The sequence below is a fragment of the Schistocerca serialis genome, chromosome 7 (assembly GCF_023864345.2).
Source record: "Schistocerca serialis cubense isolate TAMUIC-IGC-003099 chromosome 7, iqSchSeri2.2, whole genome shotgun sequence".
Lineage (NCBI taxonomy): Eukaryota > Metazoa > Arthropoda > Insecta > Orthoptera > Acrididae > Schistocerca > Schistocerca serialis.
The window spans coordinates 246,503,725-246,647,903 of NC_064644.1; the positions used below are offsets into that span (position 1 = coordinate 246,503,725).

Here is a 144,179-nt window from a genome sequence, read left to right on the forward strand (position 1 = left end):
ATAAGCAAAGTAGACTAATTTTCATTTTGAACGATCACTCATTTCAGATACCGTTCGAATAGTAAAAATGGCAGCATGAAGTGTTTGAACAAGGTCCTGAACGTGGGATTTCCACGACAGTTTACTAACTATCTGAAAGCCTAGAAATTTGAACTGTTCAGTTTCACTAATCTTTGAAATCAAAACGTCAGGTTTTGTTGAATTGTGTGTTAGAAATTGTAAAAACTGTGTCTTACTGTGATTTAGCGTTAGTTTATTTTCTACAAGCCATGAACTTAGACCATGAACTGCACTATATGAAACCGAGCCAACGTTGCACATAACATCCTTTACTACCAGGCTAGTGTCATCAGCAAGCAACTTCGTATGATGTTAGTATCTTTACTTTTAAATCGACCAAAATCCAGGACCATGTCTCTGTAGAAAGAGAGATTGAACAGCCAACAATCTAGTTCTAAATTCATGTACCTAAATTTTAATTAGAAAAGTATTTATATACTGAAACCTATTAGCTACCTGGCCTACACAAGAAAAATACTAGTGCCACCTTCACTGGAACCCTCGACTTGACGTACGCAAACAAAAGTCAACCTCTTCAGGTGTTGGCGTCTGGCTACAGCTTCACCCCAATAGTGTTAGGAAGACTTTGACACTTGCCATAGATTTCTCGAAGTAATTACTGGCGTTGAACGCGATTCAGTTTAATGGTTCCTTTAATGAAATCCCCGATAGGATAATAGGGAAAAATTCTTATCCATGCTAGACAATGTGACCTCTAGCTTCGACATCTGGTTGGCGGCAGTATAAGCTGGCAGGCGCCCAGCGACTCAATGGCGAGAGTGCCTCATTCTAGCCTCAACCCATCAATGTTGAGACCCATCAGTACTGAGGTTAGACGTCCAGGCAGCCAGTCTGTTCGGAATGACAGTTGTGTGGTGATGGTCACTTGGCGGAAGCCCAACGACGACAATTTCCATCTCAATGACTCGCTGATTCGATGCAGAGTTTTCGGATGGTCAGTATTTATATCCACGTGGGTTTCTTGTGGTGTGGTCACGTGGCGTGTGCCGAAGCATTCTGGGTGTAGTACCCTATTGCTAACTGATCGATAGACTATATGTTGTTTAGTGAGGGTTTATGACAGTTCATTGGTTTGAAAACGGAATTGTGATATCTTTAATTCTAAAAGTAATGAGAAGTAGCAAAAATGGAAACAGTGAGAAACTTAAAATTAGGATTTGTGATCACGAAGTAGATCAAGGATGACATCAACAGCAGACTAGCACTGGCAGAAAGGGCATTCCTACCCAAGAGAAATCTACTGATATAAAACGTAAGCCTTAATCTGAGGAAGAAAATTCTGAGAATGTACCTTTGGAGCACAGCACTGTATGGTAGTGAAACGTAGACGATGGGAAATCCGGAACAGAAGAGAATCGAAGCCTTTGAGCTGTGGTGCAATCAGAAAAAATTTGAAAATTAGGTTGAATGATAAGGCAAGGAGCGAGAAGGTTCTGCGTAGAATCGGCGAGGAAAGGAATATATGGAAAACGTTGACAAGAAGAAGAGATAGAATGGTAGGACATCTGTTAAGACATTAGGGAATAATTTACATGGTACTAGAGGGAGCTGTGGAGGGTAAAAACTGTAGAGGAAGACAGAGATTGGAATACATACAGCAAATAACTGAGGGCGTTGGTTGCAAGTGCTACTTTGAGATGAAGAGGTTGGCGCAGGAGAGGAATTCGTGGTGCGCCGCAGTCAGAAGACTGATGACTCGGGGGTGGGGGGAGGGGGAATTGCAGCTTAATGAATTGGTAGGGAACATTATCCTATCAAATCGTGAAGGTTTAACACCCTAATTTTGATGCAATGTTGTTTTCTCAGTCGCACACAGAAGACAGACCATTGGACGAGGTTCACTACCCCCTCCCCCGTCCCACCCTCCTCCCCACCCTGTAGCTGTAGTAATGAAGAAAATAGCTTTATGTGAAGAAACACCAAAGAACATACGACCTGATGAAAAGTATGTGGATATACCTATGTAATGTGGATTTGAGCAGTAGATGTCACGAGAAGCGTACCCACCAGTGTAAAAGGCGGCGGGGGGTGTTGCGTTATCGGCAGGGATGCAGTTTACAGCATATTGGGTTGGTTAGCAGGACTCAGTGGCTTCGAACACGGACTAGTCATTTCAGCTCTTCTAAAACTTGCCAGATCGACAGTGATACTGTGAAGTGGAAATGCGAAGGAACAACGACAGCTAAACCAAGGCCAGATTCCTCTCAAATGAAACTGCGACGCAGTACGCCGAGCAAGCAGAGCTGCTCGAGGATCAGCTGCGGCAGAACTGCGCCGCACAGTAGCAAAGGTCGCCGACCAACAGCCAGCTGCCGCCGTTCAGCACCAGCCTGATGATGCTGTGCCAAGACACTGACGATACAGCACAGCAGAGGGCGTATGGCAACGCACTGTATTGTCGCACCGTCTCCTTTTATTATAACGACCATGGCACTGACACGGCATCTTCTTGCACGATACACGCTATTAAAATAACCTACCCTTGCATGAACTGTCGCAGTCAGCAAGACATCCGCTACTGCTCTTACTACCCGACCTAACTAATGCAGAGGTTTTATTCCCTTGGCGCTTACCTCAGCGCTTTTTTCCCCACTTCCCTTCAAACCGCTACCCTTCGTTCGACTTTCGACCAAATCTATCCCCAGAAGGACGCATATTAATGGTCAACCTTAAACAGACGTAGGCAAACATCGCAGTACCCACATCCTGCGACACCTCACTTCAGTGAAAACTAACCCATATGCAGAGATGGAAGTAGACCTTTTGAGTTGGCCATCATGCCTGTGTGGGCGTGGAGGGGCTCCACCTCTCAAAAAGGCCAGATTGACCTCATGCACTGACGGACAGCGAGCATCTAGAACAGGGGAGGATAGTTCAAAAAGGTGCTTGGAACAAGCGAAAGAATCACTCACGGGTTCCAAAGCACGACCGCAGTCCAGCAATCACAGTGACTGGGCACTGGGAGTTAAAAGTAGCCGAGCAGTTTCTCTTAACCCACACGTTTCTCTAGGTAATACTCAACGACACTTGAGATGATATAAAGGGCGACTCCCACTGAAGAGTGGATGACTGGGAACAAATGAAGAGTGGCGAATCACGCAACACCCTGTGACAATCCCAAGGAAGCGTTTGGATTTGGCGAATGCCTGCAGAACGTTAAATGCTATCAGCTATCGTGCCATCAGTTAGGTACGGAGCAGGTGGTGTTACGATGTGGAGGTGTTTTTCGTGGTCGGTGTGTAGCCCCCCTTACTGTGCTTGGGGAAACGTTAGATGTGGAAAGATATGAATACATTTTACAGCGCAGCTGCTAGCAGCGTTGTCCTCGAAAGACAAGGAAACGCGTTACAGCGCTGATCCGGTACTTGGTTTGAACCTATCAGAATGCTCGACATACTGGAAAGATTAGATATTAAAGTAATCAGCGGTGACGCAGCTTTAATCTGTCACATTAATATGTAGTTGAGACAATATTTCTCGGGATTCAGGCGCTGATAAGGGAATTACGTGTCAATAACCGAGTCTTGATATCAAGAGATAAAATAACCGAGTCTTGATATCAAGAGATATTGTATCCCTCATAAGAAATAATCGCCATTGTACCTCAGTTCTAACTGATCAACAAAGAGATGATTATAAATTAAAAATATTACATATGTAAAGGACATTTGTTTTTATTTCTTTTCGTATGTCTGTTTCACATTAAGAGTGAGCACGAAGTATAGCTGCATATTAACTGTCACAAAGTAGAAACACAGCCTTTAACTTAGTATCGATTCATCTAGTAGTAACCGCCACCTATTTGTTCTATATCTCTGTGTCAAGACACATTTTCTCTTATGAAATTATTCTCTAGAGAGGTGTTCCTTAAATTCGAAAGGCGATACTTTATGATGGTTGGTTGGTTGTTTCGGGGAAGGAGACCAGACAGCGAGGTCATCGGTCTCATCGGATTAGGGAAGGACCGGGAAGGAAGTCGGCCGTGCCCTTTGAAATGAACCATCCCGGCATTTGCCTGGAGCGATTTAGGGAAATCACGGAAAACCTAAATCATGATGGCCAGACGCGGGATTGAACCGTCGTCCTCCCAAATGCGAGTCCAGTGTCTAACCACTGCGCCACCTCGCTCGGTGATACTTTATGAGAAATGACTGATAAACTAATGACATTAAAATGATAAGTTGAATAAAGATTTTTCCATCTACTTGGGTCCAGAATAACAATTGTCAATTTTTATACGTCACAAATTCTTGATTGAATTAAAAATCCGCTACAGCTGTAAATAAAGGCTCATTTTATTTGTCGACTAGTTTCTGAAGCTTATAGCTCCATCATCAGTTGTCACCAACTAATTTGTTAATTCATCGATGCATGACAGGCGGGTCGGTCACTCATGAAAGATCGAACACGCGCCTGTACGAGACATGGAGTGTCGGTGCAGTGAACGGGGTGCTTGCTTTGTCGGCCAGCAACGAACACCATCGCCGCATTCCCGACTCATGTTAGTTCCTACAGAGGAGATTTTTCCTTCTCCAGAAATCATAATACGTGAGCAGAAAACATGTTCCAAAATTTCACAACACGGCGACGTCATGAACATAGGCTTATAGTTCTGTGCGTCGTTCGACTACCGTTCATGAATACGGAAATTTCCTGTGCTTTTTTCTAATCATTAGTAACGCTTCGCAGCGCCAGAGATCTACGGAACGCTGCTGCTAAAAGAGGTAAAAGTTTTTCGCATACGCTGATAACCTTGCGAGCTAATATCCGAAAGATGTTCGGGCTCACATGCTGTTCCTTTTCGCTGAAATGTTTTGGCTCAAACTCGTCTAGGGGTTGAACCGCATGTGTCGTATTACACGCCCTAAATTAGACACTTGTGACCCTTTGGTTAAATTGTCTGGCTGATGGCAAGTTAGCTAGACTGTATGAACCATGCAATGTTAATATAACATATAAAAACAGTAGTAATAATATCGGGAGCTAAATTAACGACCCATAAATGATGTACACCACACAGTTGCGAATTGGTTAGAATAACGTTCATTCAGAAACCAAACTAATAGTGAAAGTGGTCGTATTTAGAATAACTATTACAATCGAGCGCATATCCATTTGACACAGTTCGATCACTCACAATTTCATCGCGAAGTACAAGTTTCTACTCGAAAAGTTAGATTTCACACCGGGCGCGCGGCTGCTCACCGCTCAGAGACTAAGTCCCGCGATGCTACACAAAACGAAACTCTCTAAGCCTTTTCATTTCCTAGCTACCTAAAGACCGACCGTCCAGCTTCGCGTCTCCGCCAGCACTGACCTCTGCCCGTCCCCGGCCGCGTTTCCCGCGAGCCGAATATCCTCGCTCAACTGACTAGGGCAGTTCCCTTTCCTGAAGTCGTCCATCTGATTGGCTATAGCTTATTCTACATTATTTTACATTTTAACATATTTAAATAATCAAAGCTTGACCACTTTCACGTTCTAAATAAAGTAACAGTGATACCCATTACATAATAAACGTTAAGTTCTTTTACATACAACCAATGCAATTTCCTTCTTAGCTTTGAATGCCATGGCCAGTAGCCTTGCACCAATGTGCCTTCTGGTAAAAAAATAAAGAACAAAAGTAACTATTATGCGCTAAACTTTACAACAAATATTGTATTACCTAATGATTCAATAACGTGTCATGCTGTCATCGTTCAATGTGTTTTGGGTGAAGGAAATGATGATCTGATACTTAACTGAAAATACTGATAATTTAAATTTACTACATCTTTTAAACAAATGAAGTTACAGAGTTGATATTTACAACGTTTGTCATTTTAATGTTGCGCTTCTATATGAAACGTAGATTGTTAAGATCGGGCACAGCGTTCAGATTTTAGCATTCAGGTCTTCAATACAAAACTTGTTAATTTTACTTTAACAATAAATCCTAAACTATTATAGACATGATCAGTATTCAAGTTTTGTTGGGATCACCATGAAAATTTATGGAGGATGGCAGATTAAAATTACTGTGGCTTGGTTCCCTGCATTACTAAAGAATTAAACAGTTTCCATAAATGTTTCCCTTTATAGCCGATCTTAGGTACGCCATATTTAACACTACTACATCTCCTTGGCTTCTACTGGGTTTCCCTAAGACGTAGGTTCTCGTCTGTCCCACTCGCACACTACAGCACTTAGGCCTCAATAGTTTCTCCACCTCGTGGTGAATCTGCGCCCTTTGTGACACCCGGTCCTAGATGAAAGGGTTCGTTTCACAATTCCTGAAGGCTGACTCTTTCGACCATATGTTTAAACGAGAGCGCAATGCTCGTTAACACACAACCCGACAGATCAAGTGCCTTTCCTCAGCAGAGCGATTTCAATTGCTTTTCCACCCCTGGCCCCTTACTCCGATATCTGCCGTTTTCGTTCATGCATTGATTTGAAGGAGGAACTACGGTGCAATCTTTCTCTGTGAAACAGTGTAGGAAAAAGACGTTCAGTATTTCAGCCTTTTCTATGTCACCCTCCGGTGCAATGCTATTATGGCCACGGAAAGTGTGGATAGATGGGTTCGATTCGTTTATTGGTTTAACACAAAACGAAAACGTCTTAGGATTTTCTGTCAAATCAGTAGCAAGAAGTTTACTTCTTTGCTCGGCACATAGCCGGCCGAAGTGGCCGTGCGGTTAAAGGCGCTGCAGTCTGGAACCGCAAGACCGCTACGGTCGCAGGTTCGAATCCTGCCTCGGGCATGGATGTTTGTGATGTCCTTAGGTTAGTTAGGTTTAACTAGTTCTAAGTTCTAGGGGACTAATGACCTCAGCAGTTGAGTCCCATAGTGCTCAGAGCCATTTGAACCATTTTTTTTGCTCGGCACATACCTGTGTAAAGCATAGTGTTCAGCTGTAATTTGAGGACTTTTCTGAACTGGGTGGATTAAAATTAAGTTACAAAGGGGGGAACTTACTAATTGGTGCTGTACTGCTTATTAGAGCCGTGGGTGAACTGAGATTAGATACATGCATTTGACGGTACTGGTATAGCTAAAATCATTAGGTGGTAAGGCAGAGGAATATACTATTAACAGAATGGAAACTATTGATTCTTATTAATTACGATTATCTAATATTTCTCGTGGGTATACAAGCGAATTAAATAATTTATGCAGGTTTGACATGTTGAATAAAGTGAAATAAGATCATTGATCAGTCTCATTATGGAATCACTAAGACAACACAGTATACGCTCGTGTGTGTGGGCCACAAGGAAAAATAAATAAGCAAAAGAAACTGAAGTGCTTCGTCTCTAATAATCTGGCCCACGAGGCTTATACACTCCGATACAGCCAAAAACAACTCCATCGATCGCCATACTACATCTGCAGCAGCAGCATTCCGTCTTCAGGCCACAAGTGACCCATCGGGACCATCCGACCGCCGCGTCATCCTAAGCTGAGGATGCGGATAGGAGTGGCGTGTGGTCAGCACACCGCTCTCCCGGTCGTTATGATGGTCTTCTTTGACCGGAGCCGCTACTGTTCAGTCGAGTAGCTCCTCAATTGGCATCACGAGGCTGAGTGCACCCCGAAAAATGGCAACAGCGCATGGCGGCTCGGATGGTTACCCATCCAAGTGCCGGCCAAGCCCGACAGCGCTTAACTTCGGTGAACTGACGTGAACCGGTGTATCCACTGTGTCAAGGCCGTTGCCCATACTACATCTGAATGAGGGTTAATCAAGCATGAAAAGGAATAAAAACCAGCCATACGATATTTGCATGAGCGGTTATGTGAAAATAAATATCTGGACATGATTAAGTAACGTGTACTCCACTAACTAAAGATAAATGTTTAATAGAAATTAAATGACGATCTTGATCCCATACAGAAATTAATTATTTATAATTTTTAAAGAAATATGTGTAGAGATCAAGACTGCATTTTAATTCTTATAAAATATTGTTTGAAGATCACTGTTTTTTTTTTTTCAAGTATGATTGCAAAAATAAAGATAAAGGATTTAGTTACATTACAGAAATTGATCTGAATACAATTTGTATCTCGAGACTGTTGTCTCACAATCAACCAACAAAGCCAACCGAACTCAACAACTCATCTTGCAAAGCAGCGCTCACCACCATGGGGTTGGTGTCACATTTGAAATCAGAGCCGTTACCCACAGAAGCTGATTTCCTCCGAATCCAACAGCAGCAGTCGGAAGGCTGCTATCATCAGAGTCTTGCGTCAGTTTCCCTCGGCGCATGGCACTAGACTCTTGCGTCTTCTTCCGTCTCAAACTAACAACAAAATAATCTTCGTACTTCACTCCGGGCAGGAAAAACGCACAAGCTTGTTTTTAGCCACCCACGTTCTAGCAACAACAGAACCACCAATTAGGCGGGAGAGTTTACCACTCAGATCGCCTCTACATGAATTTTTAAAATTGGCCAATGGGCCAGAGGGAGGTTGACTTGTTATCATACACTCCTAATGAAATATAAAATTACTCGAGCGGAATATTCCTCGTAAAAGGATAGAAGGGAGCCAAAGAACAAGCGGGACAGCGCATGCTGCTCAACAAATCTTTCCATTATCAGCTCGGCGTGGAACTTGGGTCTTTTGAAAATTTCCTGCTCAGTAACTTGCGTCTATGCTACTAAGGGTTGCTCCTCGTTCCACTACTTAACCAGTGACTGAGTTCAAGCGTCTAATGATATGTGCGCTCAGCTACGTCTCTTCTGGTGCCACTCAGTCGCGAAGCCCCGAAAAGGAGGCATACTTAGACCTAGAAGAGGCGTGTCTGAAGTCTGCGCCGCGATTTGGTATCGCTGGACAGCCAGGCACATGGAGGACGCTTTTATCTTTCAAGTCGCCCCCATGGCTTGTCCGCGACAGGGGCGGCTTGGTCATCTATACACTGAGTGCTTTTGCAGGCGAAGAATATCAGGTCCCATCATCCACCGTGACGAACCCATTTTTCATCCCAAATACTTGCAAGCTGTACCGTAAATCCAGGGGTAGTGTGAAGCCAAAAGCAAGCAGTAAGGTACCATATAAAAATTTATTTTTTTATAGCCAGTATTAAGAAGGGCCCATACTCTACCTACACCAAGAAATACTGCTGTATTACAGTCGTAAGATGAAAAGAGGTGCGGCTCACGTACTGATACTCTTCAATTTTTTATGCCTTGTCCAATTCCTTGCTTTTAAGGAGGCGCAAATTGATCAGAGCCGGAAGAAAAGATTGATCCCAATGCAGCAACCCAGTCAGCAATTGGAGGTATCGTTTCAAAATGTTGTTGGATTTCGTCCATTGATGCTCAACACTGTTAGTGTTGGAGATGGTATTTCCATACTGACCACTCAGGTGACCTAAGATCTGTTTCTGTCGTTCTTGCTAAGCAGAAAGATTTTGTATTCCTGTTTACAGCCGTATTCAGCGATACTGCAACAGGCTTAGGATCATTGATTCTCTGTCCTAAGCGACTCGAAAAGTTCGCGTCTATTTGTCATCAACAGATCTAAGATGTTACGTTCACGAGCTGCTTCTCTGATTTACTGCTCGAAGTAATTTTCGGAAAAGATATTTAGAACAATTTCTCACGATTTCTTGTCTTTCCTACACGGTCTAATCATTTGAGTCTCCCAGTCTATAGCTGGTAAGTTGAAATCTCCACCTGATACGGTAACATATCTAGGAAATTTACGGGATATATTCTTCAAGCATCACATCACAAGCTCCCCCACTGCTACTCCTGAGGCAGGACATCTCTGTTTGTCGACAACAAACTCCCATATTTAGAAAAACGTTTCAACCAAAAATGAAACAAGCACTAGACCAGTCGTTTACCCTGTTACATCCATACTTCTTTGATATAGTTCAACATGGCACAAATAGAGAATACTACAGATGCCACCGGCGTGCGATACTTTTCTCTTAGAGCCTCTAGAGAGGGGCCAGGCACACAATTTGGGATGGAGTGCACAACAGAGATTCTTCAAGCTTGGAGCAGCGCCAACAAAGCCTTTTAACGTCTAGCTCGTCCTTGCTTCACCGACGTAGCCCGATTGTGATTCTCACTAATCGCTCCACGGAACAACACAAAAGTCGCAATTGCCGAAACAATCGATGTCTACAAATGGAATTCGAAAATTCTTCCCTATCTATTTCTTACAAATATAATTAATAATTTCATTTTTACCAAGATTTAATCTAATAAAAATTTTGTTACTGTAATGAAAATCAATTCAAGGAATGAAAAAAATTGAAATTTTTAGTTGCTACATCTTAAAAATTTCAAAAGAACTGCAATGTTGGAACACTGTTTCGGAATAAAAGACATAAATGGTGACTGCATCATAAATACTGCAGACAACTTTTCCTTAGACACACACACATGTTACTTTTTTTCAGCTCTGTTTCCACTTCGATATGCCATAGCAGCGATGGGTATACTGGCAATCTTTGCCCAGTATGTATTGAAGGTGACTCTGTCGGTGGCTCTTGGTGGAATGGTCAAGCACGTAGCTCAGGAAAGCTCGGCGGCCGATGAAACTTGTCCTCTGCTGGGCACAGCAAACACTACTTTGACAAACAATGAGGTATGTGCAACTGCAGAATTAATAAAGTACCTTCGTGGTTTAAAAATGTGCAAGCCAGATTTTATTGAGTTTTACGAATGATAAGTACTGCTGTTCTTCGTTGTTGCATTTATTTTTTGTTTATGTGATGTAAGGTGACATATTTGGTTTTTCTTATTCTGTAACTGAGGACAACTGTGTAAGTTGAAATGACATGTTAATGTCTCAATATTGACATAGAAATACACGCTTTTACACAGTTTACCGTGTGACAATGTTAAAACAGTTGTCAGGATAATGTATCTCATCAACATCAAAAGTGAAATAATCCTAAACGCAACAATATTAAATATTAACTCTGAGAAAGTTAAATTGTCCTAAACACGACAATATTAAAGTTTAACTAGATGTCTCTTTACAAAATTATTCTTACGATTTCGTTATGATGTTGCTCAGTACTACTATAAATCATCCGATATGGGTTCACAGTTTGGTATTATTTTTAGGATGACAATGAAGTCTACGGTGGATGGTTAGTTATGTGACAAACTGAGCAAAAGATTACCCACGTCGCTCGAGTTTACAGTTGACACAAGCTGGTGAACCAAGAATTTTACACCTCTGCACGCGGTATTTGCCTTAAGCTGCGATGAGCTGTCATCTGCTAGGGCGCTCTCTCCTCTGAAATTCCTATCAAATTAATTAAAACCTTTGATGTCTTTTTTCAGCATAAACTCTCCCTATGTTTCTCGTTATGCGAGAAAACCTGTACTCGTCCCTGGTCTTAGAATATGGCTATATACACGCGCATGGCTGGAGCAGCGTGCGTATTAAAATGCCCTCTCAGTTGTTGCAAGAACATTTAACTAATTGGCTGGTTCGTTTATCCACATTTGGAGGTAAACGATGCTACAGCTAATTTCTAGCTGGATGTCAACCACTGTGAACACAGTGTTCACACAAATGACTCCTCTGCGTCGTACAGAGCGTTATGCGCTCCATTCTGCACTACACGCCAGTTCAGAGAAGAGTCCTCTGAAAATGTCCGTCTTGTCTTTCTCATAGCCGAGCTGTATCCCCTCCTGGGTCCTTTCGTTCTACACGTCATGGCTTTTTTCGACCAATAGGAGCATTCCTCTTATTTTGCGGGAACTTTCTCTACCAATCGCAAGGGCTCTACCATTAAACTGCGTCGAAACTTTAGCTTTTAACTCCTTTCTAGTGCGTTTCCGCAAAACGGATGCTTTGTGCCCGCACCAGACGTTGTCTCTCACCTATTTACCACTTGCTGGACAAGTGATCGAAAATGCGTCACTGGTCTTGTTAGTATCCATTTGGAATTGTGAAACGCAGTTTTTTTAAAAGGTTCCTTTCCTCTCCTCCCTCAGATGGCCCGTTAACTCGCTCTCCCCTTCTGAGTCACCTGGTCGGTCGTTGACCTGGGTTGAGACGCCCCTTTAAGTGATTTCCGTTATATCTCCCACGGCGCGGCCTTGTCTCTGATCTCATCCCTCTGAATTCCAAACTAAAACGCCTCTCACTGCTTGTCGCACCTTCTGCTCATAGACATGCATTATGCAGGAATGGTGTGTTAATTACCACCGGTTGAGTGTCATCCTTTTTTGCATTACATACTGATAGGAAAATTTGCTCATAAGCGCCGATTTAAGTTAGGTGTCGTATTCACCTTCCCGTTGTGATGTATAAAGCTCTCATGTAAGGTGCGCATCTGATCTTCATTTATTCTGCCACCTCACAATGATTAATACGTAATCAATCAGCCGCAGATTTCTGATACGCTAAAGTAGCCTTTGTTCTGTTTAAACTCAATGTGCTAACTGTATGTTTCAAAGAAAGATAGTTTTAAACACTGTCGTTTTCTACACTACTGGCCATTAAAATTGCTACACCGAGAAGAAATGCAGATGATAAACGGGTATTCATTGGACAAATATATTATACTAGAACTAGCATGTGATTACATTTTCACGCAATTTGGGTGCATAGATCCTGAGAAATCAGTACCCAGAACAACCACCTCTGGCCGTAATAACGGCCTTGATACGCCTGGGCATTGAGTCAAACAGAGCTTGGATGGCGTGTACAGGTACACCTGCCCATGCAACTTCAACACGATACCACAGTTCATCAAGAGTAGTGACTGGTGTATTGTGACGAGCCAGTTGCTCGGCCACCATTGACCAGACGTTTTCAGTTGGTGAGAGATCTGGAGAATGTGCTGTCCAGGGCAGCAGTCGAACATTTTCTGCATCCAGAAAGGCCCGTACAGGACCTGCAACATGCGGTCGTGTATGATCCTGCTGAAATGTAGGGTTTCGCAGGGATCGAATGAAGAGTGGAGCTACGGGTCGTAACACATCTGAAACGTAACGTCCACTGTTCAAAATGCCGTCAATGCGAACAAGAGGTGATCGAGACGTGTAACCAGTGGCACCCCATACCATCACGCCGGGTGATACGCCAGTATGGCGATGACGAATACACGCTTCCAATGCGCGTTCACCGCGATGTCGCCAAACACGGATGCGACCATCATGATGCTGTAAACAGAACCTGTATTAATCCCTCTGCCAGACACTTAAGTGTGATTTGCAGAGTATCCGTGCAAATGTAGATATCATTTAATGGCATCTGAATCTCAAGAGAACATAATTATTATGCTTAGAAGAATGGATTGTCAAATGAGAGAAGGAAAAATTGAAAGGAAATAGGTGGACAACTTCAGAGAGAGTAATATAATATTCTTAAAGCATTAAGGAGGAGAATATTGTCTTGGAAAATAGGGTAAACATTGTGCATCTTACTAGTGGGAGCTGCGAAAAGAGAGAATTAATCCTAACAAAAACGATTTCGGTGTGATTTGCGATATCGCGCGATGATGTTAATGAAAAGATCATTGCTGTTTTTATATTTGATGATAATGCCGCTGGTCGTTTCCGTAGTGTCGTGTGGTCCATGTTGATAGTAACAGTTAACCAGTCACACGTTACTTTGGGTCGCCGAAAATGTCAGAAAACATCGTGTCGCTCTTGAGATGTAGGGGACCGAGTTGGATAATGTAGGAGTGTTTGGACTGAGGACTGGAGTTTAAAAAATGGGTATTACGATAGTTTTGGCTTGTGAGTTAGTACTTGGTGCCGGCAGAACGGAAGCAAGGTTCAGCTATGGATAGGGGAAAGGAAACGCAGTTACCGGTTGGGAAGAGATCTATTGCCTGGTTTACAAGATCTGGCAAATAATATATGCGGAACGTACTTTTTGGGTGGGTACAAAGCGTTGAGCGCTGAATCACTGAAATGTCTTGCTACAAATGGAAAAATGATTAAGTGGTGATGAGCAACAAGGGGAGAGGGAGTCCTTTAGACTATTTTTTGAGAGGAAAAGGGGCTATACTGATATTCAAAGAACCGGTGAACTGACTTCGATTAAGCTAAGGGGCATCTGGTGAACGAGATTACGTAATTCTTCATCGGTGGAATATTTGGAATGTGAGCCACATTAAGTGCTAGCAAGAATTTTCAATAAGAAGAAGGAGCTGTTCAGTGTGTGTGTTGGTGTAGGATGAAATCACGGACACCGGTGAATACAAATCAGATGATACTGCATTAGGAGATTTGGAATAAAAGAATATGTGATATAGACAATTTCCATAGCCCAGAGTGGAAGTTAGGGATTACAGTAGTGTAATATGTTTATTTTAATCACATTAATTTATTTCACATTTTAGCACATACGCAAGTACTGACAGGTCTGACAGTAGTTACATTAATGTATGGTACTTGGGAAATGGTTGGCGATGAGTAGCAAAAAGCCAGAACTGAACTTCCCAACACCTAAGTATTTTTGTATTGGTGCTGATGAGCAAGATGTTCAGCACTCAGAATATCATCATTATCCTCGTATGAATATCCTGATTTAGATTTCCCGTGTTTTACTTACAGCAAATGAAGTAAATACTGACAGGGTTGCTTCAAGATTATCACGGTCCATTCCTTATGATCTGAGTTGACACCACTTTTGTAAGCAATGCTGTATCGCCACAGACAGAATGTTGACTTATAAACTATAAGTTTTCTTCTCTTCTTGTTTCATCTGCATTTCTGCTTCATTTTAACTCATTATCAAGCTGCGACCATGAAATTAACAGATCGTTGGTGGTAAGTTTTAAAGTTCACAATACCACAGCCGACTCTTGGAAGGAACCTTATATCACTATAAAAATATATTAGAGCTGAGGCTCATATCTTTCCCCTGCCGCTGTTGAGGGATTAAGTGTTATGTTTTGTGTGTTGCAGGAAGGAGAATTTGACTGGGATGATGAGATGCAAGGTTACATACTGTCCTCCTACTACTACGGGTATGCAGGAGTGAACATAATCGCTGGTTACCTGGCTGCCCGGTACAGCGCCCGTTGGGTTTTCAGCCTAGGACTGCTCGCTGCCGGTATTTTCACAGTCGTGGGTCCTATCTGCGCCGATGCTGGAGCCGTGGTCTTCATGGTAACACGCTTACTCGTAGGAATATTTTCAGTAAGTATTGTCCGGATGCGACTCCTGTTCAACATTTCGTCATATCTAAAATGCTAAGCCCATTACAATTTCTTTTCAGGGTGTTATCGTTCCAGCAATGCACGTACTGTTTGGAATATGGTTCCCTGAAAACGAGCGACAAAGACTGGCAGGACCAATTTTCTCAGGTAAAGTCCGCTAGCAATTCAATGAGGAAAATATTCGTAATTTTTCGTTAGAGATGGAGATCGAAATTTTACTTTAAATTATGATTTTCTAAACGCACTGGAAACGTTCTTCAATGAAGGATTTCTTCTACGAGATAACTTAATACAACATAGTGGTTTTGTGCATAGGTAGTTGCTCCACTTCGTCTCATAGCTGTCACATCAGTTAGAATGAGCCCAGAACGAATTTCGTTTGAGGTAATAAATTTGATATGAAGAAGGTACTGTCATTGTACATGGCTTTAGCCCAAAAAGCGTTCCCATATGACATCAATCACTCAGTGAATTGCCAAAGTTATGATGGAAGAAATCACAAAATATTTAAAACTAGCACCCATACACCCACATCGAAGCAAGTGTAACAGAAGTTAGATCGAATCCTCAGTAATTATCGAATTAGTATAGTAGTTAAATTTCACCTACTATTACAGTTAATTTAATGATTTTGGAAGAGGTCTATTGAAAAATAGTCGTCACTACATATGATCGATTGTTGTTGTGCTGCAAAGATTGCCATCTAGTACTCTAATAGATAATGTATTTGTGCAGCAAGAGGATGTAAAACCAAACACGTTTTCTCTGTCATAAATGGATTATCAGACCATGATGCACAACTTGTTAACTTACAAAACTTCGCAGGGTATACGGTTCAGAAACCATTAAGTAAAAGTTTAAGGCTGGTCAACCTAGTATCTATAGAGCACTTCAAAGAACGTTTAAGAAATGTTAATTGGGGAGAGGAATATAATGAGGGAAATGCCAATGATAAATGCAAAATACTTCTTAATAAACTTATACCCCTTTTTGAACACTGTTACCCCCCAAAAAATTACTAAATGTAACTTCAAACAGTTTTTAAAGAAACCTTGGATCACTACAGGTATTAAAGTATCTTCAAAAAGGAAAAGAAAGTTGTTTGATGCAGCAAAAATTACTGAAGACCCAGAAGTAATTTTTTGCTATGAAAATTATTGTAACATGCTGAGAAAAGTTGTCAGAAAATCAAAAAATATGTTAATTAGCGATGAAATTAACTCGAGCAATAAAATCAAATCAGTAGGAAATGTTGTTACAAGAGAGACAGGAAAAGTAAGCGCTGGGGTAGGTAGTATTACTATTAAAGAGAATGAGACCATCCTATCCAACAGTACACAAGTAGCTAATGTATTTAACAACCATTTCGGTGAGAATTGTTCAAACGAAAAAGCCAAGCAAAAGATGGAAGAGTCAGTTTTGAGAAATCCTAGTCAGATTAATATGTCAATTAACAACCTCTTGTGAAATAAGGAAAATCATTAAAGCTTTGAAAAATAAATGTGCTATTGGAGTAGATGACATCTCTAACAAGATATTAAAACAATGTGGAGCAGTTACAGCTTATCTTCCGAGTCACATCTGTAATGCATCTCTAACTCAAGGTATTTTCCAAGACATGATAAAGTACGCCATTTTCAAGCCTCTCTGCAAAAAAGAGGACACCACAGATGTCAATAATTACTGGCCAATATCCTTGCTCACAGCATTTTCAAAAATTGTCGAGGAAGTAATGTACTCAAGAGTGGTTAGCCATCTCAGCAGTAATGGGATACTTAGTAAATCACAGTTTGGATTTCAGAAACCTTGTTCCACTGAGACAACAATATACAATTTCACTGCCCACATAATAGAGTCTTTAAATTGTAAAAGTCCCCAATAGGAATTTTCTGTGACTTATCCAGAACATTTGATTGCGTGAACCATAACATTATTTTACAGAAATTTTGATTCTATGATATAAACGGAACAACATATGAGTGGTTCAAGTCATACCTACAGAACAGGAAGCAAAATGTTTCTTTATATGGTTTAAGTGATTTAAGGAAGTTTTTCACTTCGTCTAACTGGGATGAAATTACATTAAGTATTCCATAGGGTTTGATTGTAGGTCCCCTCTGTTCTTGATATAAGCGAATGACCTCCCTGCTTATCTGAAACAAGAAGCCAAGCCGACACTATCTGCTGAAGATACAGGCATAATTATTAAGCCAGTAAAAGAAATACCAGCAGAAAATGATACATATAATGTCTTTGGAAAAACGTACTGATTGGTTTTCTGCGAATGAGTTTACTCTGAACTTCGAAAAAACACAGTACAATAAATATAACACATCAACAGAAGTCAGTAGCCAGGGTAGAGCTTACTAAGTGTTTAGGTGTATATATAGGTATCTCCTAAATCTACTAGGTTTAGCAACTTTAGCAATCAGAATAATTGCTAATTTTAAGGCTGTACAAATTAGCAAGCTAACATACTTTGCATACTTTCACTCTCTGATGTCATATGGAATAGTATTTTGGGGTAACTCAACACCTAGGCAAAAAGTATTTACTGCTCAAAAGAAAGTGCTTAGAATAATGTGTGGGGCTCATAGTCGCACATCTTATAGGTATCTCTTTAAAAGATTAGGAATGCTTACAACAGCCTCACAGTACGTTTACTCAGTAATGAAATTTGTTCTCAACAACAGGGATAAATTTAAAAACAATAGTGACATTCATGATTATAATGCCAAAAGAAAGAAAAACTTACACTATCCTCTACTTAACATATCTGTGGCACAGAAAGGGGTAAAATATGCTGCTGTAAAACATTTCGATAAATTACCAGATGAAATAAAATGTGTGACAGATAGGAGTAACATTTTAAAAAGTAAATTGAAATAATACCTCCTTGACAACTCCTTCTATACCATAGATGAATTCTTGTATAGGAGTAAATAAATCTGGAGATACAATATTGCAATTTAAGGGAAAGGTGTAGGTAATAAAATTTTTAAGTTTAAAAATAAAGTATTCATGTGTGCATTTCATATGCACTTGACACGTTCCACGTCATAACAATTACCATGAGACTGATCAATGGAACACGTAACTAACTAACTAACTAACTAATCCAAAAATAAGAAAACAGAATTCCAGTATAAATTCTCAGTTATTTACTACTTACAATTAACATCTGCATGCCAGCACTGCTCGAGAGAGTTCTTCACAGCTACAGATATGTGGATGACACCCTCGTGGTTTGGCGGCATGGTGAAGAAAACCGACATGTTTACCATGAGGTGGAAGAAAACAGATGCTTACTAGTCCTAGAGATTGTGATAAAAAAGAACTCTGATGAAACCCTAGGATATTCCAACCACCATCCAGTGAAATGAATATCTGTGCTCACCATTCCAGTACACAGATCTCGGGCTGTATGCATCGAGGAAAGTCTGTCTACCGAATTACAGCATGTGTGCTAACCAAGCAAGAAGAAGAAGGGAAACAGTCCAGAAGAAGAAACCAAATGTGCTTCATTCTGTACACAGGGTCACCCATAGCCAAGATTGTCAGAATAATGGAGAAGCGGAATATAAAATCCTTTTCTGTTCAAGTGCTAAAATCAAGAATACGCTTGGATCAGTCGAAGACCAATTACAGCTACAGGCACCTGACGTTTACAGCATCATCTGCGAGTGTGGCCTCCAGTACATCTGCCAAACGCAGCGATGCATCTCGCGGTGAAGTTCAGAACATATGAGGAGCTTTTCCCTCAGCCAAATAGTACAGCATCAACGAGGGCCATATTTTTCTGAACAGAATAAGGTGCTATGCCGTATCAAAGGGTTCTAGAATTCGAGCATCAAAGAGACAGTGAAACTTAGCGTACATGACTATCTTGTCAGCAGTAACATCGGTTTCCAGGTGAGTTCCACATGGGATGTGGCTTTGGCAAAAACGCGTCAGAAACGCTCTGATGTCAAACCAATGGAGGCAGCATGGGAACACACATGCAGCACAAGCAATCGATCCGTTTGAACTTCAGTTTCAGAGAGAGCATGGAAAAGTTAACTTAGTGTGGCTTGAGTGGAATTCTGAACCATCTCCTCTCATTTATACATTGACGAAAAAAAGCCGCAATACCAAAAATATAGAGTAATGAAATTTGGGGAATACATCTGTCTTGGCATCAGGTTAATGGGAGCACGAGAAAAGCCATTGCGAATATGAACTGCTGCTACGTTAATAACCGATGTAACCGCCAGAATGTTGACATAAATAAGTGCATGCACTGTGCAGTAGAGGTGCCAGATGTCAATGGCTCTTGCACCCGTTCGGTCAATACGGGGACAGTTAATGCTATTTTTGGACGACGCTGGCTCTGTCGTCCGACCATGTCCTATATGTGCTCGAATGGTGACTGATATAGTGATCGAGCAGGCCAAGACAACATGACGACACTCTATAGAGCATGTTGGGTTACAACAGCGGTATGTTGGCGAGGATTATCCTGTTAGAAAACACCCCCAGGAATGCTGTTCTTGAATGGCAGCACAACAGGTCGAATCATGAGACTAAGGTACAAATTTTCAGCCAGGGTGCGTGGGATAACCTCGAAAGTGCTCCTGCTATCGTACGAAATAGCACCCCAGTCCATAACTCCAGATATATGTCCAGTGTGTCTAGCACACAGACAGGTTGGTTGCAGGCCCTCGACTGACCATGTGCTAACCAGCACAGGGCCATCACTGGAACCGAGGCAGAACCAGCTTTCATCAGAAAATACAACTGATCTCCACTCTGTCTTCCGAAGAGCTGTCGCTTGACACCACAGAAGCCGCAAATGGAGAGGAGTGGGGACTGTGGAATGCACGCTACAGGGCGTCTGGCACTGTGGTGCCAACTGCCGCTCAGACTGGTGCTGCTGAGCAGCAGTGGTGCGTTAGAGCCATAACCGAACACAATGGTTTCGCTCTCGGTAGTGTCACGTGGCCGTCGGAGTCCAGTCTTCTTGCAGCAGTACATTCTCGTGACCACCGCTGCTAGTTGTCATTTACAGTGGCTACATTCCTGCCAAGTCTTTCTGCGATATCGCAGAAGGAATATCCGGCTTCTCGTAGCCCTATTGCACGACCTCGTTCAAACTCAGTGAGGTGTTAATAATGTCATCTCCATCGCCTTAAAGGCATTCTTCAGTAGCATAAACTCGCCAAGTTCAACCTCGAAAGTAACTTAAGTAACGCTCACGACCGTTACAGCGTATATCTAAAAGTCATTTGCATTCTCACAGTGCCGCTATGGCGCCACTCTTATGTAACTGGCGCGAAGTTTAAATAGACATCATCTTTCATGTATAGAAACACGTTTATGTTGTACAGCTTCTTCGTTTTGCGTTTTTTTCCGTCGAACATAAATGTTTTAGTTTAGATGACTGTCTAAACTTTGGAGATGTTTGCGAGAAAAGATGAAGACAATTTCTAGATTGCTCATTCGACATTCTCCTTAACTCGTTTTTCAACACGAGAACACCATGTCACTTATGCTTCAAATGCATGAGCCATCTTCACGTTACATTAAGCATAGTTCCTAGCCCGTCTTGGCTCTTGATCAACGTCGCCAAACTTGACGGGTAGGGCCTCTTCACTGTTAACTTTAATGTGGCTTTCGGAGCTCATTAGTACTCACCTACTGAAACAGGTAAAGAGAGAGAGAGAGAGAGAGAGAGAGAGGGAGATAATAGAGGGTTAATAGTTGTGGGAACTCATCTAATCCTGTCTGACTTGCTTGACTGATGTGCAATGTGATACGCCCGCTAAACCTGCTGGGCAGAACAGGTGATTAGGATTGTGGAAAAGGCCAAAAAAGGTGTCGGTCAGTTTCACTTCAGAATTGTAATTTATTGTAATTTAATAACACCTTTAAACCAAAATGGCACATAGCCGAACCTTTACAACTACGAGTTTCAAAATACAATTCTTTCACGGCTGAAGGCCTCCAAACAAGAAATGTTAAAGCCACAAGATAAATTTCAAATGACTGAAGACATGCAGTTAAAATTACAAATTATATAGCATACCTTCACAGCTAGGTGGAAAGCCTCAAGGCAAAAGAACAAACGTATACAAGGTGCAATACAAATGGCTGAAGCCCGCGATTAAATAGAAAAATTTTAACATATTTTACCATAATCTTTTAAGGCAGAAGGCCGCAATGTTTTAGCTTAAGGGGAAATTTTGAAAATAAGGCTTTAAGTGGCTGAAGGCCCACAGTTGATTTTCCAAAATTCAAAAATGCTTTAACCTTTAAGTTTTCAGTGGCCGAATGCACACTAAATGAAAAGGAACGCCATGACAATAACTGAATTTAAGAATAAGGTTTTAAGCAGCTGAAGGCCCACAATTGATTTACATAAATTGATTTACATAAAACACAATAATTTTTCTCTTGTAAAGCATTGGCTATAATAGCCTGCCCTCGAACATTAACGTTCACTTAGGTGAGACAGGTGGTGGGCCCAACTACACACTTGATCTGTCAGTAACCCAACCAAGAGAAAGTCACAGACCGACCGAACGACTTGCTTGCCACCAATCAGTACATAAAAACTCAAAGATCAAACTGTTATGGACGTGATTATCCACAATGAAATATGTATTAAGCTCTCAAAACTACACACCATGTTGGACAGCGACAACAGATGAGGAAAGAATGCTGCCTGAAATTACGTTAGTGGCCAGGGCAGGTAACCGGAACACTAACGGCCACAAGGCTGAAAATTCCGCTGGTGCACTTGAATTTGAAATAAGGTAATATAGTTAACTTCACTAAAAGGGACCACTGCCTGAATTTACGTCAGTGGCCAAGGCAGGTAACCAGAACACTAATGGCCACAAGGTAGAAAATTCCGCTATTGCACTTCAATTGTAGTGAACCAATATAGTTAATTCCACAGCACGGCGGCTCGATTTCACCACTACAAACACTCGGTGTTGCTCACAGGAAAAGCTCCCCAACAGCGAACCACCGAAATGAACGACACATCATGAACGGACGTGGCTTGGGTACTTAACACACCACTCAACCTTGACGTCCTAGGTCGGTGAGCCACGAAGCTCGTAGCGATCGGACAGCTCCACATGCGCTCCGACTGCACAGGGACCACTAGTGGACCGAGCCGACTGCACCACACGGAGATATCCGCCCTGGTCCGCACCAACCGACCGACTGCCTGCAGACCCCCTTGCTGGAAACTATATGCACAAGACCAAAGATGGTACACGGTGCAAATATCGATACACTTCGCTGCTGTCACACTTAGAAGGAGGAAGAACCATGGCATAACCGCAACAACGGCGGGAAACCAAACGCAGACAGACAGCCAAGTTCAAGAAAACGCATAGTTTGGAGTGAGCACGGCTCACAACGGTCATTTCTAAAGTTCTGCACGCTGTGCATGCGTGATTGTTACGGTAGCGTGATCGAGTTGAAATCCATGTCAGTTGTGAGCGAGACTTTAGGAAAGTCGGTCATACATGTTTTTACTGGTTCGTGTGTCTGTGTTCGGTTTTAAAATGGAAACTGAAACCAATCCAGGTCAGATTACACGTAGTAACCAGCGTTTTTACATCAAAATTGAATCCCTACATGGAAAGAAATTTACAACGCTCTGAGAGAGGTGTGTGGGAATAATGCAGTGCATCATAGCATAGTACCAGGGTCATCCACTCGTTTTCGTGAAGGTCGAGTAATTACTTAGGAGAAACCAAGAAGTGGAAGGCCCTCGAGACGATCGACGAGAAACACGCGAGAAAATTGCATATAAGGCCAGAATGTCAGTTTACAGAAACATAACTGAAAAGTAAAAGATGAAAAAAGTTGCTGCCGGATGGGTTTCGCATGATTTGAGTGAAGAGCAGAAAGCAGGTCGCGAAAGATTCGCAAAATGATTGCGTCAGCGTTACCGGACAGAAGAAGAACAGTTTCCGAAAAGGATTGTTGCACTTGGTGAAACCTGCATACGAGATTTTGAGCCGGAACTAAAGGCTCAGTCGTCTCACTGGAGAAGTTGCGACTCTACTAGCCCGAAAATATTCCGCCGCCAGCAATCAATGGTGAATCTGACGATCGTCTTTCCAAATGACCTGAATGGAGTCATAGCTACAACTTGAGTGCCCCAGGGGACGTCTGTAAGAGTCGCGCGCTACGAGATATTTTTGCAAAATGTTTTGAGGCCGAAAATTCGTCAAAGAATGTACTAGCAGCAGATGTCCTCATTTTGCACGATGATGCAGTCTGCATATTGCCATCTCAGTGAGAGAAACACAAATATGGATTGGAAATGCTTCCCCTGCCACCATGCAATTTTGATACGTGTGCAACAGGCTTTGACTGGTTTCAGAAATTGGAGGAACAACTCCTTGGGAAACGTTTTCATACAGTGAGATGGCCCGAGCAATCAGACAGCTCAACAATGAAAGTGCCCTACCCAGAACACAGAAGTGACCAAAACGTTGGGAAGCTTTCAAAAATAAGAATAGAGAGTATATTGAAAACGTGTAAAGGTATTGTGTAAAATTTTGAGATGTTCAGTCCTCTCTGTTGACACTGGTCCATAGCAAATGGATTATTTTTTAAATTACTTACTTCCTACTTACTGAAATACACTTTAGACAATTGCAATTTTAGTCGAAAAAGGAAACTCACACAAGCGAATGACGGAGTTACCCAGCTGTTTTTGAAATTTAATCAGTGTTTATTAACGTTCTTACACAAACAACACTTTGTGTGTACACTACTGGCCATTAAAATTGCTACACCAAGAAGAAATGCAGATGATAAACGGGTATTCATTGGACAAACATATTATACTAGAACTGACATGTGATTACATTTTCACCCAATTTGGCTGCAAAGACCCTGAGAAATCAGTACCCAGAACAACCACCTCTGGCCGTAATAACGGCCTTGATACGCCTGGGCATTGAGTCAAACAGAGCTTAGATGGCGTGTACAGGTACAGCTGCCCATGCAGCTTCAACACGATACCACAGTTCATCAAGAGTAGTGACTGGCGTATTGTGACGAGCCAGTTGCTCGGCCACCATTGACCAGACATTTTTGGTTGGTGAGAGATCTGGAGAATGTACTGGCCAGAGCAGCAGTCGAACATTTTCTGTATCCGGAAAGGCCCGTACAGGACCTGCAACATGCGGTCGTGCATTATCCTGCTGAAATGTGGGGTTTCGCAGGGATCGAATGAAGGGTAGAGCCACGGGTCGTCACACATCGGAAATGTAACGTCCACTGTTCAAAGTGCTGTCAATGCGAACAAGAGGTGACCGAGACGTGTAACCAATGGCATCCCATACCATCACGCCGGGTGATACGCCAGTATGGCGATGACGAATACACGCTTCCAATGCGCGTTCACCGCGATGTCGCCAAACACGGATGCGACCATCATGATGGTGTAAACAGAACCTGGATTCATCCAAAAGAATGACGTTTCGCCATTCGTGCACCCAGGCTCGTCGTTAAGTACACCATCACAGGCGCTCCTGTCTGTGATGCAGCGTCAAGGGTAACCGCAGACATGGTCTCCGAGCTGATAGTCCATGCCGCTGCAAACGTCGTCGAACTATTCGTGCAGATGGTTGTTGTCTTGCAAACGTCCCCTGATCTGTTGATTCAGGGATCGAGACGTGGCTGCAAGATCCGTTACAGCCATGCGGATAAGATGCCTGTCATCTCTACTGCTAGTGATACGAGGCCGTTGGGATCCAGCACGGCGTTCCGTATTACCCTCCTGAACCCACCGATTCCATATTCTCCTAACAGTCATTGGATCTCGACCAACGCGAGCCGCAATGCAGCGTTACGATAAACCGCAATCGCGATAGACTACAATCCGACCTTTATCAAAGTCGGAAACGTGATGGTACGCATTTCTGCTCCTTTCACGAGGCATCACCACAACGTTTCACCAGGCAACGCCGGTCAACTTCTGTTTGTGTATGAGAAATCGGTTGGAAACTTTCCTCATGTCAGCACGTTGTAGGTGTCGCCATCGGCGCCAACCTTGTGTGAATGCTCTGAAAAGTTAATCATTTGGATATCACAGCATCTTTTTCCTGTCGGTTAAATTTCGCGTCTGTAGCACGCCATCTTCGTGGTGTATCAAGTTTAATGACCAGTAGCGTATAAAGACGAGTGTCTAGCCGTGCGTAGTGGCCGCGTGGTTAGAGGCGCCATGTTACGGAATGCGCGGCCTCTCCCGCCGGAGGTTCGTGTCCTCCGTCGTGCATGGGTGTGTGCGTTGTTCGTGGCAGAAGTTAGTATGAGTTAGTTTAGGTAGAATGTAAGTCTAGGGATTGATGACAGCAGTTTGGTCCCTCTGGAATTCACGCACATTTGAACATTTTTTGAACATGTGTTCTTAATTGCATATATAGGATATAACGGATATCTAATTTCTTTCTTTTCGTTTTACAGCGTCGTACTTGGGCACCGTTATATCAATGGCATCGTCTGGAACCATTGTGAAGAATCTGGGCTGGTCCTCTGTGTTCTACATTTTCGGCGGCATTGCAATAGCTCTAGTGATTCCATGTTTTTACTTTATCTACGATGAGCCTGAGGCACACCCTAGGATCACAGAGAAAGAAAAGGACTTTCTTTTGACACACACTGGTAGAGATCTGAAAGGAAGCGAAGAGAACAAGGATCTTGAAAAGGAGGTAAGTAGCCTGATGCCAGAGATATGGTATTGAGAGACGCCACATATCGTCCCAGGTTGTAAATTAAGCAAGTCTTTGCGTTTCCCAGGATGTTGGTGGACGACATTATGGTCTTTAGGTTAGCAATGGCTCAGTGACTATGAAGGGATAACCATACAGCACCGCAATATACGCTGATAGTAATGACATAACGATACGGGGGTAATACCCTAAAAGGGCAGTGCAGTGGTGGAGCTGTCATTTGTATTTAGGTGACTTATGTGAAAAGATTTCCGACGAAATTACGGTCGCACGACGGGATTTTACAAATTTTGAACGCAGAATGGCAATTGGAGCTATACGCATGCGACATTCCATCTCGGAAATCGTTAGAGAATTCAATATTCTGAGATACACTGTGTCAAGAGTGCTCCCAAAATACCAAATTTCAGGCATTACATGTCACCACGGGAAACGCAGTAGCCGACGGCCTTCAGTTGATGACTGAGAGCAGTGCTGTTTGAGTAGATTTGTCAGTGCTAACAGACAAGCAACACTGCAAGAAATAACCGCAGAAATAAATGTGGGACGTACGACGATAGTATCTGTGAGGGCAGTGCGACAAAATTTGGCGTTAATGGGCTAAGGCAGCAGACGACTGACGCGAATGCCTTTGCTAACAGCATGACAGTATGACATCGCCTGCAGCGCCTCTCCTAGGCTCGTGACCAATTTAGCTGGACGCTAGACGACTGGAAAACGGTGGCCTGATCAGCTGAGTGCCGATTTCAGTAGGTAAGATTGACGGTAGGGTTCGAGTGTGGTGTAGAGCCCATGTAGCCATGGGCCCAAGTTGTCAACAAGGCATTGTGTAAGATTGTGGTGGCTGTATAATAGTGTGGGCTGCGTTTACGTGGAATGAAGTGGAACCATCTGCAGCCATTCACGGACTTCACATTCCCAAACAACAATGGAATTTTTATGGATGATGATGCACCATAGCACTGGGTCACTATTGTTCGCGATTGGTTTGAAGAACATTCTGGACAATTCGAGTGAATGATCTGGTCATCCCGACACCCGACATGAATCCCATCGAATATTTATGGACGTAATGAAGAGGCCAGTACGTGCACAAAATCTTGCACCGGCAACTCTTTCGCAACTGTGCAAGGCTAAAGAGGCAGCATGGCTCAATGTTCCTGCAGAGGACTTCCAACGGCTTGTTAAGTACATGCCACACCACGTTCCTGAACTATGCAGGACAGATGGAGGTCGAACACGATATTAGGAGGTATCTTATGACTTTCGTCAACTCGGATTATAGTATAAAAAATTCCTTTTCCCGTATTGCTGTTTGATCCTCAGTTATAAAACTGAACAGGAGCTGATACACATTTATGTCTTCTGTTAGAAGAATTTTGATGTTTGTTGGTAGAGCGTTTACAGAGGTCATCATATGCTGCATTAGTTTTGTAATTTCATGATGAATTCTGTGGCAGCTGAAGAAAATATGATTAACATCTATCTCACTGCCGCATTCACATGAAAATGAGGTCATGTTGACGCGGTAGAAATGTTGCCGGAATCTCCCGTGATTGAATCGAAATTGTGCTATTGACACTACTTTCTTTGTTGGACGTTGCGAAAAATAAGTGAAATCGAAGGCGATAATATTGACATCGGGCTACTAATTGATAAACTTGAAGAAATATAGCGTCTGAATTGCATAAAAATTAAATTTTGAAACGGTAAACTTGGGAAGAATTGGTTTTGATCTTCTGTGATGGAAATGACTCAAGAAAAAATTACATACAAGTAATAAATAACGAAAGCTGAGAGGACGAGTCGTGAGCCCCTTGCTTGGGTAGCTCAGTTGGCTGCCCTCTGAAATAAAAAAACTGAGTTAATGGATCAACGACGAACTGAAACGGGTGTCTTGCGACGTCCGCCCCGAGAAAGGCAAAGGTCCCGAGTTCGAGTCCCGGTCGGGCACACAGTTTTCATCTGCCAGGACGTTTCATATCAGCGCACACTCCGCTGCAGAGTAAATATTTCATTCAAGTAATAAATACATTATGGTTAACAAGTAATTCTTACACTTTTCGTGTTTATCATACTGTCTGCAAGTGTACCTTCAGTTACAAAATAGTTGATAAATTTACCCCGAACATTATCCGCTGATGAAGTGGGTCGTCCGTCACGTGCAACATGTACGCCTTATAAAATTAACTTATAGGATGTCTTCGGGCTTAAATCCAGATCTCATTCTGGCATAGTTGTAAAGTAGTGTAAGTATTACAATCGGTTCGGCACCATCCACACTGAGGTCTCGTGGTCTCAGTAATATTATCCACTTTTTACACGCTATACCAAAAGAACACTCAGTATGTGCTAAAGTTAGGTGACAGTTAAATTTTTTGTTCACAAGTTAGCTGCTTTTCGCCGTAGGGTTCCATTAAAATTTCCTTGAACCCAAATGCTTTGTCAGCGACGATCACGTAAGGAAGTGCCATGTCGTGGTTTTCTGTTAAAGATGTTTGTTTCGGTGTATTCTAAGATTTTCCATTTACTTTTTTATGTAGAATGGAATCTCTGAAAATTCCTGAGTCACTGTCTTTTCCACAAGAGCGAGTTTCTACCGAGATAAAGAGATAGTCAGCATCACAGAGGGCCAACAGAACTAGAGAAAAAAAAGTTCGTAACTGAAGTGTTCATCTAACGAACGGATCACCATCAACAATATCACATACCCTCACTCAGTGAGACACCGCAGAGAGGTTGGAATTTAATCTGGGAGATTGGTGCCTCACTTCCCCTCTGCCGACCAAGTACTGGCGGTGAAAATTATTTCTACCTCCTGTGATGGAACCAGCTACTTCCGAGTCTCGCCCTGTTGCACTATAATGCGCTAGTGACGTGCTACTGAGGCGTAATTATTATTTCAAAGTCTATAGACGATGGCTCTTGCTGCTGCAAAGTATAAGAACGTGACCAACACCTTATAAGAAATTCTATCACACGTGTGGTTTTAGGCTTTACTCTAAGTCCAACTAAAAGAGAGTTTTCATAGCAACCCAAATTCGCACATTTTCCTTTTCGTTACAGTCGCGGCATTGGTAAGTGGTATGTCCCGTCTCCACGCAATCCTTATACAGGGTCTGCCATCATCTTATATACGTGTACGAAACAGTCTCACTGCACCAGTAAGGAATTTATTTCACAACATTTAAACTATTGAGGCTTCAATTGAGAATGTAGATTCGTCGATAGAACATACGTGTAGACCCAAATGGTACCATGAACACGATTTTTAATACATCAGGTATTCTAGTAAGTGTTTCGATGGCAGGCCATCATCTGAACACTAAGAAAAAACGAGTTTACCATTCATAGTAACAGTGATAAATCTTGGTTTCTGAAAGGACTGTTTTGGTTTCCTTTCTTGTACGAATTCACTGCCTGGATCATCACAAACCGTCTGGTGTACAGCCTGGGAAAGGCTACGCTATCGTCTTCGCCCAGGGTCTAATCCCAGTCGCCGTAACACCATCTAAGGTCCTGATATGAACGAAGAAAAGCGAGTACTTGGACGTCACGATAGAAACTCGTCTCATGTGGTGCAATCAAGTCGATAATATTTGCTACTGGGCATGGCACTCTTGCGCCAGCTATACCCGATTCTCAGTCCATTATCGACTCGACATTGCCACTAGACGCTGGTCCCATCATTTACAAGATGCTCTAGCGCCCGCTCACCGATTTGCAGCTGTCGTTTGAGGCAACTCTACCGAACAGCATGTCGGTCTGCTCCAGCGTGTTCAGAACTGGACTCATAAGAGGGAGCTGCAATTACCACCAGACTCTTCCGCGGAGGTGGTTCACGAAACGACAGATGTCCTGTACATACGGCAGCACTTCTACCAAATGTCGTGAGCCTTCTTCGAGAAGACAGAAGGCTCCTAGGAGAGATCTGTGCACTGGGACATAAAGATCATCGGCGGAGAGACCCACTGCGGACTTTAAGTTCCAGCAAGTACCAGATAGAAGGAAAGACAAAAATGAGAAGCAAAATGACAGCCATACGTTAAGTGGAATAGACGACGAACCATAGATAGGAGGAACACCCATAAGGTTTACCCTGCACCAAACTCTGGGAAAAACCAAACCGGCAGAGATCTCTTAGCTGCAGTGTGAGACAGCTCGCGACCTACCTTGCATCTAGAATGTTACTGCGCTACCTGGCCACCAAGAACTGGCGAGGCAAACGTCTAAAAGTTAATTCCCACTAAACGCGATGTGCCAAATGTTCCACAGTTCTATGAAAGCTGTTCGGAAAGTATGGTCCGATCGGTCGCGAAAGGGAAACTGCTGTGAAAATCAAAAATGTTTCATTTGCAACAGTTAACAACACATTCGAGGTACTTCTCTATAAAGGGGCCACTCCGCCTGAAACATCTGTCGTAGCGTTGTTCCAACTTTCCGATACCCTAGTCATAGAAGGCAGCGCGTTGTGCTTTCCTCCAATTCAAGTTTCTAAGTTGGTCTTCAACGGATTTTCACACTGTGGTTTCCATTTCGCCCCCGATCGGGCCTTACTTTCCGAATAGTCCTCGCAATTGCAACTGGTGGAATAGCACGATGTACTTGGACTCCGCCCACACCTGGAAGTTCAGAATTTCCAGTTACGTTAGTCAGCAGCTCAAGTCAGTTCTGAAAAACAATATGGACCTTAATTGCAACAATACATGAAGTAATTTGGACAATGACTGCGATTTACCCCCGCAACTTCATTCGAAGTGGTGGGACGTGATCATGTCGCACACTTACTCGTACATCGATTCGACATGAACCTAGGTACCCGCCTTTCAAACATGAATGTAGGTAAATACGGTCTTTGGCATCTTGAGAGGTAATTGAAAGGTCGAAGCTAAAGGCAACATTCGTGACCCGGCAGTATTCTGAGTTCGAATGTAATAATTTTTCTTGAAATCGGAAAGTTTCTGTCCACAAATCAGCAGGGTTTTAGAATAGTATCACTCGTGCGAAACTGTGTTTGCGAACTATGGATGAAGGGCAACAGGCAGATTCCATATATCTGGATTTCCGAAACGTATGTGACACGGTGACACACTGCAGACTTAAAAGAATGTATGAGCATATGGAACAGGTTCCTAGATATGTGAGTGGCTTGAAGACTTCTTAAGTAACGAAAAACCAATATGCTGCCTTCGACAACAAGTGTCCATCAGAGACAAGAGTAACGTTTAGAGTGCCACAGGGAAGTGTGATAGGACGCTGTTATGTTTTCTCTATACATAAATGAATTGGTGCACAGGGTGAGCAACAATCTGCGGCTGTTTGTTGATGATGTCGTGGTGTATGGTAAGGTTGGCTGGCTGGTTTTGGGGAGGGGACAAGACGGCGAGGTCATCGGTCTCATCGGATTAGGGAAGGACGGGGAAGGAAGTCGGCCGTGCCCTTTGAAAGGAACAATCCCGGCATTTGCCTGGAGCTATTTAGGGAAATCACGGAAAACCTAAATCAGGTTGGCCGGACGCGGGATTGAACCGTCGTCCTCCCGAATGCGAGTCCAGTGTGCTAACCACTGCGCCACCTCGCTCGGTGTGTATGGTAAGGTATCGAAGTTCAGCGACTGTAGGAGAATATTAGATAAATTAGACAACATTTGTAGTTGGTGTATGAATTGCAGCTTACTTTTAATGAAAAAAAAAGACTTAATGCGGATATGTAGGAAAACAAACCCGTGATGTTCGGATACAGCATTATCAGTATCCTGCTTGACACAGTCACGTCGTCCAAACATCTGAACGTCTCAGCGTAACGTTGCAAAGCAATTTGAAATGGAAGGAATATGGAATTTGTGGTGAGGCCGACTTCGATTAACTGGGAGAATTTGGGGGAAGTGTTGCTCATCTGTAAAGGAGACCGCATGAAGGACACTAGTGCGACCTAATTTGGAGTACTGCTCGAGTGTTTGGGATCCGTAGGAGGTCGTATTGAAAGAAGATATCGAAACAATTCTGAGAGGGCGGGGGTGCTAGTTTTGTTACCGATAGGATCGAACAGCATGTAAGTGTTATGGAGATGCTTCGGGCACTCGAATTGGAACCTCTGGAGAAAAGGCGGCGTTCTTTTCGACGAGCACTATTGCGAAAATTTAAAGAACCGGCATGTGAGGCTAACTGCCCAACGATTCTACTGCCGCCAATTACATTTCGCGTGAGGACCACGAAGATAAGATACGATAGATTATGACTCATACGGAGGCATGTAGACAATAGTTTGTGCCTCGTTTTATATGCCAGTAGACCAGGAAAGAAAAAGACTGGCAGTGGTGGTGGATATCCTCCGCCATGCAACATACTATGGTTTATGGAGTATGTATTTAGAAGTAGATGTAATACGTGCGGTGTCAGATCAGGCATCTGCAACCACCTCACCGTAAGTCTTTTAAGTGTGGCAAGGTGTAAGATAGGATAACTCAGCTGGTCACTACAAGACATTCACGTTACGTTGCAGTGCATTCTCATTCTACAGTGGCAGGGTGTAACACATCAAGCCTTGACGCAAAATGGAGCTGAACATTCATTATTTCGACCTTCCCCAGAAATTCAAAATTTGGGTGATGCTGAAGACGCGTTTAAGGTCGCTGCTACAGAACTGACCGACTTTCGGCGTGGCCCTTGTAATGCCGTGTCGATCTCAGTGCCGCAGACACTGTTTGTGTGTATTATGTCCTACGTGCTCGAGAATGTCCATACCTGCACTAACGACTTTTCTAGTCTACTATCGAAGCTAGATGGTAAAACCGGAAAGTTCCTGAAGAAGTTTCTTGTGATATACTGCTGCTTGAAGTTGAAGAAGAAGCAGGTTTCAGATGTGTATGTTTTTGCAGCGTCAGATCATGATCTCAAGAAATGTCATTGAATAAAGTGATATCTTGGTAAGCTGCTATCAAGTTCACTGACTCTAGTCTTCAGCTGGATCCATCGATAATCAGAGTGATGTATGGCATCTTGTATTCTCCACCCCCTCCCCCCCTCCCCCCCTCCCCCCCTCCCCCCTCCTTGCGCCCACCCCCGCCCCGACCGCCTCCCATACTACTCGACAGAGACTTACTTAACATCACTGTGGCAGTAAGGAAAGGATATCTCATGTCACCGTCCTTTTTGTTTTCCTTGGAATGGATTTTGTTATACGAAGAGTAAAGGATAGTCCTAAATAAGCTTCCATAAGAAAAATATAACAATACATGATGAGTTGCGTAGTACGTAATAAAGGAGTCGGTGATTGTCCCTCGACGAGAGTAGTGGAGATGTCCTAGAGCCCGAGGGATGCACGACATCATGATTACTTTTGGTAATACGTATGCCAGTTTCAAAAGATCCATAGAGAGTGGCCTAGCTAACTGTGAGAGCAGAAATATTACAATACTTTAAATCTTTAAATGACACTGCTGCGAAAGAATTAGTACATCCAGAAAGATGACATCGATTTTGATCCGATGACGGCGTATGCCACGGGGGTGGCGGGGGGGGGGGGGGGGATAGTAGGTATACTGCTAATGGTTTCAACGTCGCCCGGCAACAGATAGCGTAGAGGCGTAGCTATCACAGTGACATCTGTGTCAACCCTTTAATAAGGAATGCTCACAGTCAGAAGGCTGAGTGTGAGGCAAACGTGTGAAGCAAGCAGGCAACATGGCCACGGACGCGCGCTCGTGCTTCTTACAGCCAAGTGAGCGAGTTTGAAAGGACTCAGATTGTAGCATTCCGTGTGGTGAGATTGTCCTTTCGAAAAATTGCCTCACAAGTTGAACGTTCTGCACCAGTAGTGTAATGACAGCAGTGGCAGATCGTACAGTCACAGCACAGGTAAGAGGGCTTGTGAGCCCAGACCTGTTCACACGAACTGTTGCGAACCGATTATTAGCAGTGGGACTATGGTAGCGCACACCTCTACCCCCTCTTCTAGTCACCTCACATCAGCGACGTGCACGGCTCGACAGGTGCCATCAGAGGATCGCTTTGAAGATGAAATGGCACGCAGTGCTCTTCAGCGATAAAAGCAGATTCTGCTTGCATGCAAGTAATGGTTGTTTGCATGTAAGACGTAACCTGATGAGCACCGTCTTATGGAGTGCATTCGTCCAATACAAACTGGTCCCATCTCAGGCCTTATGGTCTCGGGTGCGACAAGCTACAATTCTCATTCACCTTTGGTGTTTCTGGAGGGAACACCAACCAGCGGCTGATAAGTGCAGAATGTTGTTAGACCCGTTATTTTGGCGTCCGTGAGACGTTAAGGTGATGTGTTGTTCCAACACGAAAAAGCTCACCCACACACTGCACCACGTGCTCTGCAAGAGGTGCAGCAACTTCCCTGGCCAGCACGACCTCCGGACTTGTCTCCAATGGAGCATCTGTGGGATACGACAGAACCAGAAGTGACTCATGTGACTCGTCAATCAACAATTCTTGAGAGAACTACTTGAAGAGGTCCCACAGGTGGGGCGTAACGTATCCCAGGACAGTATTCGCCATCTGTGTGATCGACTGGATCCCTGAGTCAGCACATGCGTTGCCGCCCGTGGAGGCTACACCACGTACTAGAATGGGTGTTTCAGCATAGGTCGATACCTGGTATTTCAGAATCGCTCGCGTTATTGATCTGTAAATGTAATCATTTTTGTACTACATATGCAAAACTGCAACAATATATCTTGAATAAATTGGAAATCTCTAAAATGGTGTACTATTTTTTTCCGACAGTGTATGTTTCTGTGTGTAGGATCATTAATTACGAAAATTCCACTGTAGGGGCGCGGACAGTAGAGACAATAATGGCGCTGCATGATATTGTGGTAGTCCATTACTCTTGTTTAATATGTCCACACCAGCGTGACAGCCTGTTGAAGAAATTAAATCGTCTACAGAAAGGTGTAAGCGTAGGACAAATTGCTATGACTAACGGGCATTTGATAATGATCTGTTGCGCTTACACAGCATTGAGCAATTATTTCACTGGCAGAAGTTAATACTGTTAAGGAATTGTGTTAGTTCGGCTTAATCAATTAGCAGAATCTGAATTATCTCCGCACATTCCAGCACTATCCCCAAATGTTATTGCAAGTCACTGTGTAAACGCAGCTCCAAGCTACAGTTATTTAATTCCTTCAGCGAGAATAACGCTAAATTATTTCACCATTTAGATTTAATGTAACAGTCTATTCTAACAGTTTCTCCTCTATGATTGTCATATGGATCTTCTAATAACCAGAGGCGTCTTTAGTATGACACCATCAGGTAACAAATTAAGAGAAAACTGAACCAACTGCGAGGCACTACACTGGTGAATGAGCTTTTCAGTTTTCAGTCTGCTTAAGACAGAAAAACTAAAATAATTGTGACAGCTATTAAAAAGGTGTGCAACCAAATTAATTCCTCCTGTTCTTAATTTATGGTGTTCTGGTTGCTGTCGGTGCATCTTCGCGGTAATCGTAACTATGGTTTAAGCCCAAACCCAAGTACAGCAATGGGACTCAAACTGATTGTTTTATATTTTTGATAACTCAGCCTTCAGTCAGTTCAGCGGCTGCCTGTTACTCTTTTCTTTAAGCACAAACTTTGCTCCCGATAAGCAAGCACACTCGCGGAACACTTCGGCTGTGGAACCGGTTTCATTCTTCTGCCTGTATAATCGACACTTGGCACCATTTCGGAACGTGTCTGGCAGCCCTGTGATAGTCTTCTTTCATCCTGAAGTGGCACAAAATATAGTTAAATGTAATGGATGATTTTAATCTATGGTGTGCCATCAAATTTTCAAACTGTTTTTGATTTCAGGAACCACAACTGATTTTCTCTTTTAGGCAAAGAATTATTTGTCAAAGCCATCACTGGGAAAATGAGGCAATGTTAAATGTGGCAATTTTTCACTGGCTCTGTGATAACATGGCTGCATTCTAAAGTGAAAACTGCCATAGCTATCGGTGCCAATCTTGTGACAGACCTTCTTTTTACATCTTCTATGACAGAGCTACAAACATCCAGATCAAATATCACTAAGGAATTCTTCACAACTTTCAGCAACCAGAAGATCTAAAGGCGAGAAGCGTATGATTTTGGAGAATTGCTAATTTGGTAAAGCTTCCATTTCTTTGCTTCCGTTCGCGTAAGTTTTAGTTTTTTGTGAATGCAAGTCACATTGATGAAATTGTGGTACTGGGATTTATGCATCTATTCCACCCGCCATATTTCCATACTTTTGCAATATTCCTGTAATACTGTATCAGAATCACACACGACTTCAGTTAGACATAGAGTGTTTTGAGGTAAAAAGGGCATAAATTGTTACTAAATTGTGCTCGGGTTACGCATATGTTGTATTTAGTTACGATACAACTTCTTCATCAGATTATCTTGACAATTTGTAATAATTTGTATTAATGCAGTGCATATTTTAAAGCATTTTTCGATTGTTTATTGAACACAATAGAGCAAGAAAAAGGGAAACATTAATCAGCAACATTCTATTCTGTCGCATTATCTAAAACAGTCTGAAAATTTCTTGTAGCTATTCGATTCCATGCCAGTAGGAACCTACTAGCTACAGATGTCATCAAGCTAAGTTTGAAGCGCATTTTCGTCAGCAAAGGAATGCTCTTAATGGTTGTTTGATGCGTGGGACAGATAAATATTGGAGGGCATATGTTTGGATGAATGAGTGTGGTGAGTGGTAGCTTCCCATCCAAGCTCTTTGTACCACCGGGAGCATAACATTACATTTTATGGACTCACACTGACCTTTGGTTCCGATGTTTATGCTAGGACTCAGTCATTAATTGTATTTTATAAAGTTAACACATGATGGTTCAAAGCAGCACCAAGCCATCCTGATTTAGGTTTTCATAGTTTCCATGAACAGCTTAAATGGAATTCGGGGATCTATCCTTCGAAATGACTCTGTCTCTAATGACCTCAATGTCGACGGGTTAAGCCCAGAATTGCTTTCTTTCCTTTTTCCCCAACATTGCCCACTGAATGCAAGTGTTACACGAAGCTTAAGTGGCCACAACTCAACACATTGGACAATTGTCTGTCATGGTGGTGTGGATCGTTTCATGAGGCATAAAAATTTCCTATATAAAAACCCGTTGGTCTTTCCGAACGTGCTAAATAATTCGTGTCAAAGCGATCGTACTTTAAACGAAAAAAACTATATTCTGAAGTGGTTTCTTCTGCAGAAATCATCCTATACATGGCACAAACGTTTCGAGCTGCCGCCCCTGCTTTCGCCACTTCTAACCTTTTAAACAATATAATCCTGAAATATGCCACAATCAGTACATCACTGCAAGAACACAATACTAGAATCTCTGTACACTTGTAGAAAACTTCGTAACAACACACCAAAGTAACGCGGCCGGAGCTTACGCACCACTTTTTCAGGTAAATTTTGACCGCTTTGGTTGATTACATACTTCAGTATACCTTGAGATATAAGCTGCCTGAGCAATATTCAGAACGCTGTTCTTACAATACGGTTTTCAATTGATTATCGAAGACATTTCGTGCTGAACATCAAGGTACAATAGAAAAATAATTTTATGTTTGCCAAAGCGAGAGCAGAAACATACACAGTAGATCAAAGGCGAAAGGTGTGATGCGCTGCAATCACCTTGGCGGATTCCGGCTGGTATCAGGCGGCTGTTGGCCCATTTATATTACGAGAAAACAGTACTCCAGTCACCTATAGGCACTGAAGTGAATCACTGGTGGAGGTCGAAAATTTATACCGGACCAGAACTAAACCCAGATGCTTCGCAGCTCCAGAACGGTTGCCTTAAAGGCCTCAGTGCTCCGGACGCGCTCGCCGTCCAATTCGAATTCTCACCCTGTCACGCGCAACTAGCGCCCCTTTCCATTAGCCCAACTGCTCGTAGCAATTGATAATCCCGCAGAAGTTCGGAAGATTCGGTGAATCCGCACTGAAAGTACCAAGAGCCGTACGCACTCATATACTGACGGAAGAAACACCTCAGTATCAAAAACGAGTTTTACGACATAAACGAAAGTTGGTAGGCGTGTTTCTACATCTGAAAGATGATGTCTATTTAAATTTCTCGCCAGTCGCACAAGAGCGGCAAAAGGAGGGTGCAGATCAAGTTTGCTTTGAATGCACGCTATCACGGTAGTGAGCGTTAGTTAGCTTTGAGACTGGACGTAGTGAGCTGATGTCAGTCAAGAATGCCTTTAAGACAACAAAGACGACATGATCGACACCTCAATGAGTTTGAACGAGGTCGTGTAATAGGATTATGAGAATCTGGATGTCTATTCCGTGATACTGTAGAAATACCTGGTGGGAACGTAACCACTGACGCGATTGCTGGCAGCGGTGATCACGACAACGTAAGGTCGCAAGGAGACCGGGCTCCGGACGGCCACGTGACATTACGGAGAGGGAAGGCTATCGTATTCCGCGGATGGTTTTGGGGCAACTGGCACCACAGTGACACAACAGTTGCATTCCACAGTCCCCAAACAACTTCTATTTGGACTTCAGTGGTGTCAAGCGAGAGCTCATTGGAGAGCAGGGTGGAAGTCTGTTGTGTTTTTTGGTGAAAGCTGGCTCTGCCTCGGCGCCAGTGATGGCCTTGTATTGGTTAGATGGAGGTCAGTTGAGGGCCTGCAACCAACCTGCCTGCGTGCTACGCACACTGGACCTACACCTGAAGCTACAGTCTAGGGTGCGATTCGGATGAGAGCAGGAGCACTCTCTTTACTATCCCACGCACACTAACAGCAAATTTGTAAATATATCTGGTGATTCAACCTGCTGTACTGTGCTGTACTGCCGTCTGGTTCACGTCTGCTGTGCAGCGAGCTACGTCAATTTAAGTATTAACTGTATTTTTCTTACTTGTCACTTCTTCTTGCGTGTGTTTTTGCTTTTAGGAAGCTTTAATTGTCAGGTGCTAGTAATAGTGTTCCATATATTTCGTGTTTGTTTTGAATACAGTCAGATAGAGTCCCTTTAGTCAACCATAGTTCCAGTAGTGCTAGTGTTTGTTTTCAATACAGTCCAGAGACAGGTAGTGCTATTTTCATTGTTTTCTACAAGAAGTGTCTAGCAACCACAGTTTAGTCAACTATCAGCCGCCTTTAGTGAATTAGCAGTCTAGTAAAAAGTTGATTAACTCTCTACAGTAAATTGATTTCTTAGGATGGATAGGATGTGTGACTGCCGTGTACGGACGCAGCAGGAGCTGGCCACTGTTCGCGAATAGCTGAACGTGTTGTGGCCGCGGTCAGCCGTCTGCTGCGGCAGTGCGGCAGTGGGGAGTCTGGTGCGTCGCATGGTACACCCCAGGTGTTACATGCTTCACCCACTATCCCTACTGTCGAGACATCTTCGCGGGTACCCGGCGCGGTTGGACCACCCTCTCCCCAAGGGGAGTGGCGGGTTCAGCGGCGTTCGCGGCGCACGAGGCGGAGGGTCAATGTGGAAGCTGGCCGTGTGGCATCGCCCGCTCTGCCTATGAGTGGACATGTGGCCGCTCCTTCAGCAAGGTCCGAACAGGCACACGGGGGGGGGGGGAGGCGTTAATTAGTTATTGGGAGCTCCAATGTTAGGCGGGTGATGGAGCCCCTTAGGGAAATAGCGGAAAGGTCGGGGAAGAAGGCCAGTGTTCACTGTGTTTGCTTTCCGGAGGGTCTCATCCTAGATGTGGAGGAGGCCCTGCCGGCGGCGATAGAGAGCACTGGGTGCACCCGACTGCAAATTGTTGCTCATGTCGGCACCGATGGCTCCTGCCGTCTGGGTTCAGAGGTCATCCTCAGTTCGTACAGGCGGTTGGCGGAATTGGTGAAGGCGGAAAGCCTCGCTCGCGGGGTGGAATCTGAGCTAACTATTTGTAGTATCGTTCCCAGAACCGATCGCGGTCCTCTGGTTTGGAGCCGAGTAGAAGGCTTAAACCAGAGGCTCAGACGATTCTGCGGAGATCTGGTGTGCAAATTTCTCGACCTCCGCTATCGGGTGGAGAAACGTAGGGTCCCCCTGGATAGGTCAGGCGTGCACTACACGCAGGAAGCGGCTACAAGGGTAGCGGAGTACGTGTGGAGTGCACATGTGGGTTTTTTAGGTTAGAGAATTCCCTCCCTAGGCCCGACAAGACGCCTCCTGAGACGCGGCAAGGTAGGAGTAGGCAAAATGCAATAGGGAATAACAATATTAATGTGCTAATAGTAAACTGCAGGAGCGTCTATAGAAAGGTCCCAGAACTACTCTCATTAATAAACGGTCACACTGCCCATATAGTACTAGGGACAGAAAGTTGGCTGAAACCAGACGTAAACAGTAATGAAATCCTCAAACTCAGATTGGAATGTATACCGCAGAGACAGGCTGGACAGTGAAGGGGGAGGCGTGTTTATAGCGATAAAAAGTGCAATAGTATCGAAGGAAATTGACGGAGATCCGAAATGTGAAATAATTTGGGTGAAGGTCACGGTTAAAGCAGGCTCAGACATGGTAATAGGATGTCTCTATAGGCCCCCTGGCTCAGCAGCTGTTATGGCTGAGCACCTGAAGGTTAATTTGAGAAATATTTCGAGTAGATTTCCCCACCATGTTATAGTTCTGGGTGGAAATTTTAATTTACCGGATGACTGAAACGTTCATAACGGGTGGCAGGGACAAAGAATCTAGTGAAATTTTCTTAAGCGCTTTATCTGAAAACTACCTTGAGCAGTTAAACAGAGAACCGACTCGTGGCGATAACATATTTGACCTTATGGTGACAAACAGACCCGAACTATTTGAAACAGTTAACGCAGAACAGGGAATCAGCGATCATAAAGCCGTTACTTCATCGATGATTTCAGCCGTAAATAGAAATATTAAAAAAGGTAGGAAGATTTTTCTGTTTAGCAAAAGTGACAAAAAGCAGATTACAGAGTACCTGACGGCTCAATGCAAAAGTTTTGTCTCAAGTACAGATAGTGTTGAGGATCAGTGGACAAAGTTCAAAACCATCTTACAATATGCGCTAGATGAGTATGTGCCAAGCAAGATCGTAAGAGATGGAAAAGAGCCACCGTGGTACAACAACCAAGTTAGAAAACTGCTGCGGAAGCAAAGGGTACTTCACAGCAAACATAAACATAGCCAAAGCCTTGCAGACAAACAAAAATTACGCGAAGCGAAATGTAGTGTGAGGATGGCTATGCGAGGGGCGTTCAATGAATTCGAAAGTAAAGTTCTATGTACTGACTTGGTAGAAAATCCTAGGAAAAGTTGGTCTTATGTCAAAGCGGTAGGTGGATCAAAACAAAATGTCCAGACACTCTGTGACCAAAATGGTACTGAAACAGAGGATGACAGACTAAAGGCCAAAATACTAGATGTCTTTTTCCAAAGCTGTTTCACAGAGGAAGACTGCATTGTAGTTCCTTCTCTAGATTGTCGCACAGATGACAGAATGGTAGATATCGAAATAGACGACAGAGGGATAGAGAAACAATTAAAATCGCTCAAAAGAGGAAAGGCCGCTGGACCTGATGGAATACCAGTTCGATTTTACACAGAGTACGCGAAGGAACTTGCCCCCCTTCTTGCAGCGGTGTACCGTAGGTCCCTAGAAGAGCGTAGCGTTCCACAGGATTGGAAAAGGGCACAGGTCATCCCCGTTTTCAAGAAGGGACGTCGAACAGATGTGCAGAACTATAGACCTATATCTCTAACGTCGATCAGATGTAGAATTTTGGAACACGTATTATGTTCGAGTATAATGACTTTTCTGGAGACTAAAAATCTACTCTGTAGGAATCAGCATGGGTTTCGAAAAAGACGGTCGTGTGAAACCCAGCTCGCACTATTCGTCCACGAGACTCAGAGAGCCACAGACACCGGTTCCCAGGTAGATGCCGTGTTTCTTGATTTCCACAAGGCGTTCGATACAGTTCCCCACAGTCGTTTAATTAACAAAGTAAGAGCATATGGACTATCAGACCAATTGTATGATTGGATTGAAGAGTTCCTAGATAACAGAACTCAGCATGTCATTCTCAATGGAGAGAAGTCTTCCGAAGTAAGAGTGATTTCAGGTGTGCCGCAGGGGAGTGTCGTAGGACCGTTGCTATTCAAAATATACATAAATGACCTTGTGGATGCCATCGGAAGTGCACTGAGGCTTTTTGTGGATGATGCTGTAGTATATCGAGACGTTGTAACATTGGAAAATTGTACTGAAATGCAGGAGGATCTGCAGCGAATTGACGCATGGTGCAGGGAATGGCAATTGAATCTCAATGTAGACAAGTGTAATGTGCTGCGAGTACATAGAAAGATAGATCCCTTACCATTTAGCTACAATATAGTAGGTCAGCAACTGGAAGCAATTAATTCCATAAATTATCTGGGAGTACGCGTTAGGAGTGATTTAAAATGGAATGATCATATAAAGTTGATCGTTGGTAAAGCAGATGCCATACTGAGATTTTACATTTTTACATTTTACCTTTCCATACACAATTTTCACAAAGAAAGCCACATTCGCCAGCAGTTAGTTTATAGGGGCACCGTTTGAAACTTCCCCTTTGTATGTAAAGAATGACAGTGCTGGAAAAACTCTTGCGTTATTTGGTTTTCAAACAGCTGAGCAAAACTGAACGTATTCAAACAGTTTTCTCTTTACTTATTCTGATCATCACTAAACTGACACACAATGTTTTTAGCGCATCGCAATCTGACTTTCAATAATCCCTACAAAAAATGGCCCTAACTAATAATAACCTATACCTTTCATGAATCACTTACCTCTCAAAAATCTTCGTTACTCGAACTATTGCAATACAGCAAGCGCCAATACTGCCAGCTAAATAAAAGATTCTAACTACTGAAGGCGCTAACTACTGATAGGCATAGTTAGCAAATGAAATATTTTGATAGAGAACAAACAATGTATTTACCTTAATAATGTTCAAAAGTCATAATATATATATATATATATCAGTTCATGACATCCAGTCTTACAAATTTCCTTTTTTTGACGGACACACGTCCAGATCGTCCGCTCATAGTAATCTCTCAAAACTCTGGCATCTCTCTCCCCACATCCACCACTACTGGCGATTCGCCTCCAACTGTCCAACTCTACGCGCAGTTCACATCCAACTGTCCAACACTGCACAAGCGAATATTCCAACAATGAGTCCAACCAGCCACAGAGTGCACACAGTGCAGTCAGCGATTTTCATACAGAGCACTACGTGGCGTTACCAACATAAAAACCTAAACAGCCTACTTACACGATGACTTCGCTGATGAGACCGCTACAAATATCAACACAACAGCCAGGAAAGCTCGAGCAGATGACAACACTTCTTGTAGGAACCCTCGCTTCCTACAATGTTGCCAGTTTGTGCAGATGGCCGTTATGTGATTCGATTTCAGCGTTTACAAAATGAAGTCGAAAGTACGCTTTGTGTAGCTGATGTATCTAGAGACAGGTAATGTGGTCGAGCAAGATTGCAGCAGAGCCAGGAAACGAGTGGAGTGAAGAAGATCGAATTCATCTTCCGGCAGTCAAGATTATCATACAGTGTTACGCGACTTTCGTTACGAGAAAACCATAACCCAGCAGGATGAGGACATCAGAGGTCTGGTGGATTAACGGTAGGTTCTTATGGCCAAAGTGTAGCTCCGATTCGCTGTTCATGCGATTATTTTTTATAGGCACTAACCTCCGTCCTTCACCTCTGATAACATGAGTGAAGAACGTCAGGTTGCACCGTAGTTCTAAATCCACATTAAACATGATGTCTCCTCACTATGACTGGAGTAGAGTCGGTTTAGGTTGGGCCATGACACACAGAAGTCATGGCAAACAGAAACTCTGTCCCCAGTAAGCCTCCTTACTCTAATGGTTCAAATGGCTCTAAGCACTATGGGACTTAACATCTGAGGCTATCAGTCCCCTAGACTTAGAACTAATTAAACCTAACTAACCTAGGGACATCACACACTTCCGTGCCCGAAGCAGGATTCGAACCTGCGACCGTAGCAGCAGCGCGGTTCCGGACTGAAGCGCCTAGAACCGCTCAGCCACAACGTCCGGCCTCTTACTCTAGAAATTGAATTTTTTTAAAGAACGAGGCGTCATGTAATATTACAGGACACTTATTTTAATTAAACTTGAGTGATTCAAAAGTTTGGTGCCGGGCTGGGATTTCACCCTCTTGAGACGATTTAGTCCCATCACTATCCATCCTTGCTTTCCTCAAGATTCCTAACTACTCAACGTCTGCACGAACGGTTCATATGTAATTCCGAATCTTGGTGTGGTTCAGATATGTATATTGAGTTATTTCAAGCTTTACTACGTGGACATAAATTGGGAAGGCTGAGGGAGGAAGGTTCTTTTTATAAGGAAAGTTTTAAGAGTTCAAGAATTTGTAATCTAGCAGACGAACATTGTTATTAATTCAACAGGATGAACTCATTCGAAACCCGTGGCCTCTTATCCTGACCTGTCCTGCAATGTGGGCGCACAATATACTTTCAATTGGAGGGGCGTGGGTCAACTACACCCTGCTGTCTGAGTTGCCAACCTACATGCAAAACATACTTCACTTCGACATCGACGAGGTGAGTATCTCTATACCTCAGGCGGGAAATAAACACACTATCAGTTTCCGTGACGAGTATGTATCACACTTTTCCACATTTGTTTCAGGCTGGCCTCATCTCAGCTCTGCCTTATCTATTTTGTTGGATGAGCTGCAGTGTCTACAGCTTCCTGACAGAGAAATTAACACAGAGAGGCGTGCACCTTATGACTGTCTTCAGAATATGGAACGCTGTATGTAAGTAAATCTCCTTGTTAAACAAGGTGTTTCACAAATCCTATCACAGGCTTCTGGTAATTGTAGAGGGGGCGTAGTAGATAAAGTTTTAAGAAGGAATGGATGTCCGCGCACTAGCGCCTCACTAACAGCTGTAAAATAACAGGTCAGCGTTATTGAGTAAAAAGTTCTTGGTTTATTTACCACTTGTAATTCGGATAAAATCTGAAGATTTCGATGACCACCTCCTTATCGCCGTGAGGAGCTCAGTCTTTGTGTCGTAAAAACAGGGGAGGCTCCCACTTTATGTGCAGAGGACGGCGTGTGATTGGCTGTATTACGTGGTTGTGGCATTACGGAAATAACGCATACTGAAGTGGAGCACTCTACGTCCATAGATTATACAGGGTGTTCAGAACTTCTAGAAGGTAAGAGTACAGTGAGTACACAATATTTGGAATTGGAACCCATGTCCGGGAGCGTACCGTTTCCGTTCTACGACGGTTTCAGTTCAGATGTGCAACGCGTCCACATCTCCTGAGGGAAAGAGAAAGGTCTCAAAGTCGCTCGTCCCGGCATGCAATAGGGTAGACAGATCGACTGCATCAGACGGTCACCTGATGTCACTTAACGCTTGCCTTGCTGCGAGAGAGGCCTATTCAGTGCTTGCACGTCTCGGATACAGTAACCATGGTTAGGTACACGTTTTCGGAATACACAGCCAGCTAGTCGGTTGTGTGACGAACGTTTCCCGCAACGTAACAGGCAGTCGCACAAAGTTTTTGCCAAAGTTACGCAACAGCACCGAGAAAGAGGTACTCTCACCCAGAAGGGGCAACACTCTGGTGCTCCACTGCAACGCTGCACGCCCGAGTTTGAAGAAGATGTACTGTATCATGTTGAAGAGAACCCGTCAACGAATGCTCGAAGAACTGCGCGTGCAGTGGGTGTTACAGTATGGTCTGTGAAGTTCCTCATGAGCAACAGTTACATCCTTACCGCTTAACAAAGGTTACACGCTATATGTCTTGTCGATTTTCCACAAGGCGTTGCCTACTACACGAGGCTCCCGCACCGCTGCATCGATACATCCCTGTTTATATGTCGCGTCTGTTCACAGATGAATGTAAATTCAATAGGGACTGTGCTCTGATTTCACGAAATAGCCATCTTGGGCAGATGAAAACCCTCGTGCCACGCATGTTCAGGGATTTCATTATTGGTTGGGTATTAAAGTGTGGGCAAGTATTCTGGACGGCCACGCGATTGGGTCATACCTCCTTCCACTCAAGCCCACTGGTCCAGCAAACTTGACTTTCCTAAGAAACGTATTGGACATGTTCTTGGAAGCTGTGCCACTGAGTATCAGCCAGGATATGTGGTTTCTGTCCGATGGTGCACCACCTCACTTCTCACTTACGGTTCGGATACATCTCAACAGACGATATTGTGAAAGACGGAGATGCCGAGGTGCTCCAAACGTGTGGCCACCGCGATCGCCGAACTTAACTCCTATGGACTGCTTCTTGTGGGGCCGTATGCAAAGTTTAATTTACGAAACTCCTGTAGAGACAGAAGAAGATCTGCTAGTACGAAATTCTGGCCGCTGCACTAGAAACTGAAGAGACACCTGGTGGGATGTGGAGTGTGTACCAGAACATGCTTTGTAATTACAATGTCTGTAAAGACGTTTGTGCTCCCCACATGGAGCTGCTGTTGTAATGAATCAGTACTGTTCTGTACGTGTAGTATGCTAGTTTTTTTTGTTTTGTTTTGGAATAATGTAAGCACGTGATGTTTAAGTGTTTGCAACGTGGAGTTCACGTGCAAACCGGTGACAAGTGAAATAATAACAAGTACAGAGGACTTGCAAGATACAACTAATTTATTACTGATCAACAGTTTAACCCAAAGGGCACAGTATTTACCAAAACTTTTCTACAAGTGTCTCTTATTCACAAGTCAGAAAAATACATTACACAATATCTTTATAATTGAAATAGGTGCAAAGAAGAACTTCTTATAACTTCTATACTAACTGTAAGCACTTCAGTAATAAAAGGTAAAATCAGTTTCATTTAACAAGGACACTTGAATAATAAAGATGAAATAAGTTTCTTTTAAATAGGTCACCTGGGCAAGCGCAAAAGAACAATTCACGAAATTTCCAATTTCCGCTACCCATCAAGTATTTCTCTTTAACATGTACATAAGTTCAACTCCCGCTGCACATAAGGTATAATTCAGAACACTAGTCTCCTTCCTTTATGGTTTTGAAGGTAAATATATAAGCAGTATAGCAAACGGAACAGACACCTTGGCGTCCCAATGCAAAGGAAACTTAACTTAATGCAAGATCCCCACTCACTGCAACCCGAAGAACTCAGTGACGCCGTATCGGCTGCCATTTTCCCCACGGCCAAAAGAACCTCCCGTTCCCTCTGGTACTGGTCGGCCAAGGCGTCGTACTCCGGACATCGATTTAGACATGGCCTAGGTGCCCTCTGCAGTGCTGCAACGGAAAAGCACAAACACACAGCCACAGTCAAAAGAAACAATGTTAACAGCCCCAGAATATAGTAAGATAAAATACAGCAAAGATAGATCACATCAAGACAAAGGCAAATTAAAAATGGTTAAAAGAATTAACTGTAGACCTCAAATTTCAAAATATGTAATATTGCCCCAGCACAAACAGACTAGTTCTAAAAGGGCAAAGATAAGACAAAGCATAATATTATTACACCAGAACGTCGCAGTTCCAACACAATATTGGCACTCATAAGAAAAGGTAGATGCTAGTGATAACACGTGTAGGCCCGAGTGCAAAACTAGAAAGTTTGAATGTCTGCTTCTTCAATAGACAGCTGTGTGGTACATAGTTCAACTCTAGCCCAAAATGAATAACACATTGCTCAGCGTCCTGTGTAGAAGACCATGGTCCAGTCACGCCTCAAGAACCTGCAATAACAGGCTGCCCCAAGTAACTGCTCCGAAGAAATGTTATAAATCCTTGGTACTTCAGTCTGAGATTATCTTTAACAGGTCGGAACAGTTGTTTTATTTTCTCGAATGGGCGGAAAACTGGTCTGATTCCCTGGCTGTTTAGAATTTTACCTATCTCGGTAGTAGCTGCACCACAGAATGCTAGCGTGGTATGTGCTGGTCCTCCTTACACGGTACTACAGCATAGCGTCTTGGATTTCTCTACGCCGTTGACCTAATAACACGGACTGAATACTCGGTCCTTCTCAACACCACCGTCAGATGCCTAATCTCGGAGACTTGGTGCTCCTTGTCTGAAACAGTTCTGCCTTATGTAGTATGGTTTTCATCATAGCTCTGCTGTGAGTTGGATGATGAGAGGTACGCCCGTTGAGATATATGTATACCATTCAGAAGGTCAATCAACAGTTGCAGCTCCTACTGCCAAGCGGCCAAATGAGGAAAGTGTCGACAGCATACATGAAGAAGCAGGATCGACAGAAGCGAGCTCTCTTCAGTGCTCGTTCTTCAGTATCCTCCATAAAAAAATTGGCCATGGCTGTTGATTGTGCGAACCCATGGCTGTTCCATTACTCATTTCGTAATAATTTCCATCGTACAAAAAATAAGTGGTGATCAATGTTTGTAGAAATAATTTTAAAATTTCAGAGGCCCGATAATTTCAATTTGTCTTCCACTAACACCTTTACGAAACAGGAGACCACGTCAAGGCTGACCATGACTTTACTTAGGCATATCATAATCTCCTTTATGATACCAACAAACATTTGTGAGTTCTTAATACGAAGTCCACAGTGGACGATTATAGACGGCAATAGTTGAGTTAAGCACTTTACCAGACCATATCTAGGAGACTCCATAGAACAAGCAACTGGTCACAATGGTACGCCATAGTTTTGCAGCCAAAGTCATGTCTACCCACTCCCAGTCCCATAATGATACAACTGACGACAGAATTATATGGCAACTAAATAAGGAGCGGTTATTGGAATCAGTTTGATATGTCGTATGACGTATCCTCTCCTTAACGATGGCATGGATAGTCTTCTATAAAACAGATAAACTACTGTTCTATAATGACGCAGTTGATGCCCACCGAGTATTATGCATCCTTAATGCACAGTATTCAGTCACATCACTATTATTTGCTTGTAGAATGAACGTAAAGGAGAACTCAGCACTGCTGGCCATTTGAATTGCAACAGTCGGGAGGATACAAATTACGAAATTTTAGTAGTTTTGCTTTCACAGAATAGTAGGAAGAATATATGATTAAATTTGTCCTTGATTTGGAGATTACAGACTGTGATATTTGGTACACATTTGCCACCTCTCGCAGCAGTAACGACTCTAACCTGGCTGGACAGCGAATCAACCTGAGATTGGGTAACAGATGCGGATGCGTCATTCCATGCTGCTTCAACCCCACGCAGGATTTCATCAATCGCTGTGGCTAGTGAGTGGTGGTGGCACACAGGTTTCACGGCAGTTCATGACCATATGTTTTCAGTGGGTGAGATGTCTAGAGAACGTCCTGACCATGACAACAGCTGAGCACACCTCGTATCGAGTTATGTCAAGATAGCAAGTGTAACATGCGGTCTTGCGTTGTCTTCTTGAAAGATAATGCAGACGTGCGCCGGCCTTAACAGGTCAGATCTGTAATGACTGCTGTCCAAAATACCGCCTATCCGAACCACAGGTGATCGTCTGGTATACCCTATAGCACGCTATACCATCAAGTCAGGTGTTGGACCCCTACGACGATGGTGAAGGCCGTACTTGATTCTCCTTGAAACTTGCACATATGGTCACGTCCATACAAACAAACCATTTCCTGAATCAAGGCACATGACGATCCTGCATGGCCATAGTATTAGTATATCTGTCATGAACACCAGTCGCGAGAAGGAGAGGGGGGAGGGGGGAGGGGAGTATGGAGGTTCGTTGAGATCCTGCATGGCGTTGAGTATAGCCCTTCTGAACCTGTTTATTTCGTATAGCACGGCAACCCCAACCAACGTGAGCGGCAACGCTGAAGATAAACTGCAATCTCGATATGCCACAATCCTAGCACTTTTGAATTCCGAGGCGTATTTGAAGACGTTCCTCCTTCTTGCACGAGGCATAACACGATCTTCTCACATACAACAGATGAATGACAAACCCGCTTTATAATTTTCTCTCATGTCTGGGATAGAGAATGGTGTTACACCTACGTCGTGAAGTTTCGATGAAATGCGAATTTGCTTATCCAGATGTGTAGTAGGGGAGGATGTTGTACCAAGAAACAAGTTTAAGAATTTAGTCTCTAGCCAGGCCTGTAATAGAAGTTTAATAGATTTCCTTTATGGCATTCACCTTCTATGTAACGCAGACTTTTTACGAAATTACAAGAATTGCTCCTGAAGATTCAGATCTTTCCGAGCGTGAAAACATATTCCAAGGACTTAGGAACAAACATTTGTCTGAAATTTAAAGGCATTGCAACCGAAAAAAACTTGTCAATAATGCATTTAACCATCTATCTGTTACATTACTACTCTATTACGAACCAATAATCGAAAGTGAAATCTAATTAAGCAGAAGTGTTATGAAAAACCAGTTGCAAGTTAAATACATTTTGAAACTGAAGCTATTAGACTCAAATTTCCATTTTTCAAGGCAGGTAAAGTTGTTAAGACATTAAAGCAACGCAGTTCATTTGCAACTCTCACTTGTTCTATGGTGAAACGCTTATTTCAAGATACACGATAGTGAATGAGTGACGTGGTGTTCCTTAACTGTCCACACGTTATATAAATATTCCTAAACATGTATAGCATTTTACTCACGGCATAATTTTGTATCCAAAGAATTAACAATATACTCGAAATAGTTTTAATATATTTTACAGCAATTCAATGCATAGAACGTGAAACATTTACAAAAGCTGCACAAAACACAACTTCATGTCTAACAACAACTAAAACTGTAGCAGATGGTAAAAACTACCTCCATCGTGTGATACTAAGATCAGTTACTAGACTGAAGCACCGACCAAAAGACATCATGTGTTTCTAGGTAAACTATCCTCTAGGTCACGGGAGTACAAGTAGTGACGTCAGTCCACATCGCTGCAACTAGGCATACTCCCAAGGAAGAAAAGTGCAGCACGTGACGTCACCATCTGTGCACCGCAGCTGCAGGAAAACAGGCGTGTGGTATGCAACGATTTAGGAAAGACGGGAGACAGATGTGGTGTTAATGGCACAACTGATATCTTGGATATCGTGATTTTAATACTTATTTAAATTACGTAATGATCACAGGTTGTAAACAATTGCATTTCGGCCCTACGCTACGAGAAAATACATAAACATTATAGTTTAGTGTGAAGGCCAGACATTTTATAACATAAATAGAACAGAAAATAATAGCATTTCCGCTTTTATTAGAAAGCTGTATATAAAAATTACGTGGAAATTTTCCGACCTTTGCATTTCGTTTTTCCTTAAGTCTTTTAATTGTATTACGCCATAATGTTAGGAATATTTGTAATCGATACTGCGTGTTAGGTTGTGATCTTAGGAGGTGCTTCGGGATTTGAACTTTGCTAATTTCATAACAGAAAAGAATTCGTGTACATTTGTCAAACCAAACATTCATTATATCCGTACAGCATGGGCATATAATCTCGGAAATCTGGTTTCGGGAACATCTTGCAGAAATCATGCAGGTCTTCCTTGTGGTTATAAGTGTCCTTCAACTAAGTGTCACATTGTAGGTTTAAGAGTTCCATTTGGTACGTGTTAGGAACATTGTTGGCTGCCACTGAATACGGGTTGCAAAAAGTTGAAACATACTAGACAATGTTTCTCCATCTTCAAACCTGGACTCAAACTGTTTACGAAGACACTGTAGGATCTACACATATTCTTCGGTTAGACTAATATCTGGAATACTTCCATACGACAACTTCGGCAAATCTAAGTGTTTCCAGCCGCCAGTTGGTTCGTCCACAGGCCCAATACCATTTTAACTGCTTTGACTCTATGGTACATATCTGTAATGATGAGGACCTTCCCTTGGACTGAGGTATTTTAATCGTTCAAGTGAACTGTTAATTTAGCGAGGAAAGATAAGTCAGAAACATAAGTTTTTCTTGCATCTGAGGAACATGCTGGTTTTGACTAGTCATGAAAAATGTTATTTCGTCTCTTAATTCTAAGACTGGATACAACCTCACTCTCCTTCCGGTTAACCACGCCACATTACAATGGTAACGGAATCACCATTCTGACTGCCACATTCTTCAAGAAAAGTTTTTAACTATCTATATATAATGCCTCTTGACCATATAGAATTTGTAACTTGTACCACAGTACTTATAACATTTTTAACTTGAATGTTCTTATTGCAGAGATTATCTTTATGAAGATTACAGTGGGTTTCAGTGACATCATGTGTTGCACAAGGAACATATTTTATATATTCTTTCATCCACGATATTAATCCAACATCGGCTGCTACCATAGACGGAGCCCAATCTGTTGCTGGAGAAACAAGCTTTTTCAACGCCTTTGAAAATGTGCAAACTACGTGGTGGTGCCCTTAAGGGAAACTAAGTCCAACGATTCGTCTGTCATGTTCAACTTGTCATCGATGTCTCGAATGTTAACTAACTATACAGTATCTGATATGTCACTACTCTCATCGACAACTAAGAAATAATGTACAAATTTCATTCATTTCTTGAATACGTCTCATAATGGTCTTAGGGGACAAACTTACTGTTTCAAAGTCTTCTACCAACCGCTGACACATTTCTTCAGCAACCGTCACAATCACTTCTTTCGCAAAGTCTGCTTCAGTAATCGGCCTTACTTTTCTGGCTATATGAAGAGCTACTCCTAGATGAGACGGGCAGACACTTCGCTGCTTTGATAGTTCTTCACGTCAGCGTGTCGCTTTAATCCCGATATTACTGCGCCATGTTCTTCTTCTCGACATTTCTCGTATTCACTTATCCAGCACACAGAATCATGTAAATTAGTTTTCTTGTTATTTCGCACTTTTTTATTACGATTTTTCGGTAAGAAAGGAAAACTGGTTGCTCCGTTTTGCTTGTGCTTGCCATGTTATAGTCATCGAGAGCGGTACAGATGACTGAACCCTTCAGTTGCATCCTCACAGCGCCTTTTCTGTAGGCAACACTGCAGTACACAGCTCTCGCCTGACGTCAAACAAACTGGCAGACTTTACATCGACTGTTCTAGTTGCAACACACTTCCCTACTCTTCATGCTAATTCGACGTTTGTTACGTGACCCCTTCATGGTCTTGGAAATTTGAGAGCAGTGAAGTTTTGATACTGGCTCCTCCGTATGCCAAAATACTTTCTTGACTCCGACCTACACAAGGAGAAATTACCATCGAGTTAAAATAAGAGAAAACAAAGCCCATACGGAAATATTTATTTTCTCTTCGCGCCATTCGAGAATGGAAAGGTGGAGAATTATTCTGTGGTTGTGTATAATCTGTACCAAATCCGTAGCTGTGAACTGCAAAGTAAATATATAGGTGTAGATGCAATCACAGAACACAATTCAACGATGTTTTAAGTGGTCAAACCTGAGACCCGAAAAAATTTTAATGGCCGTGTCAAAAATTCTCAAATTGCGGTACTGTAATTCAAAACGGTTTTCGGTGAGTGCAGCGTAAAAGTTGTACAAAGGAGAAAATTTATTAGTGATTACAGGAAAGATAGAAAAGGTAATAGAAACGCAAATGTGGAAACTTGCATAAACGCGAACGTTAGGCAATGAGGTGAAAGCTGCGTCGCTAGCAGCTACGGAACCACAATTTTAATTCTCCTTTCATACGGACCACAAGAGGCACTAGGCGAAAAGAGAATTTATATCTGAAATTGAAATAACTTATTACAGAATTATCTGATGTCGTAAAAAATGCTGACAGTAAAGGAACAACGTCTCGTAATACTACATGTAAAATTCTGAACAAACCTCTAAATAACAGGTAGTAAAAAGTAACTGATGGAGCTGCAATAAATTACATAGCAAGAAGTAGTCAGCATCGTTAGAAAGTCATCTAACAAAGAAGTGACATGCCTTGAGAGCTGTATTACGTTTAATGATATTTCAAACCATATTATATTAACTAGTAAATTATAATGGACAGTTCGTTAGCTATCATTAACTAATCCGCCCAGACTCTTCAGAATTCGATACTGGTACACAAGATTAGTGACACTGAAATTCTGTGCTATTTCAGTTTTATCATGCCTGCCACATTGAATTTTATGAAAAATATCGCCACGTCTATTGTGGGAAAATAATTGCACGACGTTGAAATTGAGTGATGTCTCCTAGTCTGTACGGTACTGGCATGTGTGAGAGCACAGTAAAGACTCAATCGTGGAACAAAAAGATAGCCGCGTACCCTCTCGATAAGTCCGCATGTTGAGCATTTCGTTATGAAAACAATCGTGGAGTTCCACCCCACTTCTGCTTAGCCGATTGTTACTGAAGCTACAGAAAATAACTATGCATTTTTCCAGAAACACCTTTGTGTTCTTGGAACTGATAATAATGAAACCAATTTTACACAATATTAGAGTATTTAATCCTCCCGCGTGTCTTCAATGTAAACGAAAAAATAAAGATATTATGTGTCATTTGCATTAGTTAATTACAGGTCTATGACTCTGGCTATGGTTTCGAAGGACCGGTTTTTTGAGCCGCTGATAATACTGGCGCATCTCTCACGACCATTCCTACACTGTCTCAATGGACGCTATATTGGGCATCATATTCGTCACAGTGGTATTGTTGTACCTGTAAGAAAGTGACTCACCAGATTATTGAACGTGGTGATGATTCAAAATAACAGACTGCGGTTAAATGTGCACACAATGGAAGTTTCATTCGTTTGAGATCTAACTACATGTGCGTACGTTACTGAATTTGCCACCAACTTCAACTAGCAAGACGTGATTTGTCTATAGCAGCAGAAAAATACACTGAGATGACAGAAGTCATGGGATAACGATATGCACTTGTGCAGGTGGCGGCAGTACCGCGTTCGCACGGTATAAATGGGCAGTGCATTGGCAGTACTGCTATTTGTGCACAGGTGATTCATGTGAAAAGGTTTCCAACGTGATTATGACCGCACGACGGGAAGTAACAGACTGTGAATGCGGAATGGTCATTGGGACTAGAGGCAAGGAACACTCTGTTTCGGAAATGATGAGAGAATTCAGTACTCCTAAATCCAGAGTGTGCCGAGAATACCAATATTAACGTTTTAAGTCTCATCACGGACAACGCACTGGCAGACAGTTTCCATTTATCGAGCGAGAGAAGCACCGTTCGATTAGAGACGTCAGTGCTAAAAGACAAACAACATTGTGTGAAATAACCGCAAAAATCAATGTAGGTGCTACGAGGAACGTATCCATTAGGGTAACGGGGCGAAATATGGCGTCCGTGTACTACGGCAGCAGACGACATCGCCTGCAGCTTCTGTCCTGGGATCGTAGGGGACTGAAAAACCGTGGCCTGATCAGATGAGTCCCGATTTCAGTTGGTAAGAACAGATGATAAGGTTCGAGTGTAGCGCAGACTCAGCTAAGCCATGGACACGAGTCGTCAACAAGGTGTTGTGGGAACTGGTGGTGGCTCCATTATGGTGTGGGTTGTGTTTACATAGAATGGGCTGGGTCTTCTGGTCCATCTGAACTGATCATTGACGGGAAATGGCTATGTTTAGCTACCTGAAGATCATTTACAGCCATTCATGGACTTCATGTTCCCAAACAACGATGGAATTTTTGTGGATGACAATGCACCATGTCACAATTTTTCGTGAATGATTTGAAGAACATTCTGAACAATTCATGAACCACGATTTATTTTCAAAGAATATTCTTAAGAATTTATTTTATTTACTAGAGATTCATCAGGAACATTAACACATTTAATCACACTATGTAAGCATGGAAGTAGTTGCCAGGGAGTAACTGATGAAATCATAACCAAATTCCTTTTAACAAATGGGAATTTTATTCACTTTAATGGTGCCTGAAAGCATTTTATTAAAAGAAACAGATTTAAATTTATGATCAGAAAGCACCCTCTAAATATCAAAGTTACAATTTATTCAGAGGCAGAAAGAAACAAGTTTTGACTGTATGAGTTTTCGGGCAGAGAACCTTACCGCTCCCTTTTGACACGGTCGTAGTTACGACTGCTCTCGGCAGCCTCTGAAAGACTACACTGGTGCTAATCTGCAACACACCAGATAACTTTAAACTAAGAGTTTTAACAAATTACACAAGCACACAAACTATGCACCCCCCGTAGGAGGGATGGAAATGTTACAAAACACTAACAATTAAAATCTTAACCTTGCCACCGAAGGTGCAACTTGATTTTAACTTTTAAGAAAAGTCTTACGGTGAAAGGGTGGCAACTTTATATGCTAAAATGATCATTTACATAAAAGCCCATGAAATTCAGTATTATATAAAATTCTACAAGGTTGGCCAAACAATAGTTAAGATGCTCTACAGTACACAGATACCGCCTCTCAAGATCATAGGCAATAATATCAAAGTTTCCAAAGATCAAAACATGCTTCAGGTATTAGGCCGTTACACTCCAAGCAGTAAATTCGTTAACACACCAAATCCGACAAACATGACAGAGGCAGCTACTAACATACGGTAGATTGATAGGGAGATTACCGAACAACCCGAACCGCAGGTTGCTCTCACCCGCCCCTACTCCACAAGGGAAAAACGGATCACCCAATTTATAAACAACCACCTTCCCGCGGGTGGGCAAACGAAGAAGAATGGTGGGACGACCCCAAAGCAAAACGGGTGGTGACCTCACCAAGAAAACAAGTAGAATTTAACAAGAGTAAATCAAACAACACATCACCAATCACTTAACTTCTAATAAACTGCGATTTCTCGAGAAAACCTGACGCAGCACCCCCAAATCGCTGTCCCGAACCGTCCGCTGCCAGCCGCTTAAACGGACGGAGGAAGGCGCGCCGATCTCCCGTTTCACGGTGTCGCAGCTCGCACCGGCCAGACTGATGTGGGTTGACTCCTGTTGCTCTTGTATCGACCTCGAAGTCACTACCCCTCGCTATACGCCGCGGCCCACTGGACTCAACGTGGCGATCTCACATGCACCGAAGCTCAAGACGGACAAGTCATCTTGTATCTGAGTGCGCGACCGAATAACCGATCGATCCAACAGCCAATGACCATTGCCTGAGCAAACTCGAGCAGACTGGCGGCCTAACGCGCAGACTCAGATGCAGGAACTAAGCCCCGACCGCGCGACCACTGGCTGAGTTCTCTTACTGGCGGAGTGGAAAGACTCTCATTTTGCCGGCTTTAAAGGTTGATACGAACGACAGACAGACACTAACTGCCAAACAAATGCGGACGAGAGACAGACTAGCAAGCTGGGGACGAGACACTGACCCAGACTCACCCACTGGTGAGCTCATAGCGCCCCTTAAACGCACTTTCCCCCTTCCCACCAGAGGGAGACACCAAAGCTGCGACTGCCATAGCACCGCCACCGCCAGAGACGGAGGGCGACTGCTTCACACTACGCGGTGCGGCGCGCTCTTCAAAACAGCAGTTCATTACCACGACTTAATTCCAGCGAGTGATTTGGCCACCAAGATCACCCAGCATGAATCCCAACGAACGTTTATGGGACCTAATCGTGATGTCAGTTCGTGCACAAAATCCTGCACCGGCAACACTTTCGCTGCTAAGGACGAGTGTAGGGGCAGCATGGCTCACTATTTCTGCAGGGGACTTTCTACGGCTCGTTGAGTCCATGACACGTCGAGCTGCTGCACTACGCCGGGCAAATGGACATCCAACACAATATTAGGAGGGATCCCACAACTTCTGTCCCTCAGCGTACGCTATAAATTTAGCGGTGACAATTGTAAACTTGAGTTATAAATAGAAAGTACCTGTAAAATAAAGCAAGCAAATGTGTTACGTTTAGTGTCATTAGCACACTTCCCATCTCTAACAGTTTGAAACTTGTGTAATCCTGAATGGCCCGGGTCATTACTCCAACGTATGTTTGTTTTCGTCTGCCACATGTTGTACAAAGCTCGACAGAACGTTCTGCACAACATGAAAGAGTAGAAGAGATTAAACAGTGTGTTTGAAATGTTGGCAGCTTGCATCGGGCCTGCGATCTGCCTCCTGGCGGTGACTCTCATCAACTGCGACGTACCGTCCATTGTCACACTGTTCGTCTTCACCATGGTGTTCCGCTGCGCCATATACGGCGGCCAGTACGTCAACCACATCTATCTGTTCCCAAGGGCCTACGGAAGTGCGGCTGGCTTTAACATGACTCTGGGGAACTCCACTGGGATCATCACTCCGATAGTCACCAGTGCGTTTGTAGCAGGCCGGGTAAGTACTCACAAACTGGCTAACAGAAAGTCCTAAACTGATTAAAAAACACGTAAAACCTCGTAATGTTTCTTTGAACTGAGCTGTGTACATGAAAAACGTGACTTTAGTAAAATGCCCAGGAAATATACACATTTTTAAACAAGAGGTTGTTCCAAGAGAGGTATTGGTATGTATAATCTCACAGAGTGAAGAAAATACTGTTAGCCTAACGCCTGTTCATAAGAAACACGAAATACACTCTAAGACAAAAAAATTACTGACGTACCACGAAGGAATTACCGATTACGACGGAAATCAGTAGATGTGACGTACATGTATATACAAAAAAATATAACAATTTCAGAAGGAGAAACAGCTTCATATATTGAGCAAGTCGGTAACGCGTTGATCCATCTCCGTTTCTTATGCAATCAGTGATTCGGTTTGGCATTCACTGAAGCAGTTGACGGATGTCCTGAGGGATATCGTGCTAAATTCTGTCTAAATGGCGCGTTACATCTTCAAAATCGCGAGATGATTGGAGGGCCGTGTCCATAATGCTGTGCACATTCGCGATTGGGAAGAGGTCCGGCGACAGTGCTCCCCAACGCAGGGTTTGGAAAGTACGAAGACAAACAATAGAAAATCTCCCCGTCTGTGGGCGGGCATTATCTGCTGAAACGTAAGCCCAGGATGGCTTGCCACGAAGGGCAGCAAAATGGGGTGTAGAATATCGTGTGCTGTGAAAGGAAATGGCATCCCAGACCATCACTTCCGGTTGTCGAGTCGTATGGCAAGCAACAGTCACACTGGTATCTCACCATTGTCCAGGGCGTCTCCAGACATGTCTTCGCCCTTTTTTGTGTTAGAGTGTATAATGGTCATATCGAAGTTGATCCAGAAAATCAATTCTTGCACTCTCGGCAATGGTGACTTGCTTTCCAGACAATAAAATCTTGGAAATAATTCAAAATACCCTTGTTTTGTAAATAAAACTGCCTTTTCCTGCTGCTAGTTACTTTATTTATCCCATACGAGATTCGCCTTCTCCTGTTGTAGAACATCATCAGTGGGATCTATAACGATACAGTTTTGTTAGTTACAGATTATCAAACAGTTCACTACGCGATTTTTTGTAAAAAAAAGTAATTACTTCCGATTTGCTGATCTGCGTTTCCTCACATCTGGTCTGGAGGTCGCACTACCACTTTTATCACTGCCATATAATCACATCTTTGCGTTCTCGCCTTCCACACACTGTACGCCATGTTTCTCACTCTTTTTTGTGGTGGACTATTGTTCTTTCGTCACTCGATACAACTATTTCGTCGGACAGTGCCTTTCACAGCGAACGTTATTCAATTAGTTTCTCTATTAGTCTCAAAAATGAGATCGACAGGAAGTGCAAAATGGCTAAGCAGGGATGGCTAGAGGACAAATGTAAGGATGTAGAGGCTTATCTCACTAGGGGTCAGATAGATACTGCCTACAGGAAAATTAAAGAGATAGGAGAACCACTTGTATGAACATCAAGAGCTCAGATGGAAACCCAGTTCTAAGCAAAGAAGGGAAAGCAGAAAGATGGAAGGAGTATATAGAGGGTCTATACAAGGGCGATGTACTTGAGGACAATATTATGGAAATGGAAGAGGATGTAGATGAAGATGAAATGGGAGATACGATACTGCATGAAGAGTTTGACAGAGCACTGAAAGACCTGAGTCGAAAGAAGGCCCCCGGAGTAGACAACATTCTATTGGAACTACTGACGGCCTTGGGAGAGCCAGTCCTGACAAAACTCTACCATCTGGCGAGCAAGATGTATGAGACAGGCGAAATACCCTCAGACTTCAAGAAGAATGTAATAATTCCAATCCCAAAGAAAGCAGGTGTTGACAAATGTGAAAATTACCGAACAATCAGTTTAATAGGCCACAGCTGCAAAATACTAACACGAATTCTTTATAGACGAATGGAAAAAGTAGTAGAAGCCGACCTCGGGGAAGATCAGTGTGGTTCCGTAGAAATACTGGAACACGTGAGGCAAATCTGACCGTACGACTCATCTTAGAAGAAAGATGAAGGAAAGGCAAACCTACTTGTAGATTTAGAGAAAGCTTTAGACAATATTAACTGGAATACTCTCTTTCAAATTCTAAAGGTGGCAGGTGTAAAATACAGGGAGCGAAAGGCTATTTACAATTTGTACAGAAACCAGATGGCAGTTATAAGAGTCGAGGGACATGAAAGGGAAGCAGTGGTTGGGAAGGGAGTGAGACAGGGTTGTAGCCTGTCCCCGATGTTATTCAATCTGTATATTGAGCAAGCAGTAAAGGAAACAAAAGAAAAATTCGGAGTAGGTATTAAAATTCATGGAGAAGAAATAAAAACTTGGAGGTTCGCAATGACATTGTAATTCTGTCAGAGAGAGCAAAGGACTTGGAAGAGCAGTTGAATGGAATGGACAGTGTCTTGAGAGGAGTATATAAGACGAACATCAACAAAAGCAAAACGAGGATAATGGAATGTAGTCGAATTAAGTCGGGTGATGCTGAGGGTATTAGATAAGGAAATGAAACACTTAAAGTAGTAAAGGAGTTTTGCTATTTGGGGAGCAAAATAACTGATGATGGTCGAAGTAGAGAGGATATAAAATGTAGACTGGCAATGGGAAGGAAAGCGTTTCTGAAGAAGAGAAATTTGTTAACATCGAGTATAGATTTAAGTGTCAGGAAGTCTTTTCTGAAAGTATTTGTATGGAGTGTAGCCATGTATGGAAGTGAAACATGGACGATAAATAGTTTAGACAAGAAGAGAATAGAAGCTTTCGAAATGTGGTGCTACAGAAGAATGCTGAAGATTAGATGGGTAGATCACATAACTAATGAGGAAGTATTGAATAGGATTGGGGAGAAGAGAAGTTTGTGGCACAACTTGACCAGAAGATGGGATCGGTTGGTAGGACATGTTCTGAGGCATCAAGGGACCACCAATTTAGTATTGGAGGGCAGCGTGGAGGGTAAAAATCGTAGAGGGAGACCAAGAGATGAATACACTAATCAGATTCAGAAGGATGTAGGTTGCAGTAGGTACTGGGAGATGAAGAAGCTTGCACAGGATAGAGTAGCATGGAGAGCTGCATCAAACCAGTCTCAGGACTGAAGACCACAACAACAACAACATTAGTGTAAATAATGAATTACTTGGCATGTGTTCTTGGTCATTCAACAGGATTTTCCCATCTGCTTTGGTTTTATTATGTGGTAATTTTCTTGCATGGTTCGCAAATAGTGTTATTATAATAATACTGTCCAATGTAATTGTAACAGGACCCAACATCTTTACAGTCACTCATCCATGAACGCCTCGACAGAATATTGAAACGAAAAATCAAAACAGCTGTCACCAAAGTTTTCAGCCACTCACTAACAGCTAGTACACCCGCCAGTCCCCCCCCCTCCACATCCCACCACCCTAAAAAAAAAAAAAAAAAAAAAAAAACGTCGGCTCTATCCCCCTCTCTCTCTTACTCATACACACACGCACGGTATAAACATCATAAATAGAAGTTAGTAACGAACATATACTTCATTTGGTTGGCAACAAATAGGTAAACATACCAAAGAAGATGTAACACGTAATGGAATCGCAATATTTACGCTGTGAAAAGCAGTGTACGACGAAATAGTTGCATCGAGTGACGAAAGAATAACAGTCCACCACAAAAAAGAGTGAGAAACATGGTGAGCAGTGTGTGGAAAGCGAAAACACAAAGATGTGATTATATGGCAGTGATAAAAGTGGTAGTGCGACCTCCAGACCAGATGTGAGGAAACGCAGATCAGCAAATCGTAAGTAATTACTTTTTTTTTACAAAAAATCACGAAATGAACTGTTTGATAATCTGTAACTAACAAAACTGTATCGTTATAGATCCCACTGATGATGCCTTAGAACAGGAGAATGCGACACGCTTGTGGGATAAATAAAGTAACTAGCAGCAGGAAAAGGCAGTTTTATTTACAAAACAAGTATTTATATGCTTGCTGCGGAGGATGGCCACACCAACAAACTTGTCAAAATACCCTGTTTCTGCTGATGGTAGTTGCTTTCATTTTTACCGAAAAGTCCGCTAAAATCAGTATTCACTAAAAGTTCGTTCTCAGGCAAGTATTCTCGGGAATGGCCGGCCGGAGTGGCCGAGCGGTTAAAGGCGCTACAGTCTGGAACCGCACGACCGCTACGGTCGCAGGTTAGAATCCTGCCTCGGGCATGGATGTGTGTGATGTCCGTAGGTTAGTTAGGTTTAAGAAGTTCTAAGTTCTAGAGGACTTATGAGCACAGCAGTTGAGTCCCATAGTGCTCAGAGCCATTTGAACCATTTGAACCATTCTCGGGAATGAATATAAGAGGACATGTGCAATCCAAATGCTGTACTGATGGATGGGCGGGGGGCTGGAAATGAATTTTAACTTCTTCGCTAAAGTTGCTGATTCTTCATCTTTTGGACTTGCAGATTTTGTGTTTGCCGTGCCTGCAGTAAAACTTATTGGAAATAAGGTTCGCGTCTTACGCAAAACACATCATCCAAGCGATCCTGTGAAGGCACCAGTCGAGCTGTGTACGTCGATGCTGTGACGTGTGTGGAAGACGGGCTAGAGATGAGCGTGCCAGCCGTAGTCCTACTGATAATAACCAGTTCGCAACAGTTCGTGTTGATACGTCTGAGCTCACGATCCCTCTTGTCTGTGCTGTGGTACCTGTACGATCTGCCACTCTTGCCCTTACGACAGTCCTGCAGGGCGTCTGTGCTGCGTGGACGTGCAGAACGTCGTCTGCGGGTGTGAGAACATTCACACGACCACTGAAACCAGCATCATTGCACAACTGACGCAGCACGTTCAACTTTTGTGGAAATTCTCCGGAAGGACCATCTTACCACTCGGAAGGCCACAATTTGACCCCTTCCAAAGTTGCTCAGGCTTCTGCAGGAAGCACGGGTTGCAGTTCCATGGCATGATCGTCTGCCGGCTTCACACGTTTGCACTACACTGAGCACTGGTTGTGAGGATTCCCTACTATATCGTAGACACGGATGACACTCTGGCAGCTATGCCACTAAGCTATCTGTCGGCGGATGACGTTGAAATCATTATTAGTACATCTACTAATCTCCAGGTGGTACATAACGTCAGGGGATCAAAATCGAGTCATCTTCCCAGGTTTACTAACTTTTTTTCAGCAATGTAATTTTAAGTGCTAACTAATCTAAGAAAATTTTCTGCACTAAGAATTCAAGACAGTGAAATGTGAACATATTTTAAGTGATAACTAAACCAAGAAAATTTTACAATCTAAGAAAATGTTCTTAGGTCAGTTATCACTTAAAAATATGTTCACATTTTACAGACTTGAATAAAGAAAATCCACTGATGATTGAACAGAGGTGCTGAAACACGTTTGAGTGCCATGAAAAAACAGTGTTTGTTTTAACAGGCGGACCTTATTAACAGTAAGGTACTGACTCTTAATATGCAGCTCAGTAAAGCACGATAAACAATTATACACGAGTCCTATAATCGACCACATGGTATACAATTCCAGAATATTTGAAAACCAGACAAAAGAAAACTCCATACATATCAGAATACTTTAAGCAATGTTAAATCAGTGCATATGTAATGAAGGCAGTACGTTAACTTCGCAGATGGACAAGTGAAATATCGATACCATATCGCATGAAACAACGGAAGTTAAGTGTCAACCTCGACTCAAATACCCTGCGTTCGTAAGCCAACTCTGACAAGTGCCAAGAAAGAGGAAACACCGGTCGTCTGTAGTAAGGGGCAAACAGAAGTAAAATGAAAGCTTTGTCTTCTCGAAAGTAACGTCTAGAGATATACCTTCACGTTACCAACTGAAGACATTAGTATGCTTAGTAGTCAATAGCCTGGGTACAGACGGTCTTTGCAACAGCCGAGTTACTCAGAACTCACTTAAAACGTGTAACTTACATGTTGACTTTGATACCTAAACTCAGCCATCATGACTGAGGATGACGCGATACCGATCAGCTAGTTCACACGGGGCATCATGGAACAGAACTGAATGGAACCTCTAAACATTCCGCAGTTCATTTCAGATGGCGACACACGTGCCTTCAGCAGAACGGAATGGATCAGGTCTGGACACGACAAAACGAATCATAAAGGGTTCTCGCGAAGAAAGTAAGGCTGGACTTTGAGGCTAGTGAGGGGAAATTGATTCCGTCTAATAATGCTGGAAGTTAAGAAATTTTCGCTGCAACAATTCATTTTATAGCAGTGGATTTTGTGGTTTGTGTTCTCTTCATCTGTCGTGTACTGTTCGCTTTGTTGTTTTTTTCGTGAACCTTCAAGGATTAAATGCAGGATTGCATGTTTTTCCTGTGAATTTTTGTCCACAAAACAGGTTCAGTACGTGAAAGCGAAAAATCCTTTAGGCGTGGCAATATCTGGAGAAGGAAAAAAGGTACCCTGAGCATACATAAGAAAATAAATAAAGAAAACAATTTTCCTTAAAAATAATTTAACAGCGAAAAATTCAGCTCCAGCAAGGAGTAATATGGAATCGGTTTCTACGATATTTGGTGCTGATAAGGTAAACAAAACATAATAGATATGTAAAGAAGCGCTATGTATTGTCTTCCAAGTAACGTTTGAAGTACTTCCTAACGTTCTGCAAAATTATATTTATTTGATCACGAACCGGCTTTCGTGTTCTGGGCCATCTTCAGGTGACAACTGAATGACACAAACACACACTGACATGATGTGCGATTATTTGTACAGAAGATACTGAAATGACAATATGTTTACAAAGGAAATAATTACAGTTTTTGTCACATAGAAATAATTACGTTAACTGAAAAGGGGATAAACATAGTTTTTATGTGGAGATACATTTAACAGTTGACGAGAAATAAGATGAATTTACAGTTTGAGTCTAGTATTTGTAACGAAACCTTACTTTAACGAAGGAGAAAATGGAAACTGAATCTGATCCTTTAATGTTATGCTGGCATTCTCAGACATGTATTTGTTGATTTCCAGTATTTCCAGTAGGGTCATCTTTCTGCTTTTCTTTACAGAGTGTAAAGCATCACATTCTGCATAATATGAATGGTTTTCTGCTGAAAGATGGTCGGCGAAGGTTGAATCTTTCTTCCTTAATAGCCAGCTTCTCTCATGTTCACGTAGTGTGATTGCTGCAGCTCTGCCTGACTGACCAGTATACACTTTCACAAACTGCTTGCCACTCTGAGATAAGGGATGCAGTTCGTCATTGCTATTGATATGTTGCTGGTAATATAAAATGCAAGTCTGTAGGTACTAGACTTTAACTTGTTTTCAATATTGTCTGTAATGTTGCCAATATATGAGATTTTGCACCATAAAAACTTTGTTAATCCCCTTTGTAGTTAATGTAATTACCTCTAGGTGCCAAAAAATTTAATTTTATCCTGTGTAAACACTCTGTCATTTTTGTATATTCCGTGCAAATAATAATCGAGTAAGTTTCGCTTCACGTTTATGTGTGATCGCAACTTTCGGTTGTCACCTGAAGATGGCCTGATAAGCCGAAAGGCGGTTCGTGACGAAATAAATATAATTTTAGGGAACATTAGGAACTGTTTTCCTTTTAACATTGTTATCACGTTCTGCCAAGCACCAACGGAAAATTCAGTTAATGTTTAAAGTGTTTTTATACGTAGTTTTTCTTGAGAAAATAAATGTCAGTGTTGCGAGACTTGGATTATTTCAGTATTTTAGCACTTCAAGTGAGACTGGAGTGCATCCAGATGAATTTTAATGAGATCTTTTGAAATGTTCGGAAGGCATTTTTTACAATCTTTCGCTCCTCATAAGAGCGGAAAATTTGCCACACAACGTTTTTCGAGATCATCCGTCAATTCCGTTTCGAACATTAATACACTCTTTCAGTGCTAGTTGTTTGGTTCTCACAATATATTCCAACTTTTTGTAACGCTGATTGTATGCCACAGTCTCACTTTCACCGTTCGGTACTGGGCTAAGAGAAGTGACATTGTGTTGTCATTCCATCTAGCGTGAGCACATCACCATTTGACGGTGACGTTGCCATCCAGCTCGTTCCGTTGACATCCAGTCAGAATCGAGGCAGCTTTCAGATCCTTGGAACCATTGCTTCCAATTCAGGTGGCTCATCGGTTGGCAGTCATACTACTGAGTGCGCTCTCTGCCAACCCTCCTACAGAGGAAAAGCCTCTGCAGTACCGGGAATCAACTTGGGTGTCGCTGGACAAATAAACTGAGACCCTATTTTGAGTGGCTGAAGTAAGTGCGTCAAGTCATAAATTTTCGTTCAACATCGCAGCTCGATCTCATGATGTTGTAAAAAATTCATGTTCTTCTTAGATTGGTTTTAATAATAAAACCGTATTTTTTTCATTTTGGGCTTTGGCTGTTCTACACAAACTTTCTGATAAACATATACTGATGGAAAAAACAGCAATGTCAAAAAATAACTAACGTAAAGCACAGAAATTTCAGGGATATATTTGTCTAGGTAACATATTTAAATGTTTAGCAATGCAATGTCATAACTTAATGTTAGCGCGAGGTAAGCCATTGCAAATAGGAAAGGTAGTGTATTAATAACCGATGTAACCACCAGAATGTTGAATGCAAGTGTGCAAACGTGCATGCCTTGTGCTGTAAAGGTGCCAGATATCAGTTTGGGATGGAGTTCCATACCTGTTGAACTTGGTCAGTCAGTACAAGAACGTTAATGCTGGCTGTGGATGACGCTGGACTTGTAGTCCAATGATATCTTATATGAGCACGATTAGACAAAGAGCCCATGATCGGCAGGCCAAGACAACCCGTCGACATTCTGTAGAGCATGTGGGTTACAACAGCGTTATGTGGGCGAGCGTTATCCTGTTGGAAAGCACCCTTGGAATTCAATTCATGAATGGCAGTAAAACAGGTCGAATCATCAGATTGACGAACAGATTCGCAGTCAGAATGCGTGGGATGACCATGTGAGTACTCCTGCTGTTTAACGACAGTTCCAGGTGGAGGTCCAGTGTGCGTAGCACGCTGGCAGGTTGGTCGCGGGCCCTCAACTGGCCTCCATCTAACTAACACGCGGCTGTTACTGGCATCGAAGGAGATCCAGCTTACATCAGAGAACACAACAGAACTCCACCCTGCCCTCCCATTAGCTCTCGCGTGTTACTGCCCCAAAACTGTCCGCGGAATAGGATGGTCTTCCCTCTCGGTAAAGTCATGTGGCCTTCCAGAGCTCGGTCTTCTCGCGACTGTTCATTGTCGTACCCACAGCTGCCAGAAATTACGTACAGTGGCTACATTCCTGCCAGGTCTTTCTGCAGTATCGCAGAAGGAACATCCAGCTTCTCGTAGCTCTGTTACGCGGCATCGTTCAAACTCAGTGTGGTGTTGATAATGGCGTGTTTGTCACCTTAAAGGCATTGTTTACTAACATCAACTTACCACTAACATCAGCTTACCACGACTAATCTCAAAGCTAACTAACTCTCACAACCGTTCCGGCATGTAGTTCCAGGAAGCCTCATTTGCATCCTTACAGTGGCGCTCCTAGCGCCCCTTCTATGCGACTGGCGCGAAATCTGAACAGACACCATCTTTCAGATGTAGAAACACGCTTACCAACTTTCATTTACGTCGTACAACTCCTTCTTTGGTGCTGCGACTATTTTTCCGCCAGTGAATTTTTTTATATTTTGTAATAATTCTTTATTAGTATCGATTTTTATCTGCTTCATTTCCCATGACAGTACATTTATCCATAGCAGAGTGTCAGTGGTTCCACGGACAAATGCGCCATTCCAAACAACAACAACACGAACGTTGCTCGCTATTGCAATATACAGTACCATCTGATTTTCACATACATTCTTGATCAGCTTCTAACTCTAGGAGCAGTGGTGCGGGTTGCTTCTGTGCGTCAACTCTGCATGTACACCTATAACCCACAAACCACTGTGATGTGTGTGACACAGGGTACTTCTCAGTGTTCGTCATATCAGGGTTTCTTCCCGTACCACTCACGTATGGAGCACGGAAAGAGTGGCAGCTGAAATGCTTCGATTTTTGTGCTAGAAGTAGTCTAGTGTTGTCTACAGAATCCAAACGGGAGCGGTACTTAAGAGAGGATGTTACAAAAGTTTTTTCAGGACACTTAGGAAATCTAACAGATCTACTAAGGAGACTACCTACACAACGCTTGTCCGTCCTCTTTCACAATTATGCTGCGCATGTGGGCTCCCTACTAGATACGACTGACGCAGTACATCGAAAAAGTTCAAAGAAGGGCAGCACGTTTTGTATTATTGCGAAATATGGTAGAGAGTGCCACTGAAATTATACAGGATTTGGGCTGGACATCGTTAAAAGAGAGGCGTTTTTCGTTGCGACGGAATCTTCTCACGAAATTCCAACCACCAATTTTCTCTCCGAATGCGAAAATATTTTGTTGATACCGACCTACATAGGGTGAAACGATCACCACGCTAAAATAAGGGAAATCAGAGCTCGCACGGAAAGATATAGGTGTGAGTTCTTTTCGCGCACTATACGAGATTGGAATAATAATAGAGAATTGTGAAGGTGGTTCGATGAACCCTCTGGCAGGCACTTAAATGTGATTTGCAGAGTATCCATGTTGACGTAGATGTAGATATAGAAATTGATCAAAAATTTCATTTTTCGATTTTTTTTCCATTCAGAAGTAAAATTTATTGACATCCATTTTCCAAAGATTGATCTCTGAAATCATGTGTAGAGTGATGAAAAGGAAAATTACATTGTTCGAATTTTAAAAGTCCATGCTCCTTTTCGCAATTGTCCGTGGAAAACCAATATCTACACCGACAAGAAAAGCATTCCGGAATGTGAAATGAATACTATGTAGCCCATATTTAGGTTCCTGTAAATATTGACCTACTAAGTGTGTTCATGGCAAAACTCGAAACTTAAAATCCAAATGAGTCTCTGAATGCGCTTATCTAGAAATTTTGCCCAAGACAACATTTTCATCATGTACAGCTGTAAAACTTGCAACATACGATGCTGTAATTATTTTTAAAGATTGAAACATAGGGAGAGCGAAAGTCTTACAGTTTTGGGACTTCAGGGCTGGTACATTCACTCAAATCATTCTTGAGAAAATTGAACGTCGTGTGTCTAGAACCGACATGTCTATTCAGGATCTAGAAAAGGAAACAAGATAAAAGAAAAAATTAACAAGAGAAGTCTTGAGGATAAAGAAGGTACTGAGTACAGTTTTGGAGCATTCTAATGTATAATCGAAGAAAATATGTTTAATCCTTAAATTCATCTTCCCAGAAACAACATTTTGTGCCAGTTATGTACCTTTTTCTTGGGACATCTGTGATGTACCGCAATACTTCGGTATTTTGATGTTTCGTCACCTCATATGTCTCACAATGCAACAAACAAACACACAGAGCAAAATTTTCGTATGTTTTGTTTAAGCTGAGATGTGTTTATAAAGGTGCCGAAAGTCCCATACTGATTCCTACAAAATAGATGTAAGCTGTTATAACAAGATTTTTATCAAGATGTTCAAAATTGCTTACATATTTGTTTATAGGGATGTAGATTTTGTACCGTTTAACATTGGCAGTTATTGATTTAATAGGTTATGAGGTGAAGGAACCTTAATTATTATAAACTGATAGTCACAGTAGTTTGTAAATTCCAATAAAAATATTGAAAATTGAATTTAAATTTGCGTTATAATATTACTGACCACAACATAAAATTTTACTTTCTTATCTTTAATATTTTAGCATGCTTTTTGATTTACCTCGGAGTATGCATTTCATGGACATCCCCACTTAATACTGACACTTGAAACTTCGTAAGTATCCTTTCGTGAGACAGTTGGCGTCCATCTTCAAGCGTCTTCCAGTCCACGTTTTCCAGTATCTCCAGGAGGCTCTCTGATGTGTCAAATAAACTTGTTTTCAGTCGTGCTGTCCTCCTTTGTATTGTTTAATATCCCTTGTTAGGCCTTATTGGTAAGGGTCCAACGTACTTGAGCAATGTTCTACAACAGATCACCGAGTATGTTATAATGGTCTCACGGTAGATTAATTGCCTTCTTCCAGTATCCTACCACAACTCCAAAGCTCGCGACTTTTTAAATAGGACTGAGTCTATGTTATCATTCCATTTCGTATCTGTTGTGTCTCTGACACAAACTACCAAATGGAAAGTCGGAATTAATTACAACTTATAAGATTTATTCTGAAAACAAGCTGAACTATATCTCAGCGTCGTCACTCGTGTCCAGGTCCGTAGCCAAAATTCATCTCCCGTAAACACTGTCACAGTAACAGCGTCGCGACTGAGCGGACACCTGATCCTGACTCCAGCAGGCCCACCAGACGACTCCCCATCCGGGCCGCGACGACGCGACTTAATCACAGGGGTTGCATCCTGATTGGCTCCATCGACTCCAGCGCCATGACTGCTTCGGAGTTTTATTATGCCTGAGAATGGTGTTTTCAGATCGAATGTTGAGTCCCTTTCCAGCGAGTTTGTTGTTGAGATGGAAGCAACTAACCTCTGTTTTGGAAGCATTTGGTTGAAGTCTCCACTTACGGAAATATTCGCCCATTATCTTCAGGCCTTTCGTTAGGATGTCCTTAGACGCTTCAGTTGTGCTACATCTTGTAGCGAGGGCCCAATCGTCAGCGTACCAGAACTTTCTTGATTGTGTTTCCGGCAGGTCTCCAGTATAGAGGCTAAACAGCAGTGGTGTGAGCACTGATCCTTGTGGTAAGCCATTCTTTACTTTTTGATAGAGCTGTAGTCAGTGCTCATGCTCATTTGGAACACCCTATCATTGAGCAGGCTGTCTATTAATCGTGCTATGGATTTGCAAGGAATTACTCGGAGAATTTTGTACATGATGCCTTCTCTCCACACAGTGTCGTAAGCTGCTGAGGCCACTGATGTTTTCAATTTTCTCTGGAATCCCGCCTCAATGTAAGTAGTGAGTGACAACACCTGGTCAGTACAACTTCTTTCTGGCCGAAAGCCTGCCTGTTCAACTGGGATCACCCTGAACAATTCTGGGCTAATTCTGTTATATATAAGCCTCTCTAGTAATTTGTATATTGCAGACAGCAGGGCAATTGGTCTGTAGCTTTTTGGGTTGTCAACTGGCTTCCCAGGCTTTAGAATAGCTATTACCTTAGAGCGTTTGAGTTCTTGTGGGACATTGCCAGTTTGCATGATGTTTGTGAAAAATCGAGCCAGCCATACTTTTGTATACTTGCCACAGTTATTATGAATTCAGGGTGAACGTTGTCGAAACCTGGTGCCTTTGTTGGTTTGACATCTTTCAGAGCTTTTTCTATGTCGTCGCTAGAGAAAGGGCGAGAGTGTTCAGTTTGTGTGGCTTCATTTTTTAAGATTTTGAGTTCTCGCTTCACTTGGATTGTATGTGTGTTATCCTAGACGTTTTAACTAGATGTGCAGCTATGTAATTTGGTCTTACAGCTGCTTTTTGTCGTTGTGCTGGTGGGCCACTCCCTAGTTTTCTCAGCAGTGACCATGCTTGCCTGCTAGATGTTTGGAATTTGAGGCTTTCTACAGTTTCCGTTCACTTTTGTCTTCTGGCAGCATCCAAGCTGTGAAGCAGTTCATCCGCTATTTCCTGATCTCCGGAGTCAAAGAAGCTCTGGTATAGTTCTTCGCTGGTTTGGGACAATCCAGGGATGTACTCTTTCCGGTTACCCTCTTGGTATGTGCTTCTTGGCCGTGCTTATCATGGCACCAACAAATCTTTGGTAATTTTTGCTAGTAGGTGGTATCCATCATGGCCTCGCGCAGAGTTCTGCCCACTTGCCGCACAGTCAACACTGTCCAATCATAATAGAGGTAGGAACTCAAACTCCCCTAATTACCGCTATTCCTCGCCAACGATGGAATTTTAAAAAAGCCAGTTGGACTGGGTTCTCCACAGATCTGGACAAATGTTTGGGATGGATACCACCTGCTAGCAGTGAGATGCCTATCTTCGCACAAATTTAGAATCTTATCAATATATGACTGTTTATTTGTGCTACATTTTTTTAGATTGTCTTCCGTTATAAATACCTACAACATCTGAAAAAAGTCCAAGGTGTTTGTTAATATCATTTATAGATAACATAAACAAGATGCATCTGAAGCTGCTTCTATTTCTTTCGATGACTGACCGTAGCGTCTGGTGAAATCCCGCTCTCGGCCTCGATTTCGGAGCCAAACACCGTTGACGACCCACAGCTGTAAGAAGTAATCCGTATTTAATTCGCTGAATGCAAATCCCTTGACTTCACCAGATCTACTACCCAATAGTGACATATGAAAATCTGTTCTTGCAGACAAGAATGTAATTATTAAAAGCCCAGGCGGGCAAACGATGATAACAAATCTGGGCTCGATTCCTCGCTCTCTCATTCTCTCTGTTGTGGGAACCCAAGTAATGCTGCGATCGTTAGGTGATGAATTCAGTGGACTACAATGTAAGGATGTAGACAGTATGACAACTCTTGGGTTAGTCCGGGGAGTATACACGGATAGCCGAAGTGGTTAAGGCTACAGCTCGCAGAAATCAGTGTTAGAGTGCCGTTCTGACACAGATTTTAATTTGCCACTATTGAGTAGTAAATCTATATCCAATAAAGCTGACGTTAAGGAACTGTAATTCAGTGAAATAATTTCTAAGATTTCAGATCTGTTTGTTGCCATTAGATCTAGTAGTGTGCTTCTCGAGTGGGTTTCCGAACTATCTGTCTATATAATTTTCAGAGAAAGCATGTAATGTTGATTTAGAGGAAGTCTTGTCACGTACACACCTATAGAACAGTAACTATCACAATCGACTGTTACGCAGTGCAGGGTCTCCTCCAATGATTAATGTGTGACTCTGGAATATTTGTACAAGCGAGATGAGGTTTCTTTTAAAGTTTCCAATTATATCTACGGATGAGACTGGTGGTGGATAGAAGGATCTTATTATGCCCACACTTAATAGTGAGTTTTGCTCAAACAATTTCACACGCAGCTTCAATTTTTATCTCTGTGGATTTCATTTTTTTTACTTGTATGTTGCGACACCATCTCCTTTCGATAGACACTTACCGTGAGGCGTAGCGCAATTCTTTCTAGGTCTGCAGTTATTGAAGTGTAGCTGGGAGCATCCTCTTCGTACACCCTCAGACAGAGATCCTGATCATCACAGTTTAAACAAAAGTTGTCGAATGGATTGGAACGAAGAATTGGATATACTGCCACCGTAATTAGAAATCAGCACTTTTTCTCAATGTTTTTCAATTTTAATGTGTACGGTCGCTGCTCAGTTTAAAGCTTAGATTACTAGCGCGAAGTAAAGCCCAATATGCCGCGATTTGAACTAGCTGTACCCTATAATAGAGAAGCTGATGACCCACGTAATTAATTAACAAACTCAATCTGACTTTAGCATAAATCTGAAAAATGTATGAGTAGCTCACATTTTGAAAATGCAATGGAAATTAGCAGTCATAGCGATATTAAACTCAACATAAGTGAACTTGAAGCATCATTCCTAAGATTACACCAACAGTGAATGTATTTTAGCAACACGACTTCTAGTCGTGCAACAGTCAAATATGAAACATCGGACATTTTCCATCTACAGAAGCAAGTACATCGTCTCGCAAGTGATATCAGACTCTTACATGCTCTACCGTAAATTACATGCGCAGAACGATAAGTAATTTTCAGAATGGATACTACTGTTGTTGTGAAAATACCATGTGGTGATCGTAGAATGAATCAAACAATATAGCAAACGTTACGTATAACCTTGTGTGATTTCACAATGGCTGCATTCTGTCAGCTTCGTCATTCAGCAACACAGCGTCACTGCGTACATAGTTGAATCGTTAAACCAGATGTACGCAGTAATACAAGATCTGTCAGCGCACAGCGACACATGTTACATAAACTGTAAATAAGTAGTTACCATCTGTATAAAATTCCGTACAAGAAACAAAGCATTTATCGAGCAGAAATCATAGGAAAGGCAACTGTATTGACTGCGAAATTCTTCCGATTAAGTGACTGAAGTCGGATTTTGTACCAGGCCTCCAAGCTTCCGATTTCATAAAGACAGTCGATTAGAAAGACAAGTGCAACGTGAGCCCACATGTATTATTCACAATACGTTCGCAACGTGAATTAATGAAAATGTAATCATGGGTTGCAAAAATCTCACTAGTGAAATAACTTTGCAGACAGACAATCCTTCGGATAATACCAATAATGTGAACCATCTCACCCAAGGTGCAATTCGGCGACCAGCCGCATCTAACACATTTGAAACCAAGACCAGGGCCGCGATATGGTTGGCTCACTGAACCGGGAACCAAACTCATGGAACAGGTTAGCAAATGGAAAGTTGCGGCACACAAAGTTAATACCAGACGTTGTCACTAGGGTCCTGACGTCAACTGATAACACATACAGTGTTCCATTATGAAACTATGTGTATAAAATGTCCAGTGAGAAATGAAAGAACAGTGTAGCGCTGGATTTTTACATTATTAAATAACTTATTCTTACAACAGTGTTGTATACTAGGGATAAACCAAAAGAGGTAGCGAATTTTCAGTCTGCAGTTTGCCTATATGAAAGCCGGTGGCCACACGTTGTCTTTCTCGTCAATCAGAGCGTTTGCACTTGTTATAACTCAACCCACTAGCGTTTCTGTAACCGAACACAGATGACGGTTTTTTCGTAGGGCAGAGTTTAACTTCTGCTATCTAATACAGAGATAAATAGATTTTTCTTTCATCCGAGTTTTAATACAGGTAGATGCTGTGAGTCACCAGTGTTTTGAGTTGGGTTTCTTCGGACGTTTGTCAGCCATCTTCCTGCTTGTTCCTGTAGGCATTCCAAAGGGGTATTGTTAAAAGTAGGGATAAGTGCGGCTTTTGCCACCGGCGGTCTGCACAGTGGCTCCAGCATTTCATTGTGTCCACTATGTGTCCTGTTGTGAAGATTTCGGCCTATATGGGACGGTCACTGCCGTCGTAAAATTCTCTTTCCCTCAGAACTGCATCTCATAGCTCGGGTCTGGGAAATTACTTGCATGTGATTACTAGTGTGCGTGTTAGTGGTTTATAACCACAAAATTTCAGCTTGTTTATTTGATATGCATATCAATAAAATTCGTACAGTTTCATGTAATTATGTTGTGTGACATATCGATTTAACCGACGTTGTTTCAGGAATTCAATGTAAGGTGTGTTATTTGTTTGACACATTACACGTTGATGTGCTGCACTATACGTGCACTCCAAGAAAACTGCCAGAGAGCTAGTAAATGAGAGCAACTGTGCCTATATATATCGAATATCGACTGGTAAGGTCTGCTTCTTCTCCAGTCAGCAGAGAACACAGTGTTCAGTGCGTCTAATATGTCAATAAATAGACGATTTCAATTTATGTACATGAAACATTTCAACATTACTGATCAAATGTGTCGCTTCTGCCTTCATCGACAGAGATGCATTAAATATAGTATTGTTTCCAGTAATCTATGCATCACCTACATGTAGAACTCTGTACCTTACACCATTTACCGCAATTATGACCGAAGCAGTATGTTACTGCACCACCATAAGACCATTAGAAGACTCCAACATGACAGAGATAATTCCAGCTCCCTCAGGTGCTTTAAATTTTTAATATCTCTCGTGGGTTTGTTCCTGAAGACGTAGCCAGAGAATTAAGGGCTACAGGAATATTTAAATTGTTTGGTACCTTTACTGTGTATATCCTGCAGTAAACTGACAAATATTTGCAGCACTATTCCCATGTGTATTTACATTAATAACACAGTGGATAACGTTGGAAGCTCCATTCACAGATGATACATTTGGCTATAAGACGTTAGCAATGCCAGAAGACTGGAGCGACCTGCAGGGAAGATCTGCAGATGATCTGATTGATGTGGGAACTGGCAGTTGACACTGGAAGTAAACAAACGTAACGTATTGCGCATGTATAGGCAGACAACGCTATTAATTCACGATTACGTAAGCCAGACAGCACTTTTAAGAGTCGATGGGAAAGAAAGAGAAGCAGTGGTTGAGAAGGGAGTGAGACAAGGTCGTAAACTATCCACAACGTTATTCAATTTGTACACTGAGCAAGGAGTACAGAAGAGCAAAGAAAAAATTTGGAATAGGAATTTCAGTTCAAAGAGAAGAAAAATAAACTTTGAGGTTTGCTGTTGACAGTGTAATTCTGCCAGAGACAGCAAACGACTCGGAAAAGCAGTTGAACGGAATGGACAGCGTCTTGAGAGGATGATATAAGATGAACATAAGCAAAACAAAGATAATGGAATGTAGTAGAACTAAACCAGGTGACTCTGAAGGAATTAGGTTAGGAAATGACATAGAAGAAGTACTCGTAGTACATGAGTTTTGCTATTTTGGCAGCAAAATAACTGATGATGGCCGAAGCACAGTCCCTTCTAGAGAATTATTTATGTTGTAGTTTCTTCTAACCCAATGTCATAGATAATTTCTTTCCCTGCTCTTGTTTCCAGAATTAAATGTTGTCTCCCAATAGGAGGAAAGATCAACAAATGTATAAGATTTGCTGATGACATGATCTACAAGTGGCAGGCAATTGCAAGAAAAGCTTTTCTAGAGAAGATAAATATGCTTACATCGAATATAGATTTAAGTGTTAGGACATATTTTCTGAAAGTATTTGTCTGGAGTGTAGCCATGTTTGGAAGTAAAACATCGACGATAAAGAGTATAGACAAGAAGAGAATAGAGAATTTTGATATGTGGTGCTACAGAATTATGCTGAATATTAGATGGGTAGACCATGTAACTATAAGGAGGTACTGAACAGAACTGCGGAGACGAGAAATATATGGCACAACTTGACTAAAAGCGATCGGTTGATAGGACACATTCTGAAACATCAGGAGGTCACCAATTTCGTATTTGAGGAAAGCGTGTATGTGCGTGTGCGTGTGTGTGTGTGTGTGTGTGTGTGTGTGTGTGTTTAAGAAAGGGGGGAGGGGTAAAAATCGTAGAGGGAGACCAAGAGATGAATACAATAAGCAAATTCTGAAGGATAGAGGTTACAGTAGTTATTTTCAGAGGACGAGGCTTGCACTGGATAGAGTAGCTTGGAGAGCTGCATCAAACCAGTCTTCGGACTGAAGACCACAATAACAACGATGACGTTATTGGCGGCAAGTCACTAGATGCAGTAACAACTGTAAGATTCTTAGGCGTAACCATCCGAAGCGACCTAAAGTGGAATGACCACTTAAACAAATAGTACGAAAAGCAGATGTCAGGCTGACATTCATTTGGAGAATATTAACGAAATGTAATTCATTCACCCGGATGGGTTAACACAAAACATAGAGGAGACTAAAAAAAGAAAAAAGCGGCTCATTTCGTCCCGGGATTGTTTAGTCAGCACAAGTGCATTACGGAAATACTCAATAAGCCAAAATGGTAGACGCTACATGAGAGGCGCTGTGCATCATGGACAGAGTTACTCCTAAAATTCTGTGAGGTGTTTCGTGAAGAGTAGGGAACATACTACTTTCTACCAAATACATCTCGCGAAATGAACACAGCAAAAACCCAGAAATTAGAGCTATTAAATAAACTTACCGACAGTCGTTCTTCCCACATGCCAATCGCAAACTGAACAGGCAAAAATGAAGGAGGACGAGTTTGTGATACCACGAGTACCCTCCAACAAATACCGTCAAGTGGTATGCGTAGTATATACTGTATAATGCTCAATAGTATCCGAGTGACCTGATGGCGTTTCGCCTGATTTGTATGCAACCTACATAACGTAACTGTCTTGGAGGTTCTCTGCTCTCTTTCCTGTGCAGTCGTATGAATATACGAAATGGTTACTACAGGAGGCTGCAAGAGATAAATGCTCTGTATGGCTATCAATCCAGATGCAGGTTAATACATGATAATACAAATATCAGAAAACACGTTGTTAGAAAAGATCAGCCATTACGCTTGTAACTCAAATTTATTACAATTAATGACATTTCAAGAAGCAACTTTCATCGCGAAATCTTACGACGAAAGTTTTTGTGCCTGACTGGGATCCACTACTCCAATCTACCAACTATTGTTCCTCTTAACTAACCACGAAAGATCTTAAATATACTTTTAACCACAAGAAACAAAGTGTGCTCACGTTTAAACTTGAAATGACATGATATAAGGTTTTGTGTTGGACGGAGTTTCCAACATGTCATCTTTCTATCGAATTGTTAACTAAGCACAATCAAATATTAGAAATCATAATTTTTCACCACTAGAGAGATGATTGAAACTGAAAAGCCGGTACGATTTTTGACTTCCGGGATTCGAACCCAGCACATATCGTCGTTGATTTATAGTCACGAGTAGATGTTAAAAATCGGTTTATTTCGCCAGCAGCGAGATGTTTACACGTCTGAACTAGAAATAACACACGACATCTAGTTCTGTGCTGATTGGGAATCGAACCTACACACATCGTCACTGTTGGCTACACGTAAAAAGACGTTGACTATCGATTTCTTTTTCACCAGTAACTAGGAGTGACATTTTTGAACCTGTGAACCTGAAATGATATCTCGAAAAGTTCTGTGTCTGACTGGTAATCGTCACCGATCGGAATCGTTGAAAACGCACGAGGGACGTTGAAAATCTTAGTTTTTTGTCATCTGTGGTTTCGTGTGGGCGTACCACAGCCGGAAATGGTAAGATGGAAACTCTTGTTCCAGACCATATTTCGAACCCAGACACGCGCCTTTCGTAGATGAATTCCAGAATCCTCAACGTAGAAGGGGGAGGGGGCTAAAAATCGAAAATCGTTGAGGCAAACCAAGAGATGAATACAGTACGCAGATTCAGAAGGTTGTAGGTTGCAGCAGTTACTAGGAGATGAAGAGGCTTGCACATGATAGAGTAGAATGGAGAGTTGCGTCAAACCACTCTTTGGGCTGAAGATTACAGCAACAATAACAGATCTGACGGTGAAAAATTTAAGAAATTGTGATCCTTGCACCCTTGTTAAAATTTACATATTTCTGCTTATAGCGATGCACATCTTAATTTTTCTAAATGCACAATTCAACTGATCATGTAATCATGTATGGCATTCGATAATTTAATAACTGGTTCTTTTTAGATCTACTCTCACTGCAAGGTGTATGTGTTTTTGTGATAATTACGAAAGGCTTCTTGGGTAGGACACAAGACTTCACGTAGACACAGACCATGTAGGGTCAAACGTGTGCAATAACTTCCTAATGCGTGATGTCGGGCAGGTTCGTGTCATATATACTATTCGTTTTATCAAATTAGGCTTTAGTCACAAGGGTTTTATTAAATTAGGCTTTCGTCGTGTGTCTTGGTAAGTTGTAATTCATTTATATTAGAACAGAGCATATTTTTATGGTGTTTATCGTTGGTTTAAAGAAGATAAAAGTAAAACATAAGAGAGAAATGAATTATCAACATTACATTCCTCCTCCAACATTAATTAAAAGAGTCTGCCGTTGGTCAGGCAGTTTCTGGATCCCCGCACGTAGAGCGCTACTGCTTTGGAGATAAAGATGTCGATAATCCAAGTTTAAAGGTCGTTTTCGTCCACAAGAAATGTTCGTGATGGTCGTTTGATAAGAAGCGAGAGATATAAACACTTCAGGGCTCTAAATCTGAATACTTTCGGTAGGAACTGCTTTCCATCCAAACTTCTCGACAGTTTCTCTTGTGAAATCAGCGTACACGCTCCTTGATCCCTTTTCGTATGTTGTGACTACATGGTATCTCAACTGTCGACAACAGATGCCCTACAGCAATAGTCCCACCCCTGCGATGCAGCACAAAACATCGTCTTTGTGACACTAGATGCATAAAGTTAAATTTTGACGAATCACACTGATCAAGCTGTTGTTTTTTGTTAGGGTCAACCGTTATTTTGAGCTTATGAGGTTAATTCGTAGTGAATTGCCGTTATTTTCTTAAATTGATGTTTTTTAGTTCGTCTGTCTGTCCGTTTGTTAAGACCTCTTTTTCTAAGGAATGTGTAGCGGTATAAAGTTGGAATTTATGGCAGATATTAACGTTTACAGTCTTTGGCTGTGTAAAATGTTTAAGCCGGCCGCGGTGGCCGAGCGGTTCTAGGCTCTTCAGTCCGGAACCGCGCGACTGGTACGGTCGCAGGTTCGAATCCTGCTTCGGGCATGGATGTGTGTGATGTCCTTAGGTTTAAGTAGTTGTAAGTTCTAGGGGACTGATCACCTCATATGTTAAGTCCCATAGTGCTCAGAGCCATTTGAACCATTTTAAAATGTTTAAGACTCTGAGTCAATGCAATCAGAAGATACGGCCATATGTGGCACATATTCTGATAGTCTCAAACTGTCATGAAATTCAGTGGATGAAAGTCTGGGTGGTCTAGCTGTAAGGTGCGTGCTTGCAAACCGATTAGTCACGGGAAAAAGTCTCGCTCAGATCATGGATTTTTTCAGTCTTCCTTTCAACCTTGCCTTAAGCTCCAAACAATATGAGATGTTGCCCGAAACATCAAGTGGCTCGGATACCACGTTAAACAACACGTCCCCTTTCTCCGGTGGGATGTCTTGGACAGGCTAGGGACATGAAAGGAGCGGAATTGGCGTCCAGTTGAAAGACCTGCACCAGGCCGTTAAGACACACATAATTATTATTATTACCTATTAACAGAAACTATGTTTTGACGAAATCTTCAGAGAGTGGGTCCTACTTACATTTGTCCGGTTTTTGTAGGAAAACTTTAACCTCGTGGATTATATACATCAATACTCCCTTACCTATGTAGTTATATGAGACGAAGCGCGGTATAAAAACGTAAAGATGAGAGGTGCTCAACATCTGGTCTCTCCGTTTACTCTGCGTCACATTTATGAGCAGACCATAAATACACACGTCAGCACAGAATAGCAAGTGGAAACCGACACTTCAGGCAGAATTTTCGCATCCTTCCTCGTTGCCAGTTCGTGCAATTGATTTATGTGAACTTGTTTCAATGAGCACAAAATCAAATCAATAGCATGCTTTCGGCGGTGAAGGCAGCTAGTGAATATCTCTGTGAACGAATAGGGAATCGAATGTTTCGAAATAGGAATCAAAATTTTCGTCATTGTCGAGCATCCATGTTTACGACACGGTCATGAACCAATGCTCCGTGTAGGTTGGCAGTCTGTTGGAATGACTGCAGTTACGTATGCTGAAGGTATGGGTTCGATTTTCACATCAGGCTACCATTTTTAACAAGCACAAACAACCCCTTTTCATCTCTGGTAACTATAGTTGAACAATGCAGGTTGCACCGTGATTCCGAGACCACTTTAAACATGACATTCCTTCGATAGCTGTCGGAAGAGAGTCGATGCATGTTGGGCCATGACAGAGGCAGAAGTGACGGCAGGTTGATACTATGTCGCCAGTGAGATTCCGTAGATGAAAGTTTTCCTTTTATTAACAAGTCAGTCGTCATGTAAGGTCACAGGGCACGTACTTCTTTTTGTATTTGAGGTTGAGACGTCGAAAATATTGGTGCCGGACTGTGATTCGAACTCAGATCTCCCCTTTCACCAGGTTTGGCACCTTTGAGATGATACATCGTTTCATTGTTTCTGCATTATTCCAGAGTCCTCAACGTATCCACGAAAGCCGTGTCTGGGTTCGAAATCAGGTCTGCAACAATTGTTTCTTTCATGCCATTTAAAATTGTAGCGCACACACACCAAACCACAGGCGACAAATAATTGTGATTTTTTACGCCCTCGTGCGTTTTTAATAATATTGATTGGTGCCGGTTTCGACTCGCAGTCAGACACAGAACTTTTTGTTGTATCATTTAAGTTCAGAGGTTTAAATATGCCACTCCTAGCTACTGATGAAAAAGAAACAGGTAGTCAACGTGTTTCCATGTGTAGCCAACAACGACGATGTGTTTAGGGTTAGATTCCAATTATACACAGAGCTTTATGTTACGTTACTTCTAGTTCATGTGCACATCTCGCTACTGCTGAAATAAACCGATTTTTAACGCCTACTCGTGACGAGAAGTCAATGAAAATACGTGCTGGGTTCGAATCCCTGTAAGGCAAAAATTTTTCGTTTCGTCTTTTTAGTTTCAATCATCTCGCAATTGGTGAAAAAATAATGACGCCTAACATTTTTTGTGCTTGGTTAACCATTCTATTAGGTGCTTTATTTGAATCCCCACTCTATAAAAATCTGTTGTTGCTTGTGATTAAAAGCATATACGAGATCTTTCCTGGTTAGTTAACAGGAACAATAGTTGCTAGACTGGAGTACTGAATCCCAGTCCGGTACAAAAATTTTCGTCTTTCGTCTTTCACAATGAAAGATAATTTTTGAAATGTCGTTAATTGTAATAAAATTGAGTTTGTAAGCGTAATGGCTGATCTTTTCCAATAACGAGTTTTCTGATATTTGCATTATTGTGGTATTAATTTGCATCTCGATTGATAGCCATACAGAGCAGTCATCTCTTGCGGCCTCTTGTAGTAACCATTTTGTACAGTCATACGACTGTATCGGAAAGAGAGCAGAGAACTTGCAAGACAGTTACAAAATGCGTGTTGCGTACAAATCAGACGAAACGCAAATCAAGTCTTGCGGATACTTCTAAGCATTATGGTAGAGGTACACTGTGTTACCAAAAGTATCCGGACACCTCGCTGAAAACTATTTACAAGTTCGTGGCGCCCTCCATCGGTAATGCCGGAATTCAGTATGGTATTAGCCCACCCTTAGCCTTGAAGACAGCTTCCACTCTCGCAGGTTTACGTTCAATCATGTGCTGCAAGGTTTCTTTGGGAATGGCAGCCCATTCTTCACGGAGTGCTGCACTGAGGAGAGGTATCGATGTCGGTCCGTGAGGCCTGGGACGAAGTCGGCGTTCCAAAACATCCCAAAGGTGTTCTATAGGATTCAGGTCAGGACTCTGTACAGGCCAGTCCGTTACAGGGATGATATTGTCGTGTAAACACTCCGCCACAGGCCGTGCATTATGAACAGGTGCTCGATTGTGTTAAAAGATGCCGTCACAATCCCCCAATTGCTCTTCAACAGTGGGAGGAAAGAAGGTGTTTAAAACATCAATGTAGGCCTGTGTTGTGATAGTGCCACGCGAAACAACAAGGGTTTCAAGCCCCCTCCATGAAAAACATGACCACACTATTAGACCAACGCCTCCGGATTTTCTGTTGGCAATACACGCGCTACCGAGCGAGGTGGCGCAGTGGTTAGCACACTGGGCTCGCATTCGGGAGGACGACGGTTCAGTCCCGTCTCCAGCCATCCTGATTTAGGTTTTCCGTCATTTCCCTAAATCGTTTCAGGCAAATGCCGGGATGGTTCCTTTGGAAGGGCGCGGCTGATTTCCTTCCCAATCCTTCCCTAACCCGAGTTTGCGCTCCGTCTCTAATGACCTCGTTGTCGACGGGACGTTAAACACTGACCACCACCACCACCACCACAAATACACACGCTGGCAGATGACGTTCACTGGGCATTCGCCATACCCACACCCTGCCATCGGATCGCCACGTTGTGTACCGTGATTCGCCACTCCACACAACGTTTTTCCACTGTTTCCAATGTTTACGCTCCTTACACTAAGCGAGGCGTCGTTTGGCATTTACCGGCGTGATGATGTGTGGCTTATGAGCAGCCGCTCTGCCATGAAATCCAAATGTTCTCACCTCCTGCCTAACTGTCATAGTACTTGCAGTGAACCCTGCTGCGGTTTTGAAGTCCTGTGTGATGGTCTGGATAGATGTCTGCCTATTACACATTACGAACCTCTTCAACTGTCGGCGGTCTATGTCAGTCAACAGACGTGGCCGGCCTGTACGCTTTTGTGCTGTATGTGTCCCTTATGGTCCCACTTTACTATCACATCGGAATCAGTAGACCTAGGGATGTTTAGGAGAGTGGAAATCTCGCGTACAGATGTGTGACACAAGTGACACCCAATCACCTGACCATGTTCGAAGTCCGTAAGTTCTGCGGAGCGCCCTATTCTGCACTCTCACGATGTCTAATGACTACTGAGGTCGCTGATATGGAGTACCTGGGGGGTAGGTGGCATCACAGTGCACCTAATATGAAAAACGTATGTTTTTGGGGATGTGTGGATACTTTTGATAACATAGTGTACCTCTCTAGTGAAAACTACAAGGAGTATCCGGAACTGCAGATGATCTTCCTGAAAACTCGACATTTAATGTCCTGGTGAGGAAAGCTACAGTCTCTACGGCACTGAGAGTAAAAATAAATGATGATAAGCTCTGCATCACTTGAGGTACCAAGTACATAAAACTATGTTTAGTTTATGACTGAGAAGTAAGTGCTCCTACAGATTTCAATGTCAGTTTATCCCTAATGAATGTTTCTTTTGTTCATTTGAAATTTATACCAACATTTCAACGTTGTGCAATAGGTGCTGACATTGTTTATGACACTATTTTAGGAATTAAACGTACTTAAAGGTTTGGATAATATATGAGGGGTGTTCAATAAGTAATGCAATACTCTTTTTCTTGGCCAATTGTAATTGAAAGTATGCTAACTCTGTTGTGGGACATCATGGAATATTCCTGCTTCAGCCGGTATAGTTCCATGTATTTCCGATAGGTGGCGGCGCAATATGTAGCCTTCAAATTGGCGGCTGTGACGGAGGTGCGTTCCAAGCAAAAACCTGTCGTTGAGTTACTTTTGGTAGAACACCAGAGCATCGCAGATATTCATAGGCGATTGCATAATGTTTACGGAGACCTGGTGAGTGGTTGAGCAAGATATGTCTTCATAGCAAGAAGCTCGAGCAAATCTCTCTGATCTCTCGCACACAGCCGTGAGTCTTTCAATGTTGGAACGTACAGACACTCTCATTCGAGATGACCGACGAATTACAATCAAACACCTCGCTGCACAATGGGACGTCTCTGATGGTAGTGCTGATAAACTCGTCCACGAGTTAGGGTACTAAAACTATTGTACTAGCTGGGTTCCTCGCCGCCAAACAGAGGATCATAAAGAGCAACGGAGGACAACCTGTACGGAGTATCTTGTACATGACGAGGCTGATCGTGACAGTTTTTCGTCGAACATCGTCACACCCGATGAAACGTGGGTCATAATTTGGAACAAGAAACAAAACGACAATGCATAGATTGGCGCCACATCATCACTCCTCCGAAGAAAAAGTTCATAGCCGCACCCTCATCCGGTAAAGTCGTGGTGATGGTCTTCTGAGACTCCGAGAGGGCCATTCTGTTTTATGCCGTCCGTTGTGGTGCAACTGTCAACTCTGAAGCGTATTGTGCTACCCTCAGGAGATTGAAGTATCGTCTGCAGCGTGTCTGTCGTCACAAAAATACAAACAAACTTCCCCTTCTCCATGACAAAGCAAGGTCTCACACAATTTTGTGCACCCAAGAGGAGTTCACAAAACTTCATTGGACTTTTGTTCGACATACACTACTGAACCCGGATTACACAACTTCCGAATTTCATCTGTTTGTTTGGCGTAAAGAAGGATGCACTCCACAGTAAGCAGTACGTGGATGACGGGGAGAATACTGATGCAGCATGACTTTGCCTCCGATGTCGACCAGTAGAGTGGTACCATGCAGGCATACAAACCCTCCCAGTAGGGTGGCGTAATGACATTGCACTGAAAGGAGACCATGTTGAAAAATAAGGTTTTCTAGTCAAAAGAGTGGGGGATAATATGGTGAGCTGGAATACTGAATGAAACCAACCTGCTTCCAAAAAAAAAAAAAAGATTGTGTTGCATTACTCATTGAATGGTCCTCGTAATACTAAAGTTGTCAATTGCTATTCCATCTCATCAGGCTGTATTGCACGACAACATAAAGTATGAGTAAAGCTTAGCTGAAACAATGCGGAATTGATTTTCTAGTTAGCCTGTCAACCTCTGCATCACACTTAGGTTTTGAAAGGATCCTACTGAAGCGCCACTGTTTTTTGCTCTTGTTTCTAAATAGTTCATTTTGTTCTCCATAAAGCTGGAACATCCTATGTAACAGGCACAGGTGGGCCAGAGTCAGAAAGTACATCCTTTTGCATTGTAGTGTCACTATACGGCCGCCTTGTTGTCGTTGCCTAGAAACTGAAGCATGATAATCTTTGGCCTGAATCCACAGACAGTAGCAGCTCAACGTTCTATTCAGGTTAAATTAACAAGGACCACAAACCTGTTAGTACCGTTTGGCGTCAGTCGACTTCTACGGACTCAATCAAACATCTCGCTGAGAGTCGTCTTAGAGCGTACGTTTTTCGGTAGTAACTGATAAATGAAACTGCAGACCTACATTAACTTTTTTTGAGCTACATATGATCATTTCCTTTTATTTTTCAATACTACTGTAAGAAATGAAAATACACAGCTTCCATCAATTTAAAATAGTCTTGTTTTGGTATACGATTACTTTACCACAACCATTACATAATATATATGTGGTGTCTGTTCTTTCAGACATTTCCGAATTAACAGAAACCATTTTAATCCAGCAGCCACTATGAATTAAGATACAAAAGACTTACAGATATTGGTTGCAAGTGGGCCTTGATTTAAATCAATGGGGAAGTCGAGAATTTGTGCTTGATTGGGATTCGAACCCACGTCTTCAGCTTACTATTTCGATTCGCTGACCACTGCCCCTTTTGGACACAGTGGTCACAGCAACATTCGGACTACCCTAGCACACCTCCCATCAGACCCAAATTCTCGACTTATCCATACACCATTATTGTAGTCCCCCTCGCCCATTATTGTCATTACTCGCAACATTTCACCAATTCCCGTATGATTTCGGACTTGGCGTGCTCTGAAGAGATCATTGGCTGTCCTGGCCTCAATTGTATATGTGTGGACACGATTTCGATCCATCAACCACTGTGAATTAAGACAAACAAGAATTACCGACATTGGCTGCCAGTGGGCTTTGATTTGAATCGTGGAGTTGCGATGACCACTGTGCCCGGATGGAGCAGTGATCAACACACCTCCATAGTAAGCAGGAGACCTGGGTTCGAATTATAGTCCAGTCCAAATTTTCGCCTCTGCCCCTAGATTTAAATCAATACTATCTCGCAGCCAGTCTCTGTATTTTATATTGTATCTTATTACATAATAGCTGAAGGGAAATATTACCTCTTTTCGCTAATGATTTTGTTTTCTTTAACCCTAGGACTCACTCTGCTAAGATTTCCCTAGTACTCCATCTGGGGTGATACATGACCCCAATCAATATATAATTGACTGTGTGCACTAATCATTCAGAGAACAACGTAATGTCGTTTAATACTGTTTGTTTACATTTTATTTATTATTTAGACACATTTCACAGCTTTTTTAACAGGTATGTACATAGTAGAATTAAATTACATATGGCAGAGTAATTACATATCAGAAGATACAATATTACTCTAAGTCATAATTTGTTTCACTCATAAATGTTTCACAATGGCTTCAGATTTACAGAAAATGTGATAAACAACTCAACAGGAAACATAATTCTAACCGGAATCCGCACCATAGTCATCTGCACATATTTTGCAAGTAGTAACTATTTCAGAATGTTCCTTGCAAACAAATTTGTTACACTTTTTGCATGTTGAATTGTATTTTGTGTCCTTTGATCGGGGGCAAATGGAGCATCTGCCTCGCTTTCTCTTCTGATTGTCGGGTATTACGTCTGGATGTCCATTGTCTAACAGATCATCAAATCCACACCGATTGATACTGCTAATAATATCCTTGTTCCTTGCTTGTGGTAAACTCAAACGACGTTCCACTTGGGGCTTTGCCATTTCTTTGGCCAACTTCATTAGAAAAAGTCGTGTCTCTGTTTTTTCAACAGCAACACAGAAGAGTCTGTAGGCATTGAGTGCAGCTAGATCGACAAGATCATAAAATACTGCTAATGGCCAACGTTTTGTACCCTTTTTCACAGAATAGTAAGAGCTCATTTGATCTAGCGTATCAACACCTGATTTTATTGAGTTGTAATACAACACTACTTCTGGTTTTCGTTTCAAGTTGTTTTCTTTGGGCACTTCAAATGATTGATGTTGTGTTGACAGGAGTAGCACAGCCTTATTTCTTTTTGGAACATACGAAACTAATAGGGTTTTACCACTGTATGCAAATCTGGTAGTGCATTCTTCCCTAGTTTTCGAAGGCAAAAACTCTTTTGGGACTTCTTTTCTTGTAGAACGTAGAGTACCTACAAGTGAACTTCATTTTCAACAATTCTTGCCCAAGGTCATAGCTCGTGAAAAAATTGTCAGTGGTAATATTCCTACCACTGCCAGCCAGATGACGCACTAAGTCTAAGACACTCTCTTGCCTTGATTCACTTCTCTCACATCACCACTCCTTCCAGTGTACATTTGAAGATTTGTTAGATAACCATGTTCACAGTCTACTGCGCACCATATCTTGATGCCATACTTTCCTGGCTTTGAAGAAATGTTGACCTTGATACTGCACTGACCTCTGTATACGCAAAGATGTTCATCAACAGTAATGTTGCTGGAAGGTATAAATGATGTTTGACATTGCACGGCAAACAAATCAAATATTTCCTGTACAGCTTCAGCCTTATTTCCAGTCCTCTCTTTCCTTTCAAGTCTTGTGATGCGGTCGTCAAAACGAAGTGAACGCAGAATGTCCTGATATCGCCTCCTCGACATAGTAGCACGGAATAGAGGAGTGCTATATTCAGAGTCCCAAAATTCGTCAATAGGTTTCCCCCGGCTCTTCTGTACGCCATACAGAATCAGCAAGCCCAAAAATGAAAGAAGCTCGCATCTGTCTGTATCACGCCAGTCAACTAATTTTCCAGACACTTTCAATTCGTTTCCTCGTTGATTTGCGAACTGAACTATTATATCCAGCAATTCATTAGTAATAAACTGCCTGAAACAGTCAACAGCTGAGCTAACACTAACTGTACTAGGAATACTTGCTGAAAATCGTTGTATGTTTCGGATTGGAAATCTACGAATTGATGGTTCTTTTGTACTCCATGCAATATCCCGACCCCTGCTTACCAGTACTGCACTTTCATCTTCTCCACTGTCATCATTTTCAGCAAGAATATCATTTTCTTCTAATTCATGTAAACAAATTTCATCACTTTGGTCTACCTGTGTCTCTGTTCCATCATCTTCGGCGTCACTACCTTCTGAATCACTACTGCTACGAAATAAGTCTTCCATAGCTTGTTCTACACTATAGCCAGGAGCAAAACGTATTCCATCCATGCTGAAATTACACTGCAACAACAAACGTACAACAAATGTACAAACGAACTTCCAGTTTGAGGTTAGTTCTGAGTAACACCTGAATAACACCTGAATTCAGTGTTACCAACTCAAAATACCTAAGAAAGAGATTGATAGTTGATAATCTATACATTCTATGAATGTTACATATAATCTATCTGTGGTCATAATTGTCCCCAACAGTAGTTTTTGTTAATTATTGATTTAAATGTTGCGTCAAGCGCTCTAAAAATTTTTGTGAGAGAACTACAATACTGTGTGGTAAAAGTCATAAAATTCTGGATTTTTACAAGAAATAGAAATATTATTTTATCCGTAGTAAAGATGATTGGGGTCACCTATGACCCCAGAGTGAGTCCTACGGTTAAGATGTTACTGAGTTTATATTCTCCGTAGCACTGAATTTTCGTGTAGTTTTTTCACTTTGTTGCATTTAACATTGGCTTGTCATTTTCACATTCAATTCTTGCAGCCCAGTTGTATTTACTATCTACGTCACATACATTCTTTTTGCTATTATGTAACTGTTACTGTCTTAACGATTGTACACCACTTTCTTTGAATACTTACTGCTTTCGATTGTACTTATGCTGTTCAGTTTCAGAAGTTATCTTCTGCAACTGCGATCAGCATGTGTACCTCAGATGCATTATTTTATCAAGAAACAGTAATGAATATTTGTTTTGTAATTCTGTTACAGCAAACAATACAGCAGTGGAAATACGTCTTCTACCTGGCCATGACATTATCAGTTGTACCGTACTTTCTGTTCCTCATTTTTGGATCTGTTGACGATCAAGAATTTAAATGGGAAGAGCGCAGAGAGAAGAAGAGGAAACAGAAGCTGGCCTCATAGGTATAATTTCAAATTGTGCCGACACTGTGTGATGCATACGAGGTAGCAAAACACAGCCGAAAGCAATAAGAAACTGGTGTACCTCTGTCCACATGCATGTATTGGGAGGAATTCAGTTACGTCATAAGGACGCTTTCAGTGCTCGGAGATTGAGTATGGATCAGTGCACATGAAAAGCAACAATTTATGACAGTCTTTGTTGTTGTTTTATGGTTCTGTGAGTCAGAACTCTGTTCCTGCAAATGTTACAAGCAGATGAACAGCTCAAGAAGGATGTGATAAGCAGTGACAGAAGAGAATGTGTGCAACTGACACACCAGTTCGTCTGGCATGTTTCTTAATACTAGAAAAATGTTCCTGAATTGCCGTTAAAATTTTATGTTCTTTAAATATATATATGTAATAAAACTTTTGAGAATCTCTTCTCCATTGTGAATATCATAGGTGAGTCCACCTTTTTAAAATTTGAGAAAGATTGTATCTTTCTTGACTGGACTACAGTAGGGTGAAAATTGATAACTAAAGATAGGACAGAATAAAATTCTGATACCTTTTGTAATATGAGTTACAAGCCTCTCACTATCTATAATGATAACGCCTACAACCATACACTAATGCAAAAACTTGATTACACTTGTGTTTTTGTTGTGAGTGCGCGAATACCTTAATGAGCATTAATTATTTAATTTTTATAATGTGGTCTACACTTTTGTCATTTTACTTCTTTCCTTTCTTTGATGTTCAGTATCGTAATACATCTTAAAAAAGCTATATGCTACATTACACAAGTTTCAGACCTGTGGACACAAAATCTTGCAGGATTTGAGCTCTTTGGATTGCGTTTAGCAGAAATAACTACGTAATTCAGTCACATGTAATAAGCCTACAGTATGAATATTTAAAGGAATCTATAAATGTATAAATGTAGGACAGACTAGTAGATTACATTTGTGTGATAACTAAATGATTTCAGTGATTTTCAACGCTTCAGTATACCAGTTTTTAGTTCAGAGTGAATGTCAAAAGCTTCACGAAAATCTCATTTCTGATTGTCTTCCTACAAGTGCTCATAGCTGCATCCCTCCTTTTGGTTTTACTGAATGACATTGGAACCAATGGCAGCAGGTTTAAGGAAGGCACAGGAGTTGCCTATACACTATCGTAATCCATTTCATCTGCATACAATAATTTAATTATGACTTTCGAGACTAGGCTGTTTTACTATGGTTGGTAAATAATTAAGAGTGTGTGTTACTCAGCGTGTTATTCATTTGAGAAGTTAGCATTTCCATAAATTTTCAAAGTAAAAACTGTATTTTCTATCACAGATCAGCTGACTTACAAGAGATGATATTTATTTTTTAGTTGTAAAAATAATGAATTGTTTATATGAATACAAATTATCATAGTTTATCATTTTGTCATCTCTACCATGATGGAGTTCTCTGTGCGTCATGCACTTGAATAATTGATTATTCTTCAAGGATAAATTGTATATAATATTGTGCATAACGAAATTGTTCAAAGTGACGCTTAAGTTGAAATAATAACATTGAATCTTGCAAACAGCAAAAAAGTCTCAAAAACATAAATACAGCTGCTGTAGTATGATGAGTGAGTGTGTTTGTGACAGTCATTTTTTGAGTTTGAATAAATATCCTGACAAAACTATGAAAATACATATTTTTATCCAATACTTCGAAAAACTGGGTATACAAGATGTTACTGAGGTCGCTTATAAAGGAGGGAACTGTAGTGTTGAGGACTACACAAAATATAAATTCTTAACGAGCCATTCAGCTATTTTATACAGACTTTCATTTGCTTCGTTGGGAACTGTTTCTTATCCTGCTATCATTTAAAGGAAAGTGCAACCTTACTCCTCTTTAACTGGTTCTGTTGACTGTGTTATCGTTTCAAAGTTGTCAGTAAAAGAATCGTCAATTTCCCTGTGGCCACTAATGTGACTGTATTCAGCAATGTCACCAACTTCCTAACGTAACAGTCGCTCCTCCCCCCCTCCTCCCACCTGATGTTTCTTAGCTAATATGACTTCAAAGATGTAAAAAAAATTCATCCATTGTGACAGATTGGTACAGCAACCATTTTGAAGGATTTTAAAAGCAGTCTTGGCTGCATAGTTATTTTAAATCAGCAATGCGTTTCTCTCTTTTGGGGCATTTTCAGATTGTCTGCAAAACAAGAAAACAATGTATTAGAAACAAATAGAGGAAGGTGCATGGTCCTACCCTGTACGACTATGCAGGTAAATCAAACGAAATGTAATAGAAACTTACGCAAAAGTAGGTGGATATGTAATCAATCTGGTATAAAACCGTATTGAATGGAAAGTGGATTCAAAAGTAACAGGATATGTAACCCATCCATCATAAAATGATGTAAAATGGAAAGGGGACCGAATCAAATTAAAAGAATTAAATTAAAAGAAGGATTGTTTTATAGATGTCTGATGATGCCCGAAAAGGCCGAAACACGTTACTGATGTTAAATAAGTTTGCAGCCAAGACTCCTTTTACTCTGAAGTACTTCGGTTAATTTTACTGTTGTTCAGCCAAGAGAACGTCAACGATTCCACTTGTATCAGTTAAGTCGTTATCAGCTGTGTGGCGATCTAAGTGGTAGATGGTTCGAACACTATCGATTCTGTAACTGATTTAGTTCAAATGTTTACATATATTACGGGTAAAGCAAACGAAAGTCTGTAGAAAAATGCTGAATGGCTCGATAAGAATTTATGCTTTGTGTACTTCTTAGCACTACAGTCACCTCCTTTATAAGCGAAAGTATATGTTTTTGATCTCAGCAACATTTTGTATTGTGACGTACCCAGTTACTCAAAATTTGGAGCGTCTACACACCCTGTTTCAGTCACCAGTGTGTACTCGTTGTCTGACGCCAGACGCCCGCCTACTGCTCTACCTGTCCGTGTTTTACGGCTCCTCCTCCACTGCAGCCGCCAAAACAGCTGATTTCAAGAGGGGCGACGTCCTCCAGTCTCCGACCTCCACATTCACTCTGCGTTCCCCGTACAAACTCTATCCCTCAAGCAACGGTTGGGAAAGACTGACCAGTTAATCGCTTGGAAATCAAAACTATTTACGATTCGTAATTCTGGTAACAATAACGACACCACGTACTCCATACCTCTCGAATTCACTGGAGAATAGCGATGCCGGAATGCCAATCTCCAGACTCGATAAAATCTAGAAACACATCCACGCATACGAACAGTTACTAATATAACTACTAAACTAAAAGAAAAGGAGGAAGTCCATTAGCATTTTGAAAATGATGGCATTTAAAGGCTTGTTTTAATTATGGAGACATTAAATCAATAAATTGAGTTTTATTTAGGAGGAACTGTTTCATAGAAACGGGAACCACTCAAATTTTAGACCAGTAGCGAAGTATTAGATGAATAAACTTATGCACTAAATGTTAACTCACTTGGCATTAGCATGTTTCTTCCTAATCTCACTTATGGTGATCTCGATCATTCAGTACTCTCGACCACAGCGTCTACTGCATATTTCTTTCCCAAAAACGCCTTCATTTTCGATGTCCATTTACTCTTTTTACTGCAACATTGCTTTAGGACGAGTTTGGGATATTCACGAGCAGATCGGCAGTGGGGTCTTCTGTTTGTAATCATTCAAAACTGCATTCGATGTCCAGTCAACACCTACAATTATCTCATCAGGACAGTCTATCATAGATACACAAAACAATACATATTGAATGAAATGGTGAAGCCATGCATGCATTGTTTTCACCAAGTCCCTTACTTTATTATAGGCTCTACACTACTGCTACGGCCAAGTTCACAGGATTTCGTAACTAGTGAGTAACACTGTTCATATTGGGAATGTTCCATATGGCGTATGAAACTCGGAATCAGTGTCTGAAACTTCGCCAAATTACACCTCCGCACTCACACTTGACTAGTAACATATATACTGTCTTTCACGAAAACCTCCTTTAATCAGCTAAATTGTTAAAAGGTTGTACTACGACGCCAACATGCTCACTCTCCAACCTAACATATCCGCTACAGCTCTGTCATTACTGGCATCCTTTTGGGCACTGATCTACCTGCCTTGGTACGACGAAGGCCTGCTATTAGTTGTTTCATTTACCTTCGCTGACTGGCTTCCACACATCTATTTTCAGTTCCAGTAAATTGTATCCTGTCTCTGCCTAATTGGCTAATGAAGAATTGACGACATTTTACTCTGAAGCGCCAAAGAAACTGGTAAAGGCATGCATATTCAAATGCAGAGGTATGTAAACAGTCTGAAGCCGGCGCGGCTGTCGGCAACTCCTATATAAGACAACAAACGTCTGGCGTATTCGTTAGATCGGTTACTGCTGCTGCAATGGCAGGTTATAAAGATGTAATTGAGTTTGAACGTGGTTTTATAGTCAGCGCACGAGCGATGAGACACAGCATCTCCGAGGTGGCGATGAAGTGGGGATTTTCCATAGAGTAAATATCTCTGGAGAGAGCATTCACATGCACAGAACAGATTTTGTGTTGTCAACATACATTGCCGGCCTGGTCACGTGTTCTCGGGACGTCTTGTGTTTGTCCATATACCGCTCTGTATATTTAGAATGTCACTACGTCCGTAATACAGACGGATTATTTTCGTAAGTGTCGTGGATTATTTATATATGTTGCGCAGACATTTTAACAGTATCTATTTGATACCGGGAATAAACCAGCTACGCAACTTTTAAGGGCAAGTGATATTGCATTCTGCTTCTTTGCGATAGGTATCACAGTTCACATGCACTCGATTTTTGGTAGTTTTCGGTATGGTACGGCTCTTTATGGTATTACAGAACCTGCCGTGCAATTTTGCAGTGATCGTCTTGTAAAACGATTTGACAGTACGCTAGTACTTTTGCAAGTGTCCGAAAAACACCGAATTATCCACACATTAGCGATTATATCCCTGCTAATTCGTCCTTTTTTTCTGCTATTTCTGCGTATTTATTTTCGCATTTTTGCGAATTAAAGCACAATTTTTCTTACTGGTGACACTTTGAAGTATTTATTTAACGCAGTTTACGTACTTGCTCCCACTTTATTAAATAAATAGTAGACTGAGTCATCTATATACATAATCGACAAGTCACTGATAAATGCATGGAGGATAATTGCTGAAACACCTAACCATTCCCTTTCCTGTTCCACAAGCAAATTTACGAGATGAAGCGATTGTTTTTAAGCTTTTGTATGAGCCGTAATATCTATTATATAGTCATAAAATCGTAGAAAAATAGGTCTACAGAATCAAGCCTTCATTATAATGCCTCTCGAAAATTTTAAACAAATGCAGTGTTTCTTACTAATATGATAACTGTAATTAGAGCTACATGGTATGTACCCATGAAAAGTTAATATCCCTCCTTTCACCTATTTTTCTTTGCATCCGTAGCAACAACAGTAATTCACTATCGCTATTACACTATCAACAAACGGTGAAACCGAACAAAAACTCTTGATATTATAAACCTCAAACCCTGCAGTAAGCACACACGCACAGCGAAGTCCCGAAAATACTTGACAATCCTGGTTTAATGTTGACAACATGCACAGAACGCAATGCTCACTCCAGAGATATTTACTCTATGGGATTTTCCCACACAACCATTTCACAAGTGTGCTGTGAATATCACGAATGCGGTAAAACACCAAATCTCCGACATCGCTGCGGTTGGAAAGAGATCCTGCAAGAACGGGACCAACGACAACTGAAGAAAATCGTTCAACGTGACAGAAGTGCAACCTTTCCGCACATTGCTGCAGATTTCAATGCTGGGTCATCAGCAAGTGTCAGCGTGCGAACCATACAACGAAACTTCATCGATAGTGGCTTTCGGAGCTCATGGCCCACTCATGTAGCCTTGATGACTGCACGACACAAAGCTATACGCTTCGCCTGGGCCAGTCAACACCGATATTGGACTGTTTATGAATGAAAATATGTTGCCTGGTCTGACGGGTCCCGTTGCAAATTGTATCGAGCGGATGGACGTGGGACGGCATGGAGACAACCTCATGAATTCATGTATCCATGGACTCTGCATGTGAGCAAGGGACGGTTCAAACTGGTGGAGGCTCTGTAATTGTGTGGGGCGTGTGCAGTTGGAGTGACATGGGACCCCTGATACGTCTAGATACGACTCTGACAGGTGAAACGAACGTAAGCATTCTGTCTGATTGTCTGCATCCATTCATGTCCACTGAGCATTTCGACAGACTTGGGCGATTCCAGCTAGACAACGCGACACCCCACAAGTGGTTCAGAGTGGCTCCAGGAACAATCTTCTGAATTTAAACACTTCCGCTGGCCACCAAACTCCCCAGTCACGAACATTATTGAGTATATCTGGGATGGCTTGCAATGTGCTGTTTAGAAGAGATCTCCACCCCCTCGTACTCTTACGGATTTATGGGCAACCCTGCAGGATTCATGGTGTCAATTTTCTCCAGCACTACTTCATACATTGGTCCAGTCCACGCCACATCGTGTTGCGGATCTTCTGCGAGCTCGAGGGGGCCCTTCACTATATTACGCAGGTGTACCTGTTTCTTTGGCTTTTCAGTGTATTTTACTTCAAACATTCAAATTGGCCTCACCGCATTTTCCACCAGTTGGCTGGATCTCTGAAACATCTTCTTATCTGATGAATTCTTCTCGCGTTATCAGCCGGCCGAGTGGTGGCGCCGTCTTGTCGCAACGACGCCACCACTCGGCTGATAACCCGAGAAGAATTCATCAGTGCAATACGCCGAGAAAGACTGAAATCGCACATACCTTCTTATCTGGTCATTCTAAAAACGACATTGTTCTGCCACAACACTGCAAAACACTTTTCCATAGAAAATTTTTCTCATTCGCTAAATGAAGCATTATCATTACAGTAACGCTTGTTACAATCATTCTATAAACAAAATGGGGAAAAATTGAATAGCCGTTTTATACAGATATCTATGGAAAAAATATGTATTGAAAAAATAATTGAGATTTAGATGTAAAGCTCAAACGTTCTATACGTTAGACTGCTTCAAGATAACGTAGACATAAGATGAACAGAACAACTATAAATGTTATGTCATGCTGCAACAGTGTTAAATAAAGTAGTTATCAATAAAGATTTTGATTTAAGCAGCATACTGACTTACCACAAATGGTTCTATTAGGTGTGACTTTTCCTTGCCTTCTAGCAATCAGAGAAATAATTATTCACACAAAATTTTTGGAGGGGGGGGGAGGAGGAAGCGGGGAGGGGAACAAGAGCAGTTTTGTGGAACCCCAACCATTGTAAAAAATGCTAAACACAGAAAAAGTTTATCCACAAACCATCGACCCACAAAATGACCTACCAACATTTTACAGTGTCATAAGGTTGCAAATTATTTTCATATAACCTTACGTAATGTTAGTTTTATTCTTAAAGAAATATGGCCCCGAGTAAACTATATCACAATATGTAATAAAATGGTTCAAATGGCTCTGAGCACTGTGGGACTTATCTTCTAAGGTCATCAGTCCCCTAGAACTTAGAACTTCTTAAACCTAAGTAACCTAAGAACATCACACACATCCACGCCCGAGGCAGGATTCGAAAATGCGACCGTAGCGGTCGCGCGATTCCAGACTGTAGCGCCTAGAACCGCTCGGCCACCCCGGCCGGCACAATAAGTACAACATGTTCCTTTGTAGGCAGCTACACTGTCAATAAGCAGGTCTAAACGTAGTCTATACAGTCAGTAAGTAACTGTACTTGTGTAAATGTAGTCTCAGAGTGAACTGTCTTAAAAATTTGTCGGAGATCAGCTGCAACGAAGTAAAGGGGGTGAAAAGGTTACTATAGCTCCAGAGTAAAGGGACTGCAGGCAAATAATGCTGATGGTGAGTTTGACACGAACGTATTTTCATTATTTTTCCAGTCCTTTGCTGGATAGCTTTGTTGAGTCGTTGCATTTATTGGAGTAAATTTCCGCCTTCAGTCCTTGGTTCAGATTTAGCAATTCGAGGTGGATTACGCATGTCTTTGAGGTCAGAATCGCTTTCTTTTGAATTGCTTAAATCAATTTTGAGCCGTTCTAAGAAGCATCTACTTCACAAACTTCTCGAGCAACTTATGTGGCTTTGGCACATCGGTTACACGCAAAAAGCAAAAGGTGTGACAAATGCTTTTTATGCAGACTTGCCACTCCATTTTAATGACCTGAGAAGACCAGAAAATATATCAACATAAAAAAACTAAAGACACTGTTTTTTAGAGCGTATAATTCTCTTTCAAATGACAAAGAACGCCCTGCCAAAACATTTTATTTTTACACAGATTTTCACTTAAGGAAAACGACAGGACTAATGGGCAAACATGATATATAAGATAAAAACCATAAAAACATGCGCCACTCCATGTCTTATTAATAATGAATTGTATTGTAAAATATTAACAGTAAAATAGTAACAAAGATGAGATGTTAATTATACTGCGGTTTTTTGAAGCTTTATTGAAGATTACAAACTATTTATTTTTATGCAGACGTATTACTGATATAAAGTTTAGCTATGTGCCAATCAGGTGAAAAATGTATGTTGTTTACCACATTTTACATTTTATTTACGGTAAAAATAAAGTAGTAATGCTATTTTGTAGGCCAGAATAACAAACTGCAGACCGATTCAGTTTGCACTTAAATAAAAGAGTAAGAGCTATCAACTTAAATTGTATTTTGCGTCTACCATAGAAATAGAGTCATTTTCTAAAATATTCTGATTTATGTTTAAGGGTCGGCTTTGAGAATTACCACAATAATTATTACGCCATTTTATTCCATGCTGCAAGGAATAGTATGAAAAATTTACGAATTAGTGCATTACATATTTTCTTTCTGTTACATTTGGTATCTAATGTCCTGGCGATCGTTGGATCGTTCCTTAATCGTTATTGTTTTGTAGTTCCACAGTTTACACTGGTTCCTACAACGTGAATTGCACCTTGTAATCTCCCACATCCTGTCAAGCATGTAACCCTTTAAGAGCTTGACGCAGAGAGTGAACTTCAGCCTGTTGATGAGTTAGTTCCCAACGGATTGTAGAGTTGGAACTTTCCTGGCGAAATATTGTGGAAATGTGTTGTGATATCTTCTGAATCTAGTGCTTCGGCAAATTGTCGTGTTTACCATGACGCCGACTGGAAATTCTAAGTATCCAGACGGTCAGGACTGCATTATTACAAAGAAGTATAATGGGTCAAGTGTATGTGGAGATAACAGTTACGTCTGTTACTGTCGTATTAACGGCTAACAGCTTCGACACAAAGCAAAGGAGCTCTTTTTACGTGCTGGTTTGGGCAGTACAACGTAATAATTACAGTCAGCTACAGACAAACTGGTAATTTAGTAGTGATGGGGCAGTGACACGTAATACTCTGCCTTGATCACATAACCTCTCCCGGTTCAAAATTTTTACAGAGATAGTCCTACAGAATTTTTTGTACATTTAGGTCAGGTACAGGTAGTAAAACGAGTGCTAAAATCTTGAAGAGAATGGCTAAGCTCGTCAATGGAAACGATAGGATGACCGAGAAACTCAACAGATTATAGAGCCTTTATGTGTTTCAGTCCTACAAATTCACGGGTTCAATTCTTAAATATGTACCTACGACCATATTGTCGAGAGGAAGTATCCGCAGGAACCTCCCTGTTAATTTATACTTGTCTCTGTAGAAGCTCCATAGCGCATAAAAAGTAAGGTGATCAAATCCCGGTTATGAAAAGTATTTTTCATATGACTGAAGATTGCATAAATGAATATCTGGGCAATCTGTGAAAGTCAAATGGGGCCATTTTTATTATCTGCCTACCGGTCATTGCAGCATGAACAATACTTTAATGCAACAACAACATTTACCCAATCTTAAAGGTGATGATATATTGAGCAAGACAATCGTTTGGGGGTCAGAGCAACTTACTGTTTCGATAATGAAATGCAGATCGTGGCAGTTTTTGTTACAATGCCCCAATATGTTGCAGATTTCCTCATCTTATTTCAAGTAAAGAAAGATTTCGATGCGTATTCTGAAAACTTGGCACTCGATAAAAGATGCATTCGCAAAGCAGCATGCAGGTGTCTAAATGTACTGAATAGCATAGCGATGGTAGGCAAAGAATATTTTGTAACTCCATCTGTCTGCGAAAACCTCGTGATTCCAGTTAGCAGTAACTCCGTTATCAAAGAGAGATTTGAAAGTACATAGATTTCTCTACACTCTTAATAACTATGCTTCTACTATATAAACCTATAAACCGATTTTTCTTCCCCTGTAAAATTTAACAAAACAGAATTAAGGTGTTTGCATTGCCTACCATCAATAGGTGTCAGATGGTTGTGTAGCGTAGAGAAATTAGGTGAGTGGAGGCTGAGTCAGTGGGAAAAACTGCTAATTCGCTTCACTATACAGCAAAGACTGCTCGCTGTATGGGAGCCAAACTATAATATTTTATTACCAAGTACTGGACAGTGGGCGAGGGATATCGCCTAATACTTTTCCTGAGTTACCACTATAATGTGTCCGATAAGCTCCCGTATACGTCTTGACTTTGTACGATTTTCGTGATAAGTACTTGTTTTATTGATATCCTTTCTCAAATGAGCAGCGAGACTTCTAATACCACGCTCGACAATGTATGACAACATTAAAAAAAATTTCAAAACGAAAGGACTTAGACCGATGTTTGTGAATTAATTATGTGACAGCAGTATTAAGCAGCGAGTTGCAGTCCGACGTGCTTCGTTGGCACAAATTTCAAACGCCATGTTGTGGCGTACCTAGGAGTCACATGTTATTTATTTATTTTTTTATTGTTAGATTAAGAGAATGAATGATCCTTAAGTGAATGCCAGTGCCATCTGTAATAGCAAAATTCGGTTGTTGTTAGTCTATTGCGTGAAATTTTTTTGAGATATGAATGGCAGAACTGATACACAAGAGTCATCTAGGCAATAGCTGGCGCAACTGGTATGAGTAATGCTAAATTCTACTGGTGGCGTTTTTTGCATACTTTTCTGTTGTATGAGAGGTACCAAATGTCAAAGATAAATTTACCTGAATGTAAATAATAATTTGAGTGTTACTAATAGTTGTAGATGTTGATTGTACACATTAATCTACTGTTGTATACACTCTGATTCACTGCTATAAACCAATGGAAGAAGAGAAAATTCAAAGTATTGTTTTTTCTATAAATGGATTAAGAACAGACAGACTGACGAGAGAGGCAAAACAACCAAAGGAATAAGGAATTTGGATTCTGGTGGGACACACAACACAACCGATCTTCAACAATATGGAGTGGATATTTGTGGCTAGTGGTTGGAAAAGTGGTTACTTGTAGCAGACATTTTGGTTGGGAACAAATTTACAGATATGCTACAAGAAGAACCAAATCAAGAAGTTTGTTTGAAGCCACAGAAACTTGGAGATAACTGGTAACAAAGTCGCCTGTTGGCATGGGAAAGATTACTCTATGTTTCGTGTCATATATAACGAGTGTACGAACTTATCAGCAATGGGCTGATTCTTCAAGGGAGAACTTTCTTCATTTAATTCTTCTGTATAACGTATTTGCGATCTCTGTCTCAAGCTTTAGGACAGTAAAAGAAATAAATGCTATCTCGGTGCAAATGACAATATCATAAATTCTTGTCCGGTAGTAACTGAAACTTTTTCCATGTTACCTACGTACATTAAAGTACCGTTGTAATACGTTAACCACGGAACAAGATTGCCACCTGCGGGCCAAGCAAAGAGAGAGAGAGTGAAATTTGCAGTCATCTCAGCTAAAGACAGTGTGCCACGTACTGAATGTCAATCTGTTAACACATCTTTAGGAAATAATTTGATACATGAACCACAGTAGTTGGTCTCGCACTCTTCGCACTCTTTTCTGAATAGTAATTTTTTTATTTTTTTTTATTTTATTTTTTTTATTTTTTTTATTTTTTTATTTTTTTTTTTTTTTTTTTGCAAGTGAAATCAAGCATCTCAATCGTTTATGTGCAGCATTGGTACAGATGTTTAGAAATAAAAACAAAGTAGAAGCTTCATATCTTTTTCCTCAAACTTTTTTACAGTATTCGTCTCAAGTAGACTATTAAAAGGATCTTGCTGTCTGTCATAAATTATGATTCAATTTTTTAAAATAACAATGATTATCAAAAATTGCAGTAATTAACTCCGAGTTTTTCTTTAAAAAAAGTCATTAGTTTTCAAATTTAATTTATATGAATAGTTTATTTTTCAGTTGAGTATGTTTTAAGTCAGTATACAAAATTTTTACCCTCAGTCTGTAACAATTTTTAACCAATGTGTGCCAGAACATAAAAAAAATGAACTTCCTTGAAATTCATGTTAAAGTTAAAGCGTATCTCTAGCTACCCAGCATAACACTAATGCATCCCCAGTCCATACTCATCTTGTTTCTGATGTTGTTCTTCCTCCCTTTACTTCTTCAGTCTTTTTCTTCTTATTCTAGCTTCTTTGATGACTTAAAAGTTCAACTTCTCTGCTTCGATGAGTCTCCTGTTGTCAATGGCAATTAAAGTTCTTTGCGTATTTAGTCCACTGGGCAATTCCATCAGTACCATAGACTTAAATCTTGACACTGCACCATCACTGAAACATATCAGAGCATCCAGGACCTAATTTCAAAGTATTTAATTCTACCATAATAGTTTTTGACATCCGTTCCCATATACAGTTGTAAACTTTTCACTTGGGTTTTGAGTCCTACCATGTAATTACTTCTCCAATAATCTTGTGTCAGTAAGACATTGCAGATAAAAAAGTCTGTTTTAACAGAGCTGTCTGTGTGACTTGGGGGTGTGGTCATGGGTGCAGACGCTTTTAATTTCCTCTAATTTTGGGGTTTTCTTCGGTATAGTTTTCTCGAAATAATCCTTTTCTTGTTCAGAAAACCACAGAAAACTTTTACGATAATACTTTAAAGATCGGACTTTTTACACTTAACCACTTACTATTCCTCTTAACACATGGGAGTTAAAGTCAGGAGGGTTGAAAGGTAATCCTGGTGGCACTACGTAAATGATTGAGAATGTAGGCAAAGATTAGAGTGCTAACTACATTTATTTTCCCAAAACACACACAAATTATGCTAAACAAGTTATTGATTGAATACTGTAAACAACTAACAGGTGATTTAAAACTACACTGGGCAAGGATGCTGGGTGGCAGAGACAGTTTAACTATTGGAGTCAGTCAAGTACTCTGGCCCTAAAGATGTGGATAACATAATCTGAATTGATCTGACACTGACAAGGAATCTGAGGGAGGTGCGATGGGGAGGTTGCCTTGTGAGAAGACTCTGATGATCAAATCTACTGAAGTTTCTCCACATTGGTGCAGCTGAGAGCAAGTGGCGATTGAGATCTGTACTCCCTGACAATGCCAGAGCAGCAGAAAGTGTCTCTGTTTTTTTTTAAAATCTTTATTCAATAACATCTATAATATTTATGCAAATTAACCCACCACCTTAGTAATTAGTGGGTCGTAATGTTAATACAATATTATATGTTATCAGCATTTATTATTATTATTACAGTGTTACAATGTTTATTTATGAGCTACGGACAATGTGACACAGTACATGTTAATAGGCAGACTACAATTATTAATCTACACGCTACTACCTAGTTGTTAATTTTCCTACCTACTTGTTAATTCCTAACTGCCTGCAGCGTTACAGGTGTGTCAGCCTAAATATAAACCTACTTCAAGACCCTGCTCATCGAGCCAATCCCGATGAGCGTGCCCCTGACAATGGGCAGGCCAAAATTGCTTGTCGCCGTAGGTTCCTAATTTAGTATCTACTTCTAATACTACTAACTACTGTACTAACCTACATCAATTCCGGTGCTATCTTAGTCAAGAATAGGTGTACCCCGGTCCCCCTAGTCCTGCACGTGGCGGATTTCAACTAAAAGTCGACCTGTCCACGCACAGGCGGTACAGGATTAGGGTACTAGGACGCGTTCAGTGATTGTCTCTAGTCGCGAAAGTCCCTCAGGTATGCAGTCAGAACTTTTCGTGATACCTCATTTGCCAAGTTGTTCAGAGTTTCAAAAGTCTCTTCGTGTCTTAATAGGTCATATGTGTTGTTGTTTGGAAGTTGTTGTCTCAATGTCGCTGCTACATCATCGAAAAGGGGAAACTCGTAAAACCACATGGTCGGGAGTGCCCTCCAAAGCGCCACAGTCACACTCAGGCGTAGCCTTTTTCCCAAACCGACGTAGATATGTCGGGTAGGGCCCATGACCAGTGAGAAAATGTATTAGACCCCATGTTGGTTCGAAATACCTCATGCCTAACCTTTCTTTAACATTTGGCAGGAATCCGAAGGTTCTTCTGCCAGATTCATCCATTTCCCAAGATTCCTGCCATAAGTCCTCACCCCTTCTTCGTATTTCTCCCGTATCCCTAACCTGAGCTCCCAGGATATTCTCGATTTTCATGTTGTTCCCTTTCTTAACCCAATACCATGCTGCTTGTTCTCGTATTTTCATATCTAGAGGACAGAGCCCCATTATTACTAATAGGGCACTTTCTGGGGATGTTCTGTACGCCCCTACAGATATTAACAGCATGTTTCTTTGTACTCTTTTCATTGTCATGGCAGGCACCACCCTTGTGAGCCTGTGTTCCCAGACTCCCGACCTGTAACCTACTATTGAAGTTAGTATACTATTGTGATACAGCTTAATTAGGTGTGGTGGAAGGCGAAATCTCTTGTGCCCTATGGAGATAATGTTATTGAGTACTTGTAGTGCTTTTTGGGTTACAGACTCAATGTGCCTTCCGAAGTTCCACCTTTCATCGATGATGACACCCAAGTAGCGAGTCTCTTGTCGTCTGAGAACCGGTGAGCCCCTAATTCTAACTGTAGGGTTTCTTACTAGCTGTCCTTTCAGCAATAAGTATGTTGATTTAGTTGGTGAAATTGACATCTTAGTATTAGTGCACCATAGTTGCAATTTTGACATAGGTCTTTCTATTTTTTGTTCGATGTCTTCGTGGCTCCAGCCGCCGACGAGCAGAAGGAGGTCATCTGCGTGGGCTATCACCTCTAGCACCTCTTCACTCTGCTGCAAACTGTCTAGAAGTGGTTCCATGTGGATATCCCAGAACAGGGGACCTAGGATGGAACCCTGGGGACATCCCTTAGTTATGGTTTTTCCAACTCTGCCGCTAGGGGATGATAGCCAGACCTCCTGCCCTTCACAATAGCTTCTCAGGCAACCACATAGCGACCCTGGACACTCTTTCTCTCGCAAGCAGGAGAAGAGCGAAGGCCACCACAGGTTGTCAAAGGCGCCAACAACGTACTTGTACGGGGTAGAACCACAGACCTCGGCCGCCAGAGCCATTTCGTCGGTTGCCGATCGCCCCGGCCTGAAGCCAAACTGCCTGCCGCTCATCCCGCACAGCACTCAGTGTGCAGTCAGTCTGTCAGCTAGCAGTTTTTCGAATAACTTCCCAAAAATGTCTAATAGGCAGATCGGTCTGTAGGACTTAACATCCGCTGGGTCCTTGTTGGGTCCTTTTTTGATGATCACTACATTTGCCACTTTCCAAATTTTTGGAAATTTTTCCTGTCTTAGACATTCGTTGTATGGATGGGTAAGTGGAGCTACCAGTTGGGGTGCCAAGAACTGCACCACCTCCGCCATAATGTCATCTGGGTCGGGGGCTTTTCCTGTCTTTAATGCTTTTATGTGGGCAGCCACCTCCTCTTCGGAGAAGGGGTAGACTGCCCTATCGTAAACTATTCTGTTAGGATCTTCATTAGGTAACTGAGACTGGTTTTTGGTGTCACTAGCCACATCGTCATCAGGCAGCAGGGACTGGAGAAGGATCTCAGCAGTCTCCTGCCAGGATTCCGTCATCCCATCCCTGTGCCTGACCGTTGATAGTTCACAGGGTACACCCCATGGATCCAAGGTCAATTGGCCCAATACAAATCTCTCTCAGCTCTGTATTCTGACTTCTTTTAGATCTTTTTGAAATTTCTCTTTCGCCTCCCGGTATTGTAGTAACCATCTTTGCTTTTCCCACCAGACGACACTGCGCTGGTAGGCCTCCTCAGCCTTCTGACAGTCTGACGCATTTCCTCTAGTTCCGCTGACCATGGTGACGGGGAGGCCGCCATGGCCCTCCTCCTGGTTGGAACAGCTGCCCTCACCGCTCTGGTAACTGCACTCACCAGTTCTTCAGCCCTCTTGTCTATGTCCAGGTCCTGTTGTGCGTCACCTTCTGTCAATGGAGGAATGTCGCATTCTCTCGGTAGTCTTTCCAAATCTGCTCTTCTGAAATTCAGTTGCAGCTCCCACCCCATGGCCCAGTGGCACCCTCTATCTCCTAGGCTAAAAGTAATGGGATTATGGTCACTTGTAGCGTTTTCTTTGACTTCCCAGTTTTGGATTATGTTGGCAGTGTTTGGTGTGACTAGTGTTACGTTGATGTTGGTGCCTTGGCCCCCTCTCACCGCATAGGTGGGAGGGTTGCCTGGTTTGTTTGCTACTACAAGTTGTAAGGCCATGATCATATCCTCCACATTTCCGCCATTTGCATCTCTTGTGCCACTGTACCAGAGGGGGGATTTTGTATTTATGTCAGCTGTTATGACCAGTTTTCGTCCCCGCAACGCCGTGGCTACTCTTGTCACATAATCTAGGTGTTGTTCAATGTTGTCTCCATACTGAAAGTACATATTTATGAAGGTTATAATTCCCATGGGAGACTGTATCTCCACGATGTTGCAGTGACTGGTGGAAAATTATGAGAGCATTGTGACTCATGGAGATTGGTTCGTGATAACTGTTGCCACTTTGGGAGCATCCCCACTGCTAGCTATCTGCCATGTAGTGGCTGCAAATGAAAGTTTCCCAGCTTGAGAGTACGGCTCCTGTAGGCAGAGTACATCAAGCCTCCTCTCCTCCACCTCCCTTCGAAGCTCCTGCATCACAAGTCTTCTGTTATGTGTATTTAGTTGTCCGACAGTTAGTTTGGTCACTATGGGAAATAGGTATGCATTCTGTCATCAGGCCAGGTCTTACTCCATTCAAAGGTGATTCGACCGTGAGCTAGGACTGACTGAGTGTAGATGTCGTCTAGGTCAAATTTTTCCCCACGTCTTTCAAATACTTTCTTGAGTAAGTTTCACAGGGCTCCGAAGTCAGTGGGAAGGATCACTGACTATAGTTGTATCCTATCTACAGCCTCCATTACCGAGAAGGTGACCTCTCTGCCGTTCTCTTGTCCCACCCAAACCACATGTCGTAAGGCAGTGGTCAGGATAGTCAGCTGCTCCAATCTTGTCAGTTGCATCGTATATTCAATATTAGGATACACCCTAACCGGGTCTACAGGCGGTAGCCTGACTACGGGGGTGTCTGCTGCAGTTGTATTTGCACTGGTGCTAGTGACTGTGCTTTCTTGGAGTGGCTGACGTTCAGCTTAATCTTCTTTGGTAAGGGCTAGGGGGGCTGCCGCCACCACAGGATGCTCTTGCCGTGGTTGATCTTTAATCGGCCTCGTTCCCCGGTTTTGGGAGGGGGGAGCTCTGATCTTTTTCGGGAAATCAGTTTGTATGCCTCTGCCCACCATAGGGGGATCTGATTGGATTTCTTTCTCTGCTGTTGTAACTTTTTCGATGCCCGAAAGCGACCTTAGGAATTCTTTGAATCTGTTGGCCCTCACAGCATCCCTCCTCCTTTTACTCGGGGATTTGCGCTTAAGCCTTGCTCAGCCATAGTCAATTCTGGAAATTAGGCGGTTTTCAAGCATCCGGTAAGCGGGGCAGTTCCGTCCCGTGGCACCACAGGATTTCTTCCCGCGACTTTTGCACGGAATGCAGACTCCCGCTGCTTTACATTCTTTGTGCGTGTGTCCACTCTGTCCGCAGCTCGTGGTCGTGCGGTTGCGGTCTCGCTTCCCACGCCCGGGTTCCTGGGTTCGATTCCCGGCGGGGTCAGGGATTTTCTCTGCCTCGTGATGACTGGGTGTTGTGTGCTGTCCTTAGGTTAGTTAGGTTTAAGTAGTTCTAAGTTCTAGGGGACTGATGACCATAGATGTTAAGTCCCGTAGTGCTCAGAGCCATTTGGACCATTTTTTGTGTCCACTCTCGCCGCACTTGGAGCATGCCGACGCCATGGTGCATTGCCTCCGAATGTGGTCCAGGTCGCCACAATTGGGGCAACGAGGTACCACGATGTAATCTCTTGTGTTTATGGCATGGAAGCCTACATATAGTCTGCCCATTAATCTAATTTTCTTCCACATTTGCGCAGAGACCTCGGCGACGTGGTGTTCAACATCACGATATCAAGGCCCTGTTTTGAATTTTAGCTTAAATGAGTTTTTAAATTCCTGTTCGTTCATTTCGTCAAAGTTCTGTGTCATGATCGTCTCATGAAGCTCTTCATTTGTCATTATTGTCGGTACATCATACAGAATTACTAGTGGGTTTCGTTGTCTGGTTGGTTCACATTTAACTACTGAATTCAGCTTTTGGTTATTTAATAGCTTCTCTTTATCCTCTTCACTTGCAACTTCCACAATTACAGAATTCCTACTTGGTTTTACTCTCTTAATTTTAATCTTGTCTTTGACTGGATCAATTGTTGTTGTGAGTAGCTCCTGCATTCTCTTGACATTTGTATCTTGGCCAGTCAGGGTCCTCAGAAAGACTGCCGTGTCTGACCATATCGCAACTCTTTCAATTGTGTCTTTAGTTGTGCTCTGTTTTGTTGGTGCTTGTGAAGCCACAGCCGCCCAGGACTTAGTAGGTTGCGAAAGCCTGTCATTCCCTTTTTCAAGTTCCATGACGCTGCCTTCAAGTCTTGCATTGGCTATAGCCCAAGCTGATAGCTCATTTTTGATTGCATTCAGAGTCACTTGACAAATCTTTCCATTTTTTGCATTCTGCTCTAAGAGCATGATAATTCTAGCGTGTCTCTGTACGACACTTTAATCCTCTGCCTGTCCCGTCCCGTCCTGTGGAGAGGGAGCAGACAACATAGATGCCCGTAAAGGCGCACTCAAATCACTCGTTTCGTTCTCAGCCATCATAGGTAACGAGTGATAAAAGGTGTGGGAGCCCGTCTCTTGCCCCGGACCGGCTCCTCTGGCATGGGGGGGGGGACTTCTGCAGCTCGTCCATCGTCCACCAACCTCGCCCCTAGGTCAAGGGCATTCCCTAGCTGCCAGGTTCAACGCGCCATTGCCAGCGCACTGGTCCCCCTCGGTGGCCCCGTCATCGACGATTTCACGCGACGCTCCTTGGCAAGTGCACCCTGCACTCCGGAAGAGGCGGATGCACCTCTCGTCCTTCGCCGCCTACTTGTCCGAGTTTCCACCTCTCGGCCAAGGACCCACTCCTACTCAGGTGCTGGGTCCGCCCCCCAGTCGTTCAGCGATCAGGACCCATCTAACGTGGCCCAGGTGATGTCACTACCTCCTGAGTTTGGCTGAACACGCCCCAGTTACCCAGGGGCGCGGCGAAGCACCCTTGCCGACTCGCGCCGTGATCCCACACCGACAAGCGAAGTCGCAGGCATGCAGAGCACCTGCTGGTCTGTGCCCTGTGAACAGAAAGGGACTGATGTTCGGTCCCACGACACAGCTCCCCTGTGCCACGTACCCTTCACTTTCGCATTGGGTTGGGACGCAGCTCTCCCTTTTGTCACAAGGAAAAATGCCGAGCTTAACTTCTGCCACCACGGGAAGGCGGAAAGAGCCGCTTGGAAGGAGAGGCTATGAGAGACGCTTCACTTCCCCTTGTGAGGACTGCCGCGGTACGCCCGACTAGAAGCGATACGCCCTAGTGCGAGCCTCCGTGCCTTATGGCGCGCCGGCAACGGGCAGGGCCGCGCCGAACGCGCCGTCAAGCGACCGACTTGACGGCAGACAAGTTTCTCTGTTTTTTTTTTAAATTCTTTATTAACAAAACCATTATAATTACACAAAGCTAACCCACTTACTTATTTCATTAGTGGGTCGTAATACTTATACATTTCATACTTAGTTTGCAGCTAGTTACAGTTTTTGAGTGAGCTACAGTTAATTTTATCATACAATGGGCATCTAATTTCTAATATCTACAGTTTGTATCTAATTCTTATAACTAATACCTATCGTCTGCAGCGTTACATGTGTGCCAGTGAAAGACATAAACCTACCTTTAAATTGCCTTGCTCTTTGAGCTAATCCTGAAGAGCATGCCCCTGTCACTGGGCAGGCCACGATGTTAATTCGCCGCAGTTCCCTAGCATAGTTTCCTAAAAACTAAGTCCTACAAACAAACTTATCCTACGCCATTTCAGGTGCGTGTCATTATCGGTGATATTGACCCTCACTCCCCCTAATCCTGTGTGTGGCGGATTCCAACTAATATGAAAAGTTGGCCTGTCCACGCACATGCGGTATGGGAATAGTGCTCTGGACGCAATCAGTGATTGTTGTCTTGGTTATTTAGTTTATGTCCCTCAAGTATTCAGTTAAAACTTTCCACGATACCTCCTTAGCCAATGTGTTTAAGATCTGGAAAGTGTCCTCCCATTTAAGTAGTTGATACGTGTCGTAGTTTGGTAGTCTGTCTCGAAGTGTGTTCGCAACATCATTGAAGGGGGGGCATTCATAAACTGCATGGTCGGGCGTACCCTCCGAATCGCCTCAGTCACATGCTGGTGTAGCCCTCTTCCCAAATCGACATAAGTATGTCGGGTAGGGTCCATGGCCAGTGAGAAAATGGATCAGTCCTCGTGTGGGCCCAAAGTATTTCATTTCCAAGCGTTCCCTTACATCAGGTATGAACTGGAAAGTTCTACGTCCAGCCTCTTCTACCTCCCAAGACTCCTGCCAAAGTTTTTCCCCTATTTTCCTTATTTCCCTTTTATCCCCCACGCTTATACCCATGATGTCTGCAATCTTCTCATGATTTCCCTTTTTGGCCCAGTACCAAGCCACTTTCTCCCTTATTTTGATGTCCAGAGGGCAGAGCCCCATTATGACTAATAGGGCCCCCCTGGACATGTTCTGTAGGCCCCAACAGATCTCAATATCATGCTTCTCTGGACCCTTCTCACTGTCGTGGCGGAAACAACCCTCATGAGCCTGTGCGCCCAGACTCCCAAGCCATTACCCACAACTGAGGTTACGATGCTATTGTGGTAGAGTTTAATCAGGTGTGGTGGGAGATGGAATCTTTTATGACCTATTGAAATGAGGTTATTTAATATCTGGAGAGCTCTCTGGGTTACGGTGTCAATGTGTTTCCTGAAGCTCCACCTCTCATCAATGATAACTCCTAGATAGCGTGTCTCACGTCACCGGAGAACTAGTGAGCCGTCAATTCTGACAGTGGGATTTCTGATTAAATGTCCTTTTAGCAACAAGTATGTGGATTTGCTGGGTGGCATTTTAGTCGTGTGGCACCATTGTTGGAGTTTATCTATGGCTCTCTCTATTATCGGTTCAATGTCTTCCCGGCTACGGCCGCCGACCAACAGGAGGAGGTCATCCACATAGGCTATCCCCTCTAGCATCTCATCACTTTGTTGTAACCTGTCTAATAGTGGCTCCATGTGGATGTCCCAGAAGAGGGGCCCTAAAACGGATCCTTGGGGACATCCTTTGGTGATTGTTTTTCCAACTCTTTCGCTAGGGGATGATAGCCAGACCTCCCGATCCTTACAATAGCTCCTCAGGCAACCGTATAGCGGCCCTGGACACTCTTTCTCCCGCAAGCAGGAGAAGAGCGAAGGCCACCACAGGTTGTTGAAGGCGCCACTGATATCCACCATGATGCCAACCACATATTTGTGCGGGGTCGAGCCACACACCTCAGCCACCAGGGCGATTGCATCAGATGCCGACCGCCCCGGCCTGAAGCCGAACTGCCTGTTGCTCATCCCGCACAACACTCGGTGTGACGCCAATCTGTCAGCTAACAGTTTGTCCAGTATCTTTCTGAATAGATCCAATAGGCAAATCGGCCTGTATGACTTCACTTCTGCAGGGTCCTTATCAGGTCCTTTCTTTATTATAACTACGTTTGCCGTTTTCCATTTCTTTGGAAACTTCCTTTGCCTGAGGCATTCATTGTAAAGATGAGTAAGTGGCGCAGTCAGCTGGGATGCCAGGAACTGCACTTCCTCCGCCACAATGCCGTCTGTCCCAGGTGTTTTCCCTCTTTGTAACGATCTTATATGGGCTGCTACTTCCTCCTCAGAGAAGGGGTAGACAGCCATCTCATTGTTGTATGCTTCTTGATCTTCATTTCTCAGTTGCTTCTGCCAATCAGTCTCCCCACCCGCATTGTCGTCAGGCAGCAAGGACCGGAGGAGGACCTCCACAGTCTCCTGCCAAGACTCCGTCATCCTGTCCCCGTGCCTGACTGTTGATAGCTCCAGAGGAGAGCGGATTTTCTCACTTACCAGCTTATAGGGAAGCCCCCATGGGTCCATGACCAGCTGGTTTAGCACGAAGTTTTCCCAGCTTCGCGCCCTTACCTCACGCAGTTCCTTTTGGAACCTCTGCTTTTCCTCCCTATATAGCAACTGCCACCTTTGTCGTTCCTGCCAGACGACACTGCGCTGGTAGTGCCTCCTCAGCCTTCTGACAGATTGACGCAGTTCTCCTAGTTCGGCAGACCATGGTGACGGAGAGGCCGCCATGGCCTTCCTCCTAGTTGGTACAGCAACCCTCACCACTCTGGTCACTGCACTCTCCAGTTCCTCCGCCCTCTGGTCTATGTCCATGTCCCGATGCATGTCACCTTCCGGTAATGAAGGAATGTCACACTCCCTTGCTAGGCGTTCCCAGTCAGTTCTTTTATAATTTAGTTGTACCTCCCACCCCATGGCCCAGCGGCACTCTCTTTCTCTTAAGGTGAAAGTTATCAAGTTGTGGTCGCTTGTGGTGGAGTTTTCTATAACTCTCCAGTGTTGAATAATATTAGTTGTGTTTGGTGTTACAAGAGTGACATCTATATTTGTTCCTTGTCCTCCTCCTGCAGCATAGGTAGGAGAATTGCCAGGCCTGTTGGCCACCACAAGTTGTGATGCCATAATAAATTCTTCTACTTTTTCACAGTTCGCATCTCTTGTGCCACTGTGCCACAGGGGGGATTTAGCGTTGATGTCAGCTGTTATCACAACTTTTCTTCCCTGTAAAGCCGTGGCTACTCTCGCTAAATGATCTATGTGCTGTTCTATATTGTCTCCATATTGAAAATACATGTTTATGAGAGTAATAATTCCCACAGGGGATTGCAGCTCCACGACGTTACAGCGGCTAGTTGTAAACTGCGAAAGTGTGGTGACCCTCAGAAGTTTGTTTGTAATTATGATTGCCGCCTTCGGGTCATCCCCTCTGCTGACTATTTGCCAGGTAGCGGCAGCAAATGTAATTTTTCCAGCTTGGGAGTACGGCTCCTGTAGACAAAGTACATATAGTCTCCTCTCCTCCACCTCCCTTCAGAGCTCCTGCATCACGATTCGACTGTTATGAGTGTTAAGTTGTCCAATATTTATCTTTGTCATTAAGGGAAGTACGTATGTATTCGGTCATTCGGCCAGGTCTTACTCCAGTCGAACGCAATTCGTCCATGTACTAGTACTGATTGTTGGTAAATGTCGTCAAGATCGAATTTCTCACCTCGTCTTTTGAACATTTTCTTGAGCAGGTCTCGCAAGGCTCCAAAGTCAGTGGGGAGATTCACTGATTTTAGTTGAATTCTGTTAACAGCCTCCATAACCGAGAAGGTTACCTTCCTACCCTCTTCATGTCCTACACGGACCACATGTAGTAACACAGTGGTCAGGGTAGCCGGCTGCTCTAATCTTGATAGTTGCATGGTGTACTCTAAGTTGGGGGTACACCCTTACCGGATCGACCTGTGGTAGTCTGACTATTGGTGTGCCTTGTGTGGTAGAACTCGTGCTTGAGCTTGTCACTATGTTTTCCTGAATTGGTTGTTTATTTGTGTGCTCGTCTTTAGAAACTGCCACAGCCACAGGATGCCCTTGCCGTTGTTGGTGTATTATCGGCTTTGTTCCTCGGCTTTCAGAGGAGGGAGCTGCAGCTATGAGGGGGAAGTCAGCTTGTTGGGAATTCAGTCTGTATGGCTTTGTCTATTATTTCGATTTTAGCGGCGCCCGAAAGCGACCTCAAAAAAATCCTTGAATCTATTTGCCCTCATAGCGTCCCTCCTCCTTTTGCTCGGGGACTTTCACTTTGGCATCCTGTTCGGTATGCCAGGCTCAGCCATAGTCGGTTCTAGAGATTATTCTCTGTTCAAGCTTTCGATATGTCGGGCAGTTTCTTCCTGTAGCTCCACAAGACTTTTTTCCTCGATTTTTACAGGGTTATGCAAATTTACGCCGCCTTACAATCTTTGCGGTTATGACCATTTTAAACACACTTGTTGCACGCCGACTCCCTGGTACACAGCCTTAGAATGTGGTCCAAGTCACCACAGTTGTGGCAACGAGGTACCACGACATAATCTCTTCTATTGATGGCATGAAAGCCAACATATAATCTGCCCATTGTTGTTATACTTTTCCACATTGGCACAGTTACTTCGGCGACGTGATGAACAACATCACGACACCATGGCCCAGTCTTAAATTTTAACTTAAAACAATTCTTAAATTCTTCCTTGTTCATTTCATCAAAGTTTTGTTGTCTAATTGTTTCAGAAAGTTCATCAAAAAAATGGTTCAAATGGCTCTGAGCACTATGGGACTTAACATCTGTGGTCATCAGTCCCCTAGAACTTAGAACTACTTCAACCTAACTAACCTAAGGACATCACACACATCCATGCCCGAGGCAGGATTCGAACCTGCGACCGTAGTAGTCGCGCGGTTCCGGACTGAGCGCCTGAACCACTAGACCACCGCGGCCGGCAGAAAGTTCATCAATGGTCATAATCGTGGGTACGTCATATAGTATTACAACAGGGTTTCTTTTCCTCGGTGGTTCACATTTGACCACCGAGTTCAGCTTCTGATTGTTCAACAGTTTGTCTTCGTCCTGTTCAGAGGCAACTTCGACAATGACAGAGTTCCTACTTGGTTTTATTCTTTTGATTTTAATTTTGTCTTTGACGGGATCTATGTGAACAGTTCTTGAATTTTCCTTACGCTGGTGTCCTGACCAGGCAGTGTCCTAAGGAAGACTGTTGTGTCTGGTCTCTTTGTCACTTTATCGATTGTGTCTCTCGTTGTGTTTGGCTTTGTGGACGCTTGCGTGGCCACGGCCGCTCATGTCTTTGCCAGTTGCCTCCTTAGTCTCTCGTTTTCTTTTTCTTACTCTTCTACTCTACCTTCAAGTTTAGCGTGGGCAATGGCCCATTCTGCCAATTCGTTTTTAATTATGGCAATTCCAGCTTGTCTTATTTTCCCATTCTTTACATGTTGCTCCATGAGCAACGTGATTCTTGAATGTCTTTGTAATACAGACTCATTCTCTGCCTGTCCCAGCTCGTCCTGGGGAGAGGGGTCAGGCGCAGCGGACGCCCGTTGCGGCGCACACGAATCACTCGCTTCGTTTGTAGCCATTATTGTAACAAGTGATGAAAAGGGTGGGAGCCTGTCTCTTGCCCCGGACCGGCTCCTCTGACATGGAAGGGGGGGGGGGGGGGGGGAGGGGACTTCTGCAGCTCGCCCACCGACCTCGCCCCTAGGTCAAGGGCACTTCCGAGCTGCCGAGTTCAACGCACCATCGCCAGTGCACTGATCCCCCTCGGTGACCCCGGCATCGACGATTTTACGCGACGCTCCGCAGCAACTGCACCCCACACTCCGGAGAGTGGATGCACCTCTCGTCCTTCGCCGCCTACTTGCCCGAGTTTCCACCTCTCGGCCAAGGACCCACTCCTACTCTGGTGGTGGGCCGGTCCCCCAGACGTTCGGCGGTCTGGACCCATCTAACCTGGCCCAGGTGATGTCACCACCCCCTGGGTTTGGCAGAACACGCCCCGGTTACCCAGGGGCGCGCTGAAGCACCCTTGCCGACTCGCGCCGCGATCCCACGCCGACAAACGAGATCGCCGACATGCAGAGCACCTGCTGGTCTGTGGCCTGCGAACAGAAAGGGACTGGTGTTCGGTCCCACGACACAGCTCCCCCTGTGCCACGCAACCTTCGCTTTCGCATCGGGTTGGGTCGCAGCTCTCCCTTTTGTCTCAAGGCAGAATGCCGAGCTTAACATCTGGCACCACGGGAAGGCGGAAAGAGCCACTTGGGAAGGAGTGGCTACAAGTGACGCATCACTTCCCCTGTGAGAACTGCCACGGCACGCCCGATTAGAAGCGATACGCCCCAGTGCGAGCCTCTGTGCCTTACGGCCCGCAGGCAACGGGCAGGGCCGCGCCGAGCGCGCCGTCAAGCGACCGACCTCACGCGTCTCTGTCTGCTTCGTGCGGCGATGTAACTTGCAGCTGGCGAGATGTGTTTGCGGCGGACGTGAGACGTAGAGCCGATACCTGGGAATCGATCGCGGCCATGAAAGAAACGCAAAAATCTCACAGTCTAGCGATCAGGCAGATGGATCGCAATTTAGTCTCTACTAGAACCCTGAAATCACGGTAGATTTCAGTGTGTGCCACACCGATTCACTAGTCATACCAAGGACAAATTTAGGTCACCTATACGACAGAGAGCACAAGAATACCAAACGTCAAGACTGGTAGACCAAAAACGAATAAGTGTGCCCTCAGCAAACGAGTAGTCCACGACATTTGAAGTCACGCTGTCGGTACATGAAGAAGTTCACCACAGGCTCCCCAGTCTAACTACTTGCAAGTGAAGTCAGTCTCAGGACAGGTCCCAAGTACCAACCACACATGGCAGAGCTTCGACAAGATGTGCTTACCAGATCAAAGTCCCACACCCGAGTTCTTCACACCTCTCCAGGAAAAAAAAAGAAAAAAAAATCCGTTTTCCCTCAAAGTGTATGAACGACACCGCCTTCGCACTATCTTGAGTCAATCACAGGTCTGTAGAGGCGCTAAATCTCCTCTCCTGCACGACAGCACAAACTCATGTCGAATCAGGGCAAGAGTTAAGAAACCTGTATCTCTGAAAAAAAGAAACCGCCAATTACCTGCTATTTTTAAGTTTTTGCAGAGGGGGAAGATGATTTTTTTCCAAAGTCATGTCTCTTCCCATGGCAATAAGTGTACAGGTACAGTCTCAAAAATCTTTATCTAAATCGCCTGTGGCTTGGAGATTGTTATTCCTAGCTATGAGGTGTAATAAAGATTCTACCTCCAACCGTTTCTCAGACTCTGAATTTTTCTTATACAACCGAGGCAGCCGGGAGAAGTGGTTCACTGGCTTATTTGCACTATTGGCGAACACGAAAACAGGTGAGTTTTTGTTACACATGGCTCTGCACACTACACCTGGTTTACGACTCCACTGTGTAAATGCGTTCCTTCAGGCTGTCGCCACAGCCCAGGCTTCTGTTGGCGCTGCAGCATGTAGTGTGGAATTGTTGTGCTGGAGACCTGTCTCAACAAGTGGCTGCCCTGCTTGGCTGTTGACCTGTACAGCAAGATTTACTAAGGGATGGGCTCAGTGCCAATTGCTTTCAACTCCCAACATGCCGTTTCTACGAGCTATGAATCATAAAAATACCTCGTGCTTTTATTGCCCTACCAGGCTCCATCAATGTCTGCTCGGGCCATTAACTTGTCTCACTTAATTGCATCAGGTTGTAATAAAATCTTTAACAATTTATGCACATGCGAAACAACGTATGCAAAGAAGATGAGAGAGTAACTTGTCCTCTCTCAGGGTCTCTGGCATTAATAACTGACGAACTTTAGAACTGAAGTTTCACTAAGTGCCATTGTAATGGGACTGCTAATACAGAAAACACTGCTATTACTTGCTATTCCAACTGCAAAGCTACTACCAAATCTTGTTGTCACAGAATGAACATAGAAGTGGTTAAAAGAGAACAGCTAATGAATTCTACCTTTTATTCAGTAAATGAATCATTGCACTTTTTCACTAATTAGCCAAGTTGCTTTGCTTTCATACTGCGGTGCTACATGACTGTAATCTGAAAGAGCTTATAAATTAGAAATACTGAAATTAATATCCTTTAATGAAACTTTGATGTTGAATAGTGGTAAACGTTGCACGCTACTGATTGTTTTACCAACAAAGGTAGATAATTGTATTTTTGCTATGGCCACTGACTTGTTAAAGGAACTTTTTAGGACCAGTTATTAGCATCGAATGTTTAAGTTTGGTTAATGTTTTCCGTTGTTCTTCAGATGAAGTGGATGAGTGTAATAGTTATACCAGACATAATACTAATGTCTTATATCATAATGTTGACACTGGTCTACATTATTTGTGATCTTAACATCATTTATAGTCTTTAAATATATGTGACATGAAATTCCTCACATTTTGGCTTGAATAAGGTAGAAATAGAACCATATCAATGTGAGTCTTTTTCATCTACAAATATTGATCTTTTTGGAGTTGTTGTAAGACTGGGGCATTACAGTGTCTCATACAAGAATGTTACTTTCTGATAAATGTGCTGTGTATCGTAGTTCACACAGTAGGAGTGGTTTTATGGTTCTTAGAATTATTTTTTGCAAAAATTAGCAAGGAACCCATCTTATACTATGATATGGGGCAGGATGTCATCATGATACCATTCAGAACCTACGTGGGAGGATAAAAAATTATCTGCGCTTTTCGCGCTGAAATGTATATATAGAAAAAAAGAAGCTCGTTACACGTACAGGTTTTCAACACATTCTCTTTCCTTTCAATACGCTTGGTCCAGTGGTTCACAGACTTTTGTAGTCTGGCTAAGAAGAGAGGGTTTTCGTGGCGTTGCGCAGCCACTTTCGCACTGTTTACGCATATCCAAATCTGAGAAAAATCGACCAGCACGCAAAGCATCCTTCAGCCTTCCAAACAAATGGAAGTCGGAGAGAGGGAGATCTAGGATATAGGGAAGGTTCCCCAGCAGTTCAAAACCCAATTTCCTCATGGTTTCGAGGCGAGCGATGTGCAGGTGAACAATGACACACAATAGCTACACTTTTTTTGACAATAGATGCTGTCGTGTGTTGCGAACTATTGGCTTGATCTTGTTGTCTGACGCTGCACTGTACATTCCAGTAGAAGTCCATTTGCATACCAAAAAGTGATTCTAACCTGTCCCTGACCAGTGGCTGAATCTCGAATCTTTTTGTCTCCTTGGTGTTTCCACTCTAGATTCTGGCGTTTTGAATCTGACTCATAGTGGCGAACCACTGACTATCCTGGTCAACAATAAGTCGCCTAGTGTATTGAAATCGCCATATAAACGCTGGCACATGTCAACACGTCAGGTTTTGAGTTCTTCTGTATACTGTCTTGGTACCAATCGTGCACAAACTTTATGGAAGTCCTTCATTATGGATGATTTGATAGGCAGAATCATGACTGATATTCAGAGAATACGCTAGAATAGCCATGGTAATGCACCTGAAATCATCTCTTGATCTTGGTGATTTTGGACCGTGGTGAACGTTGATGGGTGTCCTGCTCCCATTTCACGTCTCACACTCGACCTACCACTTTCAACCATTTCTACCCACAAATAAACACTTTTACTTGACACGTCATGTCCTCGTATTGTGCTGAAAGTCTACGATAATTTTAAGCCCCTTTCACCCCTTCCTACCAAAGGAAAGCAATCAATTGACGCTGTTTCTCCTTGTTGGAAACTACTAGCAGTCTGGACATGTTTACACTGCCACTGACAGAATGGAGCTGAAGTGACCAGGATCCAAAGGAGTGTGCGTGATTACAGAGGTACTAGCTGTAAGAGTGCATGTCCAGAGAACAGTGTGAGAATTTTAAAGGTATGCTTGACGAAAATTTAGATAATTTTTTAACTTCCTTTGTCCCTTTTTGAAAAGTGTGTAAATGAAAATTGTTAATCCTGTTGTGTTGGGAGAAGAGCCAACACCGTGTAACTAGTGGAGACCGAAATGCACGCGTTTTGGCTCACGCAGGCTGGCGTGAGGAGGGAAGATGTATACTGACGTGAGGTCTGGAACATGACAAGGAATGAGAATTCAGAAAGCGGATGTAATTAGTTTGACACTTAGTTTTAGTCCATTAATGATGAACGTCGCTCTTGACGGTACATGAGTCACAATATTATCTGTTCAGATTATAGTAACAGAATATGGCGCTTTGCTAGGTCGTAGCAAATGACGTAGCTTTAGGCTATGCTAAACTGTCGTGTCTGCAAATGAGAGCGTATGTAGTCAGTGAACCATCGCTAGCAAAGTCGGCCGTACAACTGGGGCGAGTGATAGGGAATCTGTCTAGACTAGACCTGCCGTGTGGCGGCGCTCGGTCTGCAATCACTGATAGTGGCGACACGCGAGTCCGACGTATACTAACGGACCGCAGCCGATATAAAGGCTACCACCTAGCAAGTGTGGTGTCTGGCAGTGACACCACAAATCCGATGTGTTGCAAAAGTGGTTAACACCTCAGATCGAAACCAAGGGAATCACGGATCATGCGTGATTACTGTAGGATGGAGCTCCAGCATACATTTCACTTCAGGTGCTCGAGTTCCTTGATGAACAATTTCGAGGCCGCTGGCTTGGGCTTGATACAGCAAAATCTAAAGCTGCATTGAACTGGCCAACACAAGGCTCAGACCTGACCATGCTAGACAGCTCATTATGAGGAATAATCCATTCCCTTGCTTCTAAACATCCGCATGGGATCAACGAACAATTGAGCAAAAGTTCTGAGAAAGGCATTCCAAGCCTAACTCCTAAGAAGTTCCACAAGATGTCAGGGAGACACAGAAATGCATTGATCTTTGTGTAAGGCATTATGGTGTGAGACAGACCTGCTGGATATATAATTTTTATATGTTATACTTCAAGATACTTTGCCTAACCAAAAAAGTGGTGCACCCAGAAGGAGAGGAAGAAACGAAATGAAGCAGCACTGATTTGGTTGTAAGAGTGGTGGGGCAAGACCGGCATGAGGCCATTTTGTTAGTGATGGCTGGCTGTCTCCATCAGGTGCAAGCGTACATTCAGGGGCAAACCTATTGTTCTGCTAAGTGAATTATGGCCCCCTGGGGATTCATTTATGACCCCCTGTGGATAATCCACCCTTCTGAGAAACTTCCCACCCCTTCCCCTCCCTCTCCACCTGCCCCCATACATCCACCCCTCCTCCTCCCTCACACCGACTCAAGCAGAATTATGATATAAAATTAATTGATTAATTAATTATATTGATCAATTAATTAACCCTCCCACTCTGGGAAATACCCCAGCCCGCCCCTCCCTTTCCCGCTCCCCTCCCTTCCCCGTCTGGAAACTGGCAGGAAATTGAATCAGTCTGCGCTGGAGAGGAAGGATCTCGAGACACGGAATTCAAATCAAAACCACTAATGTATTGATGCATATTCTGTAATTAAGTTTGTGGGAGACAGGGCTCCCCAACTTGATTAGAGCTCACGTCTACACAGCCTACCCCTGCTGCCTATGATGTACTTGCTCTGGAATGGAATGATGTGCGGTATAGTAGCCACCGTTTGGGGCATCCCGCGTCTGTGTCTATCGTCAGAACGCCCCCAAGAGGGCCAAAGCTACCCAATGTCCTAATTACAGATCAAGTTATTAAAGACCATTGACCATGGACGAGACCACAGCCTCCTTTAATCTCCCAGCCCCCAAACAAAACATCAAGTAGCGGCATTCTATTGACTGTCTCTGTTTCCATTAAGAGGCCACACCCTTGTTATCTGTGTGAACCAACGTCTCCAAACACACATACGGAGGTTTTTATCTCTTCTCAGAATACTCTGTTCCTATTGGCTAATCCTTGAGACGAACGGAGATTTGGCACTATTTCGATATCAAAAATAGAGTGATATAATCCATTAACTACCCTATCAAATTGATTGTTTAACAATTTACATGAGTAAACTAGATAGATTAAAAAATTCCATAACATTAACGTGCCGAGAAACACGCTAATGTTGCCCTCTGAGAGGATTTCGAATTTCGACAGTACGTATGTCTAATGGATAAGAGTATCGGACTATATTTTCGAATTTGATGAAATTAACAGGAAAACCAAGCGGTCTTTAACCTTTGGAGTCAACGAAAGTGGTAAAACCATAAATGAATGAAAAAAATGAACGGTCACCAGCCCAAGTAGGCACATTAATTTGGAAATATATATTTTAGAAAATTGAATATTAGCTATTGAAGTTAATTTTGTTGAGATATCCCTTTGAATACCAAACAGGATACAAATTGACACAGTGCACACTGTACTGTGTGTAGCAGCACTTGCCAGTAACAAAAACACCAGTAAATTATAGGGGTAACTTTGAACCATGCTCACACTAATGACAGCCACACTAAAGAGCATTACTTAATCAAACACTGAAATGTCACTGCATGAACTGCTGAACTAAATTTGGACATGAGGGCTTGTATCATGACTGACAGGAAAATACAAATAAAGATGAATAACAACATAAATACACTGTGTGAGCTCCTCTACATATAGCAGTTTTCCTTAGTAACAGTAATAGCTAAGTTTTTTCTTAATATATGGAGAATATGATGGGGACTCATAAACTAGTATAGTTTCACTAGTCAAAGCTCTTTGATTATTACAATAGACTATCACTAAAAGCTAATCATTCACTTCACTTGGAGTAGTTCATAAATTACTTTGCAAGACAATCAAATACAACACTGGGCTTAATTAAATTAAGAAAAGTAACCTTTCATGAGAGGTACCAAAAATACACCTGCTTTAAAATTGTGCATAATTTTTCTTCTAACAATATTATCGTAAATCTTTTCATTACAGGTTTGTATGTACTTGAACTTTAATTACCTGTGAAGCAGGTAATCTTTACAATAAGATTTACACCATCTTGCACTGTTATCCTAGAAAACTATATCTTACAATAAACTAAGGACACTTCCGAAAAAGTCTATCCAGCTTCACTTTGGTGGTTTTAGCTTTAACTTTTACCACCCCTTTTACTTTAGACAAAAATCACTTTTAAACACTTGAATACAAGAATTGTTCATTTAAATCAGGATACCCGGTTTTAGTGGCACTTAGGTGAGGACCCTGCATAGGTTCGTGATCGGGATTCAAAATATGGTTCCCGACACGAATTTATGTTTTATGTGATTATTATTGAAACAACATACAAATTAACTGGTCCATGCCAATATACATTACTTAACTGAATGTATGAAGTTTCTGAAGCAATGGCGAAGATTAGTGGCAGGCGCAATGGCGGCCAACTGTACTTACGGCTCTTGATGCGCGAATGCTCCATAAATTCTCTTCTTGGTGTCGGATTTTCAACATATTAGAGTCATTCCATTATGCCGTGAATACCAAATAATAGCCAGATCCACATCCGAGGAAAATCTCTTCTAACACAGCTTCCAATTGCCTCTTAGCACTGTAGAAGTGTATTGTGCTAAGGCTAGCCACATAATGCGTGTCGTTTACACAAAGGAGCCGATCAGTTCAACCGCCGAACCCACCTTTTACATCGCGCCATGCCACTTTCGTTGCGGGGGACTTCCCTACAGCGTTTGGATGTTGCAAATACAAGAGCGCTAAGCATGAACCAGCTTTTAAAAAAGATACTCTTTTTTATAAACATATTCTTATTATAATAGTTTAAAATTTCAACATATTCTTTTGTTTTTTGTTCATATATACATTACAAAACTCTAATTTTTTTGATCTACATCAAGCGTTTAAAGAACACCGTTACATAAAATAATCCTACTCCTAATCGATATAAATGCTACAACTCACCTCCATCTTACGATTATCCTTCTTCGTAATAAAACATATTTTCAAAGTTTTAGTTCACACATAAACATTATGCAAATCAAGTAATGAAATTTCCGTCACAAGTAGATGGTAGCGCTAAATGCATCCGAGGTCTTGTATGCACTGACGTTTGAGAACGCAAAAACCCTCCTCCATCCCAGCATTTCCACGAAACATATCTGGTGAAAAAAATCCTGCCGATCTCACAAAGTCTTAATCGCGAGGTGCGTGCCATCCACTGACTGCAAGATAGCCCCATACGCGCTGGCCAGGAGATACCAGCACCCGCGCTGCCATGCCAGCAGTTGCATGGCCTTCCACACGCCCGCCATACCGAACGATCAGAGGTTGGACCGACTGTCACCAGCCAGTCAACCGATCAGTTTACATGGATGGGATGATCGTCCAGCGCAAACAGCTGTCGTATTGAATCTTCTCACACAACACAAGTCCACTTCTGTCACCACTCCGCCGGCACACTGGTCACTTCCTGAGCTGTCCACTGGTGTCGGCGAAATCAGACTGGTCGGCGCATTCTTTGTACCTAACCGCCTGTCACAGGCTGAGCTAATCCACAGCATCCGGTCGCCGAAGCTTTGTGACCACTCCTGTCGCCAGTTGCTGTGCACTGTCAAACAGCTGTGGCTTGGATGTGCACAGTATCTCTGACCAATTCCACCCCTACATAGACTCCTTAGTTTAAAAAACCCACTTTACCCAGTCTGAGACAACAATGTTATTCAGCAAACAACTCGAATTTCTCATGAGGAATTTAAATTTCTTCCTTTTATATGAGTTATTTTCGAAGACAGAAGAAATCGGAGGTTACACGCGTTTTCACATCACTAAGGTATCGTTACTTGTGAAAATACTGTAACAGTATGGCGTGGGCTACATTTGCTCTAAGTATTCCCCCGTCAGGTAAAAAATTCTGTTCTAATCAGCTTCACATCTGTTACGTCCTGCTTCATAGGACTACAATATTAAACTCATTTTTGGCTGATGACGAAGTGCTAAGCACTACTTGTATCAGATGACACTTAAACCAATGGAAATTTTATGAATAAGAAGTATTCATGTCTTCCAGTCGTTGGCGAAGATAGTGTAGTGCGGGTTCGAAGGCCGCCACGAATAAGATCCTGATAAAGAAAATCCCTGTCGCTGCGACCTTCCAAGAGTGATGTGTTCGGCCTGGTGGCTCTTGAACTTTATCTGGGAGTGCGCCCCTTGGATTAAACGTAGGAACACCCTTGCTGATGCCTGCAAGGGGCCCATGCGTCCAAGCGAAGGAAACCGTGGTCAACACGATCAAAGGCGTGATCAAAATCGACGGCACAAGGGCGCCACAGAGGCAGCAGGCTGCCGCCAGCGCTGTGACGTCGCGATCGGCGCCAAGTGCCCTGTGAATGTTTTTGTCGCCGCCTAAACTTGTCTAGTCTGGATGGATCATCTGTCCAATTGTGGCCTGAAGACTTTTGCGAAGGATACGGGCGAAAAGTTTGTAATCCGTGTTCAGGAGTGTAAGAGTGCAATAGTCGTGACAGCAGTGTGAACCACTCTGTTTTGGAACCGGTCTCATAACGCTTTCAAGGAAATCTGCAGGGATGGTAAAATCGTCACAGAGGAGGTCTTGAAACATCTGAATACACTGTGGCCCCATGAGGGGATAGAAAGCACTGTAGAATTCATTCGGTAAGCTGTCCACTCACAGTGATTTGTTTGGGGCACCATGTGCCAAGGTTGCTGTTGTCTTCAGCAGTTACGGGGGCCATCAGGGCGTCATCCTGGGCCACTACTCTTAGGACAGGCATATCTCGCAGTGTGGCTTCATACTCACAGATGGTGTGTGAGTCCTCGGCATAAAACATTCTGTAACAGTGGACGAATGCTAATGCTGCAGCGATGGCACACTGCATGTCGGTGCGTCCAACTGCAGCTGTCTATACTAATGTTATAAGGTGGTGTTGCGTCAGCGTCTCCTTCGGTTGACGTGATATACGGACGCTATTTCAGTGGAGATGGTATCCTGCATCCTCGCCCAGACTCGGGCTCCATCAAGCTGTTCCATCGTGAGACAGTTTAGGCGAGATTTAGACGATTAATCATTGTCTGCCCGTCTTGTGATGACGGCTATGTCATTAGTTCCCTTAGTGCTGCGTAATAAAATTCCGACACCGCCCGACGCCAGCACTCTCTGTCGTGGCCATATCTCATGAGCACCCGTCAGAGGGTCGGCTTGGCGCGTTCGAGCCACCAATGTAAGGTGGAAGGATGTGCATGCCGACTCCAGCGGCAGCAGTTCCACATAGCAGCGAACTCCCACTGACGTGTGTCCTCATACAGATAGGAAATGTTCAGTGTCCATGGACCATGGCTTCGGCGTATGAGTTGTCGGAGGAGTATGACTGAAGTGATGTGTGCCAAATGATCGGTGAAGCCTGTTGGCCACAGTTCTGCGTCCCTTGTTCAGGTCTGGAGCCCTCAGGAGATGTATGTCCGGCTGAGGCGGCTGGTGGAGTTGTCGATGAAGTATATATAGCCATTACGGTCCCCATAAAGAGGACGCCACTTGTCTTGAAGCACCAGATCTCTCACGAGTGCCTATAGTGATGGTAAGGTAGATTAGTATGGCATTTGGGTCCAGGACACTAAAATCTCTGCCTATGATGCAGCAGTCCTTATTCCCATGCAGGAGTGGAGCAATTTCATCAGAATAAAAAGTGATCCATTCACTGTGGCGAGATGTTCCTGAGGGTGCGTTTACATTGACAATACGGAGTATCCCCACTGTAATGGCCAGGCTTCATGCAGATGGTAGATACTGTATGTGACATCTGATGCATTGATGCCATCACATTGAAACTTCCCCTTAGAAAAATTGATGAATTACTGTGCTGATAAACCCCTTACGTTATTTGATTTTCAAACAGCTGATCAAAACTGAATGCACTCAGACATTTCTCTCTTTACTTATTCTGATCATCACTAAACTGACACACAATATTTTTAGCGCAACTCAATCTGACTTTCAATAATCCCTACAAGAGAATGACCCTGACTAACAATAACCTATACCTTTCATGAATCACTTACCTCACAAAAACCTTCGTTACTCGAGCTACTGCAATACAGCGAGCGCCAATACTGCCAGCTAAATAAAAGATTCTAACTACTGAAGGCACTAACTACTGATAGGCATAGTTAGCAAATGAAAGATTTTGATAGGGAACAAACAATGTATTTACCTTAAAATAGTGTTCCAAAAGTCATTATATATATATATATATATATATATATATATATATATATATATATCAGCTCATGACATCCAGTCTTACAAATTTACTGTCTCTGATGGACACATGTCCAGATCACCCGCTCTCAAAACTCCGCCATCTCTCTCCCCACATCCACCACTGCTGGCGGCTCACCTTCAACTGTGCAACGCTACGCGCTGTTAACGTCCAACTGCCCAACACTACAATAGCGAATATTACAACAATGCCAACCAGCCACAGACTGCACACAGCACAGCCAGTGATCTTCATACAGAACGCTACGTGGCGTTACCAATATAAAAACCTAAACAGGCTACTTACAACATAAGAGGATGGTAGTTCTGCCAGCACCATCACCAGATGGAATGCTATAGGCTGTGTACCCTTAAATGTCCAGACACAGCTCCAGGTGTACTTCTTGAAGGAGCATGATATCCAGGTCCGCCACTTGGAGCATGTCATCGAACTTGTGCGTTTCGATGATAGAGTATACGCCATTGACGTTGACTGTATGCACATGGTAGGACTGGAGCTTCTTAAGGCAGAGTACGTAGGTGGAAATGGCGGCCTCTCGGTGTTAATAGAGACAATAGACCACCCATCGTTGTGGCAGGCATGTTTAAGGTGTCAGACACCCTCCCCCTGTTTTTGAGGCGGCTGCGCCATGTGATGGATGAGCCTCAAGGGTGGTGTCTGCTGTGTCTTCTGTCTCCATTTCAGCAGCCCAGTCACCAATCAGGGAACGGGTCGGTGACGGCGTGTCGTCGTGGGTAATGAGCTCCATCGCCTAGTCTTCATCCTGAGCAGTATCTGTCATGGGGTCGTCTGGGGTGGACGAGGCTGCCGTCTGGTCCTCATCGTCTGATGCCTGCCTTGGTACTGATAAAGCCCATTGGCAACCATGAGCCAGAGACAGTGTTGGCAGCTTGCTCCCTGTCCCCACTCCATTGGTCGTCATCTGTCGCGAGAAGCCTTCCACGTGACGCTTCAGTGACCACTGTATTAGGGACCGCGTGTCCACCACATCGAAGGGCTGAGGTCAGCACCTTCGGTCGTAAGGCCGACGTCTGGAAACTAAGCCTCTGGCACGGTGACAGTTGTGGTGATGGCAGGCATCGTGTCATTCAAGGGCGCCTCTTCGCGTGGCGCTGTCGCCAGCACGTCGTCGGCGGCTGAGCTCGCGTTTGCGTGAGGCTATGTCACGGGCGCAGTGTCTGCGCACACCCGTCGCACCGCGTCCACGTATTTCAGCGGCAAAACGGTCTACACCCCTGTCTGTACTGGTTCCACACGTAACACCTGGACAAAGCGGCGCTGAAGTCAGTTTGATTGGACGTGGTCCCCTTGCCCACAGCTAGAACATGTCCGCCATGAATAATGATGGCTCGGTAACTGCCGATGAACGTACGATGTGTTTGCAGAGTTGGATGCTTACCTGTCGGACACCATTGAGAACGTGATACTTTTCAAAGGTGTTCCACTTCTCTTCCATGCAGCCTGAGATCGTGCCTTACGGTCGTAATGCGTCAATGGCGAGCGAGGCCGGGACTTTGAACGGCAGATCGAAGATGTGCGCCATCGCACCCACATACCTGCATGGTCCACGTTTACCGAGCTGACGTTACCGTCAACATGGCAAAAGCGGCAGCCGCTGATGGAACGTCGTACTAGGTTAACACACGCCTCTTTGTTCTTCATCTGCATGTGGACTGCACAGGAAATGATGGACAGATGGATACCTATCAGGTCGTGGGGATCGACATGCATGTCGTCTCTCAAAAACCGTTCGATTTTGTAAGCTTTAGAACGCCTCTAGGATTCGTCGACCGTGAGTTTCACCATCGCCTGGTAGTAAGAGAACACCATATCTAGTCACAGCTATAAATCTCAACTACGATCGCGGTAGCTCGCGCAGGCGAGTAAACAAACACACGTGCAAAGCGCTGCTCGGCGCGCCGCGCATATGCGCCGTGACGCAGCTGAAGGCCGACTGACTGAGCTACACAAGCACGACTCGCGACCCGTCTTCACAGCTTTACTTCTGCCAGTATCTCGTCTCCTACCTTCCAAACTTCACAGAATATCTTCTACGAACCTTGTAGAAGGCCTCATTGCTTCTATGCCATGACGTGTCGCCTCTGTTATCCGTGCCAAAGGTGGACATACCGGCTATTAGGTAGGTGGTCATAATGTTCTGGCTGATCAATGTAACTGACGTCGATTTACAGTAGAATTTTAGAACGTGTACTATTCGAACACTATGAATTACCTCTAAGACAACGATCTATTGACAGAATGTCAATATGGTCTCAGGAAGTAACGTTCTTCTGAAACACAACTAGCACTTTACCCGCACGAAGTGATGAGTGGTATCGAATGATTGTTCCCATATTCCTAGATTTCCAGGAGGCTTTTCATACCGTTCCTCGTAAGAGGTTTCTAATCAAGGTGCCTGTTTATGAAGTATCGTAGCAGTTATGTCACTGGATTCGTGGTTTGCTGTCAGAAAGTCACCCATTAAAACATGATGGTATCTGTTACTTAGGGCATGTCCGAAAGAACAGATACCATCTTCATATATATATGGTTAAGACTCACCGGACATTTGACGATCTTCTTCTGTGCGGATGTACAAACAGTGCCCGAACTCTTACAAGAATCGGTAGTAAAGCCGCGAGTAATGAGTATATGGGCAGGGGCGCTATGAGTATAGTGCGGGACAATAAGTTGCGAATTTGGGTCCCACGACAGGCGTGCCAGAGATAAGTTCCTGCAGTCGCACTATCCTCTGTGTGCTCGTTAGCTTAGATGCCGGCACGGTAGCTCAGCGTGTTCGGTCAGAGGGCTAGCTGCCCTCTGCAATAAAAAAAAAACTGAGTTAATGGATCAACAACGAACTGAAACGGGTGTCTTTCGACGTCCGCCCAGAGCAGATACAACGAACGAAAACGAACAAAATGAGATTTAAAAAAAAAGCGTGTTCAGTCAGAGGGTTAGCCGCTCTCTGTAACAAAAAAAACTGAGTTAATCGATCAACAACGAACTTAAACGTATGTCTTACGACGTCCGCCCCGAGCAGATGCAACGACCAAAAGCGAACAAAATGAGATTAAAAAAAAAAAAAAAGATGGATAGAGCGTCTAAACAGGAGATCCCAGGTTCGAGTCCCGGTCGGGGCACAACACATTTTCACTCTCACCGTTGACTTATATCAACGCCTGTATGCAGCTAGAGGTATTCATTTCATTGTAAGAAGTGATACATGACATTCTCCAAAAAAAAGTACTGAAGGACCTTATATCGTGCGTGCTCGTTTTGACATCGATAGCTCCTGCTCGTTATTAGCCTCTCTGGCCGCAGTAACTTCTCGAGAACTTTTTGGCCTGCAGAGGGTCAGCATTTAATGGCTGTCGCGGCCAGGAGGCGCTCTCGAAGTGACGGGTGGTTGAACGGTGTGTTTGACAGTGGCTGAAGTAAACGCCGTGACGTCGTGTCCGACCGTGTCCTCGCTCGCTGCTAAGAGTTGCGTTTTTGGTCACTGCTAGTTGGGTGGGATTGAATGTCGGCTGGAGCCGTGATGATTGCTCTTTGAAATAGCCATATCTGCACAATGCATCAGCCCGACTTGCTCTCTGCATTTGAATTTGCAACAAGCCTGTGTCCACTGTGGTGCCGCGTTGGGTTCCTGTCTGCTGGTTCCAAAAACTGGATGCAGTGGCATCTGGTGTGTAGCACCCGTTGGTTCCTGATTCTTAGTATCTCGCCATAACACTTACTTGATGGCAGCCCTCGGTCGAGTGGTCCTTAACTTACTTTTCGATCTGCCAGAAATTGTGGTGAATGTCCGATTACTGCGTGCTTGATTATATTGTGCCACGTAGTGACTATTCTTACTCGCTATCCTGGTTACCCATGGTGACGTGTAAACATCTTCATTCACGAATACTTTTAATGATCCCACTCAAGTTGCATTTCTATGAACGTATGTGACTAAACTAGTAGAGCTTGAGCTAAGTTTGGTTGCATCTATGTTAAAAATTTGTTGCTTATTTTGCAGTTAGATCCTTCATGCGCAACGTTCACTTTTTTACTTTTATTTACCGTGTCTACCCGCGTTGCAAATGAAAATTTTTAGTTAGTGGTTCGTATGTTAGGGGTTAACTTGACGTATCTGTTGTTTATATTATGGGTCCAGCTAAAGAGGCCTGAGTATTATAAGTGCTTTTACTGGGAGTATGTATCTCTCTAAAGGCGATCGCCATCCACACTTAAGTGAAGAAAGAGAAACTGCATGATTCTACGACTCATATCTATATTATACTCGCTCGCTTGAAACGAGAGGTCTTCCTTCTAATTATCTGCAAACAGCCAAGTGATAGTGGATGGCTGATGTTAACGACCTGTTAGACATTCTGTATTCAGACATAATTGTCGAAGGAGTGTGACTAAATGTAAATTAAATGTTTATTTGACACTACAGTAGTGAAGCCCTGGTCAAAGTACATAAAATTTTTCTTTAAATTAAATTTAAGTTGTCCTTTTCAAATGTAAAACATCAGTTGGAGAATATGTCACTTTTTTGAAAGAAAAAAAACATGTACTGTGACTATGGCTTCAATATTAAAGTGTGAAATAAACATTTACCTTGTTAGCTACGTTCAACATGTTTTTGAAACTAGTAATGTGGAGTATGCAGGTTAATTTTATAGACTTGTGATCTGATAAGATCTCTGTGCTAAGCATCTCTAAATTTTTTTTTATAACTTAATGCTGGTGCCAAAAAATAATTTTTTAAATTTCATTCTGCCATTTCTGAAAAATTGTGTAATATATTTCAACAGTTACGTTGTAAGTTAATTTAATTGATTCTGGGGGTAGCTGCTCAGATTTCCTTACATCATTTTCTATCTTTTAATAAATTGGAAAAATGCACAGATCTACTAAAGAGACTGATTAAATAAACATGTTAGTACATCTGTGGCTCAACATCCTTCCACTCAGCTCCATATCAGACTGCAGCTCTCTGCTGTTCCCAATCTATGTAAATGGTTTAGGAGACAAATTGAGCAGCCCTCTTTGTTTGCAGACGACGCAGTCGTTTACCGTCTAGTAAACTCATCAGAAGATCTAATAGAAAAACGGATTAGGCAACATATCTGTATTGTGTGAAACGTGGAAATTCACTCTAAATAAAAAACGCCTCAGGTCACCCACATGAGTTCTGAGAGTAATCCATTACATTTCGGTTACACGACAAACCACACAAATCTAGACAGTCAGTTCGCTTAAATATATATTGATTACTATTACGGACAACATAAATTGGATCGATCACATAGAAAATATCGTGAGGAAACAAATTAAAGACTGCATTTTATCGGTAAAGCACTTAGAAGATGCACAGATCTACAAGAGAGACTGACTACACTACTCTTGTCCGTCCTCTTCTGAAATATCCCTGCGCGATGCGGGATCCTTACCAGATAAGAATGCTAGAGATTATCGGAAAAATTGAAAGAAAGGCAGTTCGTTTTTTGCTATCGTGAAATACAGGAGAGAATATCACGGATATGATACGTGAGCTGCGGTGGCAATCATTATAACAAAAGCAATTTTCGTTCATCGAGACATTTTCACGGAATTTCAATCACGACCTTTCTCCTCGGAATTTCAAAATAATTTGTGGGTGGCCACCTACATAGGGATAAATGATCATCGTAATAAAATAAACAGAGATCCTTTGGGACGATGTAGGATTTCGTTTTTCCCTCCCACATTTCGAGAGTGGAACGGTAGAGAATTAGTCCGTACGTCGGTTCATAAACCTTCTGCCAAGCACTTGAGTGTGAAGTGCAGAATTGTCATATAGATGTAGATGTAGATGAAGGGCATCCGTTACTTGTTCTTGAATGCAGGCGCAGATGACAGGGAGTTACGATGTTCATGTTGCACAATACTGAAATCCATCCCTGTAGTGGTCAGACATGATCCACGAAAGCTTTTGCAACTAGTATGCCTGCCCACATGTTTTCTCGTAGTTCAATATCGGGCCATTGTCACATACAAATTCCCCTCAAATTTGGGTACAGCATGATTCGAACAGTCGGCCAAATGATGACCCGCAGAGTGGTCTCATTCAAACTCTGTCAGGCCCTGATAACGGAGTCTCACACGTGTAGGCGACATCTAGGTGTCTCGCACAGTTATCAGCACACGGCACCGTTCACGTTCTTTACACAGGATGGTTGCTATTAAAGTTTAAAACAAGTCGAAGCGAAGTGGATGAGGCTGAGACAAATATTTTAAAATAAGGCACATGGGCCGCATATGTCGGGGAATACCCCAAAAAGGGATGACAAATGTTGAACCTGTGGCATCTTCAGATGGCATACCTCGCCGCACTTGCAGCATTGGAGGGTATCGGTCTATCGCACGTGATTATACCAACCCTAGTCAAGTGTTCTCGTGGGTTGGGCTCTGAGCCTACGTGCCCGACTCGGCGTGTGAGGGATAGGGCAAGAGTCTTGCGTCTGGAAGGCAGTAATTTTTTCACTGCGTTAAAAGTTATGTGTTTATATTGGGGTAAGATTATTAGATTATTTACCGGTATGGCGACCTCCTATGACTAATTGCAAAGTACAGTACAACAAAAATCTACCACATTTCGTCACAGATAAGTGAGTATTAGCTTCGGAATTGTGTCGCTAGCAATAAATCATCTATATGTTCCTTACTAAATAAAGTATACAAACAAAACAAGAAGAGACAAAAACAAAGAAACACAGAATTAAAACAGCTTTTGCTGGATTACAGAGAGGACAATAATTTTATAACTTCTAAGTTTACAACAGATCGCGTTTGCAAAAGGTGTTAGGTAACAGATTAGCGTAGAGGTGGGATGTGTGGACTGCTCCCTTACCGGAGAGGATAGAATGGACAAGCCCAATCGCTGAGCCTGCGGCGAGGTATGTCATCTGGTGACGTCACATGTTCAGTATTTTTCCTTCAGTTATGTGGTATTGCCCGATATTTGCGGCCCCATGTGTCTTATATTAAATTATTTTTCTCTGCGTCACCTACGTCGCTGCGGGGGTTTTTAAACGTTTATGAGTCACACTGTATACACTATCAGGCCTGATAACACCACTAAACACGAACAACACTAATGTACCCTGATGGCCTTTCTACCAATCTCAGTGGACTGCATTTCTAAGCGTTTACGTAACCTCCCATGCCAGTGTATTTCAGTAGAAAAAAGCTACAATATGAATCATATAGCAAAACATTTACTGCTTTGCAGACTTCCACTTGTCGAAAAGAGTGTTTCGGCATTTCGATCAGTTTATGGTGAAGAAGTTAATACTAGTGAAATGATCACAGACGGATGTGGTACGAAGCCATGTCCATAACTGAAAAGAAGGATTGGGTTTTAACATCCTGTCGACAGCGAGGTCATTAGAGACAGTCATACACACAAAAAAAAACCGTTGCTTTGAATTAAAGCAGATGTAATTCTCGAGATTTTTTTGATCACTACATTGTTCAACACGCCTCACTAAAACGAAACAGCTATATGCGTACCATTATTCAATTGGTGAAGTTTGTACTGCTATTTTGTGGTGATATTCCAACAATTTATCTCGTTGCCATTTTTCGCGAAACTAAAGAAGTGGAGAATTGTAGTCATATATGGGTCCGAAACTGAGATGTCTTTGCGACAAGTTCAAGCCAGGACCTTCACAGTCGCGTACAGCTAATTATGATAGTCGCCAGCATTGCGAAATAGCACTGGAATCTGCACAGAAGGTCCTCCAAATTCACGTGCAAAGGCCTTTAATCGGTGATTGCCTAATAAATTTTACTGATAATAGCTGAAGAGACATTCTTCCCATTCAGTATAATCAATGGGGAATTGGAATAACCAAGGAGTAGTTGGAGAGGAGCAGATAAGCTACCGATACTGTGTGTCCGAGATCTGATGCGAAGATTAGTTTAAATAATCGTGCTTCCAAATGGTACGTCTTCGCTGGCCACTGGGGGGAGATAGTGCTATAAATTAAAGAACGACTGCTACTATCAGTTTCAAACAGTTTCTCACCATGTCTGCCAGCATGTCATCCCCTTCTGCTCGCTGCAGAACATTTAGTGAGTACTTTCATGCAACGGTTTCCTATTTAGTTACTGGTCTCTTATAGCAGTGATGGAGTTCAAATGTATGAGAAATATCAGCCCTATACAAGCGGACACAGACTTCTTGTAGTTTCCATTTAACTGTATGTACATATATTCATCGTATTGAAGGAACATATAGTGTAAGACTATCCTTAGCCGAGAAACATTTCATTTAACATTTACTTCCTAAGGAGTCTTAAGAATAAAACTCGACGGGCTTCGAGCGTTTATTCTCATTTATAGCTTGAGACGTGTCAGATTTTTTACATTTGGATAAATCTAAAGCTTTGTGATTAAATCAGCGGAAAGCATCGTAAATGTAAAAGTACAAATCATAAAGCATCTGAAATATTAAACCAGTTCTCGGAAGTATCTCGTTTCGCATGGTAAACAGATACGAATAAATGATTATCAGTAGGAACCTTTTCCTCACTAAGTAGTAAGCTCGTATTAACACAGATGCATACTTTCCTGTAACCGATGCTTAACGGATGAAGTGCCTATCAATACAATCGGTAGCTCAAGATATAATAAGCACTTACCAGCGAACGAAATTATTATAAAACTAGAGTCGAATAAGCATTTCATTTATTTTTCATGACAAAACTTTTCCGTCCATCTACAATTTGAAAAAGAGGAGCTACGCTGGCGGAGAGGTACTCTCCACGCTGATTTCCCCGCTTTTCCACTCTGTATGGCAAAGTTCGTCACTGCTACCATCAAGAGAATGCTTTGTCACCCTGATACAGAGAAACAGTATTTTCTAAAAGCTTCTCAAACCTTCTATAAATTCATAAAATTTCAATCAATAATTTGGCATCCAGTCAGCATATATAGAAGGTTAATCGGGCCGTAAACTATCGTTTTTCAAACTGCAGCGACCTCAATATTACATGAGGAGTTACCACAACCTCGGTCCTATTGAATCTCTGGCATTATGGACTAGCCGCCGATACCGTTGCTATCACTAGAATTAACTACGTAGGACTAAAGGCATCTTTATTTATTAAATTAGCTACGGAGGGGTCAAGAAAAATGCAGCTACTCTTTGATAATCAATATTAATGGAACAAAATGACATACCGTCACAATTCTTGTACTGGGAAAGGTCATTTTATGTGTTCAAAGTGACCTCAGTTAGCAGCTAAACAACGCCAGTGTCGCTGATCTACGGCTGTCAGTGTTGCCGGTGTGACAGCCGCACAGGACGCCTCAATGGTTTCTCGTGGCTCGTTCAGTGTAGCTGGCTTCTGTTGATAAACTTCATTTCTCAAGCTCCTCCAAAAGCAAGTGCAAAGGCCTTTAATTAGTGATTACATAATAAATCTTACTGATAATAGCTGAAGAGACATTGTTGGGTCTGCAGACCGTGGTGGATACTCAACAGCTACTCCTCGATCTATCCATCATCCAGGTAGATTTTCATCCAAGTAATCTCTGACATCTCTGTGGTACTGAGAAGGAGCGCCATCTTATTATAGGTAAAATGTTTCATTTCCAGACACGTCTCGGACGGCAGGTAAACTCGATGATTGCGGCATATGATAATACAGCTCACAAATTACGGTTCCTTCAAAGAACAATGGGCCAATCAAACCGCGCGATGGCAGACCACACAACACGTTAACATCTGGTAGATTAACATGTTTGTCCACGTGGACGTGCGGGTTTTCAGGGCACCAGTACATTCAGATGGGGAGGTTTACAGTGCCGTTCAGTTCTAACTGCACTTCGTCAGACCAGATAACCATCCCTGCAAACCGTTCATCCTCGCGAAGCATGGCTTCGAACTGCGTCGTCCTCGCTTATAGCGTGCACTGATCTTGGAATGTACACTTTCCACTTTGCAGCCTCCAGAATTCGTCGTACGCTTGATCGGGATACCCCACATTCACATGCACCCTGCTCTGTACCGACTACTAACAACTCGTGTCCTCTTCATCGTCTCTTCAACTTAGTTTTCTAGCTTATGATGTTAACACATAACCACATGGCATTTGTCAATTGTGTAGTACCTAGTTCTTTAATAATGAAAGATACAAATCTTATTTATACATTCTCTTTACCCTTAACTGTATTATTTGATTCTCTTGTACATGCAAACACCTCTGACAGTGAACTTCAGAAAATAAATTGGCTAACGAATCAACTTCATCAGTGATTGCTTCCAATCGATTTCCTTTCCTTATTGTCTCAATCTGAATATGAGATGTTATCTATTTCCTTACATCCTGCAACTGATACTTTCTTATTTCCTTATCTGAATTCACTTCATTTAAGATCATCGTAGTAAAATGTGATATCTCCTTTATTCGAAAGTTAGTCTGGACAATTTCTTTATTAAACCTTACCATTCCATTTATGTCACAGATTTTGCCTCACTATTCTATCTATATCTCTCTACTGCTCCTTTAGTAGAGGAGGATACTCAGTTTTATCTAACAACCTACCTCCTCTCACTTTTCCTTCAATAATCTCTCTGGGAGCAATCCCTGGTTGTCAAGGATTCGTTCTAACTCCACTAAGAATGCTGCCATTTGGTATATTTGTTGGCACAATAAGTTCGGCTTCGACTCCTCCATTCATGCCTACTCATTCTGCCAGGTTAACTTTCAGGTGATATTTAGCGGTTACACATGTTGCACATCACATGTACGTAAAAATGCTTTAAAATTGTGGGAGATTAAATGAACACCAGTATTAGAAATCAACCTTGCTGGCTGTCCAACCTTAGGAAAATAACCACGCTTCAAAATCCTAATTAACGCTTTCCTGTTAGCTACTTTAACTATATGCAAATTTACATACTTGGATCTGAGCTCGAAAGTAACTACTATATACAGGGTGTTACAAAAAGGTACGGCCAAGCTTTCAGGAAACATTCCTCACACACAAATAAAGAAAAGATGTTATGTGGACATGTGTCCGAAAAGGCTTAATTTCCATGTTAGAGCTCATTTAATTTCGGCAGTATGTACTGTACTTCCTCGATTCACCACCAGTTGGCCCAATTGAAGGAAGGTAATGTTGACTTCGGTGCTTATGTTGACATGCGACTCATTGCTCTACAGTACTAGCATCAAGCACATCAGTACGTAGCATCAACAGGTTAGTGTTCATCACGAACGTGGTTTTGCAGTCAGTGCAATGTTTGCAAATGCGGAGTTGGCACATGCCCATTTGATGTATGGATTAGCACGGGGCAATAGCCGTGGCGCGGTACGTTTGTATCGAGACAGATTTCCAGAACGAAGGTGTCCCGACAGGAAGAAGTTTGAAGCAATTGATCGGCGTCTTAGGGAGCACGGAACGTTCCAGCCTATGACTCGCGACTGGGGAAGACTTGGAACGACGAGGACACCTACAGTGGACGAGGCAATTCTTCGTGCAGTTGACAATAACCCTAATGTCAGCGTCAGAGAAGTTGCTGCTGTACAAGGTAACGTTGACCGCGTCACTCTATGGAGAGTGCTGCGGGAGAACCAGTTGTTTCCGTACTATGTGCAGCGTGTGCAGGCACTATCAGCAGCTGATTGGCCTCCACGGGTACACTTCTGCGAATGGTTCATCCAACAATGTGTCAGACCTCATTTCAGTGCAAATGTTCTCTTTACGGATGAGGCTTCATTCCAACGTGATCAAATCGTAAATTTTCACAATCAACATGTGTGGGCTGACGAGAATCCGCACGAAATTATGCAATCACGTCATCAACACAGATTTTCTGTGAACGTTTGGGCAGGCATTGTTGGTGATGTCTTGATTGGGCCCCATGTTCTTCCACCTACGCTCAGTGGAGCACGTTATCATGATTTCATACGGGATACTGTACCTGTGCTGCTAGAACATGTGCCTTTACAAGTACGACACATGTGGTTCATGCACGATGGAGCTCCTCCACATTTCAGTCGAAGTGTTCGTACGCTTCTCAACAACAGATTCGGTGACCGATGGATTGGTAGAGGCGGACCAATGGCCTCCACGCTCTCCTGACGTCAACCCTCTTGACTTTCATTTATGGGGGCATTTGAAAGCTCTTGTCTACGCAACCCCGGTACCAAATGTAGAGATCTTCGTGCTCGTATTGTGGACGGCTGTGATACAGTACACCATTCTCCAGGGCTGCATCAGCGCGTCAGGAATTCCATGCGACGGGGGGTGGATGCATGTATCCTCGCTAACGGAGGACATTTTGAACATTTCCTGTAACAAAGTGTTTGAAGTCACGCTGCTACGTTCTGTTGCTGTGTGTTTCCATTCCATGATTAATGTGATTTGAAGAGAAGTAATAAAATGAGCTCTAACATGGAAAGTAAGCGTTTCCGGACACATGTCCACATAACATATTTTCTTCCTTTCTTTGTGTGTGAGGAATGTTTCCTGAAAGTTTGGCCGTACCTTCTTGTAACACTCTGTATAAGGGGCATTCAAATGAAACCCGGTCACTAGTGTAAAGTAACAGTAACGATTTTATTATCTCAAAAATGTAGTTATACACAGTACACATACTCAAAAATAGTCGCCAAAACTGTTGGCACATGTATCCCATTGAGACACTAGCCGGTAGATTCCATCGTTGAAGAATCTAGTATGCTGCTGTCGGATCCAGACCTGGACCCAGTCACACACTACGTCGTCCACTGCGAATCGATGTCGTCGAGGGCTTGTTTTGGAGGTCCTAACACGTGAAACTCACACGGTGAAAGGTCGGGACTGTACGGTGGATGTTCCGGCGTTTCCCACCGAAACTTCTGCCGTTGATGGGGAAGCAACTGCGCATAGATTTTTCGGAAGTTCAAGTGTTGATACATTCTTGTGTGCGCGGTGCCCACACCCAGTCACCGATGGATCTCGTCTACGGTGATTTTGCGGTTGTCCACAACCATTTCCGGTGGGATGACACGGTGAGCCTGTCCAGGACGGGCGTCGTCTTCCAGTGACTCGCACCCCTCAAGGAATCGTTCGCGCCATTCCACAGCATTTGAACGACTCAGACTGTACTCACCGTACACAGCCTTCATCCGTCGATACATTTCACGGCTTCCAGCTCCCTCTGCCGCCAGAAATAGAATCACTCCTCGTTGTTTCTGCTTACTCGCCTGCATGTTCGGTAGTGCACAATAACTTGTGTGACCACATTCGCTTTGCCGTGAAACCACACTGGCGCTATGCAACATCAATCGGTGCACATGCGTCACTCTCTCTACCAATAGATGGCACCACGATACCCGCAGTTACGTGGTGTCACCCTACGTGTAAGGCAAAGGGAGACGCAGTGACCAGATTTCATTTGAATGAACCTCATAGTTCACACCCCCCATTCCTCAAGGCAAGTATCCAAAAATGTCTATCATGGCTAAGTCCCATAAATGAGAAGGTATTTTAGGATAAGACTAAATTTTCATTTTTAAGATTCAGTGTTTTGTCTCCTGATACAGTTCACACATTCGTATCTCCCTTCAGTTGATTCTTTTAATTCTCTCAACAGTAAACACTTGTAACAGGATGTAGACACTTTCGTATCCCAAGATGACCATGCACACTATGAATATACTATAAATTAACTTACAAATATACTTCACTGTTGTCCTAACCTTATTTTACTTGTATTAAAAAGAATACCCTTATAGCATACCCACATTTCTTTCCACGATTGACTCTCTGCGGTTAATAGCAATGTATTTGGGCTCTCCATGAGTCACTCCCTACTGTTAACAGCAATGTATAAAGAGCTTCATTGATCCAGTTATCCCTGTTTTGCACCTTTTCCAAGTTTTTGATAACCATTCTAATATCTTTTCATACTCTAAGTTGGTAACTCTACAAACATAGAATTCTTTCAACACCATTAATATTTCCCTATATACCTAATGGTAGATGAGACATTGCATCAAGTATTCGATTAACTTTCCCTTTTACATATCTTATTTTCGGATTGTAAAGAAATATGCCTATCTAATCAGCCTGCTATGCAACAGTTTATTATTAATTAAAAATTTGAGTGCCCAGTGATCTGAATATACTATTACTTTGTAAGCGTAAAAAATATTTAAATTTCTTAACAGCCCAGATAATTGCTGAGGTCTTCTTTTCGGTAGTGAATTAGTTTCGCTGACATGAAATCAACATTCTACTAGGAAAACCCAAGATCATTACTTAGATTTCTCATCGCTTGCTACATTCTTGAAACACATGACATCCGATCCCATATCCGAATGCATCAACTGCCATACAAATCTCGTTATCTAAAAAAAATTGCATGTCTGAAAAATTTTAGGATTACTCAGGTCAGCTCTCTCTTTAAGAAACCCTATTCTTTCTGACATTTTTCCTTCCACTTCCACTGTGATTCAGCTTCCAGTAGCTCACTGAGATTAAAGCAGCTCATCACATGATGTGGCACATATCTTCTACACAAAATGTTAATGCACAAGCGATTTTAATTGTTTTTTATTTCTGGGAGGAGGAAAATTTTTTATAGCTTCTATCCTTTTAGGATCAGGTGTGTTGCCTTTCTGGCTTGCAAAGTGACCTAGAAATTTTATATCACTGCACTCAAAATGAGATATTAATTGTTATTTCTTTCTCAGCCTCTGTAACAACGTTTCTAAAAGTACAATATGAAACTCCCAAGTTTTGCCACAATCAATACATCTTCATCTTATGCAAATACTTTTTCTAACAGTTCCTGTCCTGGAGCAAGATCCAGTGCTCTTATGAATTGAGCAACTGACACACGGCCTGAAAGGTAACACTTTAAACCTGTTGCACCTTCCGTCAAATAGGAAAGTTGTATGCTACCGAGAAACTGTAGCAAGGGAAGCCTGCCAGTATTCTTTTATAAGATCAGTTGTACTTAAACACTTGGCGTTGTGAAACATGACCAAAACCTTATCCATGGGAAGAAGTCGATCCCTCTCAATCTCAATGCTTCTGAGTAACATTTGAACATCAAGTATTAAGTTAATGTCACAATTAGGCTTCCGTGCAGCTATAATTGGAATACAACAGGAACTGTCAGACCATTCCGTAATTCCTCAACTGGCCAGACAATTTACATTTTCTTCGGCGTCACGTTATAATTGACATTTATTCAACTTAACCCATACTTGTTTATTATTAGTATTAACATACAATTGCTCTTTTGATAAGTCTAACAATAATTCATGACTAACCAATCAATCTATTTCACGTAACACTGGTAAATTTTATTAGCAAACACCAACATCGGCTGTTGAACGGTTATCTGTAAAACGTAGAACGTCAATAAAACTTTTTCGTTCACTTTTCTACCATTAGACTTGCACATTAGTCACTGGGAAGGATAGGCATTTCCACTCATGGTCGTTATGTAGAAGGTTCACCTTACTATATGCACCCAATACAAATCTGCATCTAATATAAATACAATACTTCTCCTTCAATATCTCCGTGAACAATTAGGTAGAAATCTTTTTCTCTGTTTCCTTCCTTCACATAAGCAATTCTTCACTTAAAAGTTGCCTATCCTGGTATCTCAAAAAAGCATTCTTATGTCTGTTATTACTCTGTTAAGCACTAGTCATAGGAATGGCTTGAATAATTTCTGTAACTTCTTGTATAACTATTCGGTTTTTAGGTTGACCAGTTACTGCATTCCTAAATTGAACCAGATAGTTACTTTGATTACTGTTATAAGAGTTACCTCTATTATTATTGTGGTGATTATTACTAACATGTTCATTCAATCCCCATGTGTTCGTCCTTTATTCTTAGGTCTTGGGAAGTAAGAACCCCTAAATCCATCATAGTTAATGCGTTCTTCCTTCTGGAATTTGCTTTTCCCATTACTCGGCTTATGCCCGTTTCGTTTTACCTCAGCCCAGTTCGACATTCTGGTTTCAGTTTTTCCTTAGCCTTATGCAGGTACTTCAGATGATCCAACAGTTCTAATAGAGGTTGAGCCTGAGTCCACGTCTCTCCTACTAAATGCCCTCTAACTTTGTCGGGCAGGTATGTTATCAGTACTTCAGTCAGGTATACGCCATTCACCGGTTCGTCAAAGTACAAACCTTGGTCTAAGTGATACTGTA

The 144,179-nt window shown here is 42.5% G+C and overlaps 1 protein-coding gene across 1 annotated transcript; it reads left to right on the forward strand.

Moving 5' to 3' along the window:
* Positions 1 to 10,522: 10,522 nt before the first annotated feature.
* Positions 10,523 to 90,638, forward strand: LOC126412992 (sialin-like). The gene is made up of 8 exons (XM_050082884.1): positions 10,523 to 10,678; positions 14,974 to 15,177; positions 15,287 to 15,374; positions 25,707 to 25,951; positions 44,450 to 44,605; positions 44,694 to 44,823; positions 58,037 to 58,278; positions 90,483 to 90,638. The coding sequence occupies exons 1-8, from the start codon at positions 10,523 to 10,525 to the stop codon at positions 90,636 to 90,638; spliced, it is 1,377 nt and encodes a 458-aa protein (XP_049938841.1).
* Positions 90,639 to 144,179: the final 53,541 nt, after the last annotated feature.

Coding starts and splice junctions, on each gene's coding strand:
- LOC126412992 (XM_050082884.1), top strand. CDS start 10,523: ATGGGTATACTGGCAATCTTTGCCCAGTATGTATTGAAGGTGACTCTG. Junction 15,375..25,706: donor GGCAGGACCAATTTTCTCAG/GTAAAGTCCGCT, acceptor TTCGTTTTACAG/CGTCGTACTTGGGCACCGTT. Junction 44,606..44,693: donor TTCACTTCGACATCGACGAG/GTGAGTATCTCT, acceptor CATTTGTTTCAG/GCTGGCCTCATCTCAGCTCT.